At 40.2% G+C, this 144,179-nt stretch overlaps 1 long non-coding RNA gene across 2 annotated transcripts; it reads left to right on the plus strand.

The window, feature by feature from the left end:
- Positions 1-28,141: 28,141 nt before the first annotated feature.
- LOC137153908 (uncharacterized) lies at positions 28,142-118,461 on the plus strand. 2 transcript variants are annotated; one of them, XR_010919942.1, is made up of 6 exons: positions 28,142-28,241; positions 29,242-29,337; positions 30,363-30,411; positions 80,201-80,295; positions 116,924-117,002; positions 118,377-118,461. It is a non-coding gene; the product is annotated as an uncharacterized lncRNA (long non-coding RNA). The 2 variants fall into 2 exon arrangements; XR_010919943.1 differs by having other exon boundaries at positions 29,242-29,323.
- Positions 118,462-144,179: the final 25,718 nt, after the last annotated feature.

Here is a 144,179-nt window from a genome sequence, read left to right on the forward strand (position 1 = left end):
TGAAACAAAATATTTTGATTGACCAAAGTAGAAATGTTCAGTTTGTCGGGTCATGAGAATTTTCAGTATTTAAACTTTTCATTCTGATTTTGGGAAGGGAACTTTTTTGAAATTTAACATTCCCATGGGATGATAGGAAATGAGTTATGCAGGAGGTCAGACTAGATGATCATTCTGTCCTTATAATTTATGAATCTGTGAGTTTATCGGTATAATGAATCTAGTATAAAATATGTCTTCTCATAATATGAATACTTCATTTCTTGTTTCAAAGACCAAATATACAAACTAATCAGGTGCTCTGCCAAACATTTTGTGGGAATGCTGTGAATAGACTTTGGCTATGTGTGCACTGCAAAAATAAACAAACAAACAAACCAGTCCACGGCAGCAAGTCTCAGACGCTGGGTCACCTCACTTGGGCTCGCGCTATGGGGCTAAAAATAGCAGTGTAGATTTCCTACTTGTGCTAGAGCCCAGGCTCTGAAATCCAGTGAGAGGGATGGTCTCAGAGCCTGGGCTTTAGCCTAAGTGCGAACATCTACACTGCTATCTTTAGCCCTGTAGCACAAGCCCTGGAAGCCTGATTCAGTTGACCTGACCTCTGATGCTAACTGCCATGGGCGTTGTTTTTTTTTGCAGTGTAGATGTGCCCTTTGGACACTTGAGGGTGGGGGAATCAATCAGTGTCTTGGCAGGTTGGTATTATACTGAAAATTCATGCAGCTGATGTTTACCTTCGTCCTTGAACTGCAGCCATTGGAAGCGGTCCTTCGAATACCGTGTCTAATGACATTAGGGCCTGATGTCTGAGTTCCTGACAGTTATCAGACCTTCCAAGTATTTATTTATTTATTTATTTATTTTTTACCAAGAACTGAGACAACTTTTCAGATATGCTTGAATACTCAAAGTATGCTCACACTCAGCATGCTTTAATATTCCAGCTCCTACATAGGAATTAGAACCTATATAATTATTCTGTGTATGGCATGCTAGTAGACACTGGAGATTTGGATTTTGGCACATGTGATCAAAATAACCCTGTAAAGAGGTGCTAAGGGATTTGTTGACCTTTATATTTGTAAGAATTGTTGGTTCAATAAAGGCCAACATCTATGACAAAATTCAGTCTGTCTGAGCCAATTAATGACAGACAATCAGACCATCACAAACCTCTTTAAGCTAAGCATCAAGTGGGTTATGTGAGGGCTCTCTCTAGCACATCAAACAGAATATACTGAGTCTCAGTTAAGATTCTCAGTGGAAAGAGGAAGGAAGCAGGGAAGCTGAATGAGTTAATGCTCAGGGGCTCAGGGGAATAAGAAGAGTTTTTCAGCTCTATGAAAAGAAATAGAAACTCTTGAGAGAAAGAAATGTAATTAATATGAGCATAGAGACTAATTTAACATTGACTCTAAAATGGCTGAATTGCTCAACTACCTTTAAATACTGGTCTGTCACATGAAAAATGAAAAGCTTTGATGATTAGGAAGTAATGGCAACCTTGCCAATACAGCTACTGAGAATATGCAGGTGACAGAATATCTAGCAAAAATGAATGTATACACATCATCAGGTCTAGATGATGGGCAGTGGGTGGTAAGGGAATTGCCTAATGATACTGAACCACTGACAATTATCTTTGAAGAGTCTGGACAGCTAGGAGAAAATCAAATATAGTACTGATAATCTGTAAAAGATGTGGTGAAAAAGAGAATGTCATCTATGCAATTACTGTCTGGCAGATCTCAGTTCAGTTCCTTGTAAAACTGGGTGCCTATCATTCTATTAAAAAAAATCAGTGGAATAAGTAAATAAAACATTGGAATAAATATCAAGGCCCCAATACAGCAAAGCATTTAAGTGTGTGCTTCACTTTAAGCATGTTAAATTCTATTGACCAGATGAGCTGGCTGGCTTTTTCCATCTCAGACTTCTCAGATTCTGTGATAATGGCAAAAAGATTCTCTTTAATCAGAAATGGTTTAGATTTCAGTTTTCTGGTGGTGCCGGCAGCAACATTAGATTCAAGAGAGCAGCTGAAATTCTACTCTGTTAGACATGGTGTGACTCCACTGCAGGCAATAAATCCATAAATAAAAGTTATACATATTCCCTTTTCAATCCATGCTTTGAAATCCTGGCTTTTGTTTCAACTAAAAATATTGTTTGTTAATGAGCCTAGAATATAAAAAGAATGACAAAATGCTTCCTTGCAAAGTATGATTCTTATTCCAGTAAAGTTCAGTTTCTTGTGAATAGGAGAAAACAAATATCCAAGAAAATCTCTGCAAATAAAGTATTGGAAATATTGGGTTCAACGGCAGAGGAAATTAGAACTTTTATTTCTTGTTTGTTCATTACATTCTCACCTATTGACAAACAATCCAGTCTGTGGAATGTCGCAGGCAGCAGTTCAGTTTTCAACATTGTCTGTGTGTGGGAGAGAACTGAAAGCAATTGTGAAAATACATGAGAGAATGTTTGTATATGACTGAAGAGGAAGAGATAGAAAGGGAGTTACCTACGTAAGATCCACTGGGTTATTAGTGGAACATCTGTGGGACGTGGACTGGGAGCGTATGAGTTTATGAAAATAGAAGTGGAAAAAATCAAGCCGCTAGTTCAGCTACAAACTCAAAGGTGAACACTCTAAATCAGCAGCAAGAGGCAGACTCATTGCATGCTTTCCATAGCACCTATTGGTACTGCTGTGTACAGCAAACAGGAAAAGCTACATTTGTGGTATGGCATACATTGTTGTGATTACCTCACTTCTTATTTTGATGGCTTTAACGAGATCTGACAAGTTATTTTTACTCTGTATCACAGTGGCCATCAAGAGAAAGGAATTGGACTCTTGGGGAATTTACTGCAGTGCTAAGCACAAGAGAAACATTGAGGGACCATATAGCTAGCTAAATGGCAGAGGACGGTTTTGGGTGACCGAGAGGGGAATGACCCCCCCTGGCATTTCTAATATTGTTGCATAGCAGTGATATTACGTTAACACTTGAACCCCAAGTATCCTTTGCATGCTCACTAGAAAATTCTGGGGAATACAAGAAGAAAACCAATGTTGCTCCTGTGTCCCACTGAAGATACAAAAGGAAACATCTCTCCTGAATAACAAAGCCACAGAATAAAACCCAAGTCTCAGTATGAGCAATAAGGGTGCCCACAGGTCTGACTGTCATGAGGAGAAAAGGCAAGACTCGTTTCCCAAAGCTTTGCTCATTGCCTTTCTGTCGATCACATTGATAAAACAACTCTCCCCCCGGTGCCCCCACCTGCACTGCATTGTCAGACTCAGAGTACAACACATGTTAAGGGTGAAATCCTGGCCCCACTGAAATCAATGGCAGAACTCCCATTGACCTCAGTGGGGCCAGACTGTCGCACCAGGGGTCTTGCCTGAACAAAATCTGTGGGATTTGGCCCTTAATGCTGGTGGGGTGATTTCAGGAGCTCAGATGAAAGGCATTGAATACTTGCAAGTGTCATTATTACCAAAAGGAAGCATTAGATCCATGTTAGCTGACTAGATTCCAGTACAAGAGGACCCAACAGATATTGGTTCTCATTACTAAAAGGTGCCAAATGTCTGTGTTTCAGCTTACATGGCTCTTTCTGGAGCATTTTTTCAAATTGCATTGTTTTCTGTCCACTTGTGAGAATATAGAGAGTATTTTAAAAAAATAGAAAAAGTCGTATTGTCCAGGGTTTCTAGGGCACTGAAGTCAAGCAGTTCTCTGTTGGAACATTTTTGGTATACTCATCATGTTTAACTGCATGCTATTAATCAATATTAGCTGTAAGCACAGATCCATAGCCATCACTCTGCTTTGTGGCAGACAACTGGAACATACCTCATTCCTTTGGCTATTTAATATAAACTATCACCAGTATCCACTAGCATTTGTTTAAAGTTTATCAAATGGGAAGGGAATCACGAACATCTTTGCTCATAGCTGCTTACATTATATGACTGTGCTTTTTCTTCTAAGCTTTTCTCCCCCATAGCCATTTTGTTATATTAGCAAATTCCAAGCATGTGTTTCATTTGCACCATGTTGTTTTTCAGCTGGTTTAATAGGTATAGCTCACCTTCCTATATTGCATGGTAAGTGTCAGTGATTTTTGTTTTTGATGCAGCAGATAAACTGCAACTTTGTATTTCTTAATCTCACACTCAGACACATGTACATAATGTAGATAATAAAATATTTGCATGAGGATCATGTTAATTGTTTTTATTTTTAGTGAATTCTAGTGCTGCAGTCATATAATTATTCACAGTACAGGTTCCTTCTTACACACTGCATCCACCCTGTCCTGATTCCAGTGGGGCTACTTGCATGCTAAAGTTAAGCACATGAGTGAGTCTTTATAGAATTGGAGTCAAAGAAGGCTTTTCAATCGCAATGCACAAACATTGACACAGGTTAATGAGTGCTGGTCAGTGATATAAGTTAGGAATCTCAGCCCACCTTCTAGAAGGCTGGTATCCACATCACGACATCCGGCAGAACCGTGTGTGTAATTTTTAGGAATGTTTTCTTAAACACAATTGAAGAAAGTTTTCCAGAGTCAATTCCAAAAGGAAACAAACTTTTATCCCCAGGCGTTCCTCTTTCATCCTCCAGGAGCTAACAGCGGGAGCAGGTTTTTTGCCTTCCTGATACTCTTTCAGACCTCATTAGGTAATCTCCCTCCTCCACTGCATTCAGTTTAAACTTCTTATCTTTGACTTCAAAGCCTTTCATAACTGCCATTATCTACTTTATCTGTCCTTGCTCCATTTTAGGTCAGTCCCATATTCCAGCTCTGATTTTTCTCCACTTTTCATACAAACGTGTCTGTCTTCTGCCATGCTGCCCTTTACATTTGGAATGCCCTTTCTGAGAGGGGCTTTAAACCTCTCCATATACAAATCCTTCCTGAATTCATGTATCTACCGTGAAACCTATAGGAAAACATCAGATGATTCTGGCAGGGATCTGGATACTTTGGAATTATATTAAATCAAAAGAAAACTCTCATTTGTGTTTTTAAAATATTGTACTACCAAAATGTTGCCAATGCCCATCTTGAACACAACTGACTCATCCCTTTCTGTCTATCTGCTAGAACACAGATTTTTCAGGGCCGGGACTATGACTCCTTTATGTTTAGAAAGCACCTAATGCATTGCACCAGAACAAATAGTAAATACTAACTAATTTTCAGTGAAGATAGTCAGAATCTGTTATTTGAGAACCAGACAGTTCAAGCTGTTCCATTCAGAAGTCCTATTTGAGTGCACGATCAATGGTTAAAGTCACAGCAAATCTGGCAGTTTTTGGCTTTATTTCCTTTGGCATCAGGTAACAAGTTGATTATGCAGGGTATATATCAAAGGGGGGAGGATTTTTTTTTTGGATGAGGCATAAGGTTGGGAGTTGAGACAACATGGGATCTATGCTGTTCTGCTGAAGATTTTCTTTGTTACTTTGGGGAAATCATTTGTGCCATTATTCAGGAAGCATGCCTATTGTCATTAAGCATGTGATTAAGTGCTCTCCTGAATCAGGGCCTTAATCTCTCGGTGCCTCAGTTTCTTCATTTCGAAAATTGGGGTAATTTCTTATTCACATATTTTGCCAGCCTTCCACAACTAAAGTGGTTGGATCTAATTGCCGAAGCAAATGTTCCCAGTTTCATGAGATTTATGCATTTAAAATAGTGCAGAATTTCACCATTTTTGTGATGGAGCCAATGACATTTCATTCTGCACGCCTAATATCAGTCTGTGGGAGCAAAGGAAATCTTCCCTGAGAAAAAAATTGTTCTTAATTTTCACCAAAACCAGTGAAGAATTTCAAGCAAACCTGTGAAATGTGTTGTTCTTTCACAACAACTGTTACTATTCTTAGTTTTGCTGGAAGACAGAATTTTTTTCCCTTCACATGCCTAAATAGAATGTTTTTTCAGAACTTTCCATGAAGCATCAGCTTCTTTTTAAATAAGATGCAGTGTAAGGGCATATATAAATGCACACAAACATGATTGTATCTCATTAGCAGTGTCCTCAGTAACGAAAAGTTTCATGTGGTAAGAAAAATAGTTCCTTTTGGTGCTGACGGCTGGAGTATGGGATAAGCATGCTCGTCATCTGGCTGGCTCTCTTACATGGATCCTGGGTTGTGCACTTCAGTGTGTTTTCACTTTGGCTGCACTAGTCATTTTGATGACACCAGCCGATGTTTTGCAATTTTTCTTTTTATTCGGTTTCAGCTCTGGAGCAAACTGTTGCCCTTGCTGTTGAGTTCAGGCAAACAGAGTGCAGACCCTTCCAAAATCCGACACTGCAATCATTGCCCTAGTAAGCTCCTGGAAAACGAACAGCCTAGAAAAAACAGAAAACTAGTTGTTAGCTCCTGGTGTCCAATCCCATTGTCATTGACGCATATGATCTCCACCTTCCCTCCACAACACCATTTCTGGCATGTCCACTTTTGTTTGCTCTTCAGGGCCTCTTCAGCCCCTTTTCCCCAACACAATTTAATAAACTACCTATTATATATGGAAGGCATATTCAACCAAGGCTTGCAAACTTGGCAATTGACTTCCCCCAGAAATCTTCTCTAGTCGAGTTGTCCAATTATTTGATGTCTTCATCCAACATGGAGGGCCAACCATCATTCCCTTTTTAAAGTGGCTGTCTCACTGCTCTATATACACGTTCTGGGCTTAATTTCCAAAAAACATGCCAACATTTAGTCTGTTAAACTAGGTCAGAACCATGCTATATTTTTAAGCCATCACATACAATATGTTCCTTTTCAGTGTATTGCTTGCTCAAAATACACCTAAATTAGGCAGGACGAGAGCAGAAAGCTGTTTGTATTTTGCAGAGGCAGTGTGGCCTAGTGGCTAGAACACCAGACTGGGACTCAGGAAACCTGGGTTCTGTTCTCAGCTCTGCCACTGGCTTGCTAGGCAAATAATTTCCCCTCTCTGTGCCCCAGTCTCCCCATCAGTACACTGGGGATACTGAAACTGACCTCCTTGGTAAAGTGCTTTGAGATCTATAGATTAAAAAGTGCTAAATAAGAGTAAGGTGTTATTATTTACATACAGAGTTTTACATACTGCATGTGAAAGAGGTCATTTGGGGCCTCCGTTTTTATGTTACGCTTTGCAGGCAGAGAGTAAAGAGCAATAGCTGTGGAACATTTTTCCACAAAAATTATAGAACAAACTATTCTTTCAGAGATACATTTTCATTTGTGAATATGGTTTCGGAGTTTGGGGCGGTTTTCAGTAACCTTCCTTTACAATCTCAGGCAACACACATGGGAGAGACCATAGTGCCCATTCAGTTGCAAGGGGATCAACAGCACAAAGCCATCCTTACTTCTAGTATTCTTCAACCGTGCTTTTCTCTTCCAGCCGTTCATTTGTATCAGATGATTAAGAGTCTTGTGGCATTGACTTATGAGAGCCGTAATTGGGCTCAGGAATACTTCTGTGTCAATACTCCAAAATCTGCTAGAATAGGAAGAGTATAATTTATAGTGTGCGTGCAAATGGCAAAAACAAATATGCTAATGAATTTGACATATGGCATCATGCAAGCAAATGCTCATTCAGTTAGCGCTTGATTTTCGCTGCACTGCTTTGAAAGCTCAAAATGTAAATGAATGTTTGGGCCCAGTTTACGCCTATAAATGTGAGCTGCTTATGAGTGCAATTTCAGAATCTTGTGTGCCGATTAACTTCTGTATTTAATTTGACGATTAAAGAGTACATGAGAGTCAGCTCAGTGTAAAAGAGAAGCTCATGGGACTATGAAGTGTACAAAGCAAAATAAGATGCAGGATGTTAGTAACTCAGAACTTTTGCTCTTACAGCCCTGGCGAGTCTCAGGGTGGGAATTAACAGACACAGTGGATCATGTAAGAGTTCAAAAACAACAAGCTTCAGTGGCAGCAGTGCAGAGCTGTGCAAAACAGAGGTTGCATTTCACAGGGATTTGTCCAAACATTCTGTCTGCTTTTATTTTACATGCTTTTCTCAAAATGCACCCAAAATCACATAGTCAGAGAATTTTAGGCCAGAAGGGATCACCAGATTATCTAGTACTGTCTCCTGCACATCACAGGCCACTAAGCCCCACCAAGTTGCCCCTGCATTGAGCACAATAAATTAGAATTAGACCCAAGTATTACAGCTTTCCAGATACTATATTATTGTGTGCCACAGGCAGAGAATAGAAGGGACCCTAATCTTAAAGTGAAACTGTTCAAAGACCAGATTTCTCCTGGTTTCACACTGAAAGAGCACAAACCCTAAACATTTCCTGTGCTCTTGGTGCCGAACCATCCATGAGCCTGGGTTCGCGCAAAAGTTTGGTTGCATCTAAACCTGAAGCCCAGGTGAGTTTTTTGTGTGTGCCTTGGGTTTTGTCATGAGCATTTCACAACTCTGTGTCCCTCAGAAGCACATCCTCACACTCCATAGCTGCAGAGCTTTATGTGGCCCATAATGGGAAAGAAAACCCTTGGCTTCTTTAAGGATTGCTTCACCCCCTACTTGGCAGGCACCCAGTATAGGTAATTGTCCAACAGGGGATCCGGTTCCCTGATAAACTGCAATTGGATGCAGATTAGGGCAAGCATCTTTTAAAGAAGGGGGGAATAGAGGGTGGGGCTCCTATTTTTGGTACTGCGAGGAGACAACCCCTTCTTCCCCACCCCTTTAATCCTTGCACGAGGGGAGGGTCCCAGAAATGGTGCTGGGATCAGGTGAATGGGGTGGAGAGCAGAGGGCAGGCCCCCACAAACTGGTATGGATTCCGAAGGAAGGATGAGCTGCACTGGATGAATGATTGCCAGATAGTTCCCCAATGTGTTAATGAAGTTACAGCTTAGTTATACCACAGTCCTGATGTTTTGTCTTTCTGCCTGTGGTGTCTGGGACAAGGACTGCTGCCTTCTGTTCCTTTTAAATCCATCTCCAGCTGAGGTGGTGATAGGATGGCAATGACAATGACCACTTAAATTACACAAAAGTAAAAACCCTAATAAACTAGAATGAGTCCACTTAAAATTAATTCTGCTTCTAAGTATATTCCCAGCTTTCCCAGCAGTATTCCCAATTTTGAGTACAGGGAATATTGCTGGAATATTGCTATTTATATGGCAGGCATGTTCGTTCAGTTAATGATGTTTTCTAAACGGTACTTGGCAATTAAATATTATGGTCAAAATTCAGGCCACGGTGTAACTGGAGGGCAACTTCCATTGACTTTCATTAGGAAGTGCTTCCATTTATGCAAGGACTGAATCTGACTTGGTATCAGTGTGCTGTGGTAGTGTGTGCTAAACACACAACAGATTGTCAATATGACCATTTGTTTTCATAGTATTGGTCCATCTAACTTAAGTACGGGTGGTAGTTATCATTAGCTAAAGTTTTACATTGAATATCTTATTTCTTTAATCTGTGTATTTGTCTTGCTTTTTATACTACACACATCACTGTACAGTGCCACACAACCACATTCTTGGGATGATGCACCAGTTTAGGATCCCACTGAAAAGAAATCTGGTCAGGATTTTGCTAGTTGGACCAAGATTGCCTAACCTTTGGTGCCTGCTCCCACTACAACCTCAGGCCATGCTCCAGTGGATTTCAGTGGGAGCAGAATGAGTCCCCACTCACCTGTAATTGTCTTCATAGATTGTAGGCTCTTTGGCTCAGGCACTGTGTTTTCCAAGATCTCTCTCTAGCCTCTTGCATATTTTAGTTACTCTGTTATTAATAGGTGGCTGGAGAAATTTACTTTGGTAAAAATAAACTTGCCTTCTGATTTTTATACTATCCAGGTCATGCCAGCCTGCGGAGAGCAGAGGCTGAGTCAAATCTGGCCGCCTCTGTTCTCTCATGCCCAAGACCTGCTCCCTCTTCCACCTGTGTTTTGTGTGACAGCAAATTCCCCATGCAATAGGCGGGGCTTGGCTTTTCCATGTCGTCCTGAGTCAGTGCAGGCAACACTATGGGGACAGGGATAGCAGCTCAGTATCTAAGGCAAGGTCTGTGGTGTGAGATCTGGGCACGTACAGTGTTGTGTACCTACGCTGCAGGAGTCTGGGACTAACTTCATTCATGAAATCAAACAGGGAATGCTAGTTGTCTGGTTCTGAGATCCGATGAATGGGATGTTTCTAATAATTCCATGTAGCTCAGCAAGATTATTTCTATTCTGCACCGAAGTGATAAATTATACATGTCATTTTGTGATATAGAAAGAAGCTTTGAGAAATGAAGAGCAGAGGAAACTTTGAAGGGTTTCTCAACTTCACATGTTTTAAGACATAAAAGAACCATGTTAATGTGTCCAGAGATTCTCCGAAACAAGTCTGAACTCTTTACTATTCAGATTTAATTGCTGCATGGGCTAATTGCCGTGCTTTGCTATTTAGCACTCTAAATAAGCCATCCAATTTGGCTTATTTTTGCCATTGATAGAACACTGCCAAGAGTTTTTCATTTTAGAATAAAATCAAAATATCCAGAGACAGCTGCCTTCTAGTGATGCTGTACTCCTTAATGTTGTTTCAGTCATTGATACTTTCACCTCTAGTACATTTCCCTCTCAGCTTTTCTTACTTTAACATCAAAGGATGCTCAAGAAATTATCTGAAACATGTATACTGCTGCTTGTAAGCTAGAGTCTTGGCATACAAAATTAATCACAAATTGGGGTCTTTCACTGATTCCAGTGATTAATCATTTGAGTGCTTCTCTTTTAACTGCGGGTGATCTTTGTCAGTGTAGTGAAACAGCTGCTACCCTCCCACTATCATAGATATATTTTATCTCATTGAACTATAATCTGATTCTCATCCTCTCATTCTTTTTGAAGGTCAGCAAGCAGGCAGCAGGAAGAAATGCATCTATGACATCTCTCAAATTAAGATCTGTTGCATTTCTATTGGAGCAGATTTTGCTTCTTACCAAACACTTCAAAGATCTGTAAGCCACTGCCCTCCCCTTCTTCAAAACCCTCCTTGAGACATACTTCTGCTTTGAAGTCTGAAGCCTACAAGAAATCAGCCGGCCTACACTGGCTTATGCAGAGGGGCAGTCAGGGATAGCTGACTTTACTTATTAAAAAATAACCCACTCATATGGCAGGTTCCCCTGAAGCGCGCGACTGCCACAGACTGCAGAATGACTGCCTCAGTTTCCCTCCTGCAGATGCCCCAGAAATAGTCTAAGCATCTTCCCAAGTATAAATATAGCCAGAGTAGGGTTCATTTATTTTCAGCCTTCTCCCAGGAAGGAACAATACAGTCTGCTAGCCAGTTCCTCCTTTTTCCCAGGGAGGAGCTGCAGAGAGCTTTCTTCTCTCAGTATGTAAGAAAGCATTAGGAAAGGGATAGATAATAAGACAGAACGTATCATAATATTATATAAATCCATGCAGGGGCATGCACAAGGGGGGCAGGCAGGAGCACAGCCCCCTCCCTCCAATAATTATCAAGGGCACAGAACTCCTCCGGCCCCAGAACTGTGGCAGGGGCAGAGAATGTGACCCTCCAAAAACAGTCACATTTAAATTCCTGCACATGCCCCTGAATCCATGGTACACTCACAGCTCAAATACTGTGTGCAGATCCGGTCACCCCATCTCAAAAAAAAAAAAAATTAGAAATGGAAAATATACAGAGAAGGGCAAAAATGATTAAGGAAATGGAACAGCTTCCATATGAGGAGAAGTTAAAAAGACTGGGACTGTTCAGCTTGGAAAAAAGACGACTAAGGGAGGCTATGATAGAGGCCTATAACATCGTGAATGATGTGGAAAAAGTGAACAAGGAAGTGTTATTTACCCCTTCACGTAAAACAAGAACCAGGGGTCGCCCAATGAAATTAATAGGCAGCAGGTTTAAAACAAACATTAAGGAAGTACTTCACTCAATAGTCAACCTGTGGAACTCATTGCCAGGGGATGTTGTGAAGGCCAAAAGTATAACCAAGTTTAGAAAAGAATTAGATAAGGTCATGGCAGGTACATTCATCAATGGTTGTTAGCAAAATGGTCAGGGATGCAACCTCATGCTCTGGGTGTCCCTAAGACTCTGACTGCCAGATGCTGGGACTGGATGACAGGAGATGGATCACTTGATAATTTCCCTGTTTCATTCATTCCTTTTGAAGTGTCTGGCATTGGCCACTGTCAGAAGACAAGATATTGGCCACATGGACCATTGGTTTGACCCAGTATTTTCTCTGCAGCTTTCCCCAGAGAATTCCTCTAGTCTCCTGACTTTTCCTGGCTGACTTTCACTCAGTAGGTCTCTCCCTGACCCTTGATAGCCCCCAGATGCTGCCCTCATCCTCTTAAATGTCCAAATGGGTGCATGTATTCTGACACAGGAGAACTGGACGTACTTAATTTACTGGAGCCAGCCACCCTGTGACAAACCTGTTCAACTAATTTGGAAACATCAAGTTGCGCATGAAACCAATATATGAAACTAATATGATGGCTGTACCCAAGCACCCCCTTTTGGCCAGAGGTGCCCTCTGCCATGCCCCACTTCTGATTTCCCTTTTACAGGACTCCTTTAAAAGCCGCCCGCCTCCCCCGCCCCCACACTCATTCACTCACAGCCTTTTTTGGGGCCCTGTTTCTTCATTCTCAAAGTTCCGAAATAAGCAACCACAAAAACAAATCTTCCACCCAGCTTTAATCTGGGCACAATCCCTCCTCCTTGCTTTCCCAATCCCCTTGTTCAGGAGACGGGCATTCCCTGCAGCTAGAAGCTGCAGTTTTCTTTCTAGCGCTGCCCTCATTGAACTCTCTCCCACCTTTCATAGCCCAGGTGCAGCCTTTCCCCCTTAACTGGCTCAGCACAGGTGTGATATAGACACCTTTTTAATCACAGGGGCCAGCCACCCCATGACCAATTCCATGTGATTTTACTACTGGCACGGTGGTATTTGCTGTAATCTGCTATCTATGATTTTAAAAACCAAGTGCAGTAATTTTCCAATATGTTTTCAAAAAGCAAAAAGTTTAGACAGCAGGAAAGTGAGAAGTAACATCTTAAAGCTGTTTTAGGATGATTTAAATAAAGATCTTTGAAAACAATGAACAGAGAAAAAAAAAAAAAAAAGCTAAATAATAGTATTCTGTTATAGTCTCATCTTTGCAATAGTGATCACATAATAATTAATAATTTACTATTTTTAAATGAAAGCTTGCTCTGCTGACCTATAAATATTATTAAAATATTCTAGTAATTTAGCAAGTAATCACATTATGGTCATTTCTTATCATTTTACTGCAATATCTTTCCTGGTATCTTAAAAGATTTTAATACATTAAATACTCGGCTTTCACTTCTTATAATCAGTATCAACTTCACTATAATATCTTGTTTTAAGATTAATTTTCCTTTATTGCATAAGGTTGTAATTTTAATGAAGTTTCCAAAATAACCCATAATTTCTTGCTTTAAGAAATTTGATAATTAACTTGCCCCATGGCAGATAATTTTGCTATTATATTGAAAATATACATATTATTTACTTTTAAAATTCCTATTAAAATGGATATTTTTCAGTGTATTAGAAGATCATTACAGATCTCAGTATAGACTTATGAAACTCTTAATTTTCCTGTCAAGACTAGGCCACAGATGTAGTTGAAAGAGGTACACTAATGGAATGTCACTAATGCAATTTCACAAATAACTTAATGAAGCGTGTAAAGCATATTTCCTCTATTAAGTACACATAGCATGGAGTCACATCTTGCTTACGGAGTGTGAAAAATATTTTTAATCAGTTTAAAGATGAAGAGACTCTTCAAGGTTATGCAGATTAACTATTAAAAGCCAAAAGCTCAATGAGAAATCTAGAAGAAAAATCCAATCAACTGCATCTGTTCAGATTTGCACCATTCTTGAGGGCCTTAAATAGCAAGCATAATTTAGCCAGATAAAACTGGAGGTTAGTGCAACAAAACTTCCGGAACCTCCAGACTTCCATGCTTAGAAGTGATGTTATCCAGGATCAAATTGTCATAAGAGTGAAGGAAGGGAAGGAGCCATGGACTACATTTAAAAAAGTGGCTTCCATCTGCAAACACAGGACACCTTGTACAAACACTTTACTTGTACTGGGGCTGCAGTCGTCATAAGAGTGAAGGAAGGGAAGGAGCCATGGACTACATTTAAAAAAGCACAGGTAGAACTGTTTGCATCACTTTATGCCAGTGAGTAATCCTACTGGCTGAAAACCTGGTCCCACTGATGTCAATGGGAGCTTTGCCACTGGCTTCAGTGGGGGCAGGATTTCATCACTGAATTCTATAGGACTATGTGTGTAAGTTAATGTGTAAAGTTAACTGTGTGCATAATTGTTTGAAGGACTGGGGACTACGTGACTAGGTTATAGATCTTACACAGACACAATTTATGCCCCATTCACTCAGGGCCGTGCAAAGGGGGTGTTCAAATGGTTCTAGCGGAACCGGGCTCATAAAGGGCTCGGTTTTAGTATTTTGTTTCACTTTTTTTATAGCTCTCACTCTTCTCTTCTGTCATGGGGCCTAGCCTTCTCCATTAGGTCTCTGGACGGACCATTCAGGGTCACATGTAGTGCTTTGTAGATATTGTTGACCACACCAAAGCAGGGGAGGGTGGTTCTGGGTATGGAGCTGCAGGGAGATTCAGTGGTGTCGGGGTCTCTCTGTGGGTGGTGGTGAAGAGAGATTTAGTGGGCTGGGGGATCTCTCTGGGGTTGGGGTTCAGTGACAGTGGGGATGAGGTGTCTCTGTGTCTTAGGGCCCATGCCAGGTCTGCTGCCTCTGTCCCCACATCCGCATTGTTTCCCAGCCCCTCCCTTCCTGTTGGCCTGGCTTGCAGCCCAGGTGCTGTGTGGCTGGGGGTGGGGAGGATCTGTGTTCCCTGTGCTTATCCTGGCCCTTCCCCAACTTCCAAGCTGTACCATGCCCCCACTCCCTTCTCAGAACCTCTACTACTGCTGCTCCCTGGGCTGCTGCAGCTCCTAGCCCCAGGCTCTCCTCTGCTCTCTCATGGGCATGGACATTGCCCACTCTTTGAATGCTGAGAGATGGGCCAATGAATGGGCGGTGCCTCTCTCTGGGGGAGTGGAGCAGAGCTTATGGAGCTGTATGAACCAGCAGCTCCGGTAGAAACTCTACAAATCTCCACCACCCCTCTTGAGCTTAAAAAAAAGAAAAGAAAAACAACCACCCCTGCCCCCCACTTTAAGTACTGGTTATAGCACTGAGTTTCACAGATACTAGTTTGATCTTTCAGCCGCTACCACAGCCATTCCAAACCTAGCAATTCATTCGTGATGAGCTTGTTGAGTGTTTTCTTTCAGACAGCTGTGATTTCTACCAAGAATACCTACAGGCACAAGAGTGGTGCTCAAAAGTGCAGGCTGCAGCTGGACAGAGAAGAGATCAGCAAAGTATGAATGGTCTGCAAAGTGTTTTGAAAAATGTGACGTTCACCCATGTTCCCAGTGAACACTCTGCAGACGGCTCTGCTACTTGCAATTCTGAGCCTTCCTAAGCTAGTGAGGATGTTGATTTGAGTTTGTCAAGATCGTTGGGTGCTGGAGTCTCTCATTCCAGGACAGACATTGGTTGCTAATGTGATTGTTGTGAATGTGGACATTGAAAGTGGTTCAAGTACTAAAAGCATGGGGCAGAATTTTTACTTCCACAAGGCAGACCCAGCTACTTGGCTACTTGTGATGATTCTGTTTGCTGGTTTTTGTCCCATTGTTTATTTAGAACAAGATGTTTAACCTAACTAATACAAAGGAAGGTAAGTATTAAAATAGTTTTTTTTTTTATCAGAACTCCTAATGGGAAGTTACGCCAGCCATCTGATGAACAGTTTGACTCTTTCCTCCTTGTTCTGGTTTGCTTGTTGGCTTTGCCAGCCAAATTCCTCCTCTTCCTCTGTGAACCGTAAAACTGGATTCACAAACTTTTTCACTTTAGCACAGGAGTATACTAATACAAACATTCAGTGGAACACAGAAGCAATTGCTCACTGAATAGAACTTGCAGAATGATTGTAAAAAAAGATCACACAATTGACAAAGGTGTGCAAATCTGCTATCAGGTACAGCCAGACATGTGGTGCAATATTTTGCATTTGTATATTTTGTTTTAATTAAGAGAGAGATATTTGGCTTTGAGTCCTCATAATGGTAATTTTTTGGGTTTACTTGAATTGCTTGCAAGGTATGACAGTACAAGATTATGTGGAAGCTATTAAGGCCAGTACTGCAAACGTGTCAGACTTCTCAAACCAAATGTGAAAGAATGTATCAGTAAGATCACAAGAAAAGTGTGGCTGATTATTTTTGACAAGGATAAGAAAGCAAAATATTTCTCTATTATGTTTGATTGCACTTCAGACCTCTCCTAAATGGAATAAATGTCTCTGGTGTTAAGGTAGGTTGAGGTTTTGGAACACAGAGCAAAGGCTGTTGAGAGTTTTTTAGATTTTATTTATACCCTTCCCTGATTTAGTGTGGATATTCTAGAGGTTATTTTACAAAGGTATTCAAAATTAAATTCCGTAGGTCAATCAATATTCATCTTTTATCCCAGGTGCTGCCCACTCACTCAATCTTGTGGGAGAAGCTGCCGCAATGGTTGTTTCAAGTTGTTCAAGTTTTTGGAATTATTCACCCTGTTTTCTGCTTCTGCTAGTCATTGGGATGTGTTGTAAAAAGTGCATTAGCATTCCTTTAAAATGCCAAAGAGTGAAAAGATGGTCAGGAAAGGTAGAGACATTCTGTCCACTATGAAAGCCGGTTGAGGTTGTTTTTGATGCTGTAGATGAGATCAAGACTTCATACAATCTTACTCCAAAGTTTCATGGTGGAAGTTGATGGCTTTCAAGTGAACACTTCTGAATTTTCATTTCTTGTTTTGACTGAGTTATGGTATTCTATCTGGTCAAAAATAATGTGAGCAAAAAACTGCAGAGTCTGGATCCTGACATCCAAAAGACTTGCAATTTACTTGATGGCCTTCAAGATGCTTTATGGAAATTAGAGTCTTTTGGATTTGTTGCATGTAAAGAAGTTGCTGCTTCACATGCTGAAACATTAGGAATATCCATGAAGTACAAAGAGAAATGATCTTGAAGGAGGAAAGTAATGCCATGTGAACTTGCAGAGGACAAAAGGTAATCAGATCCAAAAAAAGTTTTTGAATGCAACATTTTCAACCCCATCTTACACACAATTTTAACACAACTGGGTGATAGGAGGAGCAAGCATGATGGAATTGGAGAAAGATTTGCTTTTTTGATGGGTGAGAAACTGAAATTTCTTAGCAGCCAAGACCTAAAAAGGCATGCTCAACATTTAGCAAGCAGCTACCATGAGGATTACAACTTTGAAAGTTTTGTGAATGAGACTGAGTTCAGTTTTTACAAGCAAATTTTCAAGGATGATTCAAAACAAAGGTGCCCTGATTGCCTTAGCTTGACTCACAAAATGTCTTTAGATGTGAGTTTCCTGGAACACAGAAATATCATTGCTTATTTTTTACGGTCTTCCTGTAACCATGGTCTCAGCAAATGAAAATAATCCAGACCTACCTAAAAATGTCCATGGGGCTGGAAAGGTTATGAGATCTGACAGTTGTTTCTATAGAGAACTCTGAAGCAAGGCAGATAGACTTGGATGAGCTAATTAATGAGATTGCTTAAGAGAAGGTTAGGAAGTTCCCTTTGTAAAAGTACTTAGTGGTGAATTTGGGTTGTTCTGTGGTGGTGTAGGGGGAAGGAGAGCCCCAGATCTGAGTCTTCAAACCGGGTCTGGAAGACCCTTGGCACAGCACTATGTTCACTCATGTGATAGAATTCAGGCCCCAGTCTCACCTCACCCGCACATGCAGCAGTAACATTTCCTGACACCAGGATTTTGGTTTACTTTGTGCACATATGCAAGGAAGGGAAGGGATCCTGTGCACTTCTCTCTGTCTCGTTACACATCCTCTTGTGAGCAGCCAGAATCTGGCGCTGTTAAGGGCTCATTTACACTGGTATTGCAGCACCTTTGTGCTGCTGCACTCGTTAATATAGACACTATCTACACTGATGGGTGGGGTGTATCAAACACACCAATGTTCCCTAAACCATCCAACTCTTTCCCTTCCTAAAGTTGTCTGTGGTAAAGCACACAGTTCAGTCTTCACGCTGAGGACATGTACTGTTAAAAATCTACACTTCCAGTTGCACATTTTTCCCTTTCTCATGTCTAGTTACGTTAGTGTCCTTGTCTAGTGCCATTAATAATTAACGTGCCTGTCATAGGGCAGCTGGTCTCTGTGAATAGACTGAGCCCAGTTCCCCTGGGTTAGAGCAGGTGAGCCTAATCCAGCTAATTAAAGGAGACTGAGCTACACCTGGGCCTGTAAAGGTTGCTACTGGGCAGCGAGAGAAGGAAGGACTGAGACAGGCTGAGCCCGGGAGCAGAGCCAACCCCTGTGGTGGGTCCCTGGAGCAGGGGGCAAGGGGTTCAAGGAGCAGCCCTGCAGCTCCAGCTCCAAGAAGGGAGCTGAGTTGGAAGAGGCAAGGACATTGCCAGGTGCTGGGGAGCCAGAGATCCCTGGGCGGGGTGGCTCTGAAGCCTGGTGTGCAGGTATTAATGTAGGACTGCCTTCTGTTTGTTTAACCTTTGTTATAAAAGAATAAACCTCCTTGCCAGGGACTGAGTGTGGCAGTGTATGTTTGGAGCTGGGGAGCAGTGAATGCGCTCCGGTAACAGTGCCGTAAACCAATAAGGTGTTAGTGTGCAATTTTCAAAATGCCACACTTTTAATCTCCTACCACATTCTCAAACAGCTGAAACCCCTTTTAATCTTTCATTTTGACCCTGAATTATTCTCACCGGAACAGCAGGATATTTAAACTACGTGTAGTTTTATTTGTGATATGTAGTCAGTTCACATGTGTTGGCTCTTGTGTAGAAGGAGATCATAGCTATGATGCTAAATGTTCTGCAAGTAATACTATCTAATATTATGCAGAATGCAGGAACTGGTTTTGTTTCTTGTTTTAAGATGTGTAATACAATGAAAATGTATTTAGGTCACAATTCAGCAAAACATTTTCTCATCAGCTCTATTCAGCAAAGCACTTAGCTAACTAAAGATGGACTGCTGAATTGGGGTCCAAGATATCTAATCTGTGCTCATGTTAAAGCCTTGGGGAGTGTCCCGCAAATTTAAAGTAGTTAGTCTCCAGTGGGGCTATGGTAGATGGCACGCTCTGAGAGTGGAGATAGCTGTAAACTTTTGCCTCCTTTATGGAATGGAATTTGCAGACATCTTCTACAAATCATTTTTATTTTTGAGCTGCTTGATAGTGAACATTGAAGGTAACTGACATATTTCAGGCTGTGATTCAATTCTACCTTGTTGAGTACAATAGCCCATCTTGGAGGTTCAATTGTCATTTGCAGGAACTTTTTCTTCTATGTCTTGTGATTTGATCATTTTGGAAAATGACCATCAAAGCACATCCAACCCGCTCCACCAACACATGCCCATACACATCTGTCCTTTCCCACGTCTCTGTCCCTAAAGAAAAAGCTCCTTTTAGTCATGCTTTCACAAAGGGCCATTCTGTTAAGTGGAAAAGTGCCATGCTCATCTATAAATGTGGAAACTAGTAAAAGAAGAATTGCAGCGGCTCTTTTCATTAAATGTCAGTAAATCAGGCTGAAGGTTCCACAGTATTTGATTTCTGATGTTTTAGTTCCCTTCAGTCAGACATACCAACACAACCAATCTCGAGTAAATAGTGTTTCATGGGAAAAGTTTTCATAGCCAGCAAGGTCAAGATGTTGCCATTTTTTTTGCTGTGCTCAACGCATCATGTTGGTGCCTCCAGCTGGCAGTTCTGGGGATTAGCTCCACAGGGCAATACTCCCCATCCTGATGGTACCTTACCCACCATCACGTCTGCTCTCTGATCCACATCACTCCAGGGACTGCGGCGTCCTCTTCATGACATGGCCCTGCAGCCATATCATTCTGTGCTCCCCCAGGGGGTTAGTACTGTACTCCATGTGTCCATCCACTTCCCCAGTGGTGAGGTTGGGGGGTACCCAGGCCCACCCACTACTCTGGGTCCTGGCCCAGGGATTCTATAGATGGCAGCCACATGCTGCACCCCTCTAACTCCTCAATACATTTCCCTGGGCCATTCCCCACAGTCCCAGCACCTGCTTTGCCATCACCTCAGAGCCTCCAGGCACTGCTCTGTCCAAGGCACTGGCGCTCCTTCCTCTTGCTCGGAGCCCTATTGTCCCTCCTTGAGCTCCAGGCAGTTGCTCACCCTGCTCTTCCTTGCAGCTCTTCTTATAATGGGGCTGCCGGACCCTGATTGGCTGCTCTGTCCAGCCTTTCACTGCGCAACTTCCCTAGGCGGCATTTAACCCTTATATGCCAATGTGGGGCAGATGCCCCATCACGTTTGCATATTCGGCTTTCCTGTTGCAGGAATATTTGGTCTTTCCTGTGGGTCACAAAAACAATCTTTCGGAACATATATCCTAATAACTTCATTGAGGAATAACCATCATTTGAGGAAATTATTCAGTGACTTGTGTAATAAAACCTGCAGGGGAGTTTAATTTAGTGACTATATTTATTAATTTTTTTGTGCATATTTTCATGTGCAGAACTCCCACCATAGTCAGTGGGAGTTTGCATTTTAAAGCAGTGTAAAGCCAGCCACTTAATTATTCTCACAATACACGCCATCAAGCACAAAGCTTTGTACATCAGTTTACACTTAGGTTCCCAAGCATGGGTTTGATTGCCCTCTCGCCTTCACTGGTATAAATCAGAAAGTTAATACAATTGATTTCAATGGACTTATACTTGTGTTAAGCCACTTTAAGTGGCAGTTCACTTATTCAACTCATTGCAATGAAGCTAAACAATTCAGGACTTTCATTCTGCTTCAGCATAGTTTAATTGCTATCCACTTACAGAGAAAGTGGAAACATTTGAGAGAGAGCAAGAGCGAGAGACTTCCTGGCTTTCTAGAACTCAAATCAATCAGAATCATGGAGTAATGTTTGAGGAGGAAAAGTGCAAAATGTGATCTTTTATAATGAGCTTTTCAGTGGGGATCCTTCCCTGCAGGCAAGAAAAGTCTAGGGATTTTTAGATCCCTTTGTTAAGCATCACAAGATGGCATGGTAATTAGAGAACATCACCCCTCCTGGAGCTTGAGGTTTTGCAAAATTCTCAAACTATTTTGGGGACTTTGTTTGTTTTGTATGTATTTTGATTTATAAAGCACAGACCTTAAGCCATTAGGAGCTGACACAATTTTTAAACCTACACAGAACGTTCCCCCTGCAGTTTGAATTACCTTTTTATTGTATTGTATTGCTAATTTTCCCTCCACCCCCCAAGTGTAATCTTGTGCTATCTTTAGATATAGAAGAATCTCCTCACCTCAGAAGTTGGCTGCCAGAAATAATTGCCTTGAAGTGTACCCTTCTCTACAACCACCCTCTATAATACATACTGGGGAAAATCCTGAAGTATTATTTCTGCAAAACTCCTATTGAAGCCATGGGCAGGATAGAATATGACCCACTGTGTATATTATTTCATTACAATGTTTCCATTTCCACCTTTTTTCTCCTCCTCCCCGCCCTCCAATCCCCAGTCTCTGTTAAGCAGAAGGCAAACTCAGTAAGGTCTGAATTCCTGGTGAACATTACATACATATAAAATTGTGCTATGTGAATTCACTCATCCATAATGGTAATTAACCCATTTCCTTCTTAAGGGGTTTGTTAGTAACTATACATGGAGCTTCTGATGAATTTATAAAACCTGTTTAAAGGGGAAAGAATCAGATTAATTTATAAATTATGGGGAATAAAAACAGCCAATCAGTAAATAGTAACTACTTTACATAAATCTAGTCCAACATCTCTTATCATAGAGTGAAAATACATTTACTCCATCAGGGAGATCAAAAAGGAAATTATTAGTTGTATACAAATTATACTGCAGAAATACATAAATATAATACACATTACCAGAATTTATGGAGCTGAATGAACTACTATTGTATTTCACCGATGGTGTTTTTGAAATGGTTTTAATAATTAAATAATTACTATCCAATAAAACAAGTCTCTGTGTGTAAATATAAACTACCATTTTTTTACATTGGATTTTTTCTACTCTTTTTAATTCATACCGTAATGGTACTATTTAATAAACATGAATCAATCTTACTCTTCTTTTATATACCTATGTAACTGTCTTAGCTCAAGAATTAACAATTTTCACAGAATAATCAATTGCTTAATTGAAAAGCCCAGTCCATTTTCCGCACCCAAACCTTTCTTGATATATATTATTTGTGTTGTAAAAGACTTGATCATAATTCCATTTGACCTGGTAATAGATTTCACCTCTGCAGTACTCTGTTCCTGGCATGCTTTTTGGCCAACAAAAATAATGGGCCGTGGAATCCTTTTTTTTCTATAAAAATTATCATTTCTCTGTTACGCTAATGCAGTCCCTCTAAAGGGGTGATATGGCACTGGTATAATACAACTGTATTTAGTCCAGTACATGCTGATGAAATTTCTGTGCCAAATTCTGCCATCTATTACAGTGAAGTCAATGGGATTGGCCTTATGTAACTGAGGGCAGAATATTGGCCATAATCAATGGATATTAGGCCAGTGTATCTAAGGCCCAGTGTCCTAAGAGTGTGATTGTTAAAAATGGTCTCCAATTTTGATGACCCAGTTAATTGTGATAACCAGTTCTAAGATTTAGACGTCTAATTTCCTGCTTTCATCATGTATTTAGATATCTTCAATGGATCCACGCTAGAGGTTCCCAGTGCTGGATCAGAGCTTGGAGAAGATTTGCTTTAGGCAGAAGTGAGTTTGAGTAATAGTGCTCTGACATCTAAGAAAATTCATGTCTATGCACATGTGCATCCATAGAACTAACATGAAAATAAAATTATACAAATATTCCTCCCCTTAGATTCATCAGCTGTGGGTTGTCTCTTCAGAGCTTTCATTTGTGGTGTGAGTCCTGTTGATGTTGCAGATAGGAGATGCAGCTGAGTATGTGCTTCCTGGTGTGACCCATTAGAGCGAGAAAGGAAATGTCGTCAATTAATAGAAAAAGTTGACTTACGCTTTAGGCCAACATTCATACACAGAAATGAGCATATGGGCCCAATCCTGCTCCATGGACATTTTATGATTGATTGATTTATTAGAGTTGTGATGGTATCTAGAGGCTGGAGAGGAAGGATGGTCCAGTTGTTAGGATGCTGACATGAGAGACTCAGATTCAATTCCCTGCTTTGCTATAGACTTCCTGTGTGACCTAGGACAAGTCACTTAACCCCTCTGTGCCTCAGATCCCCATCTGTATAGTGGGGAATAATAGCATTGCCCTGGCTCACAGGGGTTTGTGAGGATAAATACATTAAAGAGTGTGATATTCACAGTTGCTACAGTGATGGGGCTAGATAACCACCATAGAGGGATAGAGTTCATCACCCAAGCATCATCGCTCCATTCTGCCAGTTTAGTTTGTTTAATTTAGTGACACAACCAAGATTTTACTGTTCTCTAATTGGTAGATGATGGTAGAATCACTTTTTCTGTCCATAACAGCATGTCCTGCACAGTTGATGTTTCTAAACAAAGTGGCTTCAGCTCACAAATTTTAAAGACATGGGACTGAACCTGAGGATTTGGTATAAAAATCCATTTTGCTTTGCTAGGACAGGACATCATCAATTTTTGTGTTTCATGGAAAAGTCCTGTAGAATTTGATTTTTGATTTTTGGCAGAAATATAATAGGGTTCTGTGGAAACTACCCTAAAGACCTACAGAACTTAAGAGAAAATTATATCCCTTCTATAGACTTCTTATTAACCATACTACAGAAGAATTATCAATCTTTATTAAATTCTGAAGATTTTTAGAGTAACTTCAAAAGACACCCTAAAAATTCTTACAGAGCTTTATTGGTCTTATATCCCAGTTACTTTCTATAGGACTTTTCCATTAATGGTAACAGCCAAACCATACAGGAAGTGACTGGAGAAACAGAAGAAAAGTTGGAGACTAACAAAAATATTAGGGAATTCTCGAGCTGTTTAAAGTCACATGCCTCAAAATATTAGGACTTGAACTATTAAAACCACATTAAGTGTATATATAAACTAGTTATGCCATATGATGATGAACCAATTAAAGCAGATATACTACTCACAATAAAAGCATAGCAATTTGCTTCTTAGTTATATCGTTTAGAAATTTAGAATTTTGAACATATGAGCATTGAGCATATGAGCATGACCATTTGAACAAATGGGAGGGAGACACAAAACTTTTTCTGTGAGCCTGATTCAACTCCCATTGAAGTCAGTGGGAAGAGTCCCATTGATTTCAGAAGGCCTTGATCAGGCCCTATATGAATAATCCTGCTTAGTATCTTCTGTAAAAGCAAATGGAAGTACATTCCAGGAAACTCATCTCCTTGCATGACTGGGCATTAATTCCTCCAACAGAAGAAAAGATTAAGTTAGTGTAGATTTCTTTTCTAAAAGGACACTACCTTTTTTAATTAAAGATGTGCAGCGTGAAATTGTTGTCATAGCAACATCAGCCAGTGATGTTATGATCACACTGCTCAAGGATCTTATTTAAAATGTTCCATAAAACAAAGCTCAACAACCAGACAAAAGAAAACAATGAAGGAAGCGGAAGGGCAGGATCTACTGTTAATGGAAGCTGAATGGAAGAAGTTGTACTTTACAGTATGCTCACTTTGTAACTCTAAATTATTTGTCAGCAAGAGTTGAAAGACATCTGTGAACAATTGAGATCAGCAGGGGACCCAATTTGGAACACACGCACAAATTATCTTCAAAACCTCACAAACAGTCTCACCCCTGGCTTATTCAACAAAAGAGAGAACACAGGCTATCAGTGGGATGCCAGTAATAGAGATCAGCAGAGATGCTAGAGGAGACGTGAAGTAACTTCAGCTATTGATTTTCTTCAGCAAGCTTATATTTTAGGAGGCCCTGGTTAATTCTTTTGTACAAGATGTTCTGAAAATATATAATAGTCCTAACAATTTTTTACCATTATAAAATCAACAGTAGGTTTTCAATTATTCACTTGTTACAAATAAAATGGGAGATGAATCTCCGTGGTTTTATGAATACTTCTGCTGGCACTAAATTGAGGCTTTGAATCACATTGAGAAGTTGTATCAGAGAAGTCCTTGTCTTGTGGGGTTATTTTAGAGACTGTATAATAGAATATAACTGGTAATGTGGGGAGATGGTCGGGTCTTCCCTGTGTTTTGTACAATTTGATATTCTTGGTTTTTTTTTCTTGTTGGTGACCTGTTGACTCCGTTTTCTGCCTCTTGCATCTGAAATGTCAGCCATTGTAGGCCATCATTTTTAGATAGTGCTACTCATCATTTCTGTGGAGTGTTGCTCTGCAGTGCTTTAATATAGCCATTTTTCTCAATGAATGCATTAAAGAATCATAAAAGTGGCTGGATTGGACCCTGCAATTCACCCTCCGGATAAGGCAGTGTATAGCTGCTCCAGAAGCAGAACAGAAATCAGAGTGACTCAGATTTACAATCTGGTTCCTGCTTCACCCTTATTCCAGAAGGGAAGCAATCTACAACAGCCCTTTGGCTGATGCTGTCACCCACCAAGGTATTGGAAATGCACCCTACTGCTTAGAGAGAGAGTCTACAGACTGTATGATCCGTATGGCCTAGTGATCAGCGCAGAGTCAGATAGCAGAACTGGTGGCGTGGTCAGGAGGCAAGCCAGTGGGCGAAGCCAGGAGCCAGACCAGAACCAAAGGGTAAAGCCGGAGACATGGTCAGGAGGCAGGTAGGACTGAAGTGGAGCAGGCAAAGCATGGAGGAAGGGCTGGACGGGCAGCAGGGCTGGTACAGATACAGGTATAGAACATACTGAGTAGCTACTGTGCTGATTTTGCTACATGGTTTAGATGGTGATCTATTGGCTCTTCTGACCAATCAGGGAGCATAGTCACTTAGTGCTGATTTATTGGACACAGCAGAGCTTACTGGGTTGCTAGACAACCGAGCCCAGAGGCAGCTGAGTTCCTGATAGGCAAATTACTTCCCTGTGTTAGACCACTGGCCAGTGCCTCTACCTGCCCATGTTTTACACTGACTAATCTAACAAAAGATCAGATCCTGCAGTGTAGTTTTAATGGCAATTTTGGGAGTGCAGGATTTTGCCCTAAATTTGTCATCAGCAAGTTTTGTTATCTCAGTATTCATCCCTCTCTGCAGAGCAACTCTCCTCCTAGTGCCATTGCTTCAGGCAATGGGCAGCTACCCTTTCTCCGGGTGAGAACTGGCCACTTATTTCCACTCTTTTCTTCCTCTCTCTTAACCAATTTTTAATCCATGACACAAATTTCTTTCTCAGCCTGTGGTTAGCAAGTTTCCTTAATAGCCTCAAGCGACTAATGTTGCTTTCCCTATTCCACTCTCCATTTCTCTAGCAAAGTCAATTGCCTCATGGATTAAAGATAATGCAACAAAAGCCTTTAGCGTATTAGCTCCATGATTACATCCTGAGCACTGCAATGTAACAGATTTAACTTGCATGACCTCGGTGTTAATGTAGTTGATATTCAGTCTGATTTCACACCTAATCTTTCAAACATTCAAATTCTGTTCAATTTCAGTAACAAGTGTGGTGTCTTGTGAATAGTCAAGGTCAGTCAGAATGGAGCAAGTAAGCAGAAACCTAGGATTAAATACTCAGGGCTAATTGGACATAATCAATTATAATTTAAGAATTTAGCAACACAATTGCAAAATTGCTTCATAAGTAAATGCAAAATGTCCTTATTTGTTTATGGATCTTTGGTATGCATGTTTCTCTCTTAAATTCTCATAATAAACCCTGACTTGAAGTTAAAATTTAGCAAACTTAAAGGTGATTGTTTGCTACACAAAATAATAATTAACTTGTGGAGTTTACTCCTGCAGGATGAGTTTAAAGGCAGATTCTTTATTAAGTGTAAAAAACCAACATTGTAGACAAATGTCTGGGGAATAACATTTGCAGTGACACTAGTAAAGATGACCATTATAAGGACTATCAATCATGCATCTGAACAGAAACGGATCAGCTGCTGGGAGAAATTGAAAGAAGTCATAAATTTTAAGGCCAAAAGGGGAGACTATTATGAGCACCTAATCCAACCTCCTGTGTAACACTGACCATGTATTTCACCTACTGATTCTTGCATCTAACTGAACAACTTGTGGATGATGTAATATAGCATTCTACAATGAGGTGAGCTTTGTATGTCTCATGCCTTCCGTTGGACTGTGATGAAATGCAGAATATATATGGTTTGGCAGATTTATGGCAATTAGAGCAAAACCCTCCTGCCTTCACACTGAGTTTATTTTTATTTTCATAAATTCGGTAGTGAAACAAATGAATGCACTGAGGGTTACATTTCCTAGAGTGCAAGATGTAGACTCTAAAAACCTGCCTTCCCACTGAAGGATGCAATAGAGGGTTTAACACAGAGCATGGTGCTGTGTATATTCCTCCGTATGCACTGAAATGGAAGGAAGGTGATTTGGATTGATCTTGGAGGAAAGGGAACAAGATAAAGCATTTAACTCCTGCCTGCGGTCTTCTGGGAAAAACTCCAGAGTCAGGCAAACATTTATAAGAATATAAAGTTACACAGAAGAATAACCCTATTGTGACAGAGTGCAAAAAAAACCCTCCTACAACACACACACCTCCCTGAACTGCTAAAGTGCCTGTTACTGGCAACCTGAATAACAATAGCAGTGGTATTGAAATCTGCCCACATACCCATATGTACTAAGTGTTTCCAGGTGGTGTAGGGCTTTCTATTGATGTAGAAGCTGATTCCTGATAGAAAATAATAACCCTCTCTCTCATCTACCCCCCATATGAATAACTACACCATGTGGAATCCATTCTCTAAACATTCCAAGACCTAGGAAGTAGCCATCCACTGAGCTCATTTTCACTGGAACAGCAAAGAAAAACACAACACTGCATCACAGTGTTGTGTAAGTTTTAATGGAAAGGTAAGAATAAAAATGAAATGTGAACCTAAATGCAGGGCATTAGGGATTGCACTACTAGTTCTCCCCTCCCAACCCAAGAGAGAATGCCAAGTGCTTAATTTGTAATGAAAGAGGTGCTGGGGCTCAAGCAATTTTTTTACATTCATAACTGCTGCAGTAAGCTCAGAGGTGCCGCGGCTATGACCTGCCAAGCTTAGAGGTGCTGAGCCTCAGCCCTGGCGAGCTCTGGTATAAATTAAGACCAACTGAGAACGTCACATAACAAGAGCTTGTCAAACTGCTGTGTCTATATCCCTGATCATGCTGTGATGTCAATAAGTGGATAGTTTCTGCCATGATATGCTAATTTGTGGAAGGTAGATGGAAAAGAAGTTTCTCATTTTCTTCATGGCTCCCATTTGAATTAAAAGAATGAAACTGAAAATCAAACAAATGACAAGAACCCCCCCATATATCCACATCTGTGTCTAGTAACTGACAGAGAGCCTGATTCTGATTTACATTGTGGCCCAGCGTAAAGGAGTCTTAAAAGTGGCCATAAATTGTATTTGCATTGACTTTTTGGTTTCTTTACACTGCCAGAGTAGTTTAATAGGGACATAGCATATGAGAATCTCACATACAAACTATATCTTTTATATACTGTATATATGGTGTATACATTATGCATAGTTTGTGTGTATGTGGTATGTATTTAATTTCTGTGACTGCCTTTGGAGTTTTTAACTTTCTATTAATTAAAGCAACAGGTTAAAAATGTGCCGAGAATGTAGGAGAGCAACCTTAATGATGATAAGTTTAATCACCGTGGAAAAAGGGCTTGTCCAATGTGTCAGGTTGGCAGTGTTGTTGCCAATCTATGGCTAATGCTTTGGGATTCACTTCACCACAATAACAATGAAACCACTGCCTAAGCAAAAATATAATGCAGAAAAGAGTGATTTTGTGATAAGTTACAGCAAGCTTAACCATGACTAATAAAGGCTTGTGTGTATGCTAGAGTTCCCATCCGTCTTGGACTGTCACTTCAGGAATCACAACTTTCACTGTCTTCGAGTGACTGATGTACTTCAGCATGAAAAGTAAGAGAGAGAGGGTAAGAGAGATACATAGGCACTAATAGAGAGAGTTCTTAATACAGTGTAGGCAGCGCATAAGAATTGCTGATGAAAGAATGAAACATTTATAAAATCAATTTTCTCTGTCTCATTCCATTTTACATATTTCTTAGCTGCAGCAATTTTAAAAAATGCTGCTAGATGAGAAATCGGAATAAAACCTCCTTTTATCTTTATCAGAAAATCACCAAATTCCATACCCTTGTGACAAGGGGGTGGGAACGGAGAAATGAGGCTGGAGAGCTCTTTATTGGCCAAATTGCCTTTGGTGGAATTGCGCCCACTGACACCAATGATGAATTTGGCCCAACGTCTTAAGAACCTCTGTGCTGAGTGTTTGATTCTTAGACTGTTTATCGTTTAATAGCATTGATATCATCCTAACCAGTGGTCTTTGAGGTTCACATTTCATTGAATTGAACAGTGTGCTGGGGACTAGAGGTCTCATCTTTGCTGTGTGGGGTGGTGTTTAATCATAGGAACTAGTGATGACAAAGGCCTGTTAGGTCATTTAGTCCCTTCTTTTATTAGTGCAGGTGGATTATTCAGCTAGCTCATTCTCTTCAGTACTGGGCAGCAATACATTAATTTATAAGGTGGCAGGCATCTATCCCAGCTGAAAAGGTTAGAAATATTGCTGGGTGTTTTGTTTTTAAAATGACAAGTTAAGATCTGTGGAAAACAAATTAACATCTTGGCAAATGCTTCTTTCTTATTAGGATTTTCCCCTTTAATTCCTTTGCAAATTGTATGCCTGAATATGCACAGCTCACTTATTAGATAATGTAAATCTATGGTCCAACTTACACTGGATACTTTTTAATCACTGGAACTTTTGCACATTATGGGGGCAGATGGAGGGGAAGGGGAAAAGGGTTTTGTTGCACATTTTATTTGACTTCCTGTCCTACAAATCCCACAAATTCATTACAAATTAATGTAATTATTTAGAGCCAGATTCTATAGCCTTCACATTTCTTATAGCACCTTATTCCTTCTGCAGTTCTGCTGATTTCAGTGGATAGACTTGCAGAGAAAGATACTATTTAAAGGTAAGTGTGTCAATCTGCCTGTTAAATATATTTCTAATGTTTGAATATTTTTTTTTTTTTTTTAAATCACAGAATTCATTAACTAAATTACCGGAACTTTATTCAACCAGCTTTAGTGATCTTGCACTGAGGCATCTACAGAATCACAACTGACCACAAAGGGGGGACGTCAGTCTCCTATAGAAAATGTAACAGTTTCCTCTTGGATCCAGTTAAGGCTTAATTGTAACTTTACAGTGAGTAAAGGGACCATGTGAGTAAGGGGACCATGAAGATGCCCTGCTGCATGGGCAGACTTTTAAACAGTATGGAGAGAAGTAAATAGCGGGATCTGTACTGGTACCAGTGCTGTTCAACCTATTCATAAATAATCAGGAAGGGGGCGGTGAACAGTGTGATGTCAACATTTTCAGGTAATACAAAATAACTCAAGATAGTTAAGTCCAAAACTGACTATGAATAGTTACAAAGGGATCTTACTAAACTGGGTGACAGGGCCACAAAATTGCAGATGAAATTCAATGTTAAATACAAAGCTATGCACATTGGGGAAAAAATAATCCCAAGTATACATACAAAATGATGGGGTCTAAATTAGCTGTTACCACTCAAGAAAGAGTTCTTGGAGTCATTGCAGATGGCTCCAACCCTCCCTCCCCCCAAAAAACTCCCCCAAAATAACCCAACCCCCCCCTCCAAACTAACAGAATGTTAGGAATTTGTTTGTATCAGCTATTCCGTGAAATTGGGATTAGTTTACAGCCTGTTGTCAGGTGTTGGCCGGGTGTGTGTTCTCCCAGTGTGTGTGCTGTGCAGCTCTGCGCAGTTAGCCGATACAGCAGACCTTGACTGGATTGCCCAGAAAGACCAGAGATCTGTTTCAGTAATGAAGGCAACCTGCCAGGTTTATTGTCGACGAAGCATGGTAGAAAGAGCCCTATACATGCTACAAGTACACTTAATACATGTATGCTTGTGACAATGGACCAGCTCAGTGAACGGTGGGATTTTCTGTTCCTCACTTAGCCTGACAAAGACACTCCCTTCTGAGACCCTCTTTTATACACTGAAACAAACAAGTTACGTAGTGCCCTTCTGACATGAGATACCCCCCCTCTACCTTGTACCTAGTGGTTCAATTAAAACATCTCTATCCATCATATTATCATCCTGACCTTATCCTGAAGGTCAGCATGTTCTTCGTTATCTTTGGGGAGTACTTCTGGGATTTACTTGATAGCAGGGTGTTTCTTGTACCATCTTTCTTGAATGTGCTCATGTGGGTATTCTGTGCCTAGCACTTCTTTAGGAATGTATGTTTTTGCAATACCAGATGTTCTTGCCAGTTACTGTGAGCTTGCCAGTAGTCTCACAGCTTGACTTGTGCTACCTTTGCTTTATAACAGCAGGGCCAAACTACTACTTTAGCTCAGGCCTCAAACCCGGCCTGTTATACTAGACCTCATGTCTCAGGCTCTCACTTTCTACTACACTGCCCACTGAGCCCCTGCTCAGCTACTTTGGCTGGCAAGAAGAGCTGTGAAGCCATGGCTTGTCCTACTTCCCACCCCTCCTGGCCTTTTTGCTCATAGTGGGCAGTAGCAGGTAAGCAGCCAGCATCAGAGTCTACATCAGGCTGAGCAAGGTGGTAAGACAGAACAGGAGTTGTGAGAACGTAGCCCTTTGGGCTTGATCAGAACGCCACTGAAGTCAAAGGCAATCTTTCTATTGACTTCAGTGCACTTTGGAATAGGGCCTTGGTGGTCATTTAAGATCCATTGTGAAAGGTTTTGGTTCCTTTAGATCTGGAGAGATATCAATCACAATGGAGACAGTCAGGCTTAGAGGTTACTTTCTACGTAAAATATCAGATTGTTTATGGGGGTGGGAGTGGGCGGGTTAGAGAGAAACCCCAAATGCAAATCTGAGAGCTTAAGTCTATGTTAACAGTCTAAATTGTTTGCTTAAAATAAAGAATGTTCCATATTGCAGTCTCCTAACACAACTAGTGGAGTAGCTTATAATCCTTCGTTCTTTGCCTCTCAGTGGGGGAAGGCCCATGAGGAAGGAATAAACAGAAGGAAAGATGCATCTTCCCTATCAAATAGAAAGTTGCTGATTTCCTTGGCACAGAATTAGTCTTCAAATTACTGAAATCAGTAGGGGGAAAAGTGCTTAAATGAGGAGTAGAATACTGAATTTATTTAGTTACATTTTTCTTCTTTTAATGCTCCTTCATGCCTCATTATTACTTGCCCTATGCAAGAGTCAGAGCAGCTGTTTAAGCATATAACCCCTAAAGCAAGGAAATTCTGCGTAAATGCCAAATGTTCCCTTTATTTCACCCTCTGTGGCATAGTATCACAATAAATATGGCCATGTACCAGAAGCTGAATCAGACACAATGAGGTGGAAAAACATGACCTTCAGAAAGGTTTAGGCACGTAGCTTGTGGAATACATTCTTATCGGATCCCTTCTTGTTTGGAGCCATCCAGCATTTTTGTAAAGGACCTCCTGCCCTGAGCGTATTGTAACCATGATACTGTTGCCCCAAGTTGCGTATTCTTGTTTAATAGTATAGGGTATCAGGCTAACATCAACAATGTAAAGCTAAAACCAGTGCAGAGGGTCAAGACACAATACCTGTATTCTCATCCCACAAACCCCTTTAACTCCCTAACCTCCCACTTCCCATGTGGAAAGCACTCACGTTTCGCCAATTTGCGGGATTAGTTTTTAAAAAGAAAATGGCTGCTGGTAACTCAGGTATTACCCCAAGGGTGGGTTTAGTGAGTGGTGATCTGTTGCTGCAACCCTAAAAGCCTGATCCAAAATCCACTAACGTCATTGGAGAGACTCAGATTGAAGTCAATAGAATTTAAATCAGGTCTTAAACTCCTTTTCTCCCTCCTTCGCTCCATCTCCCAAATTGAAGGAAGTTTAGTTTCTGCATGCTCCATCTAGCATGTGAAGCTCTGACATGCCATTCCTGCTGCGTAGGCTGCTGCAGGCTTGACTCATTTTATGGTGCTGTATTAAAAACAACTTTGACACCAGAAAGATATTGCTCAGAATGGAGTATTATGTGTTACTTTTTTATATTCATAGTAATTTTGACTGAGTTCGTTGAGTTATATTCAGACATGGTATGCCAGGGTTCTGAAAAGTCAGATTTGAGATGTAATGTGGGCCGGTTCCGTGTGATGGGTAAAAAAAACATACGTTAGAAACAGAATTCAATGAAGAATCAATGCGTGATGAGTCTTTTTAGAATTGTTTAAGTTATTTTTGTCTAGTGACCAATATCAGTTAATTGGGTTAGTTTGTTCATGTTCACTCCTAATGTTCTCGCTGGGCTCAGTTAATCTTTCCTTGTGCACCCAACAGTTTCACTACAATTTTCTAATAAAGAGCCAGATTGGGAACCCTTTATTCCCATTGGTGAGCAGTTATGTATCCCACTGATTTCACAAGGGAATAACAACTCGCCAGTGTGGTCTAAAGTTAAATGGCATCTAACTAGAATAAGCAGTGACCAAAACAGCATTAGCTCTTCCCTTTGCAGAAATTGATTTATTAATGTATGCTTGTGCCAGATTTGGGAGCTGAGATGGGTTCCACCTTCTTTTTAAAATGGCCTGTTTAGTTTAAAGGCAGATACACTGAGTTCCATCTCTTTTAAAAATACAGTGATGTTCTAGAGCAATAGTCTGAAACCTTATAGTATCAAAATGGTGAGATGCAGAGTTTGGGAGTCATCACTGCAGAACACTGTAGTGTTCTTTTTATAAGTGCTAACACTACCTGTCAGTCACTATCATAGTGAGGTGGGGAAGCATGCAGAGAGTTATTTGGACAGTTCATAGAGAGAATAAGTAGCAGATGGAGCCTTCTTGCTAGGATGGTTTCATGGAGAGACAGGTTAAAGAGGCTTCATGGTGGGAACAAGTACGTCTGTCAGAGGAGGAGAAGCAACAGAATTGCAACTGGCCAATTTTTACTATGGATGTACAGTCTGTGCTCTTTCCCAGGATGGGAATGTTATCTATCTTAGGTATTTATTGAATGCCCATGACTGTTGTATATTGCTCCTGAAAATGGAAGGATTGATTGAGCACTCATGGCATAAGTACCTGCAGATGGAAGTGGAAAGTGTGCACCTTGTGGTTTGCACATCTTTGCTCCCATAGACGCCTAAGAAGACTCTCAGAATAATGCTCAGTTCAAGTTATCCAGACAAATTTCAAGAGGAGGAAATGGCTGTCTGTCTTTTTTTGGATCTGTTTGTGGCTTCAAGCTTGTGCTAGCCTGCCAATCAAATTATTTTGATACAAGCTGCCCATTTCAAATGTAAAATGCAAACTATAAATGAAGGATTTGCTGTCTGTCAGTTTTGATTCCATCATGTGCCTATTAGTCATACCCTACCGTGCTGTCCTGTAACAGTTCTGGCTGATGTTGATCATGGACATTATAAATTTCCCCTTTTGGTTCATTACTTAATTATAAGGGAAATTAACCTTCTCCTGGTAATTTCAAGTCTATTTTAAAGTTTCATAGAGAGGAAATTTATTATGAACAGTGCAGTTATTTATGAGTTTATTGAAAAATGAAGATGTACCCTTTAAAATAAAGGTATAAAATACTTAACCTGGTCAGGGTTCAAGTTTTGAGTTCATAAGAGAACCCCAAGCCAGTCTCTGATTTTGTTGCAATCTTTTTACATAGTCCTCGTTACTTATTCATCTCTTAACTGTCCTGCGGAGGGATTCCAGCCGATTTAACTCAGCAGCATACTCAAGCTCTGAAGTCATTTACACAATATCTATTAACTATGACATTGAGACCTTACGTTATGCTAAGATGTTTTATTTGAAGAGCCAGAATGTCATCTTGTAATTAGGGATGGGTGAACTGCTTCATATAAAATGAGATCAGTTCTCACCTTCTCCCTGAGACTTTGCCTATGATGTTTTTAAGATCCAGAGACAAACTAGGCCACTTCTGGAATTCTCAAAAGTTCAGGTAATTTTTCCCTCATTTCTCTGGGCTTTGTAGTTAGGGTTTCAGTCAGGACCACAAACTGAAGTACAAGAACTCTTGTGAGCAAGCCTGTTCTCAGGAGATTTTCATTTCAATTTTGCAAACTCAGATGGTTGAAGCTTCTCTAAACTGAATGTGACTCAATCTGCTATCTGAAAGTGTTGAGGTTCTCTCATATCTTCTTGTAAATCTGACTTAGGTTTGTGCTGTGAAGTTTGGTTCCAGATGCAAATGAACCCATGTTTGGATCTGGGGTGTGACTCAGTCCACCTTGGACATAGGCGACAGCCATTGATTTTTGAATCAGCATTTATCTTCCCAAAGCCTGTGGCTCCTTGGGGCTGGTGTTTTATGTTTGGGCAATCCCTGTTGTAAATGTATTGAATATGATTAATTGAAAAATAATGGCTAAACAGATCTGGGTTGGGTTACAGAGGTCAATGCAGCTGCTTTTTATGAAGATTCTATATTTCAATTCTATTCTTATTTTGTTAAACTGATTCGTTTTCTCAGCTACTAGATTCACAAGTGTAAATAATATATTCTACATGATATCTGTTTGTCTTCCATTTTTGTCTTCCATTATACTGTTTACTAGGTAATGCATTCTGCCACAGGCAATCTGTGGGCATCTGTGTGGCAGTGACAATAAAAACACCAAAATCTTCAAACAAACAAAAACCCCTACACCTAGTTATAATAAATCTACATGTTTTTGAGTTTGAATTAATGTCAGTACAGACTGGCTAAACACCCCACTGAAGTTTAACAAAAATAAGGAAGTTACATTTCCTGGTTCTTTTGTTCTGCAGTAAAAGGGTTATTTAACCCTTTAATGACTTAACATTAATAATGCTGCTGTAATGGTTGCTGAAACAGCAACAGCTTTACCTGTAGAAAATCTCTAAGGTTTGTCAAATTTTCAAGTGCACTAAGCAGGTGAGCCGAGCAATTAAATATTGAGATGGGTCTTAATCTTACTGCATGAGAATTTTCTGAGATGGGCTTGGGAAAATTAGACCAGAGATGTATACTGTGCCATTTTCTGCCTTTCCTGTGATTCCATTTAAAATGTGTAAGAATGCTCTATGATCAGTGAATAAGCACATCTTTTAGTTGTCCCTTAGCAACTAAGAACAGAGAAAAATTGCTGTGAAAAGGGATGTGAACGGTGATTCTTTTTTGCCATTTCTCTCTGCCAACTCTATACCAGGAGGAATATCTATCCACTGATCTAGCTAATCTTATCCTATTTATACTGCACTCACACCCCCGAGCACTTTATGCATTTAGATAAATGTGTTGTGTTCTATCCCCCATTTCCAAGAAGTGATTTTAAAAAAAAAAGTTATTCTTATGGCTATTCCAAGGGGAAAGCGATTTCTGAGAGATGGGTCTTACATACGGGCCTGAAGGTGGCAAGGTTTGTGATCACTCTTAATCTTTGTGGAAGGAAGTTTAGCTGCCACTGAGTAGGCTTTGTCCCCAGCTATCATGTGTGTCTGCTCCTGACTCCTGAAAGTTCCACCATTCTGCTGCTTCACATCTGCAGGGAGGAGTGATCACTGGGATACTGTAGGAGGATCTTTTGAGGGTTATTGCCAGGACCTTATACTGACTTCTCTTTGATGCTTTCTTGGAGTGTCCAGAACTGTAAGTCACCCTGTTACCCCACTGCCTCAGAAGAGATCTGCTGGTGCTAAGCTGAGTGACAATTCCTGCCACTCCAGTTTGTTAGCCAGCCCCGGAGATTCCTCTGGACTCTGCCAGTCCTGACTTTGCCTTCCAGGTTAACCAGGCTTAGCTGTAATGCATATCTCACTTCAATATAACAGCAAGGAGATTAATTTATAATAAAACAAAAATATCTGTAATAAAGAACAGAAATGTAAGTGATCTTAAGCAGAGATGGTAGAAACAGAAAATGGTTACACATAAAACAAAAGTATAATCACTCTTTCTAGACACTAAAACTTAACAGGCTACCCTCCTTGACTGAAATAAGTTTCTTACCTAATACAAACTTTCAGCATCATCAGGAGGACCCACTGTTTGACGATACAGGGAGTGCTGGCCTCTTTGTCCCCAAAGTGATGGACAACCAAAATGTCTTCTCCTTATAGTCCCCACAGTTTATTGTTTTTGTCACCAGATTCAGGATGAGCTTCTGGGATTCAGACTCAGTGTCTTTCAATGCTAATTTTGCATCCTTGTATTAATTTATACCTCTAATGCAAATGAGCTGCCCATTGTCTCTGGCATCGCCATGCTCAATTTACATTAGCGACAGGGAGATAACTATCTTCCTTTTGTCTAGAAGAAAACCTGTTTCTCCTTTTGTTTGGTTACAGACTATAAAGAATAATATCAATTAGCATCCATAATTCCTCAGACAGTGTTAATAAATACCTTTCAGTGTGTCACTGGCTTTCATTTGATATCTCACAACATTCTTTACAGATAAATATCATGACAGCAATGTGATAGCTGTAGTGAGTTTGTCAGGCCTGAGGAATTGCTGACCCAGAATAGTGATCCACTGAGAGGCCTCTGTGTCACACCTCTCCCCTGACAGTGACACAGTAGGATTAGCCACTGGCTACTCCACAGGTATCGGTTCAAAGTCCCCCTGAACCCATAGACTTCCCCTCCTTAACATCTACACTGCCGCAGTGGTTGTTTCACACTCATCTGGCCTTTTTCCCAAATCCATCCTTCACCAGGTCTTAATTACCAGACACTCAGACTGCTCCCCAATGGTGTATCACCCATGAAGGTGTGAAACCTGATTTCTTACCACTGGAAGACTTGCAGTGGAGATGTGCACTCTAGCGGAGTACTGGCTCAGATCTTTTTACCTAGCAGTCCCAGTGTCCTACTGCTCCTGTCAGATCCTGGGCTACAACACCTCTTAACTGTGCCACAGACTTGCAGCACTGACTCAGGTTCCCTGATGAGGATTTCCCCTTTGACCACTGAGTCTAGCTATGGTGGGCTTGAACGGGAGCCCTTGGGCTCAACCCTGTTACATTATTACAGAAAATAACACATCAAGAAAAAACTTTCCACATTCCCACAGTCAGAATCTCAGAACAACCTTTAGTTCCACAGTGACTCAGGCTATGGGCAAGGCAGTGGGATCCATCATATTCACATCTGATTGCCTGCTAGCCCCTGATCAGGCACACTCTTAGGTCCTTCCAGCTGGGTCCCATGCGCATGACTTGACCCTCTTCTCCTGTTTGAGCTGCCTGTGCTTGTTTTGGTCTGTAAGCTTCTGTTGCTCTCACTCTGTCTCCTCTCTCTGATACCTGGCTTCAAGCTCCATTCACCTCTTCTCCATTAGCAGCCTTTTTCCACTCCATCCTCCACAGCTCTGGACCTCTGACCATTGCTGCTGCTTCTGGTGGGTCATCTGGGGAACTGTCTGCTTGGCCTCCTGCATGCCCTGTAGGGGAAAAAGGAACCTCATCTGGACCCCAGTTTGGAGCAAGTGCCCATCCTGCTTCATAGCATAGGAGTGCAGCATGGCGACTAGCTCCATTTACTTCTGATCAGCTGCTGACAGATCTCACTGTGCACGCAGCCCTTCTAACTGCTCTAGGTGAGCTCGGCATCTGCTTCTTTGCTCATCCCGACTCTTCTGCTGCTTTATATTTTCCTTTGTTCTGTTTCCATTGCCTGACATAAACAAGCAAAAAACAATAAAACTGTAACCATTTGTCTCTTACTCTTGCTTAGTAGCACTTAAATCTCAGTTCGTGGTTAACAAACTTCTTTTTCTTGTCATAAGCGTATCTCCGTGCTGTTATGTTAAACAGAGTGTGAATTCCTGGTTAAATCAAGCAGGCTGGTGTGAACACTGTCTCTCTAGAGACAGCAGACTTGGTCATTGCTGTGAGTGTCCAGTGACAGGGACCGAGTGCTGCAAGGAGATGCTTCTGGAGAGTTCAGGAACTAAACTGCACCAATGGTTAACCTGCAAGGCAAGGTTAGGAGTGGTGGAGTCCTAAGGAGTTTGTTTGGTTGACTAACAGAGTAGGGTAGCAGGGGGCAGTCCCACAGTTTAGCATCAACAAATCCCTCTTTTGCTAAGGCAGACGGGTGATAGGGCAACTGACAGTTCTGGACATCTTGAGAAAGCGTCACGCTCCTCTGGATGGGTAGCTGGTGATGCGAAAGGAGAACAGGGGTGGTGCGCTCCCATTGACTTGTGTTGATCAGCCAATGGCCATTGCCCGTTGCACTAGCTGAAGCTTCACAAGCTTTTCTGGCTTCATCCCCAAGTGTAGTGCATCACGATGATCACGTCTGGAGGCCATTAAAGCATGGATTACTCTGGCCAAGTCTGCATCTAGCAGGGTGGGAGTGTAGCCTCCTTGCCAGGGAAAGGCTGAAAAAGTCTTTGCTTGAGTAGCCAATAGACCAGCTCCAATGATGTTTGATTGTTGTAAATTGCTCCCCCAGCCGTATTGCTCAGCCTCAATGAGAAACCTGGGAGCACAAGTAGGCTGCCTCTCCTCCTGGGATGCTGTTTAGAGTTTATTGTGTAGCTGGAAAATCTTATTTGAACCCGACTTGCCTCGTTTTCTGACATAAAGACTGAAGGTATTAGAACAAGCTGGAGGGCGTGGTCCCAAAATGGGGGGAGTAAAGCTGCTACTTAAGTGGTGTTCAGATGGAGAGAAAAGCCAAAGGCCCCCCTTTCCCTTAAAGCAGTGTTCAAAATAAAATAAAGATAATGGGCCAGATTCTCAGCCAGTGTAACTCTGTGTAGCTCTATTGATTTCAATGGAGCTATGCTTATTTTACACCAGCTGAGGATTTGGCCTACTATATGATCCAAACCTGTCTGAGTAAAATATCTCCTATTTATCTCAGCAAGGGATCATCTAGGACTAGAACTAGACAAACTGTTCACAGTGAACAATATATTCCGCAAATGTGTTTCTGTTCTGTCACTGTGGAATCTGAGTGCTTCTTAACCCCTTTTCTGTAGGATTATTATCTCTGAGCAGGCTTAAATTGTTCATGAATTTGTTCATTATTTAGCAATTATTCAGTGAATGCTTTAGGCTGTGGTATATTTGCATATCATGCTGACCAATATTGTCTCATTGTTTCCTTGTTCTTCCCTGTCTGAATCTCTATCTCCATCTATTGTCTCCTGTCTTCCATTTAGATTATAAACTCTGTGTGGCCAGAACCAATTTATTGTTCTGTGTTTGTACAGCACCTGGCACGATGTAGTCCATGACTAGTGCTCGTAAGCGCTAGGGTAATACAATATATCTCACTGCAGGTGAGGTGACTTACATGTGATCTGCATCACCTGTGATGGGGCCTGTAGGGTCTGCTCTGGCAGGGAGGGTGTTAACAAGGGCTTGTGGACACAATTGGCTTTGCCCTGCTACACCTGCAGCAGCTGACAGGAGTGGGGCCTTAAAAGGAAGAGGCCCATGGCTGACAAGGAAGGAGAGCACTCTGCTTCCTCCTTGGGGAGGGTAGTCTGATTCCAGCCGAGAGCATGAGACAGCTTGTAAGTGGGGCAAGCCTCCTGGTGAGTGGGACAACTGAGCCCGGAAAGACTGACTAAAAAGCCTGGCTGCACAGAGACAAGCCCTCAGTAGGCGGGTGGAGTCCTGCCAATGAATGCTCGGATAACCTTCGTTTTAAGTTCAGTTTCCTTTTATTTTGGAATCTTTATTATGCCCTTAATCATCCTGTAACAGTCAAGCCTGCAAAGAACCCGATGGAAGAAAGGGACAAAGTATTAACATTCGCCCCATCCCAACCAGGCCTAAAAGCACACAGGTCTAAGGTGGCTTAGCTAATCAGAACCACTCAGCCCTGGAAGTCCATGTATGTGGAATCTCCTGGCTCTTGTCTGCCTCTTCAACATTTACTAATGAAACTCTGTAACACATTCCTAATTACAGCATGTAGAACTGTTCCCTCAAGATGAAGGCTGCTACTTACATGATTTATTGAATTCATTTTCTTCCTCTCTTTCAAGACATCTTCCTGTTCTTCCTTTGATTAATCAAGCCCTGATCTTCTAATTTATACTGCATGCTTACTGTAGTTGAACTTCTGGCACACAAGTGTATTTATCTCCATTGCTGAAAGAGCATTGCTTTGCTAATGAAACCAGATAGATGTTAAGGTGAAGCCAGTCATTTTAGATATGATGAGACATGAAGACGGTGCTATACTTTAATATACAAATCAGAATGTATTCCTTTCCCTACTCCTTTCGTTTACATCAGGGACCAGTTCTAGGTATTCAGGATCACTGGAACTAGAGGTGCTGGGGTTGGGAAGCAGCACCCAATTGCTTGAAGTAATAATAGCAACTGAATGCCCAGTGTTCAAGGTTTACAGTTTACAAGGTTTACAAGGTTTACAGTTTTGTTCAATGGCTTTCAGCAAACACCACCTACCCCATAAAAATCATTTCAGTGTCCCTGCATTTATTAGTAGACACTCAGGGTATTTTAGAGGTACTGCTTGTGCTGATATGTAACAATATTAAATACATTTCCATGCTTTCAAATGAAAGTTTATTACACATTTGGTCCTGTAAGATGGTATTTGTTGGGTGTGTACGTTGTTTTATTCATTTCACAGAACCCAGTTTGGGCTAGGGGCTATAAAAAAATTAAGGGACCATGTTTTTGTTCTATATTTGTACAGTGCCTAGCGCAATAAAGTCCATGACTAGGGCTCCTAAGAGTGATGGTAGTACAAATGCTAAATAATGATGATGAGGTCCCTGCCTTGGAAAGCTACGCTCAGATGGGACACAATGAAGGAGGCTAACAAACAGTATGGAAGTGTCAGAAGGAAGCAGGGCAATTGCTACACTAGTAGCATCATATGGTGGCTCAAGCTTAGCATTGTGCACATATTGGTGTTTTATTTTGTAACAGAGCTATTCTGTAGACGGACATCATAGTGTGTGCATATACCTGTGTTTACATTCTGTACAAAAGAAACCTACTATACTACATGTTACAAGAAGGTGGTGATCATGCAGATAAGCATTCAAGTCATGAAACATAAGAGTTTCACTGATAAACTTAACTCTGTCCCCTTCTGTGTGCACTGGTCAGTTCAGATACTAAGTTTAATTATATAGGGAAGGGAGGGAAATATTTACCTCTTAAACAATTACCTCAATGTTCCTATTCTTTTACCTTTCAATAAAATAGTTTCCATTTAAACTGAATATGATGAGTACCTCAGCTAAATGATGAAACACATAATACAAATTAAAGTGTAAATGAAAGAACACTTGTTAAATCAGAATTTTTGAAAACAGGTGTTAGTAAGTAAATCCTGGCATGTAGCAGAGGTTCCATTTAGTGGGCATTTTAATACTTTGCTCATTGCAAGAGTTATAAAAGAGAACTCATCTTCAAGGTTATAAAAGAGAGCGCTTCCATTTTTCAAGATTTTCTGTCTGTACAGTACTTTCTAAAATTTAGGATATATGTTTTTTGTTTATGCTTTATGTATATACTTATATGTTTATGTATATGCATTTTGTTCTAAGTACATGCTCCTTTGTCATTTTGCTGCTACGAGTTGGCTTTTTTATTTTATTTTTTTGAGATACAGGTTTTGGATGACCCTGCTACAGCTGTGGGGCCTAATTTTGAAAAGCTATTTCTGTTTTTATGGATATGATTTTTCTATGATGTCTAAATGGGAGCATTTGAACCCGCAATTAATTTTAGATTCGGCTATCTAGGGAGAAAAGAGGCCGTCCTTCAAGACAGAGGCCAGACAACGGTATTTTAAAAAATCAGTCCCAGGGTGTTAGCAGTTCAGAGAGACTTTCTGATGAGACTTCACAATAGCACTTTGCTGGCTGTTGGGGAGAGGCCACTGTCTTCCCTGCAGACTTTACAGTAGGTAACATTTGCCAACAGTTGCCATACATGGTATCTGAGATATTGCATTAGTCCATATATGTAGAATAGAGATTCATTGTGGCATCTCAGATCCACCTCGTGGGTACGATTGTTAAAGTTTGTCTTTTAAAGAGCAACGACTCTGTGGGGCGTAAGGGTTAATAAAGTATGAATTACTGGAGTAAGATTTAGTTTACCGAAAAGAGTAAATGCTTTCTTTTACAGCTTCTGTAATTTTCATAGCCATGTCATTTATATTGCCACAAAGACACCATCAATTAGTATTGAATCTTTCTGATGGGTGCAAAAATGAGGATTGGAATCTTAAAATGTAGACAGTATTGGAACTTTCTCCTGTCCATTGTTCATTTGTGCTAATATTGATTTCAGGTGCCAAGCAATGCTATAAAAGAAGTAAATGATCATTAATATTTGCGCTATCAAAGTTAGCATTGAGCAGGAGAATATATTTTGTGCTGATGATTTGTAAGTGCTCCTAGTAAAAATAATATATTGATGTCATTGCTCTTGTCTTCATTGGAGAGGTTTCAATTTTCTGGGAGCTGTCAAAATTTGCATCACTTTTGTAAGGGGCAGGAAAACAGTTGCTTGCATGTGGAGCTATTAAATGTCATCAAGTAGCATTAGAAAGTAATTGTTGTTAAAGTGATGTTGCAGCCATTCCCTCGGTACACAGAATCCATTCTTGGTGATAGCAATAAACGTTGCACAGTAAAGTGAAAGGGTGTTGACCCCTCTTTATTGGGGGCGTTGTGGAGTCTCACCACCAGTAATAGCAAACAGCTAACTTAGAGCCCAGTCCTGTTCTTATTGAAATCTGTGGCAAAACTCCCCTTGGTTTCATTGGGAGTAGGATAAAGTCCACTGTGTCTCAGTGAATTCCCAGATGCAGAGGGAGAGCAGATCTTCCACCAGCATACACTCTTCTGCTGGTTGGTGCAGGATCTGGAGGTTGGCGCAGATCTGCAAGACTGTTTCCTGTATTGTGGCTGTAAAGGGGCAGAATTCTTTGCATTCTCCCGTGGCCTACTCAAGCAAGGGCCAGTCACAATCTGACATCAACATTTGTCTGTCTCCCCTAAGCTGAAAGAGGTGAGCCCATGGAGGAAAGATCAGACATTGGGAAGGAGTCCTTCTTTCAGCACCAAAACCCCCTTTTCCGAATAAGGTCCAGGTTTCCTGACCCCAATGAAGTAAAAAACAAAGAGGAACTGGAAGTGGCTCATAAAAGGTATGGGGTCTGAGTTTTCACACTCAGATCTTGGCATTTGGGTGCTAGATGTTCACACACACCAAACACTCTGATTTTCCCAGCTTCTTTATTGACTCTTTCCTCCATTACTAAATTATATGAGGTAGAATGTTCAAAAGTACATATGTCCCATTTTCAAAAGTACCATAGCCACTGAGGCTATGAAAGTCTCACTGGAAGTCAATAGGACTTGAAAGCCCACACAGCGACTCAGTCACTTTTTAAAATGAGACTTAGGCTTTTCAGTAGCTTAGGCACTTTTGAAAATTTTACCTTTTGGCTCTTACATAAGAGAGGTTCTTAGCTGTGTTTAAGATACTGAGAGGTTGTATCATCCATGCTGAACAGTTCATGTGAGATTTCTGGTAAGTTTTATGACTCTTAGAGCATATCCTGACCTTCAAACAGATTTTTTAATATTTTTGAAAAAAATATTCAAACCTAACTTAGAAATTGATTTAGTTCTAGAGCCCTGCAAATCTGCGGAAATCTGTGGACCATGTCTGTGGATCGTGGATTGGATGCAGATACAAATTTTCTGTCCTGGCAGGGCTCTATTTATTTCCCTGTACCGTCTCATATAAAAACCTCAGATTAAGTGCATACATTCATCAGCCTCTATTCTCTGGTGAAGCTGAAGCTAGAAACCACACCACAGTCTACTGTGCTGGGTGGAGGTGCTTTAAAAAGATGGTCTCTACACAGGAACTACATATACATCCCACAATTTATTACATTCATCAGTAACTAGATAAAGGTTTATTAGGAGATCAATCAGGGCCATATCTCATTAACCTTTACTTCTTGGGATCTTCTTAAGGCTTTTGTTCAGGAGTCATTTTCTTCACTGCTCTGAGCAAGTCATTCCTCAAAGAGAATGTTGTCTAAATTTGAATCTTGAAACATTAGGAGCAGCCCATGTGAAAAATGCTGATGATTCAGACAGCTTAAAAATCCTCCCCAGTGAATACACTAGTATGAGTGTACAGCAGGGATTCTTTCTAGATGAAATAGTCTGAGTCACTTAATAGGCAAATTATATGAAGGAGATGGGGGAGAGGACATGGCATGGCAGACAGAGAAATAACTAATGGTAAAGTTACTGGTGGCAGAGATCAGCCATATTTGGGAGTCCTTGGTGTGGTCCTTTATCTATCTGGTGATAATGAGTTTTTATAAACATATTAGTGAAATATTTCCAGGCAACTTCTGAAACATATTATAGTAGGCTGGATTCAGTTCAGACCAACAGTTGAAAGATTGAGGACTAAATTCTCTATCCATTGAAACTATATCCATTTACACCAGCACAGAATTTGTCCCTGGATGCTTATCTAAGTAACCCAGATCTCTTCAGCCTCCAATTTTGGGCTGGAAATATTATGAGAATTGCTTTGCTAGAGGTATCTCAGTACTTCTTGGCTTGGCTGGACCCCCAAGATACAGAGACAAGGAAAAAAAAAAGAAAAGAAAAATCACAGGAGTTAAGAAAAGTGTAATTTAATCTTTAACAAGATTTGGTGCAGTTTCTATCCTAGCAATGAGCAAAGGTTTCACAGGTTCTTATATTTATGTTAACCTGTTCACTCATTGCTACCTCACACCATTAATGACATATTTATCCATGTTAATCACCAGGAGATATGTTCTCCAGAGCTCTCCGCATTCTTTTCTTCAGAGCATGTACATAGTGATGACTAATAATGATCTCTAGAGCCGTGTAACACTTACAGCCTGAAATCTAAGAATGCATGACACTTGGCCAGTCACAGGCTTAGGATCTATCACAGACTTGCAGAATTTTGCAGAGTACCATGTTAAAACTCAGACTTGGGTTGGGCAGTGGCATCATCCCGACAGGATTCCAGCCTATACAGGATGTAGTCTCCTTCCAATTTCTCTTTTGTTTGCTAGTGACCTTATATATTCCCTCTTTCTCCCACCAAATTTTCTTGCAGCTTCAGGTCAGGACTTCACCTCTCTAATTCTTGTTATAAAACTCAGCCATTACACAGTGTGATCATAGTTCAATTTGTAGAACTCTCCTCACTGAGCCAGAATATAACTGGGAGAAGGGAAAGGGAAGTTGCACAGTCATACTGCCATTGACTGCATGGACTTGCAGTAGCTGCTGGATAGATTATGCCTCTGCACTGCAGCACGATTAGAGCTGTGAATAATTCTCCAGCCTTGCTTTGACAGTTGATGGGGATGAAAATAGAGAATACTACAGGGATTCATCAGAAGGGCTGTGACTTTGATCCAATGTCTGGAATTCTGTCATTTTTTTTCCGTGACAATGACACACCCACCATAGACTAGGATAAATTACCCAAAGCTCTTCATCAAAACAAGACATAATGTACAGGAAAGTGTAAGACCTTGATGTACAGCACAACTTGATGGTATAACTCAAAGTAACTCAAAAGTTAATTTGTGTTACTACTGTATCCTCCTCTTGAACTGGGATGCACTCTCTTTTCTAGTTAAAGAACATACAATAAATTAGGTGTGAAGCTGCTTGACTGATGCTCAGGTTTTTTGATGCATCTCCCGGGGGAAAGAGCTGCTGAAAGTTAATATTCTACTCTCTGACATCAGTCTAATGATGTATTGCTCACAAAATGAATGTTCATTGTTAGTAAAACTTTAAAAACATTTACACGTGTCAAACTCATAATTATGAAACCCTATAACTGTCCTTTTAATATATAATGTGAGTCGTAGAAACACAAATGAAAGTCATATAATTGAATGCTAGATCAGTTCATTATCAACTGAATTGGGAGATGTATTATCATTGTTCATTTACTAGCATAAATGCCAGCAATGAAAATAATGGTGGGAAAATGTAAAATACTCCATTCACAATGTACACTTCATCTCTTGTGACAACCTGTATACCTATTTTCCCAGATATGGACTCTCTCTTTATAATCCTTTGCTAGCTCAGAATTAAAATGGTGATCCACCATTGACAAAGATAATGAGAACAAATATGCTCTCTCAAATAGAACAAGACATCCATTAATGCTTCAAAGAACTAGCCAGTACTTTGTCCTCCCTCTCCAGCAATAGCACTCTTTCCCCAGCTTGTTAGGAGTCTTCAATCTTTTCCCCCACTTGAGGATCTAGATACAGCAATTCATACATTTGTCACTCACAGGCTGGATTATTGTAACTCCCTGTATCCAGCATTGAAGATCATAGAATTATAGAAGATTAAGGTTGGAAGGGACTTCAGGAGCTCAGCTAGTTCAACCCCCTGGTCAAAGTAGGACCAACCCCAACTAAATCATCCCAGCCAGAGCTTTGTCAAGCCCTGATGGAAGCAATGCAAAGGCTCCATCTCATGCAGAATGCAGGAACCCATTTTCTCAGTGGGATGGGTTTCTGTGAGAACATCACACTGATCCCTGCATTGGCATCAAGTCTACTTCCAACTCAAGGCCCAGGTTCTTGTCCTCAAATCCATTAGTGGATCAAGATCCAGATACTTTACCTCAGCCACTGTACCATATCTCCATCCATGATCCACCAAGGCAGCTACACTCCTCTGGGGAAAATGCAGCTCACAAAGTCCTGGACAAACTGAGTGAGAAACCGAAATAAGACGATCTTTATAGAGAGGGTTCAACTGAGCAACAAGCTTCCAGAAAAAAGATCATATTTATCCAGACTCTGCCCACTGTTAGGAAGTTCTGCAGCACCCATCCTCTTTGATAAAGTTTTCCCATTATATTCGGGATGATTTAAAACACACAAATGGTAACGACTCCAAATCTCTGCTTGGAGAATGGCTGAATTTCACCCTGACCTGAGCACTGCTGTTGGTGCAGCATGGGTGTGGATATGACACAGGCTGAAATCAGGTCACAGGTGCCTTAATGCAAGCCACTAAATGTATCTGGCCCAGCACAGCTAATAACCCACTGTACCAGTTCATCTACTTACGGTAGATATTTTTGCATAATTTTTATTTGATGCTACCCTTTGTTTTTCCAAATGCTGCTCAGCATGCTCTCGTGGCACTTGTGAGTCATTATAACTAAATTGAGAAGGAGAGAAAAATAAATGAGAGGCTGAAGAATTGGATGGGGTGGCACTAAACAGGAGACTTTGAAAGCAAAAAGAGAGAAACATTGTTCCAGGTAGTCAGCTGCATCCTAGTCAGAGCCTACAATTTTGCAATCGCAAGTTAATGCAGATGCAATTGATCTTCCTTGGACGTATGCCTGATGGCACCTGCAAATTATTCAGTAAGACATTGAAGTTATGTCAGTGGCACTTATTTACATTTGCAAAATTGCTGGCAGAAAAATGGCAGGCTGGATTGAATCAGGCTGAATCCCCTTTCAGAATTGAGCCCCAAATGACAAAGGCAATACAATTCACTGTTAGTTTTGCTCTAGATCAGATTTCTTGTTGTGAACTATTGTATTTAGGTTCTGGAATTATGAATTTCCTTCTTTGTCATTATCGTTTAGATCCTCAATATTTTAATATAGCTTTTTCCAGGGTCTGTAAATATTACATTAGCACTGCTTTTTAGCCCATGTAATGACATATCTGGTGCTGATTTATATTAGTTCATTGCTCTTTACAGTTACGCAGCTGAATAGATTATTCTTGTATGTTACATTCCTATAGGTACAAAGCTGTAATGGAAAGTCCAACCTTAAGAAAACACATAGCTCTTCAGAAAAGCTGCATTTTCTAGTATGTGTTGTCACAATTAGCCTTTGATTATATTTAATTTGTGTAGTAATATTTCTGTCTGTCATTTGCTCTGAGGCTGGTTGGCATCTGTGAACTTTAGTTAAGGGTTTTGGTGTATTACTTAAACAGGTCAAATAAAAATAGTGATGCATGACACTTTGACATTGCGGGAAAAGGTTACAGACTCTAAAAATAGGAGACAAAAATCAAGCACCGGTCTATGTTTTCTCTAGCTCATTTAAATGTGTAGGTAGATAGGAATCTAAAATAAAAAATATTAACCTTTCAGAAAGTGAGAATTGTTTGAAAGGAGCAGTTTAGAACTATCAGAGTTTGCTCAGCAGTATTGCAGACTAAGTAAACCACTGCAGGCTACGTCATGAGTTATTCAAAGGTTTGCCTTTGCCTAATGTCAGTTAATTGATACATTCCACAATTTTATTTATTTATTTTATTTTATTTTATTTTATTTTATTTTTTTATTGCTGGTGTTTTATCAAAGTAACAAAATACTTCTGTGAGGAAGCCTTCCATTTGAAAGCCGATTTCCATCTCAAATGCATTGGTTGAATCAGATTGTATTTCCCTCTTTATTTGGAGAGATCTTTTATTATAAAATGCTGACAGAAGTAGAATCACCACCCACTGAAAGCAACATAAAATATGCAGAAGTGGGAATATAAACTGATTCAGAGCAGTAGATAACAGATTTGTCCTCCACCCTAGACCCAGCCATCACAGCTGTGCTTGAGGCGAGGTTCTGGCACTAACCTGACAGTGCAGGTTTTCCTGGTGAATGATCTTGTTTTAACTCAGGACAATGGACAAATGTGTGCATGCTTGCTGATCCAGTGAACCCTGAAGTGTTACGAAGTCCCTTGAGATGCCTTTCAGGAGTGAATGGACTTACTGGCTCTGATGCTTCCCTTCAGACAGATAAGTCTCAAGTGCGCTTACTCATGGAGTCCTGCAAGTCTCAATGCTAATATTTCTCATCCTATTCAGCACTGGTATCAAGGCCATAACAGAGACGTCATGTGCTCCAAAGCCATCTGTACACAGATGTTACCCAGGCTTACATCTTATCCTTAGTCAACAGCATCACCCCTTTGTGCCTGAATGAGATTACTACCAGTCTGAAAAGGAGCTGCCTGAAACTAAAGCTGGGCTAGATGTCAGTGAAGTTAATGGGCAGAGGAAAATGCTCAGAAGGACTATCCCAAACTATAACCTCATCAATCATGGCTGTCTCATGGTCTTTCTGGACTCTTCAGTGCTTCTAGAACTCCAAGTAAGCTTCAGTAGCCAGAAACGCTTTTACTGTCTTCAGCTGGCCACACATCTGTTGCTCTTCCTATTGGATGCAGACCTGGCCACAGTGATCCTGGAATTGTCAATCACTGCAACGCTCTTCACAAATGGTTGCTATAGTCAAGCTGAAAATGACAAAGAATCACCAGATGGTAAAACTTGAAGGAGCCCTCTTTTTAAGAAACACAGCATGACAAAACTACACCATCCCAGGAGTCCATACACTGCACTGACTCCAGGCCCAATACAGGATCGAGCTTCCTCCTCCCTTCACCCTCTGAAAAAGTGAGGGCATGCTTTGGAGAAAAAAAAGCCCATTGTTTTAAAACAAGATGCTGGACCAGCTCTATAGTTGGACAAAAAACCAAGGAAGGTGTATGAGGGGAGGGGGATTTGTGAGAATTTTAGAATTTTTCCCAAATTTTTTTTTTTTAATTTCAAAATTTTATTTGACTAGCTCTAGTCCTAATAATAGTCCCTGTTCAGTCTATTAAGGATCATCTAAAACAAACCCTCTCTTTCTAAGACCATGTCCTACCACATGAACTGCACTCCTCTGGGACACAGGACATGGCTGCATAAAGTAAAACCTTCAAGTACAGAGGATTGGGCCCTCTCGGCTATCTCACATTTGTGGAACTTTCATCCAGCAGTTACGAGAGTTATCATGCATTTTGACATTGTAGTTATGTCTTCCCGCAATAACTTCCTGTGAAAATGTGAGGGAACAATTTTTCTTCTTTCTTAGCTCACCATGGGGCAAGTAAGAGAACATGGTTTGATTGTTTGGGGAAGTTTTGGTGGATTATCAGATACCATTGTGATTGGCATACTAGATACCAGAGTTAATCAATCTGTGATGATACTCAGACACAACAAAAGAATTCCTGCATTCAAGAAAGGGCCAAACAGTAATGCGTTTGTTGGGGGGGGATTTTATTTTTTATAAAGAACATTATTAGTTAGGTACCATGCCTGGAGACATTAAACTCACACTTTCCAAGAGATGTGTCAGTTTGACTCATTAAATAAAGATTCCACTATGGCTGGAGAGCTTGTAGTACTCCTCTAATTATGTTTGCAAACTTCACAAATTAAGGTGTCTAAATGCACTGCCGATTTCTTAATATCACTTATAGGTCCCTCCACACTTCACATGTGAAGGATTGTGTGTAGTTACTGTAGTTTAGTTATTATTCTAGAGACATTTCCTCATTAAGAAGGGTTATGTATTTTCTCTATGATCTCCTTAGTATTGATGCTCCTTAAAATGAGGCTGTTTGATTCAGTGTTCTTTGAGACAGTTGGAAATTATATATTTCTTTACTGAAAATTTTTGTTTTTCATATATACAGCAAACATCATACTGAACTAATTGCTCTGGTGAAATGGAATGCTGTCAACTTCAAAATTCTACATTATGCTAGAATCCCAAATCTAAATCCCTTCATATTGCAGGAGAATATGGATTCAAACACCTGAATCAGAAGTCCGCTCCCCTACTGTGTTTGTTTCTAGGGATATGTCTACATTGACAGCGGCAAAGTCGCCACTGTCAGATTGACTTATCTGGATTGATTGAGCGGTTAGTGTAGACCCATTCAATCGATCAGGAAGTTGACGTATTAAAATCACCTCCTCAAGTGGTATATCACTGCATCGGCAATAACGCAGTTCTCATCGGCACAGTGCAGTGAAGACACCGTGCAGAACAGACGTACAGCAGTCGACGGGAGGTACGCAAACTACTGTCCGTAGCTTGCATAACTCCCGTCGACAACTGCCGAATTGCCGAGTAAGTGTAGACCAAGCCTAGGTTAGATCCAAAACCAGAATGGGTCTAATTTACAATTCTGGTTCGTATATCTTGAAATAAGACATCTTTGCAAAATGTCGACAAAGTTGAAGTTTGGCATAAGTAGGGCCCACTTGCTGACTCAAATGGCTATGCATCTTTGAGGGACAGTAATTCACTATCTTACAGGCATGTTGGGAAACTTAATGGTTTCAAAGTCTTGTTATGGAAAACATTATTATTACCAGGTACTATTACATCAGTTTGCACAGCAACAATCCAGCTATATAATTGTTATACTCCTTTGACTAGGAATAAGGGAGCAGGTTTAGAAAAACTAAGTACAACCACATTTAATCTTCACTTACAATTGTAAGTATTCTTCACTTACAGGTTCTGTGTGGTGTAGAAGACCAAAACACCATGAGAGAGAGAGAGACTGTTCTTGTGGTTTTCCTTGTCTGGTTTTTTAACTCTTGGTAGTATTGTGACTATTGAGTGCTTGCTTTCTCATTCTTAATACTGTATTTAGTGACATTATTTCCCTTGCTTTTTAATTAGATTATTCTTTCTTTTTAAAAATAAATTTGAAATTGCCATTGGAGCTTCTAAGTCCCTGGATTTTTAAACTATTTGTTTTGACTCTTCCAAAACCCAGCCTGTCTTTGGCTCAGTTCTCTGGAACCTGTCTCTGGAATCTCTAACGCATGGCCATCTCAAAGTTTAGAGCATCACATAGTTTAGAAAATACATCCAAGGCTAAAGCTCTCCAAATGGCTCTAACACATTTAAGACAATCAAAAGTCTTGGTAAACCAATCTACTGTATATGCTCACAATTTCACACTTCAAGTGTTCATAACTTTAAAACTACATAACCGGTTTTCATAAAATGAGATTTTTTCCCCCTTAAGTCTCAAGAAAAACTAAAACAATCCCTGTTATCTTTCTGTACACGCTTTCTGATCAGAACACATGGCAGGAATGTGCATTTTTTACATATGCAGAACACAAAAATATCCAACCAACTGGATTAAAACTTTCAAAGAATTCACTTCTTGGATTTGAACAAGAATGAAAACTTTATCCCCAAAGAAATTTGAGAAATTTCTATGTGCAACTTGAGAAAAAATAGGGGACTTAGAACGGAAGTTGGAATTTAACCATAATGATTGCAAGCCCTACCCATGACCAGTCTTAATTATTTCTCAACATGTGCTACTTTACTTTACAGAGATTTTAAATGACATGCACTCTAGGCCAGAAGAGCTGTCAATCTAAATGAAACTTAGACCGAAAAAGGGAATAAGGAAAGGAAGCATGAAGGAAAAAGAATAAACATGACTCACAGTACATTGCAGGCAGATCTTAAACTTGCTGATATTTTTAAATAGCGATAGAGGTTTGTCAAGCAGAGGCAGAGCAGACAGCACACAGGTGATAGAAATTCTACACACAGTGGTAGAAATTCAGGAGAAAGATGTGGATTTTAAGGAGGAGAGAGAAGTTGCTTGACCCACAGAAACAGAGACGTTGTTCCAGATAGAGAAAGCAGAGTGAAAGACATGAAGGAAAGAGCAGGGGATAAAGGGAATAATGAATTGAGAAGAACTGTAATTACAGCAGGAGTAGTATAGTACTTGTATGTGTATCTGCCTATCTACCTACTATGTCTATAAATAGACACGCATGTTATAAACCAGTGTATGTGGGAGAGCTACAGAGTGGTATCCTATATCAATTAAAGAGTCCATATGAAAAATTTCATGATTTGCCACCTGTCAGGCTTTCCCAGCCCCCATTTTTTTTTTTGAAGGCAAATGTTTTCTGTCAAAGCTGCCATCTTGCTTGACTGCTAGGTGCCTTTCTAAGAAGCTTGGGAAAGCAGGGTGTGTGGAAGGAAGAGGAATGGGCATGGGAAAGGTGACATCGGAACTGAACGGGAGAGGCAGTGTCTACTACCATGTTCTGGTATTTCTCAGTCTGAGGGATGGCCTCACCCTGAGCGGACACAGTCTTCCATGACACCCATGTACCACTGAATTGTCAGCAGAGAGACTCATGCACATAGAGGTTCTCAGCTGCTGTTCTAGAGCTGTTGAACCTATCATCCAGATCTCTCCTAGAAGCACTTTCAGAACAAAATGCAAAACCTACTTCTTCAGCCTGGCCTTTTCCCAACAGCCCCACCAAAATCATGCTTTGAAAGAAAAACCAAGGAAAACAACAAACAGAAAAAATGAAACACCAAAAAAAAAAAATGGCTTTCAGCAGAAGGAGAGGAGAAATACTGAGATCTTCTTGTGTTTTCTTTTAATAAGTGCAAAAGGGGCTTGGATACCATGGTGATGGGAGCAGAATGAGAATGTAGATAGATTCAGAGGGCCTCTTGCACCATGCAGATTATTGCTGCTTGTGAATTACTTTCTTCATCTCATACAATAATGCTCCCCCTTACCGGAAAACAGAAACAAATTTCTCAGGCTAGAAGATATGGTAGTAAATCTAACATGTGAGACATATGGACAACTTTATACATGCCATTGTTGATGGATCTGGGCAAGCTACATGCTAACTGCTTTTCTCTAGATGAGTCCTTTGCATAATTAAGAATGGTATCTTTTTATCTGCCTTACTTTATATGTGCACAGAGGAACAGTAGGTTATATCATTTTTTTACAATCCTATATTTTTAACTGTTTTTCTTAACATAGTTACATTAGTAATGCAGAGGAAGAGTTCCCAGCAATGAAACGTGAGGTGAGGTGTCAGTCCCTGATAAGGACAAGCAATATTGGAATTAAAATACAAAATGGATTATGTCTATTTGACATTTCTGTCATTCTAGTAGAAGTTCCTTAATTTATTTCTTTCCCCCTAAAATTGCCTATTGAATTTCATTAAGCATACCACAGATTTATGAGTCAGGCCAACTTGACGATTTTTCTTTTTTCGGAAGGTTTTTTGTTCTTTGGATGAGTTTTGTCAAATATCATGTAATTTATATTCTTGGATTACTGCTGGCACAGCAGAAATCTCAGTCATACAAGACAAGTTTAAGATAGGCAAGGCATATGTCATAGGTTCAGTGAAATCTGATGGCTAATATTGATGGTTGTCTGTACACATTTGTGTCAATCACTTGGGAAATCATAGTTGATGATGCATCTTTAACCCACTCATTAAATATCGATGCTTTTAATCCATATTAGCCATGTAAAAATCATGCAAAGGACATCCTACAATCCTATATTATTAATAGGCTATGTCTACACTGACGGCGGTAAAGTTGCTGCCCTCAGATCGACTTATCTGGATCGACTGAGTGGTCAGTGAAGACCTGCTCAGTCGATCCAGAAGTCGACGCAATTAATCCACCCTCACAAGTGGCGTAGTGCTGCATCGACGGGAACGCAGTTCCCATCGGTGCAGTGCAGTGAAGACGGCACACAGAAAAGAAGCGCAGCAGTCAACGGGAGTTACGCAATTTTCTGCGTAGTTTGTGTACTCCCGTCAACTGCCACCGAATCTCCAGGGTAAGTGTAGACCAAGCCATAAACTTCTGTTCTGATATTTATACAATCAGTGCCTTGAAGTATCTAAAATACCTGAAATTTGAAGAGCAAATCAGTCTAGTCAAAATCTACTCTTTTCGTACAACATTTGTCACTTTTCTCAGTGAATGATTGATTGAAAACCTAGTGGATCAAATTCTCTGCTGGTATAAATGGGCGCAGTTCCCTTGACCTCAGTGGAGTTTCACTGACACACATCAGCAGAAAATTTGACTCAATAAATGTAACCATTCGAAGGGGGACGTGGCCCATTGGAGAAAAGAGAGACAACTGTTAACCCCTTCCAAAAACAGCCTTACAGACAGGAAGTGCGTTAAAGTTTAATGAGGTGGCTAGTCACACTGATGGATCTAGAATCATTAATCCAAACAACCTCAAATTATTTCTCTAAATTGAGAGCCAACAAGGGAATTGGGAAAGTGTATTTCCTGTATGTACCTCAGCTGACAGACATTTGCCTTTTGTGCCTCTCTCTATTTCCCTAATTATGTCAAAAGCTGAAATCATTACTATTTGCTGGTTACTGAACATAAGGAGAAATATTGAAGAAACCATATTTAAGGCTACATTTCCTTGCCTAAGATAGCAGGGGGTGGTCTTCCAAATTGCATATTATTTTTTTAATGTATTATTTTATTTAAGACACAGATTTAAAAAAATATTAATAAGAAATGAAAGGGTTATTTTATTCCTTAACAAACGTAATGACTTTCAGGTAAAGGACATGGCAAAACTTTCACTGACTTCAATAGGTGCAGGGTTTCTCACAAAGTGTCTTATTTGTTAGCTAGAAATATTCAGCTCACATGCCAGTACCACCTTACTGCCTGTGATGGGGTGTTCACCTGAAGGAGTTAAGGTAGCTGAGAAGGGGCTAATCAACCTAGTAGGTCGCACCTGGGGGAGATTTAGGCCAGGTAGACAAGCCCTAATGGAAGATGAAACTCAGCTGAGCAGGTGTAGGCTGGGTTGGAACAAAGCTAAAAAGCTAAGGACAGAAAGTGCTGCAGGGAAAGTAGGCTGCAGTTACTCTCTAGGAGTTGTGAGCTTGAGTGGGACCCCCATGGGTGGGCCAGGACATTGAGAAAGAGAAAGGAAGGAGCACAGGGAAATAGCAACAGGGTCTGGGAATATGCAGACTGTGGTTGCTGGATAGAAGGTCACTGTGCTGGAACCTGGAGTAGTGGGCAGGCTTCGGGTCCCCTACTCACCACTGGGAGAGTGTCGTAGTCTTAGATTAGAGGATGGCCTGGAAAGGTAGGCAGAGAGTTAGTCTGGAGAGACTTTGCTATCCCAGAGAGGTAAATGTGTATAGTGACCTGGCCAGAGAGCCAATTCACAAAGGAGTGCGCTGAGTCTCAGAGAGCAACCATGGCAAGAGCAAACAAAGGAAGCGGATGTCAGACCTGGATAGAGCTAATCCCCAGAGCAGCCACGAGGAGGCCCCCTAGCAGTGAGTGAACCCTTTAACACTGCCTTTGCTTGGTAGCAATCCTACCAGTTATTCAGCAAATCTTGGAGGTGCCATTGGCTTCAACTGCCATTGGCTTCAATTTTTGTCCTTGTCAGTTGTCTGAGTTAGAGTTGTGTGAAGATTTCATGAAAACCCCTCAAATTTGAGCCAAGTTTGCTGAAGTTCAGGAACTTTATGGGGGAGTTAAGATGAAGTTCTGGGCAACCCGGGACTGAGCTAAGGGGCACGAAGGCTGATTTCTTGTTTTGGTTGGTACCACTGGAAACATCATGGTTTTGATCGCAAATGAGGCAAACTTGATGGCTTCAGATGAGTTTTTCTTTGAGATTTTTGGGTCCATTAAAACAAAACTCAAAGCAAAACAAAGAGTATAAACTGCTGTGAACTGACACTGAATTAAGGTTTGCCTAAAGCTCAGCAAACTAAAACTTCTATGTTTAGCACATATCATATTGTATGTCCTATAGCAGCTCCTGTCATCTACAACTGCACTGTCAATTTTACCATTCTTTTGCTTTAAGAACAGAAGTGATAAGTGGATAGGAAGAAGACTGAGATTCTAATTTAGAAAGGAGATGAATAAAATTGGATATGATAGAAGTATATAAGACAATGAATGGTGCAGGAAAAGTAAATCAGGCACTCAGTACCATTCCTCATAACAGAAAAACAAGGGAAAATATTTCTTTACTTTTATATTTAGATCAAGAGATTAGTAGAATTCAAAAAAGAAAAAAAGAATGTATTCTGTGTAGATTGTTTAAACTCTTTGAGGGCAGAAATAATAATTTTCTGTTTGTACAATGCCTAGCACAATGGGGCGCATACTGCTTAGCCTCTAGCCACTACAAGTATAAACCCTCATGCTTTATTTTACAAAACGTGGTTGAAAGGGGTTAGCGCAGAACCATATGAGCAGATTATTCCATAATTGTCACTTATGGGGTTTCATGCACCTTCCTCTGCAGTATCTATTGTTGAAGACAGTACACTGGACTAGATAGATATCAGGTCTGATCCAGTCGGGCAATTCCTATGTTCTTCTACTGTAATAATATTTTTGTTCCATTAAGCTTAAAATGTATGAGACTCCTGTTTGTGTATGTGGGAGAGAACTCTTCAACCTCTATTCAGATTCCGTGGCCACTGTGATCATCGAGTCTGACCTCTTGTAGAACACAGGCCAGAGGACTTCCCTGAATTAATTCCTGTTTGAAATAGAGCAGATCTTTTAGAAAAAAAAAATCCAATCTTGATTTAAAAATTTCCAGTGATGGAGAATCTACCACAAGTCTTGGTCAATGGTTCCAATAGTTTACTGCTCTCAATATTAAAACATTGCACCTTATTTCCAATCTGTATATGTCCAGCTTCAACTTTCAGTCACTGGATCTTATTATATCTTTGTCAGAGTCAAGAGTTATCAAATTTCTGTTTTAGTAAATTTTGCTTAGAACATAATTATTATATTTATCTTTTGTGTTGCAGCAGCTATAAATAAATTAGATTGTTATTTTTATGAATTCCCTTAGTCTGGACTGAAAGAAAGATAGCAAAAAATAAATGGTTGTTAGACTTCGAATAGTCTGGTGGGATCACATCTGATATCTCTTTAGAAGCTCGTCAGTAGTGCTGCAGGTATTGCTTTAGAATTTATGCAAAGTAACATCCTGGTCCCATTCAGATTCTTTTATATATTTCTCAGCCATTGAAAATAATGGACTTTAGTTCATTCTTCATTTTTCATCAACTTACATGGACATTTGAACATTTCTGCTATCCAACTGGCCTATGTGAATTTACCATTTAGAGCATTTTATTCATGCTTAACCACGCCTGACTGGTGGTTCATTGATTTCACTATGGCTACCCCTGGAACTATGGCATATGATTAAATACTCTAATGTGCCCATGTCATGGGGTAGTCAGCTCCCTTATGGGGAATGGGGCTTAGTGACCAATCCACCCCCATCATATGCTGCGGTCCTTTAGGATTTTGAAAAGTTTGATATGTAAAATATGGACCTAGGAGATATTAATACAGAGGAAGTGGTCCTGGAAATCAGTGGTGCTTGGAAGGCAATCCTGTCACTGTGTTGTTCAGAGCCTTGGGACAGGAGCCTTGCAGAGAGGGCAGGGCAAAGGTCCCCTCTCATCCAAAGAATTGAGGATGAACTGGGAGTAGTAGACCAACATAAATGCTATCTCCTCCCACATAGCAGGGCAGCTGCCTTCAGGATTAGGCGGGTTTGCTGAACCTTTGAGCTTGAGGAATAACTGGGGAGAAGGGACCAGCAGAAGGAGAGACTGGCTAACTTACAGCCCAGCTCTGAGGAGAGCTGGGGCCTCCAGTTTTGAGGGAGCTGACCAGGCCCTGACTTATATGGACCCAGACGGGAGTGACCTGGGGCAACTAACGAAAGTGAGTTACATTTAATAGAAAGACTTAATAAATCAGATCCCATGAAGGAAAGGGGTACATGTTGGAAACCAGTTTATCCTCAGTAACTGATTAAAAGAACCTGAGAGGGTCCTGATTGCAATACATTTGCAGGACCATGAGGGGCCATCACCCCAAGACAGCCCAATATACATTTTAGCAGACCCCCACAGGTATATTTTACTGTTTTCTGATCTATGTTCTGTTCTCAGTTGCACTCAAGCAACCTCATAGGCTTCAATGTGACTATAGTGGTAGGTTAAAGTAATTGAGGGCAGATTTTGACTCTAAAAAAGAAATCACTAGTTTTGCTGATTAGCCTAAGACAACGTTAAGCTCTCTGGATCTTCCTAGTGAAAAGACAGAGTGGAGGTGATGTTATGTCAATTGATTGATCATATCCTCATGGCATGGATGCTGAAACACAGTGGTGCAAACTCAGACCTGTCATAAGCAAGTATAGCTCTAGTAACCTTAATTCTTTGCTGGAGTTAGAAGACTAGAGAGAGATGGTTAAGTATTGCACTGAAGTGCTTAAGAGACAAGGATTCTGTTGTGTGTGTGTGATGGCTTTCCTAGGAATCTGATTTCCTCCCACTGCATATTTCTCCTACTGTATATTTCTTCAACATTACTAGCTGTGACTCCAGCAAATTAGGCACTAGTATTGTGTTGCAAGCAGCTGGTGTTTAATTGATGAAATATGGTCTTTATTTTAATGGTGATAAGTGTGTCCCGAGTCTTGTTTGAGTATTTTGTCTTCAGTTAAATTGTTTCCTATGACATGATATAACCTGACAGAACACTTTTCAATCATTTCACTATGGTTAAGCTTCTTTTTTTGAGGGGGTGGGCAGTGGAGATTGCGTGCAGAGCAAAACCACAGCTATTTTTTAAAAAAAGGATTGACTGAAGAACTGGAAAAATTGAACTTTTTGCTGTCTATTTGCAAGTAAAAATTAATATTATTGAACAACATGTTTCCAGTTATTACTATTGTAAGACAACAAGGTAGCCTAGATCATTTATAAATCTTAATATAATACCCTGCTGTCTAAATATGCTGTTTTTAAAGATATTACTTGGATTTTTGTTCTGCGTTTGTCTGAAATAGCACAAGAGGCAGATGCCATACAGTATTCCACTTGCATACAACGTGACGCTTGCTAAGAATAAGTGGCTATCATATTGTATAAAAGTAACATAATGGCGTGTGACTGTATTTTCAATCAGGGTGGCAGTATGTGACTGCATTTCCAATGAGACTGCTGCCTCCCACTTTGTTATGCAGGCCTGCTTTTGTGTAATCAAAATGTGGATGATTTATCAGACCCACTCAAATGTTGTCATAGGGTATCTCCGTTCCACAAAACAGTATTTAAGACAACTTAATCATATTACAAATAACCTTTATTAACTCCACATGGTGCTGATACCAAGCAATAAGCTCCAGGAAATATTTTCAAAACGTTAGTTATGTAAAAGGGCATAGATACCATTCTGCCAACGAAGTATAGAACCCCTCCGACCAGGAGCAAATGCACTTATAAAGTCATTTGCATTGTTAAATTTGATTATTAATATAATCAATTTGACTTTAAATATATTTTACCATAGATGATTTGATCATTAACCTTGGCAACGTTAATCTATCCTCACCATCATATTGAATTTAATTAGTGTCCCTGATAAGTTAAAAGTACACTTCACAAGGAATAATATGTGTTGTTGGCTCCTGAACTGCAAAGAGTATTCAGAAGAGATCTCGGAGAGGCTACAAAAATAACACGCACACACAAAGGGGGGAATGAGAGAGGAGCAGGAAAACCAGCATATAGTAATACACACAGATATAAGAGATTTTGCTACATGTAATCAAAAAATTCTGGTAATCCACAAACACATACAGATCTGAGACAGAAAGGACTTGAATTCACATGGGAAATCTGGGGTTTGGGACTGGTTGGTATAGGGGATAGGCCAGTTGACTGGGAGTCAGGCAGGCTTGGACTTGGACGGCTAGCCTGAGCCACAACGTTCCCACTGCCAGTTTCAGTGTGCTAGTTCAAGCACAGCCAGCGAAAGTCTGCCTACCCTGACTGGGAGGCACAAGCCCAGCTGCAGGGTAGACATACCCTAAATTATTTGGAGCAGGAACTATCTCCTATTGTGCACAAGCAAGCACTTAGCTCAATGGGGCCCTAGTCTCACTCCGCTGGAGATGCCATTGTAATATGAATGTAAATCATACTAGACAGTGATAGGGAAGACCCATATCTTTAAATACACAATGCATGCTAGAAGGTCCAGAATGAAATATGTGATACTCAGAACTCGCATGCATATGCCATATGAAATGGCAGGTGCCGCTCCTTTTTTCATCTGTCTTGGAATTAGACACTTTCCTGAAGTTGTCTGATCACCTTGATTTTTAGACCTCTCTGATGAAATGTAGCTGTTGCAAGGTGGTGGTGGTTACTGATCTGGCAATAGGCCAGGTAGGATATTACTTGCGGGGCCTTCCAAGAAACCTTTAATGTGGCCAAAGTTCAGCTGATCTTCTCAGTCTGGGTATAATATTTGGAGCTATTAACTAGTTACTACCTTTGTATAATGGCCAAAATTAGAAATATATTCATTTACTTACAGTATATAGTTATTAATTCTAGTTATAAATAGTGGTTATAGGTCCTCCTGCAGTATAGGCTAAGGAGTGAGCTACATATTAACTTCCTTTTGAAAAAAAAAGAAATCAGTGTTCATGAAAATGAAAGATTAATAACACATTTTAGAGCTGTGTAATGTAGCTGACATTTTGCAAGATGCCCCGTGCATCCTGCTTGCTTGACATCCCCAGTGCAATTCATCCTGGGCTTGACATTCAGACATTCAGTCCTGGACCTTTCCTCAGCAGAAGCTGCAAATTATTATAAAGGACCTGATTCTGCAAATCCTTAGTCATCCAAAACCCCCTTGGAAGTCTATGGGAGCTCATTAGGACTTCTAGAATCAGGTCCTAATTCTGCAGCAGTTAGTGATGTAGAGAAATACTCACTATGGACTAAAATAAGTTCTCAAAGCTATTTTAAGCTTGGGAAACAGATTCAACATCCAGGCTGAACAGTCAAAGCTATAAACCAATGCACCATTCAGCTTCCACTATTCTGCTTCTGTGAATTCTGTGTGCAGTTTCAAATGGACAAATTCCCTTCCCCTCCTTAAATGTTTTTTTCATAGTATTGCTGGCACTCAATGGCTCTAGAGAGCGAGCGAGCGAGAATTCTGCCTCTGATTAGGGATGGCATAATCAGAGACGTGTTATGTCATAGGGCCAGAGAGGCCATGCAGTCTTTCTCTTTGTTTTGTAGGACTCCTCCATATATCATGTTCCACTAGCATCTTATCCAGATGTTCAAACATCTCTTCTCTTTATTTCCCAGTTGTTCTTACAGTCAGGAAACAAATATTTTAATATATATTCCATATTTTTTCTTCTTTTTCTTCTTTTGCTGAGGCCATTAGTACAGGTATTGTGGATAGCAAGGAAGGTCACTTGGATCTCCATTTATGTAAACAGTAATATGGATCAACAGGCTTGGGTAAGAACAAGATGCTAAAGGCAGAAACTAGTCTTTATCAGTAATATTTTTGCAATAAGTGTGTTTTCCTTCAGTAGCTATTATGGAATAGCTGAGTACAGGTACTTGGCTGTGCAGAGCTTTCTGGCATGTGTCACTATCCATTCTTAGTAAATCATCAGTTCAGTCAGTCTTAAATTATGGATATAATCCATTTTTCATAAATAGGCATGGGATTCAGGTATAACTTTGTTCTTACTAAGGAAGTCTGAGGAAGTGTTACCAAAGCCCAGAGTTCAACCGCTATAGGAATGATGAGAAAAACTCTAGATTCTTAGCTATGTGTTACAGAACAGTTGAAGTCCAAATTTCTGTGGAATAAAAGATAAAATTCTGTGGCCATTTATGTCCACGTGTATCTAGTGATGTCAGTGAATAGCACAGCTATACCTGAAAAGAGAATTTACTCCAGAATTTCTCCTATTTCTAACAGGTTCACTACACAAATATACGACACTTTACTTCTGTGTGTGATACCTGCTTTACTAAACATACCACATGACAAATACAATACACTAGTTTGTGTATAATGGAAAAGTGAGATTTTGCCTGTTAAAGCTAGTATGAGATGTTCATTCTGAAAGATTTGCTGTACAAATCTGCATGCCATTGCCTGCTGCACATCTGGTTTATTTAGTTTACAATGAATGGCATTTAAGAGTGAGAATATTTTTTTTTCTGGGTAATTGCATCAGAACTAGAGCTAACTTCTTCAAAATACACGGATGCCTATGACTGGAAGTGTCTGGCACCAACCTGCGAGTACAAATTCAGTGTTACTGAAAAACTAGCCTTAACGCACCCTGTGGGCTAAAGTACTGCACAGCATATGATTTCCTATATGTAAGATCACCAGCTGTTGTAAGAACCATATTAACACCTGGGCAAAAAAAGTAATTGGATGAAGAGAGATTTTCAGATTTGGGTGGTGGGTTTTTAACATTTTATTTCCTTAGTTTAAGTGTTTGATGGTGTCATTTTCCTGATATTATTTGAATCTACTGTAGTAATTTAATTTTCTCCCTCAACGCAAGGGCTGTCTGTTTAGCACCTCTCTATTTAGCAGAATTCTATCAGTCCATACTGTTGACTCCAATCTTCGACGGAACAGTGATAATTATGTGTCTGCTTTTGGTTTCTAGAGGGTTCCGTGAACGTCTTTGTGTTGGTTCACATGGGGCTGAGTGTCAGTGAAGGGTTATTCAAGTTGAAAATCAAAGTTGAAGCTTGGGTGAAATTATCACGGCTCAATTTCTGGCAAACCTGTTGTCTTAAGCTGCCCTATCCCTTTAGCTGCTATCTGATGGGGGATCTCGCTAGAGGATAAATAACTGGATCCATCCCCCTCATCTTAAGTCTTTGGGAATCCTGCAAGATGGCTCTACTCTGTTCCCCCAAATCTCCGGAATATCTTCCAGAGGGTAGCAAGATGTACTTGCCCTCCTGTCTCATTTCACTGGTGATTTGGATGGGGAAAGTGTGGAGGCTTGCAGCACAGATTATGGAAGGGCCTCCCAAACCTCATGGGACAGCATGGAAGAAGAAAGACATGGAGACATTTGTGAGAGAAGATGACATAACCATATTGAGACTAGCATCACTGGTAGATATGAATTTACCTCAGTCTGGTTTGTGGAAAGACATCATTTTATCACACTACTATAATAATTGCTTCTCTTCACTGGGAATAACATAGCTTCTCCTCCATGGAAAACAAGTGTAGAATCTGAGAGCAATGAGATTCCGTATCAGGATACCCATCCCCAAGACTCTTTTTATTCTGTTAATAATCCTTGAGTACAGCCATCTATCTTATCTGTAGATGTTTGGATAAAATCCCAAGATATGTGTTTTGAGTCTATACTACACCTACTCATCTGCTGACGCAAATAACAAACTTTTGTGGAATTGCTCACTTCATTAAGTGCCAGCAGATATTCATTTCGCCCATTATATCTGAGGGGAGTGAATTAAAAAAGGTGGCTGTGATTGACTGATTTTATTTTTTGCAGCCTCGCAAAACATTGCAGCTTCTTCTAGTACTTCACATTTCATTTTCTAGCTGATGTCCCTGCTCTGAGCTTGTTTAGTTTAGGGTGCCTCGGGTTCTGGAAATGGATTAAAGCTTGTTCACCATAGCTCTGCTCTTTTTGACTAACACAAAAAGAGAGCTTTGCAACAGCAAGCTATCTATTCAAACAAATCTTTAAACTATTTCACACAAGGAAATTAAATAAAGAAATGATCAAAAACTGAATGAATCATCGTGTGACTCATAGTAAAAGCTTTTGCTAAGTGGTTGTCACAAGTAGCTCATCTGAATCATCTGTGACAATCTTTCAGGAAGGCAAAGTTGCTGGCTTTCCCAAAACAATCACATACTGGCTGATATTTAAATAATACAACTAGAAGTTTCTAAAAACAGCAGAAATGGGCTGACCTGTGGTTTTTGTATTTGATGCCTAAACTTCTAAATGATCTAGCATCAAACTACATTAAAAGAACATTAAGGTTGCAAAGTTATGCACTCAAAAAGTTAGGAAATGCCAGTATTAAGGGATAGGAAATCACCTGAGAATTTATTTGCCAAACTCTAACCCATCTACTGATCATGTGTGAACTATGGTTTTGTGGAAGCTTATATCTTTGGCCAGACTAGGTTTTCAGGGTGACAGCTAAAGGCATACCCCTGACACCAGCCCCATTCCTTTTGAAATTTTAAGCCTTTGCTCTAAAGCATGGAAGCATTACAGCATCTCAACTAAATGGTTGGTTGTAAGAATTATTTTAATATGGACAATTCCACCTATTTTTCCCTAATCTTGTTCTCGGCAATGGCTGAAGGGCTTTAGTGGAAACTTCCCAAAAAATTCAACCTGAGGCAGGCAACCCAGCATGGCAACACTTCAGCCCAAATCACCAAAGATTGGCAAAGTTATAAGTAATGGAAAACAAGGTTTTGTTATAAAATGTTAGGCAACCTTAACTACAAGATGGTACTGCTAGCTCTGTCTACAGTACTTAGACTTATATTTTAAGGGGGCTAAATTGTGTGTGAAAATCTAAGCAATTGGGCAGTTAAAACTTGGGAACAGATAGTGGGAGGTGCAGCAACTCAGATTACAACCACAGTTGAATTAAAGTGCAAAAAAAAAAAAAATCAGGCTCACATTTTGTGAGTGCAAACTGCCTCTGCAACAGGGAAGGTACCCTTCTGATGATAATGCATTTTACCCTGTGTTCTGTGACTCCTTGTGTCTTGTAATTCATCAGATATTCACAATAAGAAATTTACATGTTAGTGTTTTGATTCTGAACTATGGATTCCTCCCTGGTCCTATACCACTGACCTCAGCTGAATTGAATCAGGTGTAAAACCTGCTTTTGATGCCACAATTTTTTCTTGCAAAATACTCAAAGATGCTATCATTCCTGTTTGCACACAGCCTTTTTCCCCAAAGATCCCCTTTCACTTTATAAAATGCAGTAGAAATATTTTTTTCTCTTTAGAAAAGATTTTCTATAATGTATCAAGAAAGCCAAAAATCTGGCAATTTTTATTTTTCTTAGCTGGCTAGATTATTTTCCTGGTTTGATCCCTTTGTGATGATTCTGGTCCTTAGCAGCTGGTCAGTTTTCCTTCTCTGTCTCTGGATGATTGGTTGTTTTGCCCCATGCCTCTGTAAGATTGCTTTTGCTCTGCAAAAAGACCCTGTTCCTATATATTACTTCCTTTCTGTTGTTAGATCCTTGTGTTCTTGGTTCCTCAACTTCTGTCAGACTCTCACCTCTCAAACTAATTTCTCCCTTTCTTTTTTCCCTTCTTTTCCAGAACTCTCCTCTTGTCCCTCCTAGGTTCCCATTACTTCTCTTTTTGCTTACTCTACCTGAATAAATGATCCGCTCACTTGCACTATTTCTCATCACTACCACTGTTTGGGAGCATAACTTCCCAATGCCATTCATTTTCAGCTGTACTATTTCTGGACCCTGCCAGCTGCAGTGGCTTTACTTGTATTTCAAACAAACCTTTCTGTTCTGTTTCATCTTTAGTTTGGAGGCATGTGCTCATGAATGTTTTGTAATCACTTTTGTGCAGCACACACCTGTACCCAAATGTGCAGGGGAAAAAAAAATAAAAAGGAAGAGCTATATATTTTCAGTTTGCTAGCTATTAAACAGGTTAGAGAGGAAATGGGGAGTCTGTTATCTTCACTTGTGCAGATCTTTATTTTATAAACAACATTTTCTCAAAGGAGTAATAAAAGAAGACAGCGACAGAAAAAGGATTACCAGGCTCTTCTCAGTGTGAACCTTTGCCAACAAGAAGTTTATCAGGGCAATGCATGCGCAGGGTGCTTGGCATAGTGTTAATTTTTTTGCTACTACCAAAATTAACTCTGCTCTATTTTGTTTTCTTTCCAATTTTACATCCTTGATTACACATTCATAAAACTGTCCTTTCTTTCAAGCATAAATACAACTGCTTTGAAAATATAATTGTGTGTGTTTATCAAGCACCTAATTTGTTTTAGTTGCCAGCTACTAATTACATATGAAATTTAAATGAATTATGGGTCATATATTCCATTTTTAAATACTAGAAAGAAAATCTTTCAAACGCACAAAATTGAATTTACGCTTTAACATGAAACCCATTCAAAAATTGAAACATATATTAAAATTTTCCCCAGCACTAGTCGGAGAAAACAAACATTTGGGTTGATAGCTCATTAAATGTATCCAAAACGCTGAGTGATAAGTGTATGTTTCGTTTAAGTGAATTGTTTGGTAGTGTGGCGAGGTGTTTCTTTCTTGTTCTCGCTCTTTCTCTAGTTTATATATAATCTCAGTTTATCACCGCTGAATTTTGTTTGTACTGTCACAAAGAAAATCAAATGCAAAACAAACCAAGAAAGCTCTAGGATTTGGCCTTATACACCCTGTAGTTCAGTTTACATCTCATCCATTTCCTGAAAGATATGTAAATTCCCTCTTGCTTCTGAGTTAGGTTATTGTACCATCTCAATCCATTCAAAGTAATAAAATGAGATTTAATAGACTCTGATAGTTAATTGTTTAGAAAACATGGAGTTTTAATCACTGTGACAACAGATCTGGGAGTAGAAAGCAATTTCTTTTGCATAAATAACAACTCTTGCAGAAATTTGGTATTATCCATCTAGTCACAACTTTCACTGATGCTTATAGTATTAGAAATAGTACTTAGCATTTATAAAGAATCCTACATCTTCAAAGTAGTCAACAACCACTAACTAAGTATCACAATATTGTTGCCAGGTGGGTAGTTAAGCATATACAGTTCCTTTCACTTAGAATACCACCTGTCTAGAAAGAAAGGAGTCCCCTTTTCAAAAACGGACTCAGCGTTATTCAATTGAATTTACCCAGCAGAGCAGAGATTCTTCTACAGGAAAAGTAGTATTTTATTTGGCCAGGACTGACTCACACCCCCATTTTAGAGATAGGAAACTGAGGCACAGATGGGCAAAGGTCATAATTTCCTAGTTTGGAGTCTGGATATTGTTGGTTGTATGGGAAACTCCATAGTCCTGTTGGCTCTGCTAGTGATATGTTCCCACTAGAAAAATCCATCTTTTCATTTGAAAGTTGAGTAAGAAGTGGTACTGCCCTAAAAAATCCACACACTCTTGATATTTGGGTACTGCTCCTTATTCTTAGACAATCTAATGCAGATGCCTATCAATCTTTGGTCTCTAATTAGAATTTGTGGTGCTTATAATTTTTGCCTTTCAATGGGCCTATTGAGGTTAGCGGAAAAACTCCCATTGCCTGTAATGGGTTTTGATTCAAGTCCTGTGGAAATAGTTTTTGCATTTTTTTGGACTTTCATTTCATAGTCACTTCTGTAAATTTTGTATTTTACTACTTACTTGTTTGTTACTCTCCTCTCTCTGCCTCTATCGACAAATACAATTTTTCAAAAGTAGAAGCATGGGATTGCTGTATAAGAGATGACATTTTTGGGTCATTATCTTTTCAGTCAGAACAGATAGTCTAGCTCAGCTGTTATTAAGAGTTAGAAAAGATGATTTAGGAAAGAACACCTTTTAATGAACTTACCTTACATTTTGGATATCTGTAAAGTGTCACGGTACAAAACTGTGGAACTCAAATGTTCCCTTACATAATGGGGGATCGTATTTCATTAATAAATTACATACCATCTACATAAGCTTTTAGCACAATTTTTCTAAGCATTTTGGAAGCAGAAGAGAGCTGTTATGCTAATTAAAATGTAATAAGTTGTTAAAAATAAGAATGAGAGAAGCAGAATGGAAAAGTGTTAGCTTCATCTAAACTCAGTATATTTGAGTACATTGAATGGTGCTTGAAGCTTTGCGTGGCATTGTCCTATTTAAATATTTGTACTCTACTAAGCCCACATTTTCTATCTCTAATGTTCTTCATCCCCCTCACCCCTTTAATTGGACTTGAGTTAGGAAAATACATTTCCAAGTGCAATATTACTAAAATGTATGATTATAGTGACTTTCTGGGGAGAATCTGGATATGCAGCAATATAAATGAAAACAGATTACAGCCCACAGTATTCAAATGCTGGACACATCTCATTGGTTTAATGCCTTTTTAATCTATCAGAAAAACAGGTTAAAGGATCATTTTAGGCCTGTATGAAAACCCTCTTAATAACTGTATTTTTCCTGTGTTTACACCTACCTAAGAATACTTCAATATCTATTGTCACGAATAGAAACATCAGGGTGGTTTTGCTCTCATCATGAATGTCTCCAAAACTCAGTAATGTGCTAAGATATTTCAGTGTGCTGTGCTCTTTCAATGCTCATTCTCATAGCATTTGGGTTAACCTCCTGGAGCTCCTGAGCCTTGTATAGAAATGTTGCTGTCATTCTTGTTGTTCATCACTACTATGTTTATTTGCAAACAGCTTCACTTAACTGATGCAATTCCATGTGTACAACCCCCAGTGCTTAGATGCTTTTTTTGTGGGTCTAATCTTACAGCCTACATTGTGCTTCCTGAGTGAGGCCTGCAATACACGGCTTGCATATGCACTAGCCCTTAAGCAGTGCAGAGCTCTTTTCATTGCACTGTTAGGTGTTACTAATGGTGTCAGCTGTTACAGGAGAAACTTGGTACCTGAACTTGGCACATACATAAATATAGAGCCAGTTTTCAGCCTGAAGTGACAAAGGCCCTGATCCTACAATTGACAGTTTGTGGGAAGACCGCTATGACTTCAGACAGTGGGGCTTGACATGAGCAATGAGCTTCATGTGGATGCAGCATTTCAGTCACTTGCCATCAGCTGTAGGACCAGAACCTTAATTTGTCAGTTAAGGCTGGGATTTCCATTGACTTTCAATGCAAATTGGGTACCTAATTCTCTTGGCCCCACTGAAAATCCCAGCCTAAATCTAGGCATGCCTTCTATTACAGATGGAGTGTTCAATTGCATCCTGTCTATTTTTGCCCATTCATCCTTCTGAAATACAACAAGCATGCTTGAAAATTACATTCTAGAATCATTAGCAGCATTCCAGCGGCATTCCCCACATTAACTATAAGAAATATTGCTGAAGCTAGCACTATTTCTTCAAGTGGAATGAACTTTTCAAATGTGCCTATTGTAGTTTTTCACTTCACCTTCAAATAAATCTGGAAAAGAGAGGAGTCAGAATTCAGTTTGGAATGTGGAAACTTGTCATATCTACAGATCTACAATAATTAGTACACTGTTGTTCTACTACATTGAATAAGGACTTCAATATTTGGATTCAGGTCAAAAAAGTGTGTGGCTTTAATTAAAAGAAGTGTCCTCTTCTCCATGCCAAAGTTTGCCTTAGCTATATTTGGTTAAGCAGATGCACAACTGGTACTGGTGCCAAAGCATAATAAATGTATAGAGACGCAAACTCTCCTGTTGACTGATCTTTTCAGCTCAGAAACATTGACCATACAAGTTTAATGTTGGATAGGAGGAACAGAGACTATTTCGTGGATGGAGAAAAACATAAATCAAGATTTGACAAGTAAAATTAGCAACTGTGTGAAGGGCTGGAGGGGAGAAAATATCTAGAGGCAAAATACAATAAGGGGAAAGGAGCAGGGGAATAATGAACTAATAAGACAAAGTCTGATTCCCATCTCATATGAGTGTACATCAGGAGTATCCTAACTGTAGTTAGTGGAATTATACTGGTGTAAAACTGGCGGCAGGCAGGAAAGATTCAGACTCATTGTTTCTGCTTATTTAACTGATGGGTCAGACAGTCTGCAAATGCTTCAGGGTATCTTAGCTTTACATGAGTTGGATTTATAAAGTACAAACAAACAATCTCATATTCAAACAGTGGTTCCAATAAAAAGTAACTCATCCTTTAGATGCCCCCTAAATGCAAAAAAAAAAGTGTTTATTTTCATCTCTTTTGGTTTTCATCTAGCCCATGTTACTGTTTGAGGAATTTATGAGGTAAAATGGGTGATGAAAAGAGACTTTAATATAAAATGGTTTCCTTTGAACACTATGCTCTTTGGGTCCACTGCAATTTCCTGAAAACTCCTCAGATAAGAAAACCTTAGTATGACTGAGGCATCTTTTGTTATTAAAACCCATCCACAAACTGCAAAATGTTACTATATCAATTTCATCTCGGATTCTTTTCTTTAACATTGCAATCTGAGTTTTGTTCTTTTACTCATTAAAACCAGGGTGTATGCAGGTTAAGAGCCTGACTGTGCCATAGGTAGTACCGATTATTTGACCACAGGCAGTACAGGTATTCTGCAAGTATTCAGCATTTGGGAGTACAAATGGCAGAATTGGGCCCTGCTTCTGTAATGAGCTCCATGCTGCTTCTGCCCAGAATTCATTAAGGTCATTGGTGTGCATGCTGGTGCGAGGATTTACCCAAGAGGAGTTCGCTGCAGGGTCAGGCGCTAAGTGATTTTTACACTGCAAATGCAGAATCCGTCTTGGTTACTAAGGAAGGTACTGAATTGTCCATTTTGGCTGGGCCCTTTATCATCATCTGAATTAGCTATATTGAAATGTGTGAACCATGGTTGCTTAGAGCAGCGCTAGGGATATTATTAGCATTCAGCACTATTAGTGGAGCAGAAAAGGAGAAACTGGAAGAGATACTGTGTGTGGAACAAAACATCACATTCAAAATGGCTTGCAAAACTATTTCCTAGTTATTTGCAAAAAGCAAATGAGATGGCTGAGTCCCTACTCTGTTCTCCACAAAATACACACCCTGAAGAAATGTTGAAACTCACTGCCAGAGCTTGGCTGTCTCCCTGTAGGTTCTTACACTGCCCACTCTCTGCATGGTCCATGATGGATGATCTTTTACAAACTTTGTTCTTTTGGAGGATGTGGATCCCTTTGAAACAAAGTGGTGAAGATTCTCCATAAATTTTCATCAACACTTTTGTTTGTTTTTATCAATTTTTCCCTGCTGTAGTAAGCACCAAGGAAGCAGAAGAATTTGTTAGGGTTGTTCACAAAAATATTGCTGGAGGTTATGAGATGAAAGTTACTAAAGAAAATAGAGGCTGAATTTGAGGAAGATTTCCAAATGGTGAGCTATGTGAATTTCAGACAGCAGAATAGACTCCCAAGGAAAAGGTGGAAATATTATTTATATTAATGAAGTGACCCCAACCAAGACCAGAGCTCCATTGTGCTACATGCTGTACAAACACACAGTAAGAGAAATCATCTAAATAGGCAAGACAGACCAAGGAAATGGTATCCCTAATTTACAAACAGAGAACCGTGGCTTGGACAGATTAAATGACTTACTTTCTTCACTCTCAGTCCAGTGTCTTAACCACAAGACTATTCTTCCATATCACTTAACATATAAGTGGTTCAGAACCGGAAAAAGAAATCATGAGCCAATTTTGCCTGCAAATGAGCACATGCAACTAACGAACTCTGCAATAAAAAGTACTGGGGATGTGCACATGTATTTGGGAGCAAAATTTGGCCCATAGTAGGGAATAATCCTGCTTTGGTGAAAGGATGGACAAAACGGGTTTACAGCCTTTTCTATTTCTAGCTTCTTTGTGATGGTGACCACTGTTGATCAGATCAAGAGCATGTGACTCAGCCAACTGAAAACACAACTTTAACCTTCTGCCCTTGCGAACTCTGTAATATGTACGGCTTTGAGTTTTAATAATCTTGACAGCAAGGCTTAACTGGGAAATTCAGCAGACCAGGAGAATTTGAAAAACTATGCTTAAGAAAGTGGGAGGCTTTTCATTTTCAACCCATTTCACAAAACCAGCAAAAGGCAAATTGTGTTGGGTTCATATAACACATATGGTGCAGTACTAACAAACAGAGTATCATCTGGATTACCCATCCCCTCTTTAGGAGAATTGGAGAAGTGGGTATTTTTAGGCTATCCTAATGATTTTGTGAGTCTAAAGAACACTCATACACTCCCTTTTAAGCTTATAAGAGTATATAAGAGTATGTCTAGATAGCTGTTATCTATAGTAGCACCAAGAGGCCCTAACGGAGATCAGGGCCCCATTGTGCTAGGTATTGTACAAAGTGACAGTCCCCCACAGAACGTACTGTGTTGAAGGACAGTCTGAGGGCCCTATTCTACTACAAACTCTGCACCCACACAGAGTCCCCCTGACTTTAATAGAGTTCTTTAAGGGCCAGTTTTCCACTTAGATGGATCTCACTGCAGTGTGAGGGCCTAAATAGACCAAACAGACTGGGTGGGAAAAAGAAGTATTCTGTATGGGAACTGAGACACAAAAAAGACTTGCCCCAAAGTTAAGCAGGAAATTTTTGGCAGTGCCAGGAATTGGACTCATCTCTCTTTTTGGCAGTGTCTTAACCACAAGCTTCATAGTCAGTGATTTTTAAAACAAACAAAAAGGAATTGGGGAGATGTCCAGCAGTCTCAGAAGCAAAAGCTGTAATTGGAGGACAAATAGTACCTTCCTCAGAGACCATCATTTTTTCAAGAACTCGTCCCTTAGCCATTTACACTAACATGGTTATTGGCACTGCAAATCTAATAAATGACATGAAAAAGACTTAACTGGGCTTGCAGCCAGAATATACCAGCAAAAGCCTTCTATCTGCTTGATGATGATGGAATTAGAAGCTGGAATTAAAGAATTGATGTATTATTTGATTTACCTCAGTTAAAATATTGTTTTCTTACTTGTCTGCAGTTGGTAACCAATAATAAATCAATAGCAATGAAAAACCTAATGGCCATTACCTCTCTCCCAGCACTCTTTCACTGAGAGGGACCAAAAAAAGGATCTTCATAGTTATGGTAGTTCCACATCCCAGCTTCCCTAAAGAAAGCAGGCAACATCTGTCTTGGCAATGGGAGGCTAGGACCCAGGGGATGTCTCTTAGGCGCACAAGGGAAGAAGTTAGGACAACTGCACTTACTTCTCAGGGAGCATAAATACAGAAGGTGGTTTCCCAAGGAGGGGCTGCTGCTTAAAAGAAGTCTGCTCTCTATTCTCTCTATTGTCTTAGAGATTGGTATGGTTGTTTGCACACTGGGGTTGGTTGTTTGGCTTTGTGTTGTGGAAATGTCATATAGTGATTGAGTTTGGATAGGCCAGGGTACTACTTACACTAAGCTAAGTGGTTTCAGCCTTGTCTTTGCTTGACATGAGTGTTACCTTATTAATACACCCATATGTGTACTTGCTGTTAATAATGCTTACAGCTGCTGTGTAGGACAAAGGTGATGTTTTGATCATGGAACGTACTGTGTTGAAGGACATAGATAAGAGAAAGTTAATCACAACAACAAATATACAAAAGGTGCTGGTGGTAAATCTCTACATTGGGGGAAAAACTGGGAAGTCTGGACGGTGAATAAGGTGACACAAAAATAGCATGAACTGTGAAAGTTTATGTAAATGAAGCTTACGCATGTGTAGTGTATGAGTTATATAAAGCACAATGCTTAATGTTGATTGGACAATTAGATATGTGGAAAGGTATAAATATGCTGGCGTGTAAGGAGATAATCAGAACTTTGTAGGAGGAATCCATCATGCACCAGGAACAGAGGAGGCCTTTATGAAGGGACTTCTGTGCTGTTGGCTCTCTAAAAGGTAACCAGGAATGTTTCTTAAGAAGAGAGCTTTTAAGTTTCAGGACCAAAGGGGCCCAACTATGGGGCTCAAGCACCTTAGATTGCTCCCTCTGCCCCCCATTTGGCAGGTTCCCACAACTGACTCCTGGTACTCAGTAGCTGAGGATTAGTGAAATGGTTTCTACAAGATTTTTCTCAAACCATGCCCCCTTCTTACCAGAGAAACTGAACCTTTTCTTAATTTGCTCTCAGCATAGTTTACGGGAAACTCACTTTACTTACCCCAGATTCCTTCTTTGCAACCTCTCTATTCCTGGCTTCTAGCCGTCTATCTTTTATTTTAGGGCATATCTGGACTGACTCGCTTGGTTAAAACAGAGAAGGATCTGGGACAAGATGACATTTTGACTTACACTAAGGCTATTGCACAGATGTTGTCTTGAGACTTCAAGAATCTCTCTCACTTGAGAGTGTGATGAGTCTAGCTTATCAGAAAGAACGTAGGTGGAATTTTCCCATAAAGAAACTACAGCTGAAAAGCACATTAGACTTAGTGGGTAGGTGGGAAAAGGTGCTGTATCTAAGAAAAGGTTAATAAGAGAATAAAAGCTTTTACTTTGGGGTGGAGAGAGAAAGCAAATGCCATGGAAACAGAAGAGCAACTGCTTTGGAAACAATAAGAAGTGTAGCATAGCAACCCCCCTTGGTCTCGCCTATTAGCAACAATCTCCTTTGGCAGCAGGGCCTGTGGTAACTCTGCCCCAACCTGAACAAGTCCTTTGGCGCTTCCCCTCAGCACCTCTCTCACAGAGCATTTGGTGCAGGCCTTATTTCAGGCCCGGGGGAGGGGGGAGTCCTTCAACCCCACAGGGGAAGGGCGAGTAGTCCCAGCCCATGTATATGCCCCAGGGCGGTACCTTTCTGTGGCTCCTTCTCAGGGCTGTAGAGGTGGTAGTAAACCCCTGGAGAGTCAGAGACACCAGTCCTTCCTGCAGGCTGGGGCCAGGGTTTTTCCTCTCTCGGTGTCTCTGGCTAAAGAGAAACACAATCTCCTGGTCTAGAGGAGCACCGGAGCAATGAATGGAAGCAATGAAGGAAATGAGGGGTAGGTGGCACAAGTACTCATTAAAACAAGTAGAGAAAAACTTGTTACAGACAAAATTACAAAATGACGTAGCCTGGAAAATTGGGGAAACCTGTTGGGCTCCCTGATTCTCTGCTTAGCACCCAACTCTGGTCCAGGTTAGAACTGCTTTGGGACAACCGTTCCCAATGGACAGTCTGCCAGCTGAGGATAGCCAGAGCACAACATGTTCCAGCTTCTCCTACCCATGACACTCCTCCCTTCCCTAGGAATACCTCCTGAGCCAAGTGAACCCCCGTCTTGGGAGATGGGCCAGCATCCACTTCCTTTGCACCATCTGAGCGGTGTGAAGGGAGCAGAGTGAGTCAGAACAGCTGCCCCTTTACTTCTACCATAACTGCCATGGTTTGGACCATGGCGTCTGTTAAACTTGGATTTAATCAGAGGGTGGAAAATACAGCTACATGCTCTAGCCTTAGGGTTGAAGATTGCCACTAGCCTTGTAGTCTAGACCCTGGTTGATGTGGCCAGGGCTTTGGATGCAGCGGAAGTCAATTGTTTGTTTCATAATGATGTTTCTTTCATTGTCACAAAGAGGATTGTATCACCAGAGTAGGAATTTTCTGCTGCTAGAATGAGAGAGGATTTCAAAAGACAAAGGCTGCTGTAGCTGATCCATCTCTTCCCCAAAGACATACAGGTTTGAATATGGAGTGTGTTTGGACAGGATCCACGGAGATCAGCTTATTAATGCTGACAGACAATTCATGGCTGCACCATCCAATAGTTATTTTGCAGCCTCTCTGATCAGTCACAGGTAGGCACTTCGTCAGTGTGGGGAAATGGTGAGATGTTAATATTAACATCTGCACTTCCATAACCTGGTGGAAATTCTTCCCACCTGCTTTAATCCCCAGGAACTTCTGTGTTCATGTGATTTTTGGTATCAAACAGTCGGATCTCCATGGCAGTTAAGCAGATAATTCCTATAAAGATCCAGCTATAATAATCAAAGATATAAAGCTTACACTCATTACATTTTGCCTTGCTTTTAGTGCAGACAAATCAATTTCCCCAAGCTCTTATTCTGATCACTTCTATCTCACTGGAACTGGGGATTTACTCTGCTCTGCTGGTTCTCAGAACCTTCCTACATATCTTTTGTGTGGCCAACATCTGTAGGAGGGAAAGTAGATGGTTGGGAATTTTCCATCTGAAACTTATTCTGATGGAAGTGGAAAATGCAGTTTCTGTAAAATCAAAATTTTCCCATGGAGAACTTTTTGATTTTGCTGAAAAACTTTGATTTTTTTTTTTCCATTGGGGAAAATTGAAACGAAATATTTCATTTTGGGTCATTTCAAATCTGAATCAGAATATTTCACTTTTTGAACTGATGCAACATTTAATAGAGTCCAAGGCCAGAAGGGACCATTGTGATCATCTAGTTTAACCTCCTGTGTAACACAGGCCATAGAACATCCCCAAAATAATTCCTAGAACAGATCTTTTAGAAAAACATCCGATTTTTATTTTAAAAGTTACTAGTGATTGGAGAATCCACCACAACTCTTGGTAAATTGTTCTAATGGTTAATTACCTTCATTGCTAAACATGATTTCCAGTCTGAATATGTGTAGCTTCAACTTCTAGCTGTCGGATTGTGTTATGTTTCCCTCTTAGATGGAAGAGCCCATTTTTGAATATTTGTTCACCGTGTAGGTACTTATAAACTATGGTCAAGTCACCCCTTAATTCTGAGCTAAATATATGGAGCTCTTTGTGTCTGTCATTTTAAGGCACGCTTTCCAATCCTTTAATCGTTCTTGTGGCTCTTCTGTGAACCCCCTCCAATTTATAAACATCCTTCTTGAATTGTGGGCATCAGAACTGGACACAATATTCCAGAGTGGTCACGCTAGTGCCAAATACAGAGGAAAAACTACTCCTACTCGAGATTTCCCTTTTTATTCATCCAAGGATTGTGTCATTCCCTTTGGCCACAGCATCCCACTGGTATCTTATGTTCAACAGATTATCCACTGTGACTATTTAACAATATTAATGGGGGATGGAAACTGCATCCCTAGGAAGACTTCCTTCCTCTTGAAGCAGGGTCATTGAACTTCAGGAAGACATAAGGAAAGAGAAAAAGCCATTCTGGCATCCATCGTTTGGGTGATTAGAAGGGGCCAGAGCTCTTGAAATCACAGTAAGTTGGATCCTTCAACCAAGGTGGTTGAAGTCTCTGGGTACTGAGTTTACATGAGAAACCTGCTTAGGCAATGGTTGTAATTTGCTGAAATTAAGTTTTAGTCTAAAGTGTATTTTTACTTTTGTTTGCTTGTAACCCTTTCTATCTTTATTTCTTATACTTGGTATCACTTAATCCTGTGTTCTTTTGTTAAATAAACTTGTTTTAGTTTGTCTAATAGACAGTTCAGTGCTTTGATTTTAAATAAGTGTTTGTCAAATCCCACTTAGATTAAATTAATGAGCTGCTGTGTATTGTCTCTTTAAAGGAGCAGTGAGTTTAATAACTTCTGTAAGTGTTCAGTGAGAGGGCTGGACACTGAAGGTAGATAGTTTTTGGGGAAATTTGGGACTGGGGGAATGTTGGGGTCACCCTGCAAAAAGTAACTGCGTGGTGGAAGCTAGTGCATACTTGCATGCTGGCTGTCGGTGTCAGGGCTGTCAGTCAGAGCAGCATAGTATTTAAGGCACCCAGAGTTGAAGGGCAGACAGTGATACTACCCTTTACTCATCTGGATTCAACCCCAAATCATCACAGCCTCACTTGCCAAGCAATCCAGCTCTCTCTGTATCAGTGACCTGTCCTCTTCATTGTTTACCACTCTTTCAATTTCTATGTCATAAGCAAACTTTCAGTGATGGTTTTATGTTCTGTTTGAAGACATTGATAAAAATGTTAAATATTGTAGGGATAAGAAATAGTCTTTTCCGGACCCCACTAGAAACACACCCACTTGATGAATGATTCCCTGTTTACAATTATGTTTTGAGACCTCTGTTTGGAAGCAGTTCAACAAAATATTAAACTGCATTTCCCTATCAATGCATTGCCTTATGGGAGTTGTAGTTTGGGCCCCCATTCTCTCCTACGGCCTGGGATCCCTGAAAGACTACATTGGATCATAATTAGATATGGATTTCCCTTTGATTTATGTGGTTCATCATGGGAGTCTCCTGACGATGGGTGCATTACGGGAGATGTAGTCTGGCCAGGGAGCCTGAGGGAAATGCACCAATATGGGAAAATGCAGTTTAAAACTGAACTGACTTGAAATTTATTGTTTTGGGTCCATTCAATAACTAGAACAGAAATTCAATTTTTTTAAATTTAATTTAAACTTTTCCTCCCAATTTAGGATGAAAACAAATGTTGACATATTGGATTTTCCCAGGGGATGGAAATCCTGAATTTCACTCAGCTCTACTAGAAAGTTTTCAGTGCCATTTTCAGGTAGGTAATCCGAACTACTGGACCCATCAAGGTAAAGGATTAGTAACACCTAGCTCACCCTCTTCCCTCTCTCTAGCAAAGCTCTGTTCCCATATTCAGTGTTACTGCACATTTTCTCCTGGAAATGGTTTAAACTCCTCTCATGTTTTCACTGCAGGTGGTCTAAGTATGGTAAAGGTTTTTATCGGTCTTTCTCCCATTGCCATACAGCCGCTTCCTACACTGTGTCCAAAATGCAGCTAGACATCTTAGAGTCATCAAATCCACTGCTGCCATGTTGGATTAAATAAATGTTTAATCAATTAATACTTAAATTCTGCCTGTTGTATACAAAGACATTTGTGGCTTGGAAGTTATGTGCTTAGACCAGGACTTTAGTGTCTTTTTGCTGAGCTCTCTTTTTAGTTCCTGGTTTTATCCAAGGGGAGAGCACACATTCCTATTATGGTCTTTTAATCTCACAGCCCTCCCTTAGGTCTTCTGGGTAGCTGGCTCTCCTAGCGTTACTGGTAAGTTTAAATGGTTTCTTTTTAGCTCACAATTTGTTATTTTCCTGTTTTTCATAAAGGCTCTTATTTAACACTAGTGGAAATTGCAGGAGACTCGAGTAGAATACTTACACTGGATGTATTGATTTCTCCTGGAGGAGCCAATAATCCCAGGAATCAGAAGACTAGTTGATCTAAAAATCAAGTTGCCATGGAAGCCAGTAGAATAATTTTAACTTGGTCTTTTTATAAAGAAAATGCATCTAGGAATACTGACCTTATTAGGAGAAACTCCTAAATTTTAGTGTTACATAAATGAAAAAAATCTGTGTCTTGCATAAAAATGTCAAGAAAAAAAAATATATTGAAAAAATGTTTAAATGAACGTATAAAATATATACTCTTGATTAGAGATGGAACCCCCAAACAAAAATCTGAGCCAAACATCCTTATGGGTAAGCTTGAAATCTGGATCCAGCTCAGAATGTTGTAGCTCAGATTGTCTCTTCTTAGGATGCTTCTGTATCAAGGTAATGAAAAATAAGCATAACAAATATCAAAGAAAAATATTGCGTTTATATTAAGCATGAGGTACTGTGGAATAAAAGTCTGCGTGTGGGTGGTATGGAGGCAGTGCATTGTGATGCAAATCGGAGTCCTTGTGCTTCAGGCACAGTGTTGAATTCAATTCAGTGCTGGAGGCAGTAATGTTCCAGATGTCATTTGGTCAGCTTCTTCTAGGGCATGTATGTGTGTACACACAGAAAACCAACAAGGGCTCTCTCTCTTGCTCTAACTCATTCAACAGAAGCAGCAATAAAACTCACTGAGAAGATAGCAAATAATATCTAATTTTCTTTTTATCTAATGCTGCCACTATCAGTGACATATCCAAAATAAGAACTAGTAGAACTGGTGCTTTGTGGTGTAGGTTTAGGTAGGTTAAAAATTAAGATTAGATAACTGTGACATTCTAACTGTATGTAGAGGGATTCATCCATAGCTTGTTTTAAAGACCATGATATAAGGAAGTCAAGGTAGCAGGCAAAAAATCATAACAATATTCAGGAAGATAGCAGAGTACAGAAGAGTTATTTGTGGAGCTAAGGACAAAGCTGTTCTAATGCAGGCAGCAAGAGACAGCTGGGTTAATGAAGTTTCAGTTAAAATAGCCAGTAAATAGAATCTGGATTTATCTTTCTACTTACCCCATCATTTTACAGAGCTGGGTGAAAATATTTTGATGACAGTTGTCCATCAAAAATGCAGTTGCATCTAAATCAGAATATTTTGTGGAAATGTGTCAACTCTGATTAAACTTTTCAGTGGGGAAAAAGTCAAAATGTTTCATTTCAACCTGTATTTGCTATTAAAATATTAATTTAAATATAGAACTAATATTTAAATATATATAAGTTTAAATGAATCAAAATAAAATATTTTGATGGTCCCAATTTAAAAAAAAAATTGGTTAACAGGGGAACTTCAAAATTTTGGCTTTTCATTCAGAATCTGATTAACTGAAAAAAACATAGACATTTTGGAATATCCATGAAATGGAAATTCTGGTTCCTGACCAGTTCTAATTGTACAGTCTGAGCACCTCCTAAACATTAATGAATGTATCATAACACGTATCATAGACACGTGAGATAGGGAAATATCCGCATTTTAAAAGGTGGGAGGCCGAAGTACAGAGATTAAGTGATTTGCCCAAGGTAATCCAGAAAGTGGATGGTCGAACCAGGAATTAAACCCAGCTCTCAAGAACCCTCAACAGCCTTAATCCCCAAACCATCTTTCTCTGGAGGGTTTAGGAGATTGAGATGGACTCTCTGGCTCACTTGTCTGAGCTAAGCCTTAGTCAGCTGTGTCTGAAAGCTTTTGCTGTCCGATAGTTGCTTAGTGGTCTATGAGGAACCTGTGGGTAGTCCAGTTCTTAGTGGGCAAGAGTTCACATGGCAAAAACCCACCCTTCAATTAGGAATTATCAGTATCTTAGTCATAGGCTTAGAAGAGATGTCGAGGGCTGAATGGCTGCAGTTATTGAATCCGTTTTTGTTGCTAGAGCATCATGGAGGACAGATGTACTAAATGAATACATAGATATGAATGAGTAGTTAGTTATGCCCACTTGTTTTGTGGCCAATTGGATATTACGGTAGTGGGTCAGAGCATGAAAACCATGGTCAAACCATCCTTGGTTATATGGATGATTTTAGAATTAACAAATATATTTGTCAGAAGTTGTTGGAGTTAGTTAGGAAGATTATCAAAGAAGATATTTGCATAGTAATAAAACTTCATAGCACTGATTTGGATTGAGTGAAAATGACATTGTACTTTCCTATGGATATGGTCTAAAATGTATGGAGTCTGGTGGTACCAGTATTACAGGCCTCAGGAAAACAGTGCAAGAGAAGCACAACCCAGTGAGTGCTTCCTGTGAGGCCAGACATCCTTATCTGTTGATTTTAAAAGGACATGGCAGCCTATCACTTAGAAAATTTTGAAAACATTCAATTTAGAAACAGTTATACTTGTATCTCAGATCAGTTTTGTGTTACTTTGTCCTTTATTTACTAAATATCTGCACATGTATTACAATCCATGTGTGGATTCTTACTGGGGGTGGAATCTAGGACTTCTAGCTCCAAAGCACCATATAATGTGAGCTAAAGGACTAAGTCCAGTACGTGGGTGCAGCAACAGGAAGCCAGGCAGCAACACAGACACATTTTTCCAATGGGTTACATGTGAATGGCGATCTTTGCTCGCCAAGTTGCTTTTGGCTTTTGCTACATATTTTCTGACTTGATTATCAGATCACTCATTTTGTAGATCATGATAGTGGATGTGAAGCTATGTGTCTTTCAAAATTTTTTTAAAATGTGTGTTGTCTTCAGAATGTCTTCTTACTTACTAGCGTGCAATGTGTCTGAGTGTGTCAGCGTCATGGAGCTTCAAGCCAAAAGGCACCACCAAATTGTCTACTCTAACCCCCTGTGTATCGCAGGCCACTAACACTACCCAACAGCCTCATGCTAATCAAATTAAAACATTTAAAACATTATTTGATCCATGTTAACTAAAACTAAAGTCCTATAAAACTAAACCTGCACATCGTTGTAAACAAAAATATATCCACAGCACCACCACATCAGGCAAAAGTCCTGAATAGACAGATGGGCTTTGCACCATGCCCTGGAGATTAACAAGCTCAGGCTGTGTCTCAGATCACAGGGGAAAGAAAACAGAGTTAAGGGGCCTCCACTTAGAATGCTCTGTCACCACTTCCTGTTCATAGCTAGGGATTTGCTCCAGCTGACAATGGAGAGAGAAGTGTGTCTCTCTCATGTAAGTAGATTCTAATACATAAGGGCTTTAAATCTCAATATTGAGATATCTGAATTGCCCTGGAAATTAATGGGAAGCCAGCTCAGTCTTTCAAGCACAGCTGTAGTGCTCTCTGCAGCTTAATATCCAAAAGGTAGGATTGTAAATTCAACAGCTAAACAGGGAGCAGATAATTTCTTAAAGGGGAGTTGTTACAATATATATGTATGCATGTATAGATATGATATGGCTGTAGGCAAAAGCCCATTTGTGTAGTGGGTATATATATGTGTATATATATGTGTATATATATATATATATTTATATATAAATTATTTGTAAATGCATCTTTCAAAGTATCCCAGAAGGAACTGGCTTTACTTAAAGATGACCTGCAAAGGGAAAGAAATATGGGCTTGTGTCTAGTGTTATACAGAAGATGGATGTCCTGTTTCAGAAAGGATTTTGAGATTTCAAAACTTAGCTTCATTCCAAAATGAAGCAAAACTCCTCAAAATTGAAATTCTCTGCTAAGGAAAATTCAAAAAAATGTTTTTCATTTTTGGTCTATTGAAATATTTCATTTTGATTTTGCCTTTATTTTGTATTATAATACAAAAGAGAAAAAAATCAAAATGGAAAGCCATTTCAAAACAAAAAATTGAAACATTTCATTGCAACAGTGTCAAAACAGGACCTTGACTCTCTGGAGACTTTTTTCCCTAGTTTTCTTCTAAAATGAAATTCCAGCAAAATTGACCTGATTTCAGAAGGCATTTTGATTTTGACAGAATCAGATATTTTGACAGAATATGGTTCTGTCAAATTTTTTCCAACTCACTTTATGCATGTCGTTATTGTTCCTTTGGGATGTATAAAGAAAATCTAAATGTCGTCTTTTGTAATTTTTTTCCCGTACTTATTTTTAACATTATAAATTCAGGTCCTGTTTAGCCTGGAAAAGTCTAACTTTTGATATTAGTGAAATGATTACATCAGAGCCAAGAAACTGAAAATTGAGCATTTGAGGGGAAGTGTATTTTTAGCCACGTCATTAAAGCTCTTTTCCCCCATTGTTTTGCTATGACCTATTTAACTCCAGTGAGCAACGGTTTGGAGAAAAGAAGCCTTTGTTAAAGAATCAGCACCCTCACTACTTCTGTTAGGCGAGGAGACCTAACAATATGCATCCTTGAAAACCCAACAAATCCTGTAGGGAGGATCAGAGCTGACAATCCTGATGCTGTTACAGTAAATAATACAAGTGCTGGGGAAAAAATAATCTTTCCAGGCTTTCTTTATGCATCATTGAGAAGACAAAAGGACACAAGCAAATCATTTCTAAGGCTAGCCATTTTCTGAGAGGCTTCTAGTTGAAATATTAATTTTTTTCTTTTCATTTTTAATAGCCTGGGTTCAGTTGGTTGGTGCTGGACGCTAAAGGCAAACATTTGGGAATCCATTTGGGTACATAGTAATCCATGGCAGTGGGCCCAATAAGGCATTAAGTCACTCCCTGGACTTGCATCATCAAAGGCCCTTTACAATTTCATCTCTGAAGAGTCAATTGGGTTTAGCAGGGATTTGGCCAAATGTCACTAGAACATGCAGTTTTATTTGTTTACATAAAGGGGATTGAGTAGACTTTTCAGTTGTCTCCCAATTTGCAGACTGGTAGGAGGGTTTTGTCCAGGATCTCAGCCAAACTTTTAGAATGATTGGGATTCTGCAAGACTAGGAAGATGTGAAATGAGGCTCTGACCAGAATGAGTTTCAATCATTGAATGTAGCAGGCTTTTCTTAATGTGTTAGGCAAACTGTTTCAGGCCACCTTGTGGATTCAAATCCATGGTTAGACTGTCCTCTTGGAAATCTTCATAATCAAGGTAACTCCCTCGAGAAAGCACAGAGAGCTTAGCAATGCAGGTATGTTATCAAAGAAGTCCATTTGCATTGGTCATTTTCTAAAGAGAGACATCCTGAAGGCCAACTCCAAGCTCCCCCTAGAAAAGTGTTCAATGACTTTGGAAACACAACACAGTAAATTTTACAATAAGGAGCCAGAATCACTAGCATAAACTGATGTAGACCTATTGGTCTCAGTGGCAGAAAGTGCTGGGGGAGTAGGTAGGGGCAGTTTAAAACAGTTGCAGTCTCAATAGCACCACTGTGTTTGTAGAGGGCCAGCACTGCTCCAGAGATAGTGGCAGGGAAAGCGGTGTGGTCAGGGCAGCTGCAGAAGGTGGTCAGTCATCACATCTACAGAGCTGTTGTGGACTTGACTGTAAACTAAAACTGACCGCTATCCCTGGAGAAACCTAAGACCAGTCATTGGCTGTAACTCTGCCTGCCTTGCTTTGCAGTGAAATCTGGCTGAGGCGCAGGGAGGTGTAATTCACGGCTCGCTATGGCAGTGCTAGTGAATCTTGCCCCAAACTAGCAGTTGGGTTTTACCTTTTGGGGGAGTGAGGGAGATGCTTGCAAGGAAAAACATGGAGAAGTCCAAGCCTTTAAAATGCTAGCATGCCTGGTGTGTTCTGTTTGGAAAGGACAGCATCTTCAAGGACGTCAGTTGGGAGAGTCTTTGGTGAAGCAAATAGCTGCCCGTCCTGTTTCTCCCAGCAAAGAGGTGGCGCTTAAGTTATCATACTGGATGTGTGTAACTGCCTGATGCAGGCCGAATGATTGTGGTGCCTGCTGCCGCTGATGGCGCCTTTGACTTCAGTGAGAGCATGATCAGGCCCGTCTTATGTAAAACACCATCTAGGGCTCCTGTATTTTCAGTGATGCAATGTAGGTACCATGGGCTCAATCATGAACTTGTCTGTGTCCCCACGTAGTGAACTAAGGAGCCCCCTGCGCAGGCTACCCTCCTTGCCAGATCCTATGTGGTTGTGGGAAGAGTAGTCACCTCCAGGCTGTTTCTCCTCTTCCAGGCAAGTGGGCGGGGGCGTGGGTGTGTTGGGGAGAGGAATGGAAAGAGCACTGGTTCCTCATTTCCAACATGCTATCCTGCACAGCTGAGCCAGCATGGAGGGGAAGTCATTTGGGCCAGGGAAATGGCTGGAGTAGCTTACAATGGAGCATGGAGGAAGCAAGGACCAGATGGTGATATCAGTGTGGTCCTTCTTCCACTCCTGAGGCAGTGCAGCTATGTGCTGCCCGTTACTCAGGAGGGATTTCAAAGTGCCAACCCAGCCCCATCCAAATAATCTTAAAACATTGTGAATTGAGCAATAATGGCAACAGCTTCCACTACATATCATAGCTATTACTTTGAGTCTGTCTGCAGCAAGTTAGCTATGACAGTAATGTAGATTAAGTAAAGGGTAATTTATGAAATTTCATGTAAATATCCTTGAGAGAAACCAGGCATCAGTAATGGCTTTTAAAAAAAAAAAATAGTCACAGACCCGTTTCTGTTTTCCTAGTCTCCATTGCTTTACAGTTAGATATTTGTCTTAGCCATTGATGTCTCAGGTGGTACTGCAATAATTGGGAGAGCGGGGAGGGAGGCAAGTGTAGCAAATTTGGAGCAAAACAAAAATGAGATATTTACACTTCGCATTTGTGTCTGTTACAAGTTGTTTATGAACATCTGCAGTAGCAGCAGCTGCCTTTTGAATAAATTTACTCTGGTATTAATGGGGCAACAAGTCAGGGAGAACAACGAGCTCATATTTGCTTGGGTTAGCAGGCTATTATTGGATATACAATATGTGTGTTAAGGAGACTTAACATGTAGCTATCCTGTTGCCATCTAGAAATGGGAGGGGACCTATTTAATGCCATTATTTATTTTATTGCCATTGTCCCTGTCTTCCCACTACATATGGAAAAACAGCCCCATAATAAATCTATGCATTAAGGGTCTGATCCAAATATCACTGAAGTCAGTAAGAGTCTTTCTATTGACTTTGATTGGCTTTGGATCAGTCCCCAATAATTTTCAGTTGCCACTTCTCTGCCTCACTCTGGGCTAGGTGATTTTCGAATGATTTAAGTTCATTTTTGGTTAAATACACCCTGAGCTGTACCACCTCCCTTTAGGCTTGCAAAGCCGACTGCAGCTGCCGAGAGGTATTTTTCCAGAGAGAAAAGCCTCTGTTGTGTCTGAGCAGCAGAGACTGATTTCTACCTTCTTCAAATTTCATATAATAATAAAACCCCAAACCTCAAGGTAAGAGAAGGCCTTTAAAACTTTGAAATGGGTGCATGAGGGGACATTTGAATAATGACACTCGTTGGGGAGCTCTTTTCTCTGGGCAGTGATGGAGCTCCAGCCCCCTTAAAATTCTGTTCAGTATAAATAAAACCACAATTAAAAGTTGTTTTGTTCTTTGCGTGACTGTAAAAAACATATATATAGGCACTCATTCTGCATCTCAGGTGCCTATCCACGAGTTAAAACACAGAAAACTGAATTAAAGACCTGCCTGTGAATATAACCATCTTAGTCCCTCATCAACAGCCTGAGAAAAATAAATAAAAACTTCCATTTTTTGAATGATTTTTCTCTCTCTCCTTCCTTCAAAAGAGGGTGAGAAGCAACTGATTAGATCTGTTTGCACCAGTTGGCTTTGGAGGTATCAACAAAGCTGCTGATGGATTCTTAACCTTGGAACCTAAATGTTTATCGGCTTGTGCCTCAGCTGCCTTCTGAGGGTATATTGCCTGGGCACATGATTTGACATGTTGTATGTCTACACTGCAATCGGAGGGTGTCACGCTGGCTGGATCGGGGGGCCCTTGAGGTGTATTCAGGAGCTCTGATTACTCCCTTCTACACCAATATTGCGTTGGGGGTCTCACGCTGGTTGGCTTTGGGTGGGAGGTATTTGTTATATTATTTAACATCAGTATGTCAAAATCATAATTCATGTGAGATATGCCATGTCAGGTACTGATAGAAAGGCTATAATGTGCTGAGTAAGATGATGATGTTTGTGTTAATGTGTTATATGTGAAATGGAAGTTATGGATATATCAGTATTTCAAATTGTGCTGTCTGGGTAATGACTCAGACAGGATGGCTGCAGAACAATAGCCTGCTTAATGGCCCATTAAGACATTCCCAGGTGCAAGGGGTCCAGGGGGAGAAGCCAGGGATATACCTGAGGAGTCACCAGGACTTGCCCAGGTGACTCTGGATTACTTGCCCATGTGACTCTGGACTCCATTTTGGGTCCTGTGAAATTCCACAGGCAGCATACCTGATAAGGCACCAGGACTGGCCCATGTGACTCTGTGGAGTTTTACAGGAACTACAGTGGAGTCCAAACAGCATGGCCAAGGCCAGAAAGTATATAAGGCAGAGGCCTGGGGAATCCATTTTGACTGTCAGTCGGGATTCAGCTTCAGCTACCAACCTACCTCTGGATCAAGTCATCTGCAACTGAACTGAAGCTGTGAAACAAAGGACTGAGACCCATCCAAGTACTGGATGTATACCAGAGGACTATACAAGCTGCAAACTTCACAATTCTTCTAGAAACCTGATGTATGGGGGGGAATGAATACTGACACAAAGAAGCGGGGCCTGATCAAATAAATGTGAGAACCATTGAGCTAGATCAAAGCTACTTGGATATGCCTACATATGCTGCAGTCATATATCCTGATTGCAGTGCATAGCCTTAGAGGCTAGACTGTGACTTAATCTTCACATTTGGCTTTCATTGCTGTCAGTTGTCAGCCAATAAGTTCTCTGTCTTGAGTATCTGAAGCTGAAAAGCAATGGAACTGCCAAATTTTTCCTGCTTATTACAAAAGATGCAACTCTTTAGTGATTACAACAAAAGGAACGCCTTGAATATTCTCTGACTCAGATATTTGTTTATGTAACCTGTGAGATTGCCATTCTTTTTCATTGAGTTCACTTGCTTTTTTAATATATGTCAGAGCTTTATATTTGGACTTTCACGATTTTTAGCATGCTGAAATAAGTAGTCTGATACAAGGAAGTAAGTTTCAATGTCCCAGCTGTGTGGACTGAAAAAAAGTCTGAGATATATTTGTGCAAAAGGTGCAGGATCCACAGCTAATTAGACAACCTTGCAAGTCATTGTACCATTTTCTCCAGTTCACTTGCAGACCCATATAGTGCAAGTGCAGGAGAGCAGCATTGCAGTAAAACCTACTAACCATTAAACTCTTGGGCTCAAGCTTTAAAAGACGGTGGGCCAAATTCTGTGCCCACCCCAGCTTCTTTACCCTGCTCTGGTGGGACATGCAGTCTGCAAGGGATGATACAATTTGAAATTTTCTTTTAGTGAATATTCACAGTTAAAATTGATGCTGTGATTGCTTCTCCCCCAGCTGCCCAGTATGTTTACACTCCATTTGTGTAATAAAACAAACATGCAAATATATAGTCTAATCAAAATCCATGTTCCAATTTGGAGACCTGGTCAAGGAGAATTTTTTCTATTATTTGCTCAGTTCTGTTATCCAGAATCGTGTCTCTAACAGTCTGGCCCATAATTTAAGACAATAAGCAAGATGATAACCAACATAGAACCAATATAAGTGCTCTTTTCGAAATGTATGTTGAATATATCCTGAGGCATTAAAAAAGTCAATTGGATCAAAGAAGATCTACTACTTCTCAGACATCTGGTAAAAGTACAGATGAATTCCGAATGTCCTCCGGCACTAAAGCAGTGCTGTAGATCAAGAAATAACTAGTATTGCTGAGACATCTGTTAATTTTTATTTTCACTGGAGAACATGTAGTATGAATGAAGTATGGCTCTCTTATTTGCGTTACCTGGATTGCTTTTTAAGGGGGGCTGGGTGAAGCAATTTAGTTAAAACAAAACCACCTCAAGTCTTCAGGCACATCTGGAGAAAATATGCAACTAACTCTTTGTTGTTGTTAAGGTCTATTAAAAAAACATTTGCTCAATTTTGTACTTCAAGCTGTGACCCAATGAAGGCCCATAATCCACCCCCAACCAAGTCTCCTTCGTTCAGTGGAACAATACTTACAGCACTGTTTGGGCATTTCCATGGCTGCAGAGGTAGGAGCTGGATTGGATCCTAGAGAGTTACTAATAGATGTAATGTATACAACTAATTATTCACCCCCTTCACAGAAAAGCAAGCTCCTGGAAAGAGAATTGCTTTAAAATGGTAGTGTGTGTGGAAACTGTCCCACTGGCTTCCATGTTATGGGAGGGATGAATGGTGATACACAAAGGGCTAGGGTTATAGCCTTAAACATTTATAGTCTGGAATTTTGTGGGTACAGATGGTCCCATCCACATGGATCTCAGTCTAATACCCGGAGGACATTTGCTTCCATGTGACCATGGGCCCTCCTCTCAACCTGTAGCAGCAGAAATGGTACAGTTGCCATACTTCCATTGGCTGGTTCCCTCAAAGCTGTGTTTTGTTACCCCCTAATAAGGTTCACAGAGCATGTAGCAGCAGGGGGTAAGGCACATTAAGCAGCCATATGGCATTGGATGGAAGCTATTGCTCCCGGAATCTGCCTCCTTCCCACTGCTTATGCTCATCACCCCTGCTTAAATGGACCTGTGCTGACTTATAGTCCTGTGGAGGAAATAGAAATGGTTATGTAGTGCGGGAAGCATGCTGTTCCCAGGTTACCATTTCCAGCTTTGCTCCCTTCCACAGTGCACAGTGGAAGAGAGTGTATGGACCACTGTTCCTCGTGGAAGCTTTTGTTGTTGCTATGCAGAAGAGTATGGCCCATTATTTGTTTGGAGATGCACATGGTCTTTGAATCTGCCCATGCACTTTGGAGAATACAGGGAACATTAAAACACACTGGAGTAAGGAGGAAAGACTTAGATGCTATTTCTGGGGAATGGCATCCTCCATGAATAACAAAGTATCTGTGAAAGATTTAATACTTTCAGTGAGGAAATGTTTTAACTGTAAACCTGCTTTTAGTTAATACAGATTTATCCACTTTGGGATGTGAAATCATAGCTCCTGTTCTGCGCTATTTCTCCTGAGTGTCACAGGAGATTTTATTTTCCCAGACAACCAGCTAAAGGGCATATTTATTTGACAACTCCTTCATCAGTGAAAAAAGTAGAAGAAACATTAATATAAGAGTGTGCATAGCAAGGAAGCACTCAAAGGACTCTGTTGAGGAAGCAATAGCAAAAGCGTCTTTTGGTGTTTTGGGGCTATATGGTTTTGGGGCTATATTCAGGTTGGAATTAGCACAAGTGCTATGCGCTCATGACTGTTTTTCAGTGGTAAATATGGTGAGAGCATACAAACCTGAGCTACAAAGGGGGGAGAATAAATCCCAGATGTGTGTGAGTGTGAAAAGTCTGAGATGCTCTCAAATCTAAAGAGGTTAGTTGTAACTAGTGGGGGAAAGAGTCTCTAACTGCTGCACGCAGGACACAGTGAGCTGATGGATTCAGTCTGAAATTATGATGATTTAGGGTTTGGATCAAGAACCATTTGTGCTAGGTCAGTCCCTGCACCAAAGAGCTTATACACCTGTTCCTTATCATGGCTATTGTAATTAGTCTTCCAGTGGTCCTGGAGGCCCCAACCAGACTAAGGCCCCATTGTGTTAGGCCTCAAACATATAGAAACTATATCAGCACATAGGGTTTACAGTTGGAGCCATGATCCAGCAAAATACTTACATATGCAATTAAATGGACTCATGAATAATCCCACAGGGGAGGCATGTGTAGAAGTGTCTTAAAACAATATGCAACAGGAGAGTAAACAAATGAATAGGGAAAGTTGATGGGGTAACAGTAATATAAATATGCTTTTTGCATAAGCTAACTCTGGGCACAATTTATAATACCAAGGGTAAAATCTTGGCCCTGTTTAAGTGGGTGGATGTTTGCCATTGAGGTCAATGGACTCAGCATTTCACCCGAAGTCTTTGCTCTTTTCTTTATTTTTAATGCAGCAACCAACTAAATGTATTGAAACAGTAAGTAATCTTTGTACTGAAGGTGTTGGGGTTCTGAAGGTAAATCCTGTTCTGTGCATGGATTTCTCATGACAGTTTTAAATGTCAGCCTTTTATTAGCTGATGGATTAATTGGGGTAATCATAAAATATGTGAATTTAGTCCTTACACATATACCAGCTTTTACAAGTACTGTGGAAACATTTGTTAACATTTCTGTCCAAACATAGAGGGAAAAACCCATCACCTTCTCATACTATCGGTGAAAGCAAATATTGTCATGTAAAAGGCTCCAAGTCTCAGAACTTTGTATACATATTCTTTAACATGCAGAAGGGATGCCACTGCTTTAACAGGTATCATGCAAGACCTTTGTATTTATAAAGGAGGCAAATTTATTTATGTAAATTGAAAGTTTTGGCAATGGATCTGCTGCTTTTAATATGGAGGAGTCCTATCTTAGATAAAACAGATCTAATTTAATTTCCATTAAAATGTAATATTTATCAGTTTTAATAATTTCTTGTCTGCATTTGAGATGTTTATTTCAGAAGTGTTAGTCATAGAACTATTTTAATAAATACAGATTTTTTAATTAAACTAGAGTCTGGAAACAGCCCACTAGTAGGAGAAATTTGTTCTATTTAAGAACAAAATTACCAAGTGATGATAAGAAAAATATTTCACCACAGGATTAAATTGAAACTTTTTCTCTTTATCAAATTAATTTTACACCTATAGGAAGGTTATATTAGGCATATGTTTCTATATTTCATTTAAAATTTTTGCCTTATTCACAGAAAAGTAAATTAAACAGAATAAATTAACTGTTAATGTCTGCAAATGAAAGTAAAAATGCAATAATCAGTTTTAACACTTGATTAGATTATACTGAATTTTTACAATTATACATAGATGCTTCTGTTTTTGTTGTGTTTGAGACTCAAATTAACTGTTTTAAAGTTGTGTTTGCATTCAAGTAGTGTGGGTTTAGTTTTATGCTTATTGTCTCTCATGTGTCCATATAAATGTGTTCATTTTAGAAGGAAACAGATATTTTTGTCACTGCTAACCCAGCAACCGCAACCTGGGATCTGAACATCAAACTGGTGCTCTCTTTGGCTCACACATTATTACTAGTAATGTTCAATAATCACTACATTCTGAACTTAATATATCAAGAATCACACATCGGTTGTTGATGTGGAGCCAGAGAAGAATCCAGATTTCTCTCTTACAGCCTTCCAGTGATAATAGGAGTAAAAAATAGTAAATATCTATTTTGTTCACTAAAACAAGTAAATATGTCCTTGAATACACACAGGGAGCAAATCTGACTAAAAGGATGCTGTTTTTATATGGTCACTTTTTGACCATATCACACTTCTTATTGCTGACTAAGCACGTGGCTGGGAATTAAAGACAAAATATTTAAAGCCCATACGTATTGTTTTGTGACAATAATATAGAATCAGCTTTCAGCTGAAGTGACTCTGAACGAGTCACTTCCTTAGAAAAAGGCAAAATGGCCTTATCCCTAAAGCCTCTCACTCTGCTTCATTTTAAAGACTCTACCTACAATCTTTCCCAGCCCTCCTGCTGCCTAGCTTCATGCTATAGTTTTAAAGAAACAGTGCACACAGAATGAGCTTGGTCTGAGTAAAGATTTGGGAGCTGGCCCCATAGAAACATCTGGGCCCTTTTCGTGTACTCTTTTACAGTATGTGGAAACAATGCCTCATTTGACTTTTATAAAGGATTTGGTCTCATCATTGGGTGGGTGTCTGTGTTAACGCCTCATGGTCTACAATTACAAGACACAGAGTTGAGAGGAATGTGAGATCATTTGAACAAGCTGTTGGATCTAAGTGTCTCTATAGTCTTGCTGAAAAAAAGTGCAGCAATGTGTCTGCATAAGGAAGCAACAGGCACAGTCTTCTGGGGTTTTGAGGTTTAAGTAGGGACAAAGCTCTTTCTTATACTCTCCATTCAAATGTTGAGAGCAAGTGAGGCCTTGTGTGTCCTCCCTCCCTGACCAGATACACCCCAGCTCAGGGAGCGCAGGCAATTGCACTGGTGTGTGTTATAGTGCTGCCTATGCTCCTGTCAAGATCAGGGCCCTATTGTGCTAGGCACTGTACAAACATGTATTGAGAAACTGTTCCTGTCCCAAAGAACTTACTGGTCTAAATAGACAAGACAGACACAGGGCGAGAGAAGAAATAATTATCCAATGACCCACAGCCAGTCAGTGGCAGAGAAAGGAACAGGAACAGGTGCCCTGATTGCGTTATTCACAAAACCAAATTGTGGCTGTCTTCTGTGCGGAAACACAGGTTCAGGGGCTCTCTTTCCCAACCCCAGAGCAGGAAGTAAGGCACTCATAACTTGGCCCAAAAGGCTCAGACAGCAAACACTTTTAAGGTGCTTAGCATGCCAGATAACTAAGTTACGTTGTAACTAGCACGTTAGTAGTACCCACCAGTAGTGGGGATCTCAATACAGTATAGCTTTCTTTTAATGCTGATTGTAAGGCTTTGTAATGTGTAACAGTTCAAGGGAATTCCACATTCCCCCTACAGGCAATACAGTAGTAAGCATGTTTGTCAGCCCAGTGCACTGAATGTATTTGTAATTCAAAATTGCTGAACAGTCTCTCAGCTGATGTTTTGATCCTGTCCACATTGATATCAGAATTGTGCTAGTTGTCACAGTATTTATATACCCTTTTATTGGTTTTTGCATAGCTTCTACAGCACTCATTCATGACATGGTTTTCAGTCAGGCAAGTCTCTGTCCCCCTCGCTCAGGGAAACCATACTACTCCCTGTTAACAATCAGTGTTTGCATGTGCTTGTAGATACATGGGACTGTTCCCAGTGGGATAGTGCTTTATGCAATTAATGCAAACCACTAGGAAGCATTTGTTTCTAAATACGTCACATTTGCATTTAGCATGTCAAGTTATATGTAGTGATCTGGTATGATCACCTGATATAACCTTATGGGATGCAGCACAAAATACATATACTCTGTCATTCGAATAGATAAGCTGGAAAAATGGCTACTTTTAAACTCACAAGTTAGAGAGGGGGAAAGGTTGGAAAAGCATTTCTTCATAGATTAAAACTAATTCCTGTAGGTTCTGCTGCTTATGACATTTTGATATTTTTGGCAGTAAAATATATCCTGTTCTCATGAAAAGGAAAATACCGCAACACAAAAGGATGTCTCCTACATTATTTAAGCCCCTGGCAGACTTGGAAGTCATTTTATTCAGAAAGGTTAGTATGATTTCAACACAAGGATGTCCTCTGCTTTAATACAATCTCCCTGACCTAAGTTCAAATCCTTCATACATTGTAGCAACTGCAAATAATTCCTTTGTAAAGATTTTGTCAGAAGAGAAATGAGTTAAAGTCCGAGCCCCACAGCATACAGAATATATGACTAGCGCACTTGAAGCTAGTGATTGGCAATCGCCAAGCAAAAGTGTCAGTTTTAAATTGTCTTTGGAAGAGTTGTCATCCTTAATCAAAGTTTCAGCTCAATCACAAGGAAATTAGGAAAGTGCCTACAAGAGCCATATCTCCGCTTGAAAATGCCCAACAAGAAGGCTGAAAGTTTCTGAACACAGTTTAAGGAGTACTAAAAAAGTACTTCCCTTGCCCCACAAACTTTATTGACTAAGACTATGGGTCCAATTCTGCATTGATTTAGTCTCATTGAGTCTGATTTTCAAAGGTGATTTTAAAAGCACCTAAACTGCTTAGGTGTCTAACTCCCATTGAAAGTCAAACAGTTCAGTGCCTAAATCTGCTTGGGTGCTTTTGAAAATCCCACTAGCCATCTATCTGCATCTTCAGGCTTCTAAATATCTTTGAAAATCTGTTTTATTGACATCAGTGGGCTTACATGGGATGTAAATTGACACATAATTGGCCCTTGGTTTTGTCATATTCATTTCTGAGACAATGCATTCACACTTTATTTTGAAGTGATGTCTTAAAAGTCAGTACATTGAAATATGTACTTCTAGGAGGAGTGGCCCTTTAAGTCAATTTATGCAGAAGCATTAAAGGTGGCCTAGAAGAAAGTTGAACATTCCAAGTGGATGCTTTTAAGGGACTGTGGATTTCCCAACCTGCTCTGAATAGAACCTACATGCACTGTGCTTAGTTCAGACTTAAACTCTTGCTGGGCTTTATATAGCCTTATGGAAAGCTCAAATAAAAACCAAAAAAGCAAACTTCCATCTAAGGTCCTGTCTATATTAGAGAAGTGTGCACTGGTGTAACTGCATCAATATAGTTACATTGCTGCAATTTCCCTGAAGTAGACCACTTTCTCTCTCAGCTTGGCTCTTCCTCATTTCCCTGCAGTGACCCTGATCCTAACACCTTCTACCCAAAGAGCCTTCAGGGTGGAGGTCACAAAGTACACTTGTCACAATGAGTCAGCAAGAGTTGGCATCTCTCAGCAGGGTTCCAACAATTGGTAAGAGGGTGGATCAATAGAAGAACCCAGTCTAGGTTTTGTAAAAAGCTTGTGGTTTTTAGAAAATGTTCATTTTGACCAGCGTGTTTCAATACTAACAGCAGATGTGAGAAGGAGGAGGAATAACATTAGGGGAAGGAAGAAATTTGGGGGTAAGGAGTATGAAGATGGATTGTCCCTATTTCTTTCTCTTTATGAGGGTGACTCAGAAAATCTAAGATAAAGAAACAGAGACCGTTTCAAACAACATCTAGTTTCCTGCTTATACGCTATTGTTAGAATAATTGCAAATGTTTCCTGGTACAGAACATCCAGCTACTTTTATGGACCACTCTGTAACATGACTGCTTTGAAAGAAAAAAAATGAACTTGATACCTTTTTCAATGACCATTATTTCTTAGTTTGTAAGAGAGTGCAGAAGCCTTTGATATTAATACTGTGTTGCTGCAATTACTGTCCATGGTCCTGCGGCCATACTAAAATAAAAAGGCCTGCATACTTTGCTTTCAAGTCAATCCCTTAGAGGCTCAATCAGTTTGATTTCTGAAATCTGTGCTTGGCAGTGAAGCTGATTAAATTTCTCCTGATATCAACGACGTGCAGACTGGGTTCAAAACCTAGGCACAATGTCATGTGCTTACAGCAAGATTATTATACCAAATTTTGCTGTTTTAGAATGAAAGTAAAACTCTGAAAAACCTTCAAAGGCTGTGAAAAGATACATACAGGTGCAGAGCAACTAATTAGCCTTAGAGGAGCAGAAGAAGAGACAGTGCAACAAAACTTTTTGAACATTGTCAGTCGAACCACTCGCCAAAGCACGCTTTTCACAGGAGACGTTAACGTGGCAGGTAATAAACTGGTTATGAAGCAAGAAGACATCAAAAAATCCTGGAAGACTCCAGACTTTGACAAATATGAGACAATTAGTCTTTCACACAAGGTACATTCCAATCGAGCAAAGATTAATTAGGACCTAACAAGTGTTCCTAACAATACAAGAGCCTCAAGTTTCTATGGAAGCTACCAGGAGGATTGGTGAAGGATCAGGGGCTAGTGAGGCCTACCAGCCCTTATGATGATCCTTCTTTCCCTTTATTAACAGAGCCACTTGGGGACACCAGCCTATCTTCTGCCGGAGGCAGTATTTCAACTATTTCAGAGGCGCAGCTTACTTGCCCATTTGTATCAGGGCTGCTCTGCCATCCAGCACATAGGCAAGTTGAGAGTATTAAGCATATAGCCCCTGTGCTTGGAGCCCCAATCTAGGAAAGGCTAATGTGGCTACGTGATAAGCAAAGGGGCTTTACTCCATTTGGTGACTGTATAGTCAGAGAGTAAAATTTAGCCCCTTGCTTGTGTGCTGCATCCCTTTCCACTACCCTTCATCTGCTTTTGTCGGGTCATGGCAGGTACTGTATCTTTCGGGGTTTGTGGGCATATGTGGTGCCTAGCATAATGGGAGACCAATCCTGGTTGGGACCTTTGGGTGCCACCACAGTACAAATAATGTCACACCAAACTTCTTAAATGTCAGGTCAACTTGTGTAATTTCTTCACATGATCTTTCAGGGGACACATGAAGTAGGAAAATAACACCTAAAGACTGATGATATTCCCCATGTCCCTCTGGAGTGGAAAAAATGCAGTCAACACCCTTGAACTAAAACTGAAATCTGAACCCAAACAAAGTCTAGCTGCTTTTTTTATGTAGATTGCAATGTTAGATTGAATGCACAGCATTTAGGGAAAGGAATCTTACTTGACATCTGAATTTTCAAACTGAATGACAGAGAAGGCAAGTTATTTGTAGTGTTGTTGTAGACATGTTGGTTCCAAGATATTAGAGACACAAGGTAGGTAAGGTAAATATCTTTTATTGGACCAACTTTAGCTGGTGGAAGAGACAAGCTTTTGAGCTTACACAGAGCTACTCTGCAGGTCATTTAATGATTTATTCCAGAGATGCTTCTGGGAATATCATAAATCTTTCTGACTTTCTTATAAATGTAAATGTGAATGGTAGTAATTTAGCAAGCTCATCAAATGGATTACTAAAGAACCTATATGATTGAAGTGGAGGAGATGACACTTCTAATGCAATGGAATTACATGTACTGGGAACTGGAGGTTTTTTGTGATTGCATGTCTCATGACATCAGGTTCTCTAGAAATGTCTCAGATTCCAGTTATTACTATGGATGACAGAGCAATGCCTACCTATCACTGAGGTAAATATACCAGTAAATGACTGTTAAAGTTTAGACAGCAATATCTGGTTAGAACTCAGTGGTTGAGCTTGTTGAAAAGAATCCACAATTCTGGAGTCAGGATTTTTCTTGTCCAATATCCATTATTCATCAGGGACATGAATGATCAGTGGAACCAAAGGAATAAGTAGGCTGTGTTTTGTGTGTGTGTGTTTTAATATTTCACTGGTGAATTTAGGGTTGGTGAAGATGTCAAGTAGACAGAAATAGGCCCTGGAATCTCATTAGCCACAGATCAGGAAAGGATTGTAATGGTTTCTGATAACTTCTGGCTAGACCAGAATTTGGTCTGGCATTTCATGCGGACAGTATTCCATAACATCTTATTGGGACATTAGTTCAGTAGTGCCGCACTTAGGGTTGAATCTTACTCCTGTTGAAATCAATGGCAAAGCTCCCATTGACTCCAATAGTGCGGGAGCATGCCCTTAGTCAGAAGGAAGAGCACCATCTACTGTATCACCGTCCCCACTTCCTGCAGCACTCAGGTCTTTCCCTGCCTATTTCACTTCTAAGTATTGATTAGTCTTAACCTGACTTACCCTTGTGAGATATGAGATCTCAGCTTCAACTGGCACGGCTGCTTATTACAGTAAGTGGAAATTCATGCTGCTATTATATGTCACTTCAGGTTTCATCTGTCTTGTTTCACGGTCACCTATGACCACAATCCATCTAAGGAATGTACTTAATCGAGCTGAACAAATACCTTGGTAATTTTTTTTTCAGATATAGTCAGGTCAGTAATTAAAATTGCATTCAGTTTTATTCATACACCTTTTGGGTTTGCTTTTCATGAATATTCTAGTAAACGGGTTTCCTGGCTAGAGTGCATGCAAATACAGTTCATTGTAAGCAAATATGAGAGTCTTTTGGGGAAAATGAATGTCAAACTCTTAAAAGTGAATATTCACGCATCTGAGGAAATGTGATCATATGAGTTCTGGTCAGCCAACCCGGGAACAGAAACAATACCATTGGACCTTTGTATCCAAACAAAAATGGCACATATTTAATATCAAATCATCATGATGAATTGCTTGCAAATAATCTGCAGATCAATGGAATTTTAATAGAAATTATTTGGTGAATAATTTCAAATAAATGACAGAAATAAATTATTAGCTGTTAAAATTGTTAGAATTAACTGGCGGGAAAGGCAGAGTTTGTAGAAAAATGTTATTCACTCTGCATTATTAAGTCAGCTCTAAGAATCAGCAAATCATCAGGGAAAACTTTTAGAAGAGAACAGGCATCTAGAAAAAGCACAAGGAATAGTAAGTCATGTTGACATAGATGATCTGAATTGAGTGGCCAACAACATTTAGCAGGTATAGCCATACAAACTACATTCAAGACCCAATCCTGCCATCAAATCCACACACATGCATGAACTCATTTACTTCCTTTGGACCCTGCATTGGTGAGGGTCTTCATTTACACAGATCCATCTGCAGGATAGCACCTAGGCTATAGCAGAAAGGTACCCAGCTGGACCCATAGTCACTTGAAATTACCCTAGTCCTGTATTACATAATTTCCAGAAGCACCCACTTAATCTCTGATACTGCAAACACTTAAGCATGTGCTTAATATTACTAATGTGGTCAGTACCATTGACATCAATGGAACTACTCCCGGTAGTAAAGTTAAGCATGAGCATAAGTGCAGAGTCTAAGCAGATCTCAGGGAAGAGGTATTTCTGGTATTGCTGTACCAAAGGAGTTGCATTTTGGAGACTACAATGTCATTTTTTGAATTGTTCCCCGCTCCCACAAACATGAGATTGCCCCTTTGGTTGAGGGTGTTGTGGGCAGTAACTTGGTTTTGGCAAGACTATTACTGCCACATGTGGATGTGCCTAAATGCTCAAGAGAAGTGTCCTTGACATTTCCTGAATTAAACCGAGAAACAATAATGAAATGTAGAATGATATTATTTTAGGCACTGAGAAAATGCCTAGAAGCAGTTTCATTACATAGGAATGCAAGCTACAGCTTTCATTTCATGCCATTGCTATAACGAAATGAAATTAAAAGGCGGCTTCTTGTATCTTTGTGTATTTACTTACTGAACAAACTAGATCCCATTCATTCTTATCCCTTTTGTAATTCTAAATCTAGCTGCTGCAGGTTGACCTTATGCTCCAAAATTTAAAAACAAAATGCAGCTCATCTCTGCAGTTACAGATATAGCCCAGAAGGAATGATAAGGAGCTCTGAAATAATAGCATAGTTTACATGCAATTGTATATAAGAGATATAAGGTTATAGCCACATGTTAAATCAATTCTTGAGGAAAAAGGCAGAGCTTTTTCATGAGAGTGACAAATGCAGCACAATGGGTTGATTTACGAATTGCCTTTTTTTCAAAAAGTAAAAAGACTTAAACTTTAAAAAAGTAGATAAATAACCGTGTAAATGGAGCTCAGCATGTTGTCTGTCTTTCATAAGGAAAGATAGTGCGAGGCCATATTCACAGAGTGCTAGACAGAGCTCTTACAATGACTATTTAAAACATTTTTAAAAATAGTCTAATCTCTTGTGATTAAAAGTAATTGCTTCTCCACTCCAACAGGGCTGAAAAGGTTTGCAACCCTGTGGGTATAGGAGGGTATTACTGGCCACTTCAGAAAATTATGACATTTCTTTGCACCCGTCTCATAATCATTGCCTGTGCAAGGCTTCTGGGGGCAATAACGTAGTGTCATTTCTACTGTTTAGTGGACTGTCAGACCAGTTTTCAAATTTGTATGCCTGAGGGTATGTCTACACTGCTGCAGTGGAAGGCATTGTTGCAGCAGCATCGACTAAGTGGGTCTGCGTAGACCCGCTCGGTTGATCGAAGAGCACTCTCCAGTCGACTTAATTAGTGCACCTGCCCAAAATGAGTAAGGCTGTGTCGATGGGAGGATGTGTCCCATTGATGCAGCGCTGTGAAGAGGTCTCAGTATGTCAATGTAAGTACGTCGACAGGAGATATGCAAGCTAGATTACGTATCAATCGCCGCTGCCAGTGTAGACCAGCCCTAAGTCATGGTCCTCAATTTCACACTTAGGTCCTTAGATGAGTAGTTAGGGTCTTACCTTACAGACACTGTGAACATGAAGCTCCCATTCCCATGTCTGGGATTGGACCCAGAGATACCTTTGGACACCTAAATGACCATGTTAAACTCCAGAAACACAAGCCCACATAATTGTGTGTGTTCAACATTAGAGAATTTTCCATCAATGTTTTTTCCGCAAGCAAATTAGATTCTTTTTCCTGAAAGTTTTAGATTTTCCATCAAGAAAATAAAAACTTTGTTGCAGAATGGATTTATGCCTGAGCTTCGTTGGTGCCTTGTGAGAGTCTCCGTTCAGTTCTCTCATGCCCCTTTTCTCCCCAGTGGGCTGGGCTCTCTGGCCAGAATGCATCTCCTATGACGCATCCCAGCCTTTCACCTGGCTGAGCTGCCATGGGCATTATGGGAAACACATGTCTGTGGTGCATCATGGAAGATGTAGTCCAGCCAAGGAATTTAACTAGTTGAAACAAAATGTTTCAACATTTCTGAATCAAAATTTTTGGGAACTTTTTATTCTGTGAAAATCTTTTATATTTTGACTTTTTATCCCAATTCAGGATAATAAATATCAAAAGTCAAAACATCAGAATTTCTTGCAGGACAGAAATTCCAATTTTCAATCAGCTGTACTCAATGCTTTTAAATCAAGCTGCTATATTTAGCTGCCTAACTTTAGGCAACTTAATTTGAAAATAGTTGCCTCAGTGTATAATGCTTATCCTTGAATTAATATGGCATTTACTACAGCAGGATACTTGGGTACTCACCAGCATGGTTCTCAACTGGTGCCATACAATATTTGCAGCCCAGTGGTTGAAGTTAATGTTTCCAGAAGGACTCCGGGATGTGAAAAGGTTTGTTTTGCACTGAAGTTTTCCATCCAGCTCTGTTATAAACACCAAGAAGAGGGGAATAGTTTTGGGTGGCCCAAGGGATCATTGAGGTGTCCTTGTCTATGGCATATGCTTAAGCATATGCTTAAGAATTTAATTGACCTTCTAATTATGCTGCAAATCCTTTTGTTTTCTCAGGCTTTTTCCTGATTCAAGCAGGCCCTGGGGGTTTAATGAAAGGAACATGTCTCTCTCTCTTTGGGGTGGCCTAACACCAGCACACAACCAAAAAAGGCTGATAGGTGAACAATTAAATCCTTGATTGGTGGCAGGTCTGCTTCCTCTAATTCTGCTAGTGTGGAGAGGTCCAGTGGAGAGGGGAGGTCCAGTTACAACATGTACATTGGGAAATAAATAAAAACATAAACGAGGGCTAATTTATCTTCAACCGATAACTGGTCAGCAAATGTTCTGAGTCATGTGCAGTATGCCTATACTGCAGCTAGGATTGAGCCTCCCAACCTGGGTGGACAGAGTTGTGCTAGCAGGGCTCACGTTAATGCGCTAAAAATAGCTGTGTGGTTGTTGTGGCTTGGGTGGAGGTTTGGGCTTAGCCATCTGAGCTCGGCCGCAAGCGAGAGTCTGGGATTGAGCTCAGATGGTTAGTCTGAGCAGCTGCCAGTGCCGCAACATCCACACAACTATTTTTAGTGCATTCACGTGAGCCTTGCTAGCACAAATCTGCCTACCCAGGTTGGGAGCTTGCTGCCAGCTGCAGTTTAGACATACCCATAAAATGCAGGGTAACGCATCAGTGGTAGTTTTGCTAAAGCAGTGATCAGGAGCAAAGACCTGTGAGCTGGCTTACTAACTATGGGCTCGGTCCAAAGCCTACTGAAGTTAATGGGAACGTTTCCACTGGGGCTAGGGACCAGGCCTTAAGTCTGTTTTGGTTGTTTTTATTTTTAATAAAGCCTTTTCTAGGTTTCTGGTCTTTACACCCATTAAAGTTCCATGAAAGTGAAGTACTCATGTTTGGTTTGTGAAACAAGAGTTAGGTTTTTTTGTAATCTTTTATGAGTTTGTCTCACTAAAATGAGTTGTGAATAGTTCCCATTGAAACCATCCTGGAGTGCCTCTTTCATCTGGCTTTCATTAAACTGACCAGCCTGTGGTTAAAAAATGAGCACCTGAATTGCGTTTCCAACATCAAATACTGAACTGCACATGCAAACAAGCAGAATATAAGGAAGTTCTTGCAAAAGTGAATGTTTACTATTTAGTATTTTGTTACTGCAGCGTGTAAAGGCCCCAGTTAGGATCAGGGCCCTATTTTGGTTAGGTGCTGTACCAGCACATCATTGAAGAAAGTGCCTGCTCTGAAGATGGGCATACTTTGCATTTTTCTCTGTAGCTTCCTGGCTGTTAGGACTATAGTGTTTGTTCCTATTTAGGTATCATTCATTCACTGCACATATTCAGAATCCTGGTTATGAACTTGATGATCAAAACATCACATCTTTAAGTACTGTTGTGATAGTAGTACATATGGGACAATTTAACATATCAAATTGTTTTTAGTGTATGTTTACTTTTGTTTGAAGAAATTATCAATACAATTATTTTATGGACAATCCAGTTTGAATAGAAGATATAACAAAGGTAACTTTTAAAAAATGCTGTTTGGGTTGTATAATGATGCAGATATGATCTGGTACAACTATAGTATCTCAATTATAAAAGAAAATAAAACATTTTTGCACTTATGTAGCATTTTTAATCTTCTAGGCGCTGTACAAACATCAGTTAATCTGCACAAATGATCCTGTGAGACATCTTCAATTTGCGTTATGGGGAAACTGGGACACAGAAGGTTACATGACTTGCCAGAGGCCACACAGCAAATTAGTGACAGAGCTGGGATTAACCCTCAAGCTTCTATCTCCCAATTCCATGCTCAATCCACTAAACAGCATTGTTTCATATAAACAAACCCTGAAACTCCTGTATCTTACATTGAATCTGCTGAGCAAATTCCTCTAGGTAACTTCAAGGCTTTCCATCCGCCAGTATATTTCAGGCTGAATTTTAAATAACAGAACAAAACTGTAGGCTGTAGCAAATCAGGTACCAAATAATTCATTTAATATTCAGAGCTTCATGATTTGTTGTTTTGGGTGTCAGAATTAATTAGTTATTGAGAAAATGACAGCTGCCTCTAATAGAACAAATTTCAGGTTTACATCAGGTTTTTAGATTCAGCAATGCATATTTTTTTCCCACAATGAAAAAAGAAAACAGCTTAATTATTCCCATTACGTTCTCCAAACACCTCTGTCACACTCCTTTTGATTCAATGACTTGCCAGAATTCACCCATTGGCACTACAGTTATTTTTAGGCATGTTGCTAGTTTTCAACTAAAGTTCATTGGTGCATACAAATTATCCATTTTAGCATTGATTTGAAAATAATATTATACAGTGCTTTAGCAGTGTGTCGGGAAAGCATAAAATGTAGTCATTCTGGAAGTGGTAATTGTAGGCAGTGATTTATTGGAAAATAATTCAAGTCTGAATGACATCAGAAACTACAAGCTACAAATAAAGAGAAGCAGAAATTGAACTGCCTACTCCCCGCTACTACTCGGGTTGCCTCAAAAAAACACCTTATCCCCAGCTGAGATAAACTAAGGGCAGCTTGCCTCAATGCACCTTATTGACTCTAAGAACTGCTTGCAGGCGTATTGCCTGAGTGTCAGCACTGTCTTCATAGGAAGTGCTGTTTGAGGGGTGGTATGTGAAGAGACGCATCCTACCCAGTTTGGTGCAGTACTGACCTCTTTACCCTAAGCCTGATCCTATAAGCTGCTGAGTACCTAGCTGGAGGTACTCAGAGCCTTCAATGTCCCTTCATTGAACAGCGTGTTACATGCTTTAATTTTCCTACCTTCTCACTTCTCCACCTGTTGTCCTCATGTCTTACACTTAGGACTTGTCTACATGGTGGGGTAATGCACTCTACAGGGGTGTGATTCCTGAAGCACACAAATGTGTTGCATGTTAATTGGTCCATGGTAGGCCCTGCTGGTGTCCACTAATGATTCCCTAGTGTGCTATAATATAGTGCTGTTTCAAACAGCACTATGCTGAAGTGCACCAGCAGGGTCTACATGGACCAGCTAAGGTGCAACACATTAGTTCACTTTAGAAATCACACCCCCATAGAGATCATCACCTTGCCATGTAGATAAGCCCCTTAAATTATAAGCTTTCTTGGCCAGGGACCATCATTTTGTTCTGTATTTATTCTGTACAGCGCAATGGGGTCCTGATCTTTAATTTGAGCTCTGAGGTGCTACCACAGTACAACTAATAATATTCAGATTATTACCTGCATAGGCCATCACCAATTCATAATCAGATAGTTTTTTAAGTCACCATGTTAGAAAAATGTTTCTAATTTATATGACATATAACCACCAACCTAGTGAGACTGCGTATTTTTTGGAAATTTCCTAAACTAACAAATTATTGACATTCAGTGGAATCTACCCTGCAAGACAGATGGAATTTAAAAAGGTGTGTATATGTGTATGTGTTTATGCTACCATAACTATTTTGTTTCTAGCATTAGTTGATTTGCCTCTGATAAAAAATCTCACAAATTAAATTGGTCTGAAATGAACATTTCTTCTCTAGAACATTTTCTTTTCTCTTATTTTCATGTCAAGAAATGTAAGGCAGGAACAGGTTTCCTAAGCCACCCAAACTCATTTTGGAGCCTGTTCTAATAGAAAATTTCATACAGACAGTGACTTATTTATACTGCTCTATGTACTGTACACTGAAATGTAAGTACAATATTTATACTCCAATTGATTTATTTTATAATTTTATGGTAAAAATGAGAAAGTAAGCAATTTTTCAGTAATAGTGTGCTGTGACACTTTTGTATTTTTATGTCTGATTTTGTAAGCAAGTAGTTTTTAAGTGAGGTGAAACTTGAGGTATGCAAGACAAATCAGACTCCTGAAAGGGGTACAGTAGCCTGGAAATGTTGAGAACCACTGAGCTAGACCACAAGTAGGATTCAGTCCTGCATCCCATATTTACATATCCAGGATCAAGACAGCAGACAGAGTTTAGACAAGAAAGTACATGCACAGTTACAAACACATTAGTTGAAATAGTAAATGCAGCAGTAGCAGAATCAGCCCTCACTTTTTTACCTGAATGAATTGCAAGACTTAGCCAAAAGTGTAATGTATTGTATTATCATTTCCTTGAGAAACAGTTGCAGTTTGTTGATCATATTTTTATTCAGGTTTGATTTTGCACAACAGTGTTATATTTCACATCCAGAATGAAGTTTCTAAGTACTACATATTTAGAATATGATGAACAAATATTCTGGTGGCAAAATCCCATTCTCTTGGTGAAACTTTTTTTCTGTCCTTATTCTGTGATATACTGATGATAATTTTGGAGTATCAGCCGTGTAAAACATGCTCTTTGTGTGAGTGAGATACTATTAGGTTTTATTTTTAGGCACTGTGATGGGGCATACTCTCCAACACTGGACCTGAGGGGGGCCAAGGGGCCCAATCAGCCAATTAGGCTGCAAACAGTGGAGACTTAAGCTGGAGGAAGCTAATTAGAAGAAGGCTCAACTCTGAGGGAACAGGAGCGGGTCCTACAAAGCCATGAGGCTGGCAACAGTGTGAAAGGCAGAGGGAGGAAGCCTACAGTCTCCCTCCCTGAGGGAGAAGGAAGGGGAGAAGAAACCCAGTAGGAAAGAGTGTAAATGCACACCTTAACCATTCACTACTGGGCCCTGGACTGGAACCCAGAGCAGAGGCAGGTGTGAGTTCTCCCATTAACCACTGCCAAGGGGTATTGTTGAGGGCAGCGGCCATGAAGACTGCCTGACGCCACATGGACAGGAGAGACTTTGACAGACCATCCCAGAAGAGGGGAATGTGAGTGACCTGGCCGAAGGGCTGAGTCATGAAGAGGCCGCTGCAGTTCCTGGAGTGAGAGAGGGGCTGTGAAGAGAAACAGAGTGCACCTGCAGGAAGGGGCATTGGCCAGGCAGAGCGTCATCTTGTGGTGAGTACAGCGTCCCCACCCCTCCCCCTCTGGCACCGGCACCCATCACTATAATATGTAGTGGTGGTGTATACAGATTAATAGCACTGGTTGTGTCCAAAAGGACAATGCTTTCCACTGGCTTCTTTAGGAGGGGTTTTCTAGTCTTCAGAGAGTCCTCAGCTGGCTAGCACTGACTTTGAGGGAAGATGTGTGTAAAGAGATGCAACGTGCTTTGTGCCCTTAACGTGGTGGTATTCTTCAGATGCTAAGAGGAACGATTTCATTTTAAACACCCTTCATTATGGGTTAAGGGGAACAAGTAAACGAGAGAGATGAAAAGTATAGTCTCTGTGGGAGAGACCAGTGTGCACTTCCATTGGGACATGCTGCGTGAACTCTACCCCATAAAATGGCAGTTTCTCTTGCAGGTGCTCAGAAATGTTAAGTTGCAGTACAGATAAATCAGAATAAGAAGTTACATAGCTAGGTATTCCCACTCTAGAACTCGGGTGTATCATGATCTCTTGTAGTTGGGCGCGCCAGAGCTGTCTTTCATCTTGGACTCTGTTTTTCTCCAATGAAGCACAAAAACTGGAAGGGACTGATTGAGCTGATTGATTCCTGGATCTTACAGAACAAAATGGAGTGACTTAAATTTCTTCCAATTGATTTATATTTTCATTTTTAATCCATTAAATAAATAAGAAAACCCTTTAGAGTTAGCACTTAAGGTCTTGGCGTTGCTTTTTAACTTCATATTGTTCTAGGAGATATTTCAACCAAAAATGTTATAAACAAAAATATCTTTCAACTGCTCATACTTAAGAGACTAAATCTAGAGACACGATTTCACATAATAAAAAACATTACATTTCCCCTAAGGGCATTAGGTTCTCTGTAGAATTTCAGGGTTCTCAGTAATTCTGGCCCAGTTATATTAAATTAATTTTTTTTCCATGGAGGAAGGTCAATTTTTTTATTTACTAAGCTTTCTGAGCTCAAATTTAAGCTAAAATAGTGCTATATAATTATTGATAGAAATTTATTTTTTTCACTTACATTTAATTATCTGAGAGCTATTTTGACATTCATAAGCCATATATTAAGAATATATTGCATAAAAATCCAAACCTGTTAAATCTCTTATTTAGCAATAGTCATTAGGATGCTGAAAGAGAGCTAAAGGGAATCAAATTTGTAAAATGTTTTGTGTTGCTTGAATTTAATGCCAGAAAGCAAAGCAGATAGTAAAAAATACTTTAATTGTACAGTTTTCAGGGTTTTATTATGCACTTGACTGTACATTTAAAATACCTATTTTCCACACATCTGAACAATCCAATTCTGCAGGGCAGCATTTCCCAGTCTTCACTGGGAGACCATCCTTTCTGTTTTTGCAATTCCCTTAATCATTTAAGAATGCAATGCAATGCCAATTTACACCAATTTACACCAGCTGCAAGTCCTGCTAACATACTTCTAATTAATGGTTGCCAAGGAACTTCAGAGAACAGTGGAAAAGAAGTTGCCAGAAATATAAATGATCTGTGTGGGTCCAATCCTTAAATGTGTTGAACTCCACTTGAGATATCCTGAACACCAAAATAAAAAACCACTGCAGGAGGAGTTCAGCAGTTTTGGGCCCACAGCCATTACTTATACGTAGACACAAATTGTATGTCGGATTACATTGTGCCATTGGTACTGGCAAAAGATGAGTGTTTTGGCATTGTTTATTCCCATTGGTATTAAAACATTATGACCTGAATATCCTTATCCAGGTAAGGCACCATCATATGTGTCCATGGATCTTTTTTATTCTAGTGAAGGTTAGCTGAATTATTGGTGATACACCTCTTTTGGTTCATGGCCATGATCTTGCCGGAAGATCTTATGAAAATCTGCTTTGGTAGTAAAAGAACTTGCTGTGTGCTCTTCTTGGTGACCTGAGAACAGTTACAAGCACAAGTCACCTGAATGCAGGCTTCCTATGTCAGGGAAAAGTAGAGTACTTTATTTTAAAAGTTTCAGACTTTGTTTGCCAATCAGAATAAAAGGTTCTTCAGGTCTGTATGTTTGTAGAAGGGGCGGAGATGGGGATAGGAAGTCATCTCCATATAGGACTGGCAGCTCTACTGTGCTTCCAGCCACCAGTTTTTTGATTTTGACTGACAGCTTGTCATCGCTGTAGTACACAGATTGACTCTCTTGCTTTATAAAAAAAATCTACTGTGAATCTTAGAATGTGGTTTGGCAGCTTGTTGTAGCTCACTCACTCTCCTGTAATTCAACAAGTTAAAACAGCTGATGTCTGTTTCAGACACAGCTCTATCATCACGGATTCTCCCGTCTTCCTGGGCAGGGATTGTCTGTCTGTCTGTCTCATGCAAAAAGTCCCACTAAGGTCCAATGGACAAGACTAAGCTGGATTCAGCACAAGAGCAGAACAGACTTTTTATGGGCTGGTTATGTATTCATTTTCTAAATGTTTTTCCATCTGCAATCCTAAGGCTTTAGGAGGGACACTGAACTTGCTGTGGACAATGGCTGGTGGATCCTCACTTTTGTTGCTTCAGCCTGCTCTTTCTCTGCACCCTGCTGCAGGAACACAGAGAATCTGCACCCTGTATATACACCCACAAAGCCTGCCCTAACCCTGTACAGTGAAATAACTCCAATTCCATTGTACATAGGCTCCTTTTTGGCAATAAAGGGGGCAAGGTTAACCCATTAACATTAAATAAAGCACTTTGAGATTAAACACTATGGGCTCATTTCTGCCACCCTTAGGCTGGGTAGTACTATGCTGTGGATACAGGACTGTTTCTAGAGTAAGGTGCCAGCTGGTATGAGCGAGTTGGCAGAATAGCCTGATGGAAACATTAAGAGCCATTATTGGGTCAAACCCTGAAGGTCTTTCCCTTCAGACCCCCCTGCTGCCCCACACTTTGCTGGTAATCTCCCATTGCCTCTGCTTTAGGCTCTCTCTGCCCCTGCACCAGTACGGACAAGGGGCAGCAGCTACTAGTTGGTGGGGATGGAGAAAGAGGAAGATAATCTTCTCCAGGCCCATGGTCATCTCTGCTCCTCTCCCTTCTTCCACAAGCAGTGGAGAGGCTCCCAGTGAGGGAACACAGGTGGGCTTAGGACGGAGCAAGGAGATGTGAGTTTGGGAGGCGAGAATGGGGGGAAGAAAGGGAGCTGGCCCTGAGCTGTTGGGCTTTTCACAGGATGGGAAAATCTATTCCCACTCCTCCCCCCGCACACACATGCTGCTTCTCATGTGAAAAATATAGTAGCCCAGACCCCACCTGCTCCCTCTGACCACTTTCCTCCTAGAGAAGAGCTGTCATCTTGTCAGCAGGTGGGCTCCTTGTCTTTTCCTCTGCCGCAAAAGGAATAGGACCCAAACCTACCCCCTCACTCCCAACTAGCAGCCACCATTTTGGAAGCAGTAGCTGTGGTGCCTCCCTGCAGAGAGGTAGGAGAGAAACTGAATTAATTTTATTGGAGGAGAGATTAGGGAGGGGCAGATTTATTGGAAACAGAGGTGGCCTGACTTAAATGTATTGGGGTCATCTATGGTATGGACCACTCCACCCTTCCTCTAGTGCACTGATAAATCCAGACTCAGATCCTCTCCCTAAATCCATCAGTCTCCAAACAACCTGGGCTGGGGCTCTCTTTAACTACCCCTCCCCCTCTGTAACGGATTACATAAAATGCTCACTTAATTCACACAGTGAGGAAACATCCTTCAAAATGGTTTTATGATGACAAATCATTATAATCTGCCAGTTACAGCCTGACGTTCCACACAATGCGGGTGTTCCACATCCCAGCCATTTATCACACAGTTTGCATCACAGATGAGCATGTTTGCAAGTTGAGAGTTATGTCTGTCTGGGGCAAAGCTCCAGCGTTTTGCCTAAAATCTGCAGGATTCAGCACATAATTATTATAAACACGTGAGCAAGCTTGGAGGGTGTAGCTGAAAAGCATGATGGTGAGGCTTCTGGTGCACTATGCGCATCTGTCTTGGGTAAATGAATTTTTCTGAAAACAGCTCTCATGTTGCACAGCATACACTCTGCTTCCCCCCTCCCCCAGGCTGCTCTTTACAGCATTGATATTTTTATTGAGATTCAGGTTGGAGGGCAAAAAAGTAGCCAGCTAAGAATTCTCAATTTTGGTGACTGGAGTGGAGCTCTGGGGCGTCTCTTCCCTCTTACCGTGCAGCAGCCAAACAGTAAAAAACAATGAAGTACATTTGCTGCATTGTTTATACAGCCAATAAATCAGAAGGGCCTTATTGGCTTATTATACATGCCTGCTCCCTGGGGTAACTGATATTCTGTCAGGTAGCATCTGTGGATTAGTGCCAGGAGTTTCAGACATGGGTCCTAAATCCACAATTTGGCACATAATTAAGTGGACTATGTTCAAGAGTGACAAGAATGGAAGCTGCTGGATGCTCCGCAATGTAGACAAGGCCTAAGGGGTGCTAGGAATGCAGGAGTGTGGTCTTGGATGTACACACCTCAGGGTAGGGACCATGTCTTTTCATATAAAGCACTATATACATTATGATACTATGTATGAACTAAATAATCATATATTGGCATGTCTTTACTGGGTGGCGAAGTGTAATTATTTAATAAGTGATGGTAAATCCTGAAGGGTCTGGCATTTGGGGGTCTGTTGAAATAAGTATCCAAATATTAAGTCCATGTGAATTAGCTAAACTTCACCACCGCCCCTTCACATAATCTACAACACTGACTTCCAGTAGCTCAGCCTTCCTCCTACGTCCTGTATTTCCTTCTTAGGAAGAAGCATGGTATCCTGCCATCCCATATCCAGTGTTTGGGGGGGGAGTCTCCTCTGTAGGGAAAAGCTTTAGGTTCTCTTAAGAATGTGTGATGGGTTGGGGGAAATCTTACTTAACACCCCTGACTGTCCATCTCTAATGAATCTTCTGTCTTTTTCCAAATGCCATGCATGTAAACCAAGTCACTGTTCTTACTGCAGTGCTCATACCTCTAAGAAATCAGGATACCTTGCTTTGCTTGTTGCTGCAATAGAAGCAGCTCTCACATTTATGTACCTAGAATAGAATAGTGGAATGACTTCCTCCTCCCTCCAAAGCCATAGCATTCCCCCACAAACTATAAAATAAGAAACCTTTTAAGTTGTGCAATAAACTTAACAGCAGCCTTGGCAAAATTAATGACTGTGCTCTCGTGGCTGCAGGGAAGGATAGTGTACTGTGACTCAGTACAAATTTTGATTATTGGAATGGAATAAAGATACCTTTTAGCAGATGGCTAAAAAATCCCAGATTTGATAGAGAAATAAAGATTTGATAGAGAAATATGAATAAAACCACAGGCCAAAAGAGTATTGAAAAACCAAGTAACACAATGCATGACTGATAAGGAGAGATGGCCCTATGGTTAACCTAAAGGTCTAGTTAATTAGGGCATAGCAACAGAGATCTCTTAGATGCTTTGTTTTTTCCCAAAATGTGGCAGAAAATGGTTCCCATAAAATAGGACATTTTCTATCAAATGTTTGTGTCAATTTTCTAGGAAGGTATATTAAAACAACAGCCTTATATCTTCTGTGGGAATCATATCAGGGATAGCTCTGCATAAGCCTTTTAAAATAAACTGAGAAATGAATAAAGAGGTTTCCTGCTGTGGTTATAATGGGTTAAATGTTTCAAAAGACACTTTGCATTATTTTTAATGAGGCTAAGAAGCCTCATAAGGACAGAGGTAAAAGAAGTTGCCGTAGGTTCCTGCTCCATGATCATTAAGAGCTCTCTAGTGAAGTGAAACGGCTCTCTAGAATCTTGCTCACAGTGAAGCCTGATTCAGTTCTCAATGAAGTCAGTGGCATGACTCCGATTGACGTCAGTTGGACGGGATCATGCCCTCCTTGAAGAAGAACTTGACTTAGTTTAAAGAAATTGCCAGTGGAGTAGGGGGTGCCACTCTGAGTATATCTACATTGCAATTGGGAGGTGTGATTGCAGCATCACTAAAAATAGCAAAGAAGCTACAGCAGTCTGGGTGGTATCCTGGGCTAGTCACTTGAGTATGTACCCAAGGTTCCAGGCAGGCTTTTATGTGGGCAGCTAGCCCGTGTCACCACACATGCTGTGCAGCTTCACTGTTACTTTTAGGTCCCCCACAGCTTGCTCTGGTATGTCTATACATGCTGCCATTTCACCTGCTCACTAACATGTACACATATATTTAGTTATCGGGGAAGAGCTCTGAGAGGTCTGCATTTGAAGTGAAAGGTGGAGACGAATGATCAGCAAGAGAAAACATGGTGTACTGCATTATAGGATGAAGTGCACAGATTATGAATGGTTACATCCCTCAATCTTCGCTCTTAGAGAAAGGGCATATTCTCTTCAAAGGCAATCTTCTCTGTGTAATCAGCTCCAATATCAAATGTATACCATACCCTTTTTTGAGGTTATTTTCATGAGTCATGTGACTTAGTTCTGGTGGGGGTAGCCAGTGATTATCAGGAATTGTAACACTGTGACAATCCATACTGTAAATTGATCATTAATTCATTTCTACCCTTCTCCACTTCAGATATAAGTTTGTATGGTTCATTTTGATTAGTACCACTCCCCTTTTGAGATAAATGATGGTTTTAGGTGTTGGTGATTATCACTGAGGTGAATTTGACAACAGCATTATCACAAGTGGAGTAATAGGATTGTATGTAGCTTCCCTAACTTTCATTCTGCTCAAGTTATAGATACGCATTGGGGACCTGTCATATAACACCTTAACCAGCAGGGTCATTTAAAAAAAAACGATTGAGGCAAAGTTTCAATAAAATGATGACATTTTACTTCATTGTACATTACTTATTCAGGATCAGTTTAATATTCCAAGAACTTGGCTAAAGATTCTGGCTTGCTGGCTGTGGAGCCCTTCTTTAAGTGTGCTAGAAAGGGTGACCAAATTTCTAATTAGCTGTCCTCTTTTTGTGTTTTCTCTTGTGTATGTACTTGGTATGAAAGCTTTTCCATTACAAGAACAGGGCATATTTTACTATTTCACAATTCCATAGGAGGAGGGGTCACATTTTTTCCAGGAATGTTCAATGCAAAATCTAGCTGCGAATAATAAGAGAGAAATTAACTACTTGTACTAAGTAAAATGCAGATAGTTTACTAAAGCATTAAGTAAGCAGTTCAGAGGATCTCTAGGAAGCTGACTTTTTGTCATAAAATGAATCTCTTTAATTTCCTCCCTAAACCTTCTAATTCCTGGACACAACCACCAAATGTACAAGTGTGTTCCCCTTTCCCTGAAGTCCCTTCAACACAGTGTCTCCCTAGTAGTAAAAATAAGATGCATCTTAACTGGAATGAAATGATATCTATACAGTAATTCATAAAACTTTTCTTTGAGCTACACAGATTGAAGATTTATATCCCCTTTCTCATATAGAGACCCACTCATACAGATAAATGACTTTGTCCAAATCCCGCTCCCATCTTTTCATCTGGATTGTTTTCCTATCAACATCTTTTTCAATCAAAATTGTATGTCTTAGAAATTAAACCTTTTGTTCCAGCTTGTTCCTGGGTCAACTCCTCAAATGTGGTAAAAGGTCTAGATAGAGCTGCTTCATAGCCAGATTTCACAACAAAATGTTTGACTTGTAAATATTGAATATATGGGATCTTTATATTTACATCATTACATATCTCTTGGTATGACTTCAGATCAGGACCAAGGAATAGCATGCCAAATTGAGTCATCTCAGCTCTTACCCACATTGTAACCTTGTTCTTTTCTAGGGATCAATTCTTGGTTATTTATGAAAGTAGCTGTGGGAGATGCCTCAGTAACAGGAATTTAGAAAAACTGTCTAAAGCTGCTAAGATGGTCTGAACGAATGGGTGATTTATATTTTGGTGGCCTAAATTTCTTTTTAACTGAACAATTTACTATGGATAGTTTATCTTTAGGCTCCAGTCTTGTTCAGGTTTTACTCAGTGTTAGGGTGGTCTACTGTTAACACAGTTGATCACATCTTTTAATTGTGATGCACAATACTAATAACCCTATCTTTTTACAGACTATCCCAGGCCCAGGCGATAGAATGAGCTGGGACCCAGTGCCATACCAGCACATCTCCAGAGATCCCATCTGTTTATGTAAGACTATTAATATCTTTTTCTTTTTTAATTACGTTTCTGACCTTTATTGTTGTAAAGAAAACCTACCAAATGTGACATGATGCAGTATTGCCTCACTGAAGGCCAAATTTTGTGATATGCTGGGACTGTGAAGGACTGGGGTAGGGAAGATGTCTCTCTATTCACTGGATTGGGAGCGATTCCTTAGGATACCACTCTTTCCACACCTCCCGCCTCCCTCTTGCAGGATCACCCCAGTGACTGTACTGCATGCTTCATTTAGTAACATCTTGCTTATGCTTCTGTCCTTTGATGTTTTCTCTTCTAGTATGTACTACCCACAAAGAGCCTGATCCTGTGAGTAGATGAGCATCCTTAATGCCTGTTCTGTTGGATGCTCAGCAACTTACAGGGTTGGTCCCTTGGAAGATGACGAGACCAATAATTTGAGCAAATTTTTCATGTTTGTGTATCAGGTAGTGCTGATTATGTTTACTGGAAAGAGCCTCACTCTGTGTAACTCTGGCATTAGCCCATTCTTCCAAAGGAAATAATATTTATAACAAAGTAAGGCCAATAAATAAGATGCATAGTTATTGAATATTAAGGTTTCCTTTTCAAATTTCACAGCTCATTGCTGACTGCTATTCACCAATATATATTTCCAGATGTCATTGCTAACTCTTTTCTATTGGCACAAACACATTGTTTTATTTTTTCTCTCCTCAAGATTCCAGTGAAAGCAAATGTTTTCTATTATGCTGTTAATGAGATGCACTGGAAATAGGATTTACACTTACTCCAGATTATGGAGGAAAACGATATTCCTGAAAGGAATAAAGATATATCTTAATGGATTTGTCTGAAGTGGATTAATTTAGCTTGTAGTTATGGGGCCAGAAGCTGTATTCATAAAATGACTTCAAGCATTTTAGAGTGCTAGGTTTCTGAGTTAGTTAATTGCCTTGAATTATCATTTTTGATTTTCCTTGTAGTGAAATAATAAATGCAAAGAGACAGACATATGCAGAAAATATACATCCCAGACTTCAGAGCTGTGACATTTTCAATTTTCCAAAAAGGCAAAAATACCTTACAAATTGAGCAGCTGGGGACACTGGGGTTTGCAAATTAAACACAGCAAGTGAGTAGTCAAGATAGCTACTATCCATAATTAGAGTTGACCTGCTTAGAGCTTTCATGTTAATAAAGTTAGGAGTTTTTTGTATTCTGCTGCAATCTCACAGAACATCAATAATTTTACTGACAAACAAGTCTTGATAACCTGGTGAAGATTGATTAAAGGCCCTAAACCTGTTTGTTTAAGGTTTGTGGTAATGTTCCTCCTTTACTCATTCAATTTACTCTAATCTAGTCTAATTTTAAACCTAGGTTACCTGCATTTCCAATCTCTTGTCATGGTTAAATTCACACTGGTGTCAGAAGAGACGTTTGGACAGCGTAATGCAACAAGCATGATGGATGGCTTTAATCTGATATTCTTAGACTGTCTGATGTTGCTCTGGCACCACTGAGAACTTGCTATAGAATTAAATTAGCACTGCATCTGTTTTGTGTTTTTACTTCAACAGCCAGAGGGCATGTAAGCATGTGTAAAAAAAAAAAAAAAAAAAAAAAAAGAAACTGAAACTTCTCCCTACCGCAAATGAAAAAAAATATGGAACTCTTTAATAAGTATAATACAGCAAATAGCCAAGTTCTCAGTTTTTCTCTTATCTCTGGATCAGTTGGAGATGATATTTTTGCTGGGACAAAATATTCCAAAGCCGGGGGGGGGGAAATCTGACAATACAAACAACTTTTTCCAGAAGTTTGACAAGCTACAAGGGGGTCCCAAAGTCTAAAATGTTTAATGTTTTTATTTTATGTTACTTTTCTCTTTTTGATGTAGACATTTCTTTAAGAGCCAGGTCAACCCTCTTTCACCCTAGTAGTCCTCATTTAACTGATTCTGTTGGCTGAACTCTTGTTGAACAATATCTCTCCTGATTGGTATTATGCTTAAAGGAACTTTTCTTTGACTGCTTCTCTGAGTAAAGACTGCTTATGTGAGAAAAGGTTGCAGGACTGGGCCCTTTCTCAACTTCTGGGTCTAATCTTGAAAGCATTTACTATTCAAATGTAATGTCATCTACTGAGAGTAGTGTCAGTGATTTTATATGGGATTTCTGTTTGCAGGATAAAGGCCCAGAATTTGAATTACATCAGTCTTTGGTGGGAATTTGGTATTTAGTGACAATCAATAACAGACTTCAAAACAGACTGTGTACCAGGAGTGGTGCCAAAGCACGACTAAGCTTTAATACTGTGTTCATACTAAGGGCTGGATAGATTCCTTCAAGATCAGTCTGGCATAGTGGGCAGTGCAGAGCTATTCCACCGTAGGAGCTTCTTCTCTTAAGACCCCTGTGAACAGGGGAAATGTCGTCTCCTGTAGCCCTGCTTTTTCCCTTGCATGCTGTGCCAGACTCACTCCTTGGGTTGGTGCAAACTCCTGGGTTGGGAGTGGGTGATGCCATTCCTGGTCTCCTCCCTCTTGCATAAGGTATGGAGTGAGGAATATTTGGATGCCACTGAGTGCAGGAATGGTTGTGACGTTCACCTCTGCAATCTGGACTGGTGTATAGCTGTGTCACCCCAATCCTCACTCTTCGGGCCTTCTTGCACTTGCCTCGCTGTGTGAACCCTCATTCCTGGGTAAGCACACACTGCCTCCTGCAAGCAAGAGGTTGTTAATTTAGTGAGTGAGTGCTTCTGGCCAGCCACTCATGGGATTATGCAATAGAATGACCCCAGCAAACACCCCCCGTCCCAGATGCAAGCCTAGGAACTTCCGTCTTGCAATGTTCAGTGCTGCCCATTGAATCTTGCAAGCTCATATTAGTTCATCTATTTATCAAATAAATTGATATGCACCAGTTTTGTCACTTTAAATGAAGTCCCTACACACATCCAAACTACATGCACTGCTTTAGATAAAACAAACAAATACATTTATTAAATACAGAAAGATTTTAAGTGATTATAAGCCAGAGGAATATATATCAGATTTGATCAGGATGACATAAAAAGCAAATCACATTCTAAGCTAAGCTTAATACTTTCAGTAACCTTAAAAAGTTAGATAATGCTCACCACAGGCTGGCTGACTTCCTTCAGCCAGGCCCTCCCTCTGTGGACAGTCTTTCAGTTGCTTGATGTTGTTTTGTAGATGGAAGTGGTGGAGAGAGAGAGAGAGAGAGAGTGCAAAATATCTCCCCTTTTCAACATGTCCCTTCGCACCCTCCTGCCCCCCAGGCCTCCGTCCTCCTGCCCTTGAGGGTCAGGTAACAACCAGTATCCATGCATGGTTTTCTCCATGTCCTGAGACACTGTGTTTCTTTGTGGATTCACTTGTTGATATCTGGGCTGGTCCTTTATTCTTGGAATGCTGAGCTGGGTTTTTCTATACAAGCTTTAGTGAGGAGTGAACTATCTCTCTGCTTTTAGAGGGTTTTGCTTAGATTTGCCTCAAGCCATGAGACACATATTTGGGAATATTACATAGTAGAGCTTCATAACCATACATATGACATTGCAACAAACATACTACTATAACAATAATGTTCAGTACATCATGAGCATTCCAAAAACACCTTACATGACATACTTAGCATTAAACAATACACAGTTACACTATAAGGATGAACATGAATGATACATAATCACACCATAAGGGTGTACATGGGGTGCAGTGTGTCACAATGGTAAATCTGCATGGCCCTTAAGTGGACATCACAGGGGAGGGATGAAGAATCCATCCCTGCCCTCCTCTCATGACTGGTCTCCTGTATAAGGGCCCAGTACAAATCTAGGCCTCAGTTTTAAAAATTTCATAAACAATGCAATATTTTGTTGCATCCAAGAGCATTTGGTTATGGGATTCCCTTTAGGTGTGTGAGTCCATTTCTGAGCCACCTTAGGATACGTGCTTTGTTAAGAGACCATTTTTTGAGGTCTCCATCCTCTCCTCCCCACCCCCCGAGATGCTTAATACCATTTTCACGGAGTTCTTGATCTTCTTGAAAGAATCCTTAGCGCAGCCTATGCTTTTCAGTTTGTTGCCAGAGCTTGGATCCCTGGAAACCATTTCAAGTGTTAAGATGAAAATGGCCACTCCTGAATACCATGTGAAGCATTTTCACAGCAAATATTAAAATTATACCTAGTTGAGTCCAATTTAATAAAGCCATTTCCTTAATCCATTTTCAGACTTCTAACAAATTTACAAATAAAAATATTGTGCTTGCCATGTTCACTCATTAATATACACATCATAAATCTGTATACACTCCCTCTGAAATTTAAACTAATTTAATATTGTTTTTCATAAAACCTGAGTGTTTACTAGGTTATGCCATTTTTTCATGCAAAGAAAAATAATTAGTGTTGCATTGGAGGAAAACAAATATATAAAGCCATTTCCTGTCTGATTCAAAGCCCTTCAAATCAATGAGAATCTTTTCATTGACTTGAATGGGCTTTGGGTCAGATCCTTAGTGCACAAATTATAAATATTTTAGCTATGTAGTTTTATTGAGAAATGAAATTGAGCCAGAGGCAATTCAATTTTCCACTAGTGTACCCTTTTCAGGTAGTCCTTCATACATTAACATACTCATTGACCCATATCCAGAACATATTACCTGACAAAGGCCACAGTATCTTGACAGACTATCATCATCTCTACTAATTCTGTTTGCTCTGATTTTTTTTTTTTGGGGGGGGGCGGGGGGATGGACTTCAGTTCATTCCATAATATCAATAAAGCCATGTTGGTGGGGAAACAAAAAATGAGTTTTACACTATTAAGCTGCAGTAGTATTTACAAGGTTTAGTATGATTTTTCTAAAGCTTAACCTTTTTTTGATCCATAAAAATCATAGAGTTGAGAGAGAACTCTACCTAGAAGGTATTGTTTCATTCTAGAATCTTTCTGTTATTGCCACTCTCTCTGTTTAATCGCTGTGTAATGGAAAGGTTTAGTAGGAACAGCTGAATGTGTTCTTATGTCCGATAAAACGAAAGTAGTTTACCAATGTATGAGAGAGGCAAGTTATTGAAATAATTATTTGGCATTTAGAATGCATGTGGTCTTATTGACCTTGACAGTATTACAGAGGTCAGACTTCCATTAAAGGTGTGCAAAGCACAGTGATTTTTCTTCATAGGGCTCCTGAGAACATAAATGCCTAGAGCTAGGTTAGTAAATCCATATTTAGGTGCCTAAATAGAAGTGGCCTGATTTTTTTCAGAGGTACTGAAGTAACCCAGCCTTGTGTGAAAGAATAAGTCCATTACTTGGACCACATTCTGGGTGCTCAGCACCTCTGTAAATTAGTTCACTTCAGTTCCTAAATTTAGGTTCATACGTTTGAACATTTTGACCATTCTCTCTCTAGTTTCAGTCTGTGTAGACAAAACAAAACTACTGAGATTCAAATTATTTGAATTTGAAACCATGCCAAAGTGTGAATTTCATATGGCTATCACACAACCCATAAACTGAATCAGGTTTGCTCTAAGCTAGGATCAGATTTGCTCAAAGAGGTTCTCTCAGCACACATTTTGATAAATGTTGTCTGAATTTGAAGATTGAGATGAAATTCCGAATGAGGTGAACTTTCATGGAGTTTGGGGTTTTGTACAGTTCTATTTCCATAGGGCAGAATGCTCCTTCAGTAATTTCTCTCAAGCACAGTGTTAACATATAATTAACCTTTCTTTGGCATTATACATGGAATCTCTCCATCGTTCTGCCTATTTGAAGTTTGCTAGTTGCATATTGTGCACAATACAAGGGAAATTCCACCCTCCCCTATGCAATCATGTTAGATAAACTCAACTTCTTTCTTTCAAGTATTCAAGGCAGCAATGTACTACAGGACCTTCCTTACATGAATGTTCAGTATATGTGCCTTTATTTAGATGATTCTCAATCAACCCTTCAGGACTGCAGGCAAGCTGGTAGTGTTGTTTTCTTTTCCTGTACTGGAGTCTTTGGGCTTGAATTGCCAACCATGGTTTCATTAAAATATTGTGTGATGTTCTTTTGTATATCACTTTCCCTACTTATTTTTAGATCTCAGCCTGTTGGATAGGGAAAAGTCAGTGAAACTGATTGCTGTCATATGGGCATGTGAAGCTCCAATGTGCAGTAATCGGGTTTTTGTGTCATTTTCAGAGACTGCTGAATCTTCTTTGCAGAGAAGCTAAAGTTTCTTTGCATCAGTTTGCACTAAAGAGAATTTAACTACCTTGACATACTCTTTTTGGGTAATATAGATAAGGTTTGTGGTTTTGTATAATAACCCTCCAAAATTCAGTCTCACCTAGTTTTGGCTGAGCTAAAGGCTGAGGGCATGAACCCGTCAATTGAAACTGGAGAAAAGGGGCAGATGAATTCTTCTATGCAAAAGCAGTCACAGTTGTTCACCAATCCAGCCTTTATGCCTGATAAATAATGGATTTGATTGGGTATTAAATGAGAAATGGTCAATTTCTATTCAGGTAACTTCTTTGGGATGACATATGGGAACCAGGGCAATGAGGTATGCTTCATCCTCACAGTGACTGAATTCATATAAAACAAATGTCTTGGAAAATCAAAGAGCTTGGAATTCCATATGGTATCCACATTTTTTTCAGAAATCCCGAGTAGTTAAAAAAATAACTCAACCTCTCCGGAGACATTTTTGCTCTGATTTCTCTAAACATTGCAAATAGAGCAAAACAAATAATCCACAAAAATAAATGATGATGAATTTTGGCTTTTATCCTGAATTTAATGCTCTGAGAACAATTCATTAAAAACAGATCTTTGTTTCTGGAAATTTCTTCATGGAATAATTCTCAGACTTTAGGTAATTTGCTTGCAATTCATTGTGAATATACTCAGTTCATACCGTGTTGATTAGTTCCATAAACTCTGCGATTGTTTTTTGTTCCCTGATTGGATGACGTGTATACCAAAACAACAAAGCACAAGCTGTGAATAATGCAAATGAATTTACAATATGAAATTGGCTTTCACTGAATATTCCAGCTTCCACTTTTTATGAATTTTGTGTTAGTAAAGGTTGAACACTAAAATGTCTGAAGAGAGGGAAGATGAAAGGGTTGCAGACTTGTTCAAATTGAAATGTAGTTTTAAATTCAAATGAATATTCACAGGCTGCTTTTCCCTCTATTCACTTGCCTCTAATTGTGGGTATATTTTATACTGCCTGATTTCTCTTCATTTCAGCCTATGAATTCTTGTTATAATAGTAAAAAAATCTTGTAACATCCAGGCAAAAAGGTGTGAACTTGGGCATTTCTTGTAACCAATTAGGACAATAATCCTGTACCTCCGTCTTAGCCAAAAGGTGAAGTTAATTTAAAAACCCAACATTTTTGGAAAATTTTTATTCCCTTAAATCACATGCTAATCTTTTGAGAAGTAAATAACTGAATATAGTGTTAGAGCAGTAGATCATTAGCCTTGCCAGCTATCATGGGAAATGTTAACCCTGCACTTAGAATAAGTGCATACTACTTTTATCAGGCATCTGATGATCTAAGAAGGAATAACACAAGTTCCACTGAGGTTTGAACCTGTAAAGCACTGAGTGTTCTGGCTGTGATCTAGCAAAGTACATCAGCATGTGCTTAACTTTAAGTATCATGGGCTTGATCTTTCACTGATTGATTGAAATTGATGGCAAAGCTCATATTAACGTTAATGGTGCAAGATAAGGGCTTCTGTATTAGTCCCATTAAAGCAGTTTGTTGCAAAGGTCCAATGATAAAGTAAATGGGGATGCCCATGACGTTAAAGTTGAATGTGCAGAGAGGTATTTGGTTCATGTCAGAATGATCAACACCTTGCAGAATTGAACCCACTGTGAGAATCCTAAGAATAGTTTTGAATACATACTATTTCTCTTAATAATAATCCCAATAATTTTGGGAGGTGATGGGATAGAACTAAAATGTTAGTCTGTGTTCTTTAAAACACACTGGGATTACATTATTTATTCAGTTTAGTCCTTGTTCCCCCTTTTCAATACTTCTTCATTCGATCTGTTTTCATGATCTAAGTTTCTCATTTTTTGGATCAGATTTTTTAATGAGAAGATACCATGTTAGTTGGTTTGTAGGATTTTTTTTCAATCGTGCAAAATTTGCAACATTAGGTATAGCATATTAATAGTCTACTTAAAAATTTAACAATGGTAAGTATATTCACTCAGGGTGAAGAATTCCAATTAGTCAGTTAGTAGAACAGTACAGTGCAATGATCTATGATATAGGTTGCTTTTTAGATTTTTTTAGATGAGAGAGATTAGAACCAAAAATGAGAGTACCTCTAAACCCTTCCTTATTGTAACTTGCACCTGGTAACCCTTTGCTTCTCCTTGAATTCATACTTAGAGGATGGTGTGATGGGACCACTCCACCCCCTCATCCCACTGACAACAAACCTAATGAGGGTCCCTGCACTCAGGCAGTGCCAATTAGGCACATCTGTAGAGCATGTTGTACCTGGAAATGGGGAGCTTAGAAAGGTGAAGCTGGGCACAGAGCGAGGAGGAAGTTTGCCCAAGAGGAGAGTTCTGCTATGGAGCCCAGTAGCTAGGGGTAACCCAGCCCAAGGCAGTGACTAGCCTTCCCTTCTGTCTTCCTCCCCATTCCTCTTTTAGGGCAGACAGACACTGCAGCCCTCAGACGGGCTCTGGATATCTAGTCTCTGTCAGTCCCCTGTAGCTGACCTGAGGCAAAGATACCAGAACTAAGGCTTGCAGTTGGGGTAGGGGGCAGTGTTTTCCCCCGGCCTCCAAACTACACCCATATTAAAGAGTGAGGGCGGGGCATGGCCCCCTGGCCTCTCCGGTTCCAGCACCATTGACCTGAGGAGCAGTGCCAGGTTAACTTCAGAAAGGACCCTGGGAGTTAGCTCAACTCCTGTGGGGAACAGTGAGCTTGCCTAGGAGTGAAGGCTCCTAGAAAATAACCAAGGGCAATAGACTGGAAGAGACTATGGTCACACCCAGGCTGAGGGTTGGCTGAGTACAGATGGGGGAGGGGAAGATTATTAATATTTGGCCTCATCCTGTAATCCTTACTTCCACGAGTAGTCCTTGTAAAATCTATGGATTATTCATGCAAATTAAGATTGCATGAACTAACGCACCACTAACTTCAGAAATGCAGGGAGCAATAGCATATATACAAGTCTGCACGCTGACTAGTATCCAATAGAGACAATGAAGGTCTCACCCTATGAGATGATGTGTCCTCAACGCCAACTGACAGTGTAAACTGGGGGTCATGCAATAGCCTGAAAAGAAAATCATTCCCTACCATTGCACAGATTCTATCACAAATATTAGTGAGGGGAGAGGAAAATATTGTCTTATTCTTGAACTATACACAGTGCCTTCCACACACCAAAGAGAGACAGGACTAGCAGCTTGTTTTACTTTTATTCTGCTGCTCTTCTAATGAGTAGTAAATACAGTTAAACCATCTTCTGGGCTAATGAGAAAAGAAAGCTCAAGTATTCTTTTCAAGAAAGAATGAAATAAACAGATTATAAATATACCCAATGCAAGCTGGCTGAGATTTTTTTTCTCTAAAATGGAGGAGATCTGTTGGCTATTCCCATTTATAAGTATAGTTATTGGGTACCCGTAGTATCTGGGTGCCTCATAATCTTCTAAGATATCATCCTCTCAACACCCCTGTAAAGTAGGGCAATGCTATTATCCCCGTTTCATAGAGGGGAACTGAGGAACAGAGTAGCTAACTGACTTCCCCAAGGTCGCACAGGATGGCTGTGGCAGAGCAGGGAATTGAGGTCTCCCAAGTCCCAGGCCAGTGTCATAACTATAAGACCATCCTTCCTCTCAGGGCTGGTTATAGAATTGCCCAATCTCTCCAGATGTCGTACCTTTCAAGAGTTCCTCCTTTTAGATACTGATCCTAATGTATCTCTCTTTCACACTTTTTTCTTATTATTGCTGTCATGCAGGTGCTATATGTGAGGTAAAATGGCCACACGGCAAGGCACAAATCCAATGAAGTGAATGGAGCTGCACCTGCCTACATCAGGCTTGTATTTGGCTGAAAGTTTCTTTTCAGATTACAGGAGCAAAATTAGAAGTAAAACAACTGCAGAAAGATTAATTCCTCTGCACAAGAAATGGAATTTAGCTACTTTCTGTTCAGGTGGGTGGAGTTCAGTGGAAAACCACTAAGTTCCCTCAGCATGATACTGAATGACATTTTACAGCCAATTAAACCTAACCATGAAGCATTCCACTTTCAGAACCACTTAGTGGACGGTCATAATTGAATGGCAGGATATGGTCATATGGTAGCAACTACTGAGAGCTACTTAACCTAACCCAATTGTGGGTTCTTCTGACACTAGATAACTGTAAGGATTCATAAAGCATAAGTGTCCCATAAATGTCATTTAGCAGTAAATACTGTCCCTTTCCCTCACACACTCAGAGGTCTCTTTGGTTGGAGAGCTGGTGCATTTCTGCTGTCCAAGGAAGATAACGGAACATGGGGAGATTTTTGCAGGAGGTGCATATCCTCTCTGTAGTGTAGTTCAGCTCTGAGGATCCCTGCACATGGTCCTGTGGGGGGGCTGTGAGCAAAACTTGAGCAAGGTAGGGGAATCTGATGCTGCATGGATTTTTTGCCGTCCCTCATTCCTCCACCCTCCAGACAGTATGCGGAGGGCATAATTAGGCTGGAGTAGACTTCCTGGAGCAGCCCACTCTCCACCATCTGAGGGAGGATTCATCTTTCCATTTCCACATGAGGAATTCTGTGGCACCCTGCCCAGTTGCTCAGGCTGGGCACCAGGGAAAGGCATGTTAGCATTAATGAATTATGAAGTGACTGCACTTCTTTTATATGGAAATAGAAGGTGTTAGTAGAGACCTCTGATATTCCTTGGCTCTCTCAGCAATTTTGAAAGTAATTTGTGTAACAGCAGGGGAATTCAAGGAGACCAGAGGAAAAAACAATAATTTTGAATTTTTTTACTTTCCTAGTTTAAAGGTTAGTTTTGTTTATAGGGCAAAATTCTACTCTCATATCTGCATGATTCCTCTCTTCTCCTTTTTGTTATCATTGTCTCCATTCATGCACAGATTGCCCCACAGAATTTTGCCCTTATTCTGGAAATAGCCCTTCACCTAGCCATGGAAGGCAACTGGAAGAGGAAATGCAGGGCTCCTGTGAAGGGTTAAATAACCGTTAAGGTTGCTTTCTATTAATCAAATGTGGTGTGATAAAGGGGATCAAATGTTCTATTCACTGGAACTTTGTGACAAACTTCACTGCTTATTTAACTGTGCTGAGACAAAAATGTAAAGATTTTATAATCCTCTTATAAAAATTTATCTGCCAGACAGCATACTTACTCATGGTATTGTGAGATAAGTGCATTTTAAAGACATATGTTAGGAAGGTGTGCAGGGGAGTAGGTTTGGAACCATAAGAATTCCACTGCAATACGAAGATGAACAAGATTTATTTGCATAAATGCTTCATTTCATGTAGTTTGAATGTGGGAAAATAGAAAGTATGGAACTGATAGGTTACAGCCTAGAGGACTGTCTGCATGTTAGTTTTCTAGCTGGTTTCCAGCTGTGGAAGTGTCGGTAGAATGCTCTGATGACTGGACTACTCAGTATGAAATGACTTTTATTGCTCTTATCAAAAATCATCTAGTATGATGAATATGCATTTATTGTCATAAAGGGCTTAACAAACTGAGATGTCTGCAACTGTTCCTAGTCTTCATTCTAAGCACTTTATATTTAAAATGCATTTGTATTTCGTGTTCTGAAGAGGTGTTTTATTTTTTGGGAGGGGTTTTGAACTCTGATGCAATTAAGTCGATACATTCTAAATCTGTGGAAAGGGTGGGATGTAGGAGAAAAAGCCTTCAAAATCAGAGTCTTAAGGCTATGGAAGTCATTCCTTTGCTCAGAGATTAAACAGAATTTACATGATATTTAATAAGCTGTGGCCATGGTATTCCTTCCCATGGGGAAACTCCATGATTAGCAGACAAAAGGTTCTGGAAAGACTGTGAGGTCACACTGTTTTTTGTTTCCATTGTCCTTCGGGGGTAGGGAGGGGAGAAGGGTTCTGGCAAGCCATAGAGAAGGCATGGGGTGTGGGGCCTGGTGATCAATGGGAAACTCTGCTCCTAACTTCAGGGATTCTGGAACCTTCAAAGTGGGGCCTTTCCCTTCATGATGATCTATGGGCTGCCCTTTACCCTTGGTAGCCAGGCTGCCATTGGCTAACTCCTCCTGTGGCTGTGCAGTACAAGCCTGACAGGCGGAATGGCATAGTTTTAAAATGGAAATAGCCAAAAGGGGTCGAAAACACATTCTTCTCCTGGGAGGATGGAAATGGGAATCTGCCAGTTGCCCTCTGTAAGGTGAATCATACTGAGGTATCGTGGTGGGCTCATCTGATCTATCAGCTCGTCCACCCTTGGCATTGGGTAGGCATCAACTTTGTGATGGAGCTGACCTTGAGAGAGTCTATACAAAATCAGACTGTGCTGTCTGCTTTGGGGACGAGCAGGGTAGGGCTCCTCCAGTCACTCTTAGACTCCTCAATGACCTCCATTCTCAGCATGGCCTGCACTTCTTATATTGTGTCCCACGTCCTGTTTGGCAAGGTCTGGGGATTCTTCTGAACCAGCTGCCCTGGGGCCGTTCCCAGATGATGTACCACGTGTTCTTTCTGGACGGGTGGAGAATACGAAATCTGATCATTTGCACCAGTTCGATCCTCCAATCCGGTGAAAGGGCCTCACTTAGCAATATGGGTGCAGGTTCCAGACAAGCAGCTTCCAGGTCCTAGCTCAGGGTTTGTGGCCAAATCTTACTTGGAGAGCTTCCCAGGTCTTCCATGGCTTGAAAATTTCCATGGTAAACCTTTATTTCCTTCCTTCTGCTGGGTATCTTGATCTCATAATCTATTGGGTTTGTAAACACCTCAAATGGGACCTGCCACCAGGTCATCACTTTCGACTCTATATAGGGTAATAGTAACAGAACCCTGTCTCTGAGCGTGCTCCTTGCTTGTACCTGGTTCTCACCTCTGAGCCTGGATGAAGTGCTTTTTTGCAAAAGTACTTTATGTCTTAAGACACACACTCCCTTCGGCGTATAATGTATTGGGTCGTTCTGTGCTTGTCCATCTTGTTCTCCGCAACCTTTTCACAACACATCGAAGATTCCCCGGGGCTGATAGCTGTAGAGCAGTTTGAAGGGCGAGAGCCCTCTGGAGACTGGGGATACCTCTAGCACAGCAAATGAAAGTGGCAGGAGGAATTGGTCCCAGTGCCTAGGCTTAATCCTGACAAACAGCTTCATCTCCTTTGATGTCTTGTTAAATAAATGGAGGTCATCCATTTGCAGATGTTATGCTGTTGTTCTTGGAGCCTTGATTATTATTTTTTTTTTTAAAGGGGAATGCATAGCTCACGCATCACCTGTGATGTGAATTTGGAACCTTGCTCCATCAAAATTTCCCGTAAAAACTCCTACAGAAACCTGGGCAGAGTTTCATAAGTTCGGGGTGATTTGCTATTGGCATAGGTGGGGCCTATTGACTGTGGCAGAGGTGTCACACTGGGAGACAGGCAGTCTCTCTCATTCCAGGGCATGTGCAGGAATAAAAATTTGGCCGCTTTTGGAGGGGCATGGTCTGTGCCCCCCCCGGGGCCAGTGGAGCTGGCTCTCCCTGCCCAGATCCCAGAGGAATTCTGTGCCCCTGGTGATTTTTGGGGGGGGGAGAAGTTGTGCCCCTGCTTGCCCCCCCTTACGCATGCCCCTGCTCTCATGCCACAGCTTTTGGGGTTTGGATGAATGTATTAATGTGGACTGATCTGTATATTCTAACTATAGCTAATAAGGATGGGCCAGAATCTACCCTTCCTAATCTAAGCCTCCCACCGACTTTAGTGGAGTTTGGAACTTGAACACTGGTGCTGCTGAGGCTTGAATTCTGGGGCTGAATTGCTTGGTTGTTCTCTTTGATTATTTTTCAGTGGCAGATGAGCTCATCATCTTTTGCAGGCTGAGTCCACTGCTTTGGTTAAGATGTAGTGGTGGAAATGTGCACTGATGCTACTTGTGTTGTGCCTGATTTGCGAGCGACCTCATTGACCGGGTCTGTCAATCAAGCTCCTTTCAAAAATACCAACTTTAAATATTTGTGCATTTGCCTCTAGATCAGTTCAGAGGTATGATATAGATAAAACTATCCTGTTAAGTATCTATGCAGAGTACCAGTGAATCTGGCCAACTGCTCTCCTGGGTTTACAGCTGCTCTGTTCACCAAGGACGGCAGAGCAGTCTGAGCATACTGGTGAATTTCTCCCCTACTAAACTGCTGTATATGCTACTTTGGGAAGATTGATTTCAAAACTGTTTACGCAACAGGCTTGCTTTGCTATGCTGAATTATTCTTTCCAAGAGCCTTTTGCAAAGATGACTGTCACCTCATAGGTCTTACGTAAAACCGCCCAGTTGCCTGCTTTCAACTCTACTGCTGCAGCAATATTTGCAAAAGACAGACACAGCAACACAACTGAAAATAACTATAAAAGCAGCACTAGCAGAGTCTACATGACCATTGTGCTGCAAGGTTCTTTAGCTGGTTTTCTTTAAATACCACTTCATGTGAATTATTTATTGGTGTACATTTATGAATAAAATACATGCCTTGCAAAATACAGCTGGTATGTGCCTTTTCTGTATTGTTCCTCTGCTGCCTCTTTTTTATGAATGGTAAATCTACATTCTGGACTTCTGCTTTCCCAGTTTAGGTTCAGGTTTGTGATTTAGGAATGAAATTCAGAGTATTTCTGCCCCACACAAATAAACTTTGGAGAGTTTGTAGATGATACAAAATTAAGTTCAAAGCAGACTCCAAGGACTTACAGAAGGATCTCACAAAACACGGGGACTGGGCAACAAAACGCCAGATGAAATTCAACATTGATAAACGAAAAGTAAATCACATGGACAGAATAATCCCAACTATACGTATACAATGATGGACTCTAAATTAGCTGTTGCTGCCCAAGAAAGAGATCTTGGAGTTAGCCTGGATAGTTCTCTGAAAACTTTCGCTCATGCACAGCAATGGTCAAAAAGGCTAGCAGCATTTTAGGAACTATTAGGAAAGGGATAGAAAATAAGATTGTAAATAGCATAATGCCACTATGTAAATCCATAGAGTGCTCACACCTTGAATACTATGTCCAATTCTGGCTTTTTCAGTTGCTCTATAACCTTTCTGAGGGGTTAGGGTTTTCAGTGACCCATACGTGTTTAAATAGACATTGTTCTCATGTACAGTATGTTGCACTCCTCCATACACACAAAAGATTCTGGTGCTAGTGCACCATGCTCTCTCTGGGTCTCGCAGACTTCCAAACAAGTGTCCATTAGAAACTAAAATGATACCAGACTCATTTTCATTTATTTAAAGGGTTTAAAATATGCATCTACAGAAGTGAAAGGCTCATAAATTAAACCTCTGATCCTGTTTCATCTCTTCCTTCATCACAACAAATATGGCTGACTTACATTACAGAAGCATGCTGCAGACTTCCCAGAATCTTGCTGAGATGAGCATCTGCTTAAGGTCTGTTATTGCCTCTACTGTTTAATTTTCCTCAGGTCTGCAGGAGTCAGGAATGTTAAGGAGTGCAATAGACTCCTAGACTTTAAGGTCAGAAGGGACCATCGTGATCATCCAGTCTGACCATCTGCACATGGCAGGCCACAGAACCTCACCCATCCTCTCCTGTAATAGACCCCTAAATGCTGGCTGAATTTCTGAAGTCCTCACATCATGATTTAAAGACTTCAAATTTCAGAGAATCCACCATTTACACTAGTTTAAACCTGTAAGTGACCCATGCCCCATGCTGCAGAGGAAGGATCAGAACACAGTGGAATATATGCATTGACTTTCAGTATGTTGGATTTTGGTGAGAGTTTTTTGAGTGCTCCTGGACTGCAGAAATTGGGGCCCTATAAATGTATTGTACTATTAATAATGTAGTAATTGCAGTAATGAAATAAGCAAAGCGTAATTCTGACAGGCATGCTCTAAGATGTAATTAAAGGCTTTGTAGTGTAAAATTAATATCTGGCAGCACATTTATATACAGCCTTTCATCCCAAAAGACTGCAAATTGCTTTGTGATCTCTGACATGAAGGCTAGGGTGATGACCTGGCAAGGGAGTTCCCAGGGATATCCTTCCTAGGATATTAATGGGAAATAACTGCAACAAGGTCTGTTATGTTCATGCCAAAAGCAAAGCAATTGCTCTTCAGAAGAATTTTTAAGAGCACCAGGAATAAGTTATCAGTTTGCAAAGGTCACTGGGCAGTGGATCCACAGAGACAGATCTACTTGCTGTATCCCTGATCTTCACACCATACCCAGTGGTGCAACGAAGCTTCCTTAGAGCTGAGCTCTACTGGTGGTTTGGACCCCTTGGGCAGCCTCCCCAAACTCTGCTACCCCACTGCTCCCTCTCTATGATAGAATTGCACCAGAGTAGGGGCGAGGGGGATTTACCCCTGTTTATATTGGTCACCTACTGAGCAATTATGCTTTGAGAGAGGAAAACAAACAAAAGCAAAGAAAAGAGTCCAAAGTGAATATGAAATGGATTGTCACTCCTACCCAATTTAATTTGTTTACAGCTGGCATTAGGCTATTTTTGTGCCTCTTCCATTTAAGAAAAGCAATCAGGATTTTATAACTAACGGAAGAGACCTATAGAAAAAAAGGCACTTAAATATTTATTGGGACCGAATGATACCATGTGTGCTTTAGATATATACCAACAATATAAAATGCAAAGATCCAATTGAAATGACAGACTTTTATAGAGGAAAAGAACAATTAGAATGATCAGCATTTTTAATGGTTTCTTTTTCTTTGCATCTGTAGAGAGAGCCATTTCAATCAGATATTATCAACAGCAAAAACATTATCCAGTGTACAGACAGATGGCAGGACGATAATTGTTTAGAGGGACAGATGGCAGTTTCTTGTACCCAGTTTTTAGTTTGTGTTTTTAAAGCTCAACAGTTGCAATATTCATAGGATTATAAAATCCCAACCGCTTTAAATAACATTGAACCAGGCTTTCGAGTGATTTGTTTAAAAGGAGCCAGTCCTATTTAAAACATGGTCTGCTGAGAATGCCTAGGTATTTGTCAAAATGGGTTGCAATTTAGCAAAATAGTGATGGACTTGAAGCTTGTATCCAGCGATTGCAGAACCTTCGGTCTCCTTTCTGGACAAAATAACATGAGATGAAATTGCAGAAGAAAATTTCCTTTTTTTTTTTTTTTTTAAATGGTGGAACTCAGCACTAAGAGGGCACTGCAGGGATAAAAATAACACATGAGTCTGTGAATGCCTCTGCAGATACAGTATGTACAGACATGACTGGAATTTCAAGGTAGTTCTTCCCACAGATAAATGTGATTAGATATACAACATAAAGGATCTTCTTCTGCATAAATGGCATACAGTGGGAAAACAAATATTTATTTGTCCTGTGAATCAAAGGACTACATGAAATACCTTTCCTTTTTCTTTTAAAATATCAAAGCTTTTGCTCTCAGTGAGCTCCTTTAACTACATGACGTATACTTCAGGCTCAATCCTGCAAGACTTTCTCAGGGAGTTCAGGGTTGCAAGATTGAATCCTTGATTTGTGAAATTTTTTTCTGTCTACCTCTCTTTGCATGCTTGCTTAGTAAGGTTGAGTGTGTTAACCTGGGCAATAGGAAAGAAGATAATTGAAAGGGGTAGAAATACTGTATCTTTTCAAATTTGCATTGCTTTGTAAATGCAAATGAGCAATGTTTGGACTGTTTAAAAAATGATCTAGTGTCATCCTTGCTTCTGCAACCTTGATGCATTACAGAACAGCCTCTACATGATCACATACTATTTTTCCATGGGATCCCTGCCTTATTCAGTGCACACGATGGACCATGCTCAAAGCAAATGGAATGTCTGGGGAATTAAGCTGCAAAGTTGTAGCAAGTTTCTACTGAGCATGTGCAAACCGATTCCCCCCCCCCAAGGCTTATTACTTGTTCAAATTTGGGTGGATTTCATGAAGATGGCAAAAAACACCTCCCTGACACAAATGGTAACCCCCTGCCAAATTCCAACTCTCTGCCCCAAAGGATAGCAGCACTACAGCTTCTCAAAGAAAAGGTCACCAGAATTTTTTAATAAGAGCAAAGTAATATATTTTCTCCTAGCCTCCTTCTTGGAAGCGGAACCATTTTGGCTGATCATTTCCTAAAAGATTCAACCTGAGACTGATACGCAGCCTGGAAAACTTCAGCCAAAACAGTTACTTTGGCAAAATTATAAGCAACTGAAAATGGGGTTGCAATAGATTGTTCACTCCACACCAGTCCTGAAGGGGTTAAGGTTAACTGGCCATTCTCAGCCACTTTATGAGCCACAAGTAGGGGACAGTCAAATTTGATTGATAAATTACTAATTGCGGATGAAGCCTAGCTGGGGGAGAAGCTAGGTAAGGTATAAAGGCCAGAAGGACTGCAGCAGAAGGAGGCTATGAGGGGAGAGTCTACAGCTGTTCTCCAGGCATAGAGTAGTGGGTAGGAGGAAACCCAAGGGTGAACAAAAGCCATGGGATCCTGACTCTGAGGGAAGGGGTTTTACCTAGAGGGGTGGTAGAGGACAGAACTTGCAGAGAGTAGAGTAAGAAGAATCCCAGGGAAATGTCCCAGATATTGCTATCAGAGAATGCCCCAATGGTGGGTGAACCTCATTACAAGGTGGAATGTGTTGGGCAAACTTGATAATAGGCACTGCTCCTAGCCCTGCCTATAATAAGTTGGTTTTCTTCAAATCTGTTGAAAGGTTATCAGTATTAAATGTTGTGGGGCAGATCCTGATTCATTTACTCACTTTGAGTAGCCTACTGATTTCAGAAGGACTGCTTGAGGACTAAGGTTCCACGCAGTGTTTGAGTGAGGGTATCTGAACCTGGCCTGTGAGATTTTTCCCACACTCTGCATCTGAGATACTTTCTGCTTAGTTTATAGTGAAAATTTGCCTTTGTGCTAAACACAGCTATTCTAATTCCTCTGTAGCTAAGTACACTGCTTTAAAATAGTGCAGCTAAAGATAGCAGCTCCACCTCTGTTACCACTTAAACATTACAAGATAATGTTTCCCCTTATAAAGTAAATAGTAGTGCAGGTTGTTTTACAAATATACCATAGGTCCTTATCTTGTAATCACTTACTAACAAGAATAGTTTTCACTTCAAAGTGTCTACTAGCATGCGTTAAAAACTACTTGTGTGAGTAAGTGTTCTGGTACTGGATTCTGCAGAAGCAAAGTGAACAAATAGATGATCATTGTGCCCCTAAATACCATATGCTGTATGGGTACTGACACATTGGTTACATCTACATTTGGTGCTAGGGATGTGATTCGCAGCTCGCATAGATGTACCTGTGCTAGCTCTGCTCAAGCTGGCATGCTAAAAATAGGAGTATAGGCAGGGTAGCATGAGAAGCACTATCATGGGTTAGCTGCCCTGAGTACAAACGAGCCCAGACCCCGTGGGTGTGTACTTGGAGTGGCTAGTGTGAAGGTACCATATATGTATTTATACAGTAGTGATAAAGGACTGAAATACCTATGTAGATCTCCCTTTTTGTCCACAGCATTACCCTTGCCTGCTTGAAACCCTGCAGATGCCTCCCTATTGAGGAAAAGTGCTGGGGGCCATAGACTCAGGTCTCAATGGAATGTGAGGATTGGGGGGGGGGGGGAACTCAAATTGGGAGTACATCAGAGAAAATTGCGAAGTGCTCATGGACAATTCACAAACTGAAAGAGGCTAAATTCATCAATCACTGCATATTATTTATTTAGCTTCACTTTCAACTTCCCACTCTTCATTGGTGATATAAACCTCCTCCCTTCCAAGAAGAAATCAGTATTTTCCTCCAACCCTTGTTTCTTTTGCACTGAGCCATGTTGCTTGAGTTATTGGTAATGGGGGTAAACATGGAGAGAATAGGAAGAATGCAAGGCAAAGACTTTCTAGAAAGCTAAATTAGTTATGCAATGAAACCTCAACATCACCCCATTTGACTTCAGTGGGAGTGGAGTTAAGTCAATGCTGAGTGCTTCTACAAATCTATGACCCTTTGAAGTCAATGGAATGGGAGTACCTACCTGGTCCATGCAGCAGCACAGGGGGTTCTATCTGGATGCAACTGGGTTGAGCAATAGCACCCAAGTAGTTAAATCTCCATAGTAATCTTCTTCTTCAAGGTTGTCCTTAATCAGTGGCTCCTGCTAGCTTAATGCTTTTACCTAACTGAGCCTGAACTCTTTCACAATAGTAGATATACAGCCAGTGTCAGATGACATATTTGTAATCATCTGTTAACATGTAAGTATTCATTTAATGCTTGAATTATTTTATCCCCCTCTGTGGCTGTATTTCTCATTCCATTCTAAAATGGTCTGTCTTCATCCTTGGCTGAGCCACCATCCACTTGACTAGAAAAGTCTCTTGGTGTTTAACATCTCCAGCTAAACTCTCTTCGCATTTATTTTTTATTCTTCCCTGGTTTGGGATCTTTTTGTACACCATCTCACTCTCCCAACTCTCCCTCTTTTTTTATTTGGCATGTTTAGATATAAAATTTACTTTTATTTTGCTCCAGACAACAGCAGTCCAGTCTCCCCATAAGCTTAAAAAGGAGGATCTGAAAAAATTAAAGATGGCTGGGTGACTAGTCCTTGGGTGGGGGGAGAACCCAATTGAGTTGAAAGTAGCTCACTCTGCTCTGATTTCTAGGGGGAAAACCCTCTACCACAGAACCCACTGGGAGTTAAGAAATTGGATTTGCTTGGCAGGTGGCTCTTGTTATGTAGCAATTCACCTAGCAAAGATGTGTAACTTACTGATCTTGACTGGGAAAGGTGCTAGGAGTCAAACTGGGGTGGCTGTAGGTAAGGATTTTAGCCAGAAGGCTATATATGTGTTTTGGCCTGTCCTCAGTTTTTTGTTTAAAATATATTATAGTTTGATCATGATAAAAATAGCACCTGGGTTGGAATCCAAGGTAGAGAGTTCCATGCTGTGGTCAGTGGCTTTGTTTGTTTAAAGGCCTAATTCTAGCCTTTCAAGAAGAGGGGAGAGTTTTTCTTTGTTAACCAGAACACCCAATGTCTCCATGATGGGTATTCCTGAGTTCTGCTCTACTATCCCATTGAATAATCTAGATTCCATGCTGTGCCTAAATTTAGACACTGGTGTTTGTATGGTAGGTAGTATCTTAAAGCCTGGTCCTGCTTCCATTGAAGTCAGTGTTGAAACTTCAATGACAACATTTGAACACAGTCCCTTTGTCCCCTTAATGTATGATTATAGTCCTATTGATTGGACTGAGATTACTTGCATGAGCAAGAGATATTTACATAAAGCTTTTCAGGATTATGTCCTAAATAAAGACATGTTGCAGGGTATTTCTAAAGTTAAAAATCCCTGACACTTACAAAGCTGCTATTTTACCTCCCCTTCTCCCACACTCAGTAATTCAGTAGTTTGTGGGGAGAACAAGGAACTTTACACTAGTTTTCTGAAGTTATGGAAATAGTATTTCAAAAGTGGGTATACTTTAGTCATTTGCAAATTATGTGGAAATACTTCATGAACACTTTCTCTGCTGACAATATCTATTGCTGTATGAAAACCATACCAAAAAATGAGCCCCAATTGTTGTAATAACTGACGGAAAAAGAAGCTGAGGATCTTATAAAGAATAACTGTCCCTATAGGGGGCCTAGGTTTTCACCAGCTGATGGGTGATCACATTAACAGTTAAGTGCCTTTCTCACTGGAAGGCTCGTTAATTATCATGGTGTGGCAATAGATTTACAGAGACTCCATTCAAATGCATCAGTCAAACAACAATTCGCATTTACATAGCAGCCGTCCTTCAAGGATCAGTGTCTTGTGGCAGTGGATAAATACTACTCAATTTATGATAGCACCTAGAGGCTCACTAATCAAGATTGGGGCCCCACTGTGCTTGAGTGCACATGGAGAGAGACACTCCTGCAAGAGCTTACAGATTGACATACATAGGGGGCAGAAGGAAACAGCTGCACAGTGAAGTGACAGGGCTGATCTCATGAATCCCAGGTTAATGCCCTGCACATTGGACTGTCCTGAACACACACAGAAACTGAAGCAAAAAGAGGTTGAGTTGCCCAGATTCAGAGTCAGTACAACATCAGGAATCAGTTTTCCTCCTGACTTGCACACCCTTGCTCTAACTACTAGATGTCTTACCTTCATTTGTCCCATAAATCTACACTACTTTGAAACATTTTTCACTAATTCATCACCCAATTTTGAATTGGCAAAAGCTGAATCTCCAAGACTCAAATTTTCTTTGGGTAAGCAAGCAAATGAGTAGATGTTTCTCCAAGTTTTCCTGGAAGTACCCAGCTGTAACAGTTGCAAGAATATGTTCTCTTCCTGCTTTTGTTGTGTAGCTTTTCTTATGGCAAAAAATAACTCAAGTGCTAAAATTGTCCTGTTCTGGGTTTGGGGGGGTTCAGTGAGGGGTTCATTTTAATGACACACTTTTATTATTGTGTGGCTGGTTGGTCAGCAGGTGTTTATTCCATCCCAGATTTTGTTAACATGGTACTGTAATGCAGTGGCATCAGTAATACAGTTCATTTTGATCAGGACACCTCAGAAGATAAAGCCAGCTTTGGAGTGTAGAATCTGATTGCTCACAAAAGTAGAGGAAGTGTTTAGTGGTGCAAAGTCCTCTTACTGCCAGGTTTCACTGCACTACATTAATCACATATTGCTTGGCACAAGTGTATTTTTTAAACAGACTATTTTAATCAATTATCTGTCTGTTGTTCATATGTGTCATAAACCAGTGGCTTTCTTGCTACATGCTGCAATGGAACAGGTGCCGTTAAGGTAGAACTAAATTATCCTGTTTTTGTGTTTCTATGTATCAAGACATTTAATAGACCCTCCAGTGCATGCCACAACAATGAACTGTCGATTTCTTGACTACAGTTGGTACAACCTCACTCTTTCAAATTCAGGTTGATCTTGCTGTTTCTTTGAACAATTATGTCTATACTGAAATTTCTTTGTATTCAGCCTCAGGCTACGTTATTAAATAGGCTCCAACTCAGCCCTTAAATTTGTAGTTGCCCATCTGCACCTGCATTTATATAGCAACAAGGCTTTAGAAACACAAAGTAGGACATTTCTTCTACACTGAAAAGCTTAAATTCTAAGGTCCTGAATCTGTGAGCTGGAGAAAACCACCATTTTACAGCTAGTGACATCACTTGGAAAACTGTCTCTGAAAAGCGAGAGAAACAAGATGATGATGCAAGACAATAGTTCAGAAAAGAGAAGGGGGGAGAAAGAGGAGGAATTACCTGGGGAGAAGAAATGAAGGTAGTGCTGAAACAAATGAGTTTGGAGTGCTGACTTGGAAGACAGGAAGGGGAAGACTCATTTAATTTAATCACCATTCATTAAAGATTTTTTTCCCACACCTTTTTTCCCCGCAATAGGCACTTACATTGTTTACCTAACTTTGTCTGCTTACTCCTGGGATTAATGCTTTTTGCCTTTTGATCGCACAATATGTTCATCAAGTGGTGAAAAGAACCAAATATAATAAATGTGTAGTCTCGCTGTGATGCCCCATGTTTAGCTAGGCATTCTAGCATTTGGAAACTTCCCTTTTCTGTTTTCACACAACTCAGCTCATTGTCCCCTTGCTCAATTACTCCGATTTCTCTTTATTCAATTTATTGCGTCCATTATTTTTAAGCCAATTGTACATTGCGTCACATTTCCCGTTATAAAATTACATTTGACATGTGTCTGACCATTTTTGTATCATAATTTGAAGCATATCAAATATTGCTTACTGCAAACTGTTCTGTCTTCCTTCTACTTTCTGCTGTAAGAGAGTTTACGTGATCTGTTGTGAATACCTGACCAGGGAACTACTGGGCAAATGAACTGAGATGATATGGAGACTTGAGAACTGACAGCTGAACATATATCAGCTCGCAAAACCTGCATAATAAAATGCTCAACTCTTATTGGCATTACAGGTGCCACCAAGATCCCAACAGATATTCAGATAGTTAGGCCTTTTTCAGCTACCTGCAAGGTCCATCAGAAACTTGGTACTAGAATAAATCCCCAGACAATGAATGTTATACAACCGGAGTTAAGAGTGATCATATGTATGGAAAATAACAAGTATATTGTACTAAGCAAAATAAACAAGAAACCCCCAACATTTAGAAATACAGGAAATTCAGAGTTGCAAATTCTGAAACCTAAGGTACCAGGGAGGTGTGTTGTATGGAGGCTATTAGGTGGTGATTCATAGTTGTGGTAATGGAGGCTATCCTGATGGGGACTTTAGAAATGGCATGTAGTGGTACCTGTAGAAATGCACACATCTTGGGGTGGGGGCAGGGATGGGGGGCAGGCTCAGTTAGCTGTCTGATGGTTTGGTGAATAAGGTAGATGTGTGGGGGCCAAGTGCCAGGTCACAGCGCCACTCAATCAGGTTTGGCCCAGTCTCTCCACTGTCGTGCCAGGGATGGAGGCAGCTGGGCCAAATCTGAGTGAGTGGCATTGCGACCTGTTGCACAAGGTGGAGAGCCATTCTTTGCTTGTCAGGTTTTTTTGCAGGTGGCCACGGGGGAGCCTCAGAGATGGGACTGGGGGACCCTGTGCAAGTGCACTGAGTGCACATTGGTTAATCTGAACCTGACCACAGCCCTACGTTCTGGCCAGCAGAATGGGCTCTGTATGCCTGGGGGAAGGATTTGTGCTTCAGAGTAATGGAGCCTCTTGGGGCTACTCAGATCGTGTCGCTGATGCCCCTCCCTTTGCTCAGGGTGTGCCTTAGGACACCATCTAGCCCGAAGTGAGCAGACGCATCAAGAAGAACAAGATCAGAGAAGTGCCCCTGAACATAGTTTAGGACTGGTGTCCATGGTCACATAGTGCACTGTCATCTTTCAAAGGTGTAAAAGCTGACAGCATCTGCCATGCAATGATCTGAAACTGGTTGCTGAGGACCATTGTTTCCAGGGTAGGTTGAAGCCTGGAAGTTCTATTGTCAGGTTGGCAATCACGTGTTTGTTTGGGACACTAGCATTATCCCAGCATGCCTTGGTATTGAAGAAGGATGCTTAGGGAGTGAGAGTAAACAACAAAAGAGGGAAGAGGGAGATGGAGAGACAGGCTAAACTGAGGGAGGGGATTTTTTCAGAGAGTACACAAGTGTGATGGACATATGTCTCTCTGTCTCCCACACAGCAAGATGTATGTGGCAAACTGGTGTCTCAGCACAATTTCTTCTGCAAATAGCTATGTTTACATGGAGAAGGAATTAAATTTTTTTCTATAACTGGTTCACTGATTGGGCCATAGTCTTATTTTTCATAATTTTGAATTACTTTCCTTCTGTACAGCTTGATGAAAGATTTTTGGGGCTGAATAAGATGGCAGAGATAGTACAAGCTCCTGCAACTTTGGTTTTGTTAGCTCAACAAATAGTATTTTGCCTTTTTAGTCATCATACTTTGCAATAGTTTTACTGCCCATTACAGACATTACTTTGACACTACTATTTTGCTGCTGTGGTATATAGTATAGTATGTGATTGTAACAAGGAATCCATGCTAGTTTCTTTAACATTTTAAAATTTGTTCTTCAGAAATTTGTGCCTTACAAAGGGTCATGGGCTAGGATATGTTCTGGGAATTCACTATGTAAATGCAACTGTGTTTAGCATGCAAAACACATGTTCTAATATTCTCATCTCTTGATCTCTGTATAGTAGCTCTTATTTTTGTATCTTTCAGTTAGAACAGTGGAGGAGGAGGAGGAAAAAGTTCTTTTACTCAATACTTAATGTGCTGGAACTGATTAAAATGACATAAATTTGACTGAGGGTGTCTTGAACTGTTCCTCTGAAGACTAAAAACAAGAGTTCTCACTCTCATACAGCAAAGTCTGCTATGTCCAGATACTCTTCCCTCAAGAATATCAGCAATGTGATCTGATCAATGTGAAGTGAGCTACTATAACTTTTGTCTGTGGCTTGTTGTAGACAGTGCACTTTTACTATACAAGGAATGAATTGGGCAAACGTAGGTCTCACTGTCAAGGTATTGAACCCATGTGTTGTCTCTTCCTCTTTAGAGAACAAACATAATATGAAGGAATCACATGGGCATAGTGTAGTCAAAATAACTGTTTACAAACTATTTACCACATACAAGCCTATCTGCGTGTGTGCTGCTTCTCTGGCAGGGTTCTGATGGCTTCTGAAACATAGAATACAGTGAGGGACATTAGAGCGATCCCCAACTACACTAGATCAGGACACAGAAATACACACGTCTGGAGAAAAGAAATAATTTCTGTGGAATTTGGTAGTTAATAAAAGACTCAATTACTGTTGGAACACAATTCTTGTTGCATTGAAAAATGTTGGTGATTGTTGTCCTTTAAAGTAGTACCAGGAACACCACAAAGAAAGTCTGCTGTGTGATGTATGAAACCTGGCTGGAAGAAGGAGTTTTCTCAAGAGCTGGTGTTTTCCTGTGACTTCCAGACTGATTTCCAATTCAAGGAAATCTGAATAAACTTCAGTTAAGCAGCTGAACTTTTTTTATGCTTCTCAAACCTTCTAAAAGCTGACTTGAGTTTAACCATTGCAAGCCCCTGTATGGACACATTTATTAATTGTGGAGCTGGTTAATTTGGTTCAGCTTGACTGCTTCACTAGGGAAAAGAACTTGAGAGTTTTTAGTTTAGCTTTTATAAAGTTTTATTAACTATCCTTAACAGTAACTAAATATGATAGAATACAAGAAGCCAAATCATAGTCCAGTACCATTTTTGTCTAACATGAACTAGAACATTTGTTGATATAACTACTTCGGTTTCTAGAATCAAATAATATAGC

Source organism: Emydura macquarii, unplaced genomic scaffold, assembly GCF_026122565.2.
Source record: "Emydura macquarii macquarii isolate MOO-44397 ecotype Brisbane River unplaced genomic scaffold, CSIRO-AGI_Emac_v2 contig_1253, whole genome shotgun sequence".
Classification (NCBI taxonomy): Eukaryota; Metazoa; Chordata; order Testudines; family Chelidae; genus Emydura; species Emydura macquarii.